Below are 143,460 nucleotides of genomic sequence, written 5' to 3' on the forward strand. Positions count from 1 at the left end.
AAAAAACATTTCACGATCAAACATTCCCCTACACGAAACACGAGTGAGGCCCTGCCAGGCTGCCAGCAGTAATTATATCATTTTTCTAGTAATAAACATAGAAAAAGATACGTAATGTCAGAGAGAGAGAGACAGACAGACAGAAAAGCGACTTTCCAATCAGAAACGCAGAACATAGGAGGAAAGCGTTCTGCATCACAGTTTCCTGATCTGCTTCACACGGTCTTCCATGGCCTACTTCACCGCGTCCCAAACGCGTAAGGCAGCAAATTTCCCACCTTATAATATAAAATATAACCAAAATTTATTACTCGTGATTACAAATATCCAACAGCTGAAAACCAAACCCAAGTAAATTGCATAAGTAGCCTTTGACCCCTAAAAACCAGGACGATTCATCTCTCTACAGTCGAGTAAACCCCAGACCGTTATTCCCCCCTCGCAAGTAATGCAACCAATTTCGGATCCTCTTTTCCTTCTACCTTCCATTTTTCTTTGTCCATTTCCTAACCCCAAAATCTCAAGCAAAAATCAGAGAGAGGACGGATTACGTATATAATCCCAGATAATGCGATTTACTTTATTCTTCTCAGCTAACCCTTCTTTTTAATTTATTCACAGAAGCATGTCAAAACTTCCTACCTAGTCGCTCTTCTTCTTCTTCGTACATATTATGTATTTGTTGTGAAGTTGCCTGCCTTTTTGGACCGAAGCCTTTTTCGATTCAATTTCCGAACGTTTGAAATCATATTAATATACAGCGAGGGAAATGCGACTTTGGTTGTAGATACAACAGCAAGAAGAATAAGGAGAAGGAAAAGTATAAACAGGAATTGGGTGAGTGGAAAGCATAGAAATTGGAAATGGTGGTGGAGAAGTATCTGAACGAGAATTTTGGGGAAGTGAAGGCGAAGCACTCGTCGGAGGAAGTGCTTCAGAAATGGAGGAACCTATGTTTCCTGGTGAAGAACCCGAAGCGAAGGTTTCGGTTCACTGCCAATCTTTCCAAGCGTCACGAAGCAGCTGCTATGCGCAATACTAATCGTACTAATCAGGTCTTGATTTCTATTTATAAATCGAACATGCCGTTAGATGTTTCTACGTCTTCATTTAATACAATCTTTATCTTCGAAGTTCCCTGACCCCATAGTCAATCATCTCTGTCTCCGATTCTAGATCACGGTCTATGTACCATATCCTTCGTTTACGAGCATCACACACACACGATATAAACATTTCAAGATATATTCTCATTCACGGTATGTTTGTCCTTCCAAATTTTTATTTCAAATTTAAAATTTTTATCTTATCATTACAATTTTCTTAAATTCTCATATAAAATATAATAAATAATTTAACTTTTTCTTAACTTTTTTAAATTCTAAAACAATAATAATATTAAAATATTTTATTTTAAAACTCAAAATTCTTATCTTACTACCAAACCATATAATTTTAGTGAATGCTAATTTTAATTATTAGGGAATGTTACTTTTAAAAAAATATTTAGGGAATGCTTGGATATTTAAATATTTTCACATATTTTCAAAATTTTCTTCATTTTCATTACAAATATCGATAAAACATAAAATATTTTTCAATTTCAAATTTTCAAATTTTCATTTAATTATTATTCAAATACAAAACATAATATAAATTTTTAAAACTCTTAAACAAAATATAAAAAATAATAATTATTTTAAAATTTTTAAAATAAAAATAATATTTAATTTTTTTCAATCATTTTTTAAAATTCAATAAAATATCTTAATTCAAATAATTTTATTACTTTTCAAGAACTATTTTATTACCATTTAGAAAATTTTAAAATATTCAAATTTGTTGAAACGAGCCCCTAATTCGAACTTTGCTTGTTTAATATCTATATAATTCTTCTTTCAAATAAATGTACAGAAAAAAGCAGTTGCTTGTCTATGGAGATTGGTATAGATGTTCATACGAATCTCCATTTCCCTCCAAGATCACCTGCAGGGGCGTCCATTTCCTTTCAAATAAGTGTCAATGTATATATTGTTATGACTTGGTTTGAAGTGCAAAGTATAAAAAATGGGGTAGATGTCTTTGCCTGTAAATGACTTTCAAGCATTGTATACGAGGAAGATTTTGTTCATTAACATCATAGAATCCGGCTAAGATGATAACATTTTATTCTCTTTTCTTTCTCCGTCTCTTTTACCGTTTTTCAGGCTCAAATCCCAAAATTTTATTGTATCTGACTCTTAGCAATTCCATCATCCGTGTTTGAACTAAACCATCAACTGCCATAATTGTCATGTTGTGACGAAATCTCAGTAATGGATGCCCTGTACATTGAAAAAAACCCTACTTGGGAGTAGAATGAGAGTGGAAATCGTCTCATTGATATATTAAACCTCATTACATTCTAATGGAGGCAAGGGATGCGAGTTGGTTCCTTTATTAAAATTACATGTCAACATCCAATATACTTCTTACGTAATTTTGAAACATCCTGAAGTAGTTGAATCTTTTTTAAATGTAACTTTGCTTCTTTTTCTTAATTCACATACTCTGTCCACTCCCACTGACTTGTGTTTGTTCGTCTTGGATCTTGTTGTTAATGATTGCATTCCCTGATCTTTTTTAAGTGTACTTCTAGTGCAAAATAGAATTCTTGATACCTGAATTTGCCTTTTCTACATGGACTAACAAAATATCAAATCATTCTAAGATTATGATAATAACTTGTTCTAAAGTTGGTATACTAAGTACTTCTCTATCTTGAATCATGTAGGAAAAGTTAAGGATTGCTGTTTTGGTTTCCAAAGCTGCAGTTCAATTTACTCTTGGTAAGTTTCTCCGACGTTCATATCAATTTAGATTATGTTATTTGAAAAGATTTTCCAATCTGACTATTGTGATGTCTGCAGGAGCTGCAGGGCAGCCAAGCGACTACAAAGTACCTGAGGAAGTTAAAGCTGCAGGTTTTCAGATTTGTGGTGATGAATTGGGATCTCTTGTGGAACATCATGACTTGAAGAAGCTAAACTTTCATGGTGGAGTAGTTGGTATTGCAGAAAAGCTCTCCACTTCAACCAACAATGGACTGACTACTGATAGTGATAGTGATTTAAATCATAGACAAGAGATCTATGGCATCAATAAATTTACTGAGAGTGAAGGACGGAGTTTCTTGGTATTTGTTTGGGAAGCCCTTCAAGACATGACTCTTATGATCCTCGGCGTGTGTGCTTTCGTGTCTTTGATTGTCGGCATAACTATGGAAGGATGGCCGAAAGGGGCCCATGATGGCCTTGGGATTGTCTCAAGCATCTTGTTGGTGGTCTTTGTCACTGCAACAAGTGATTATCGTCAATCTCTACAGTTCAAGGATTTGGACAAGGAGAAACAGAAGATTGCTATTCAGGTTACAAGAAATGGATACAGGCAGAAAATGTCGATATATGATTTACTTCCTGGGGATATTGTACATCTTGCCATTGGGGACCAAGTCCCTGCAGATGGGCTTTTTATTTCAGGATTTTCTGTGTTAATTGATGAATCAAGTTTAACTGGGGAGAGTGAGCCGGTAATGGTAAGTGCTGAAAATCCTTTTCTTCTCTCTGGTACTAAGGTTCAAGATGGATCATGCAAGATGATGGTAACTACTGTTGGGATGAGGACCCAATGGGGTAAATTGATGGCAACTCTTAGTGAAGGTGGAGATGACGAAACCCCATTGCAGGTGAAATTGAATGGGGTGGCAACCATTATAGGTAAGATAGGTCTTTTCTTTGCGGTTGTGACTTTTGCAGTTTTAGTGCAAGGATTGCTAAACCGTAAATGGCAAGAGGGAAGTCATTGGAGGTGGTCTGGAGATGAAGCATTGGAAATGTTGGAATATTTTGCCGTTGCAGTTACAATTGTTGTCGTTGCTGTTCCAGAGGGGCTGCCGTTAGCTGTTACATTGAGCCTTGCCTTTGCCATGAAGAAAATGATGAATGATAAAGCACTCGTGCGCCATTTGGCAGCTTGTGAGACTATGGGATCAGCAACAAGCATTTGTAGTGACAAAACTGGGACACTAACTACCAACCACATGACTGTCGTGAAATCATGCATTTGCTTTAACGTCAAGGAAGTGAGTAAACCCAATGATGCTTCTAGCTTGTGCTTTGACTTGCCAGATTCTGCTTTGAAACTTCTTCTACAATCAATATTTAACAACACGGGGGGAGAAGTCGTGGTTAATAAAGATGGCAAATCTGAGATACTAGGAACACCGACTGATACTGCTTTATTGGAGTTTGGCTTGTCACTTGGTGGGGATTTTCAATCTGAGAGACAAGCATCTAAACTTGTTAAAGTCGAGCCATTCAACTCTGTGAAGAAAAAGATGGGGGTAGTGTTGGCGCTTCCTGGAGGAGGGTTTCGGGCCCACTGTAAAGGTGCTTCAGAGATAATTTTGGCTACCTGTGACAAGGTGATCAATGTGAATGGTGAGATTGTTCCCCTAGATATATCATCCATTAACCTTCTTACAGACACAATCAATCAATTTGCTAGTGAGGCTCTTCGAACTCTCTGTCTTGCCTATATGGAACTGGAAAATGGATTCTCTTCAGATAAGCCAATCCCAGTTTCCGGCTATACTTGCATAGGAATAGTGGGAATTAAAGATCCTGTCCGTCCTGGTGTTAAGGAGTCTGTTGCGGTTTGCCGTTCAGCTGGAATTACTGTACGGATGGTTACTGGAGACAATATTAATACTGCAAAGGCTATAGCTCGGGAGTGCGGAATTCTCACAGATGGTATAGCCATTGAGGGTCCTGACTTCCGGGAGAAGAGTCAGGAGGAATTGCTAGAACTAATTCCTAAAATTCAGGTGCTTTCATCATTTGTTGTTATAGCACGTGCAATTAGATTGGATCTCTCAGTAGTTATCAAAATTTTCTCAAATCATTGACACAAAAGTTCCACTTTTTCTGTAGGTGATGGCTCGATCTTCACCGCTAGACAAGCATACTCTGGTGAAGCACTTGCGTACTTCATTTGGTGAGGTTGTTGCTGTAACCGGTGATGGAACAAACGATGCCCCAGCACTTCATGAAGCAGATATTGGGCTAGCAATGGGCATTGCTGGAACTGAGGTGAGTACTTAATGGGGCTTTCCAAGTGGACCATTTATCAAGTGTCATATAAAAGACCGGCATGAATGGCTGCTGGAAGTTACAAGACAAGTTAAAATGCTTATTCCATTTATTTTCTAATCATAGACAATGAAAAATATCTAGCAAATTGAGAGTACTCTAGAAAGTGTTTCATCAGTACAACGGAAATGCCAAAATGGCTTGACATAGTATACAGAGACATTGTAAAGGTTTGTTAAAACCTTTAGAAAAGGATTGAAGCAGAAGGACTCTCGGCTTGAAGTACCGAGAAGGCTTTTGTATTATTATATAATGACAGATTTTACGAGGCAATATACTACAACATAAATTACAGATCCCTATGATAATGCTAGACCATATACCAGGTGCTGGCAGTATCTTCTTACAGCTGGAGGCAATTGATGTCTTAGTTGCCTTAACAGACATTATAACCTCCTTTTATCTGGAGATGTGTCTCTCAATTGAGGAAAATGACTAAGAAGGCATGCGAGTAGCTGATGCCAAGAGTTGGATCATATATCGTTATTCTGTTGAGATTTATTTATATAACAGAGTAATCGGTGTCTATTCATTAGTTCAAATTTTTTATTAGTTTTATTTTTTGGTTTTTGATTGTAATAACGTTGCAATAATTTCAATTAATCTGTATTAAATTCAGGTGGCTAAAGAGAGTGCTGATGTGATAATTCTGGATGATAATTTCTCCACAATTGTGACAGTAGCCAAATGGGGACGATCAGTTTACGTAAATATCCAAAAATTTGTACAGTTTCAGCTTACAGTTAATGTGGTTGCATTGATTGTCAACTTCTCTTCAGCTTGTCTGACAGGTTAGAAATCCCACGTACTAAATTTATTTCCATTTTTGAGCTTTGCCTTCTCACTAAAAGAAAACGCTATTGTCTCATGTCTGCTTATGCCCTTGCCTGAAATCATGCTTCAGGGACTGCTCCTCTCACAGCTGTTCAGCTATTGTGGGTCAACATGATCATGGATACGCTGGGAGCACTTGCACTTGCAACTGAGCCCCCAAATAATGATTTAATGAAACGTTCACCAGTTGGAAGGAAAGGGAACTTCATCAGTAATGTCATGTGGAGGAATATATTAGGGCAATCGGTGTACCAATTTTTGGTGATATGGTTGCTTCAGACAAAGGGAGAAGCAATATTCCTTCTTGAAGGCCCAGATTCTGATCTGATCCTGAACACGCTTATTTTCAACACGTTTGTCTTTTGCCAGGTAACCTATTCTGGAAGACCTATAAGTATTTATTTCTTGCAAACTAAGTTTGAAGTGGTATGTGTGATGTATGATTAATGGAAGATGCTGGCAAACAGGTTTAGTTCAACCAACAGCATATAGGGATAGACTCTGCTTTGTCATAGATAGTTTCTCACCATTTTACAAATTTTGTAGCTTACAGGAAGTGACTTGATTTGATTATGCAGGTTTTTAATGAGATAAGCTCCCGGGAGATGGAGGAAATAAATGTTTTCAAAGGCATACTAAATAATTATGTTTTTGTGGTCGTCATTGGTTGCACTGCTCTCTTCCAAATCATAATTGTAGAGTTCCTGGGCACATTTGCAAACACATCGCCTCTCACTTTACCCCAATGGTTTCTGAGTATTGTGTTTGGATTTTTGGGCATGCCGGTTGCTGCTGCCTTAAAGATGATCCCTGTTTGAGACACAATGGGTGACAGATGCTAGTCTTTAAATTACGAGTTTTGCTACATACAAGTGCAATTGCGCACTAATCTGTGTACCAATACTGATTTATTCATACTTAAGATTTAAATTAACACTGTTATCAATAAAATCTACTTTTTGACCAATCACATCACATTGCTGAAAATTGCTTAGAAGTCGTAAGATACAGATCACAGATTCAGGGGTGAGGGAGACGGCTGCAAAGTCCAGACGAGGTAGGCTAGGGTTTTTTTTCACTTTATATACAAACCCGGTTATAACTGGGTTATAATACGGAACCCGGGTTTCATACCCAGGTCCGGACCGGGTATATATGGTTTTGTAAATACGGGTTTCAGCCCAGATCAAATCCGAGCCGAAAACTATAACCGGAAACCCGGTTATCCGGGTTCCGGTCCGGGCCGGATAAAATCCGGCCCGGATGAACAGTTCTAGGACGGATAGCATAATTAAATAGGTATACGATTAAAGAAATATATGTTCCATAACATTTCCATGGGTGTCTCAACCGGAAAATATATGTTCCTGTTAAATATAAGATACAACACAGTTTAAATAACAAAGCTTCTATACACACACATATATATATATAGAGAGAGAGAGAGAGAGTGGGGCTACGGTGCCGCCTCACTCATACCGCTGGGCATACTACTTAATTTTTTTTTTTAATTTTCTTTTCACATTTTTTAATCACTAAATAAAAAAAAAATTATACCAATACATTTAAAATTACTTTTTTAATTATTAAATAAAAATAAAAATAAAAAAATTTTCCTGAGCGCGACACACTAGTTTTCCCCATATATATATAGATATATTTTATTTTTCCTCCTATTCGAATTTTAAAGATATATATTTTCAAAGCAAGTCAGTCTGAGATAAGTTATCCGTAAGAAATTGGAGACCACACAAATCATTGAGAAATCTTCAACCATGCTAGAGCATCATCAAATCCAATAAGAAATTTAACTAATAGAACTTAAAATGTTCTACATTAGATTATCTAACTTCAAAATTTTTTACTTTTAGCTACCTGCTACAATAAAATTAAGGTTTCGAACCAAATTTAATTGTTACTATTTCACATCTAAATGAATAAAAAATAATATCTTTATACACACTCTCTCTCCCTTTGTTCTCCCTCCCCATTCTCATTTTTCCTCTGCATTATTTCTTCATATTATTTAATAAAAAATAATAATGTATTTCCATATAAGTTCTTAATTTTAAAAAAAAAAATAGTAGAAATTTTAAAATATTATTATATTTATAATATTTTATTATTATTTTGACTAATAGATTGATAATCCAACGTAGAAATAAATTTTGAATGGAATGGCTAAATGTAAAATAATTTATGTAAATTTTACATTTGGATTTGGATAATCCAATAAAAATGCTCTTAAGAGCTAAATCCAAATTAGTGACATTGAGGTTATCTTTGGATAGTGGAGTATTTATATTCACTATTATTCAGTATTTTATTATTATTTTTCTCTATTTTTTACTACTAGTCAATATTTTATCATTAATTTTTTTATTATATTTTTTTAAATATTTACAAATCATCTTAAATAACCTCAATACTCAATCGTACCTTGAGAAAAGAAATAGAGCAAGATCGAGACCTGCATGGGTGGGTCTATATACAAGTATAGATTGGCTAAGTAATATTTTGTAAGTCTCATTGAGATGAGTTTAACTTTTTAAATTAAAATATATGAAAAGGGTAGAGATAAATTTAACTTTTTATAAAAATTAAAAAAATAATAAATTTTATTAATAATTAATTTAAAATGAATTGAATTTAGTTCAATAACTAAACATAACTTAAGTTTGAATGAGATTAGAAAGGGCTGTTGACCAAGTTTCACGGCTACCCATACAAGCCCCACGACCATTTCAACTAGTCGCGGGTGTATAATCATTAGCTTGTTGGGACATTTAACGTTATCAAAGTCATATATTCGATGTATTTGACTTTGGATTACTATATAAAAACAGTCCACCAACCTACGCAGTGGATTTAGCAATTATCAATGGGTACAAAATTGGGAACCTTAAGAATTATTTATGATCATTGATATCTAAATATTAAACTATATACTACATAATCACCAAGTGACTTCGTGCATGCTCTTATGGCGATCTTATGAAATCACAAAATCAATGCAAGGCACTAATGATTTAGGGCTCGTTTGGTTCCTTAACTGCATTTAGCTCAACTGAGTTCGATTTAGAATTAAAGCTCTTCTAACATTCAAATACTGGGTGAGTTTGCATTTGTAAATAACTTATATGATTTTAACATTATAGCTAAACAATGAACAGAACTGATCCCATTATTTGCATAAAGCACCATCAGTTATACTTTCTTGACAGGATCCATCATATTATCTTAACATTCAACTAATCTCATCAGCTTCAAGTGAACAATATTTTTATTAGTGTGATTCATATTTTTTTCAACTTATCATAAATATATCTAAATTCATTTTAACATTCAAACATATTTAAATTCATCTTAAATAGGCTCCATAAAGCTCACTTAATCATTCCAACTCACTACTATTCCTCAATAATTCAGTTTAGTTCAACTCAACTCAACATTTAAACGTAACTTAAGAATGACCAAAATAGTTTAGAATTTCTCAAAATCTTTTATCTAAAACTTGATAAAATTCTTATTTGGATAATGTTAAATATAGTTCTACAGTGATACAAACTTTGTACAATCTCTTTGACAAAGAAAAATAAGGCAAATCTAGAATCAGTAGAACTCACTTCGAAAAAGTATATTTTTATAGAAGGTCTAAGTATAACTTTTTTGTGTTTCCCACCTTTTTTTTTTAAAGGAATTACAAAAAATTTATACACTCTGAGACTTTAAAAATAATTTTATGTATGATTCATGCTTAATGGGTGAGTGAATACATGATAAGATGGGGCTTGATCAACATGCATATGCCATTTGTTTTAAAGCTTGAGTCGGACACATCCAACGTACCTTTTAAATTGATGACACAACGATTAAAAAAAATGATGTTTTAATTTTTCTATCATTATAGGGTTTTGCTAGATGCAGTCGGCATACAGTCGGAAGTACGGAATGAATAAAAAAAATTTATAAAAAATTTTTTTTTCATGGAAGACCTACATGAATAAAAAAAAAATTTTCATGTAGGTCCTATATTAATTCACTTTTTTCTTTACGATTGTATGCCGACTGTATTTGCCGACGGCAAAAGCATTTCTCTTATAATAAATTTCACAAAAAAAAGTTTTTTATTTATTTTTTTATTCCACGTATCAAAGTATTCGACCACCAAAGGGTTGACTGCTTCAAATTCAACGATATGGAACTGAGAAGAACTCCGAGAGAGGTATTGACAACGAGACAAAGGACGAGCCAAGTCATATTTTGTATTCGCTTAAATTTTACTCTTTCTCGCAAAACGTGTATCTGAACTGAAGTTGACTCCTTCAAACCCCACCCGGAGAGGCCTTTTAATACTCTGAGAGAGAGAGATGGTACGGAAAGAGTACATGTTCGTTGGAACCTTGGACTTCTACTATTTATTTATTAGTATCTGGGGATCAAGTAGATGAAGAGAGAAGTAGAAAATCTTAATGGGTTTGGGTTTTGGAACGAGTCTCCCTTGTAAACAAAGAACCCACACGTCTCTGATCCCTCTCGCCTAACGCGGTCGACACGCGCATATATATACTTTCCTCGTGGCAGTCTGGTCGGCACCATTCTATTGCATTGCATTCATTCAGCCGCAAAGCGCTAATCCAACTGTCACCAACTGCTCTCATCTCAGAAACCAGCAAGTCCGAAATGGACGCATTTGTTGCCACTAAAACTTCTGCTGCAGCCGTGACCCCTCGGCAGATCCCAAAACGGGGCGGTGTTCTCAAGGGGATTCTCAAGAAGCTTTTTAAGTGCTTTCAAGAAGAGACTCAGGCACCTACCCATTCCACAACCACAAAACCTTCAGCCGTTTATCCTTGTTAATGACCTGATTCCATTGATGATCAAAAAATGGACGACAGAATAGATTTTTTTGATTCGAGAATACGGGCAACCTCAGATTCTCTCGTAATATTACCTGATTCGAGAATACGGGAACCTCAGATTCTCTCGTAACATTATATGTATTCCTTGTGTCTGATCAGCAATTATGTACTAGATCTCATAAAAATATATATAATCAAACACTGAGTCTTGCATTTAAGCAACCGAAAAATCTCGTTCATTAATAATCAGGCTGCATGCTCAGCTAAATCCCTTTCAGTTGTTTGATTAAAACGTCAATTCAAATATATCCTGCTGTCTAGCTAATACTACTCATTTTCGACTCGATGCTGAATATCTCAGCCAACATTCATGAACCAGCTCACCGCGAGGCATATATGCATGATAATTGGTGTAAACAACATACGAAGTAATCCCCATGGCATGAAGGCATGTAGAATTACCTCTTAGCTCTGAAACCATTTTGCCATGAATGGTGAGTGGCAGAGTGCAGCAAACACCAGCGCTAATTCAATTGCTACCGGAAATATTCACATAACAGCAATAACTGTTATAAAGTTCATTTCATATATTTATCTTTCTCCTTCCTACTTAAGTATGACCCTTGTAAACAATTGGAAATTTGGAATCTCTTCAATCTTCATATTCACCAACTACAAGTACAAAATCCAGCATTGTTATTTTTCTTTTTCATTTTTTACAACAGTGCTTATATTATCCTCAATGGTTCAAATTTGCAACAGAAAAATAAAAGTACTAAAAAACTGTCTATTCTTCCATCATAGAAACCTTCCCTGTTTCATACATGTTATGCATCCAAACAGGTTCAAGCAACTCCTTTGAACTCTGTAATTTCTGCCTTCCATCTTCATTATTTTGTTGTTCTATTTCTCTCTCTATTTGAGGGTATAAGTCTTGAAGAGAGGCCAACATAATATCACCCCACTCTCTATCATCCAGCCTAAACAACTTCGTACAAACGAAGTGTAAAAGTCCCAATACTAATCCGAAGTCCTTCCTCTCGAGCCCAACTAATGAGCCTGTAAGCAATATCACCCCAACTGAATCCAGTATGTTAGGATTTCCTTTTAACAAAGTAACAAACATTCGCAGAAGTTTCTTGGACACTGGAAACTCATCAGAATCTGGAACTTGGTCATCGTCCTTTTCTGGGCTAACTTCATTTAGTTCACTGAGCTCAATCTTTGCTAAAATCAAGAGCCAGGATGGAAAATGAAGTTTAATGCGATCAGATGCATGAAAATGTGTCCCCTCTCCTCGAGTCTTTTTCAGTATGTCCCCTGATCCTAATGCCAGGATCAAATCAGGCAGCCAAGGCTTTGCAGCTGCGACAATACGTGCTGCATTACCAGAGCCTTGGTATAGTTCAATCGAGGAGATTAAATCAAGCAAATCATTACCAAGTTCAAAAGCTTCTGGAGGAAGTGGCGAAGTTTTGCTGATATCTCTGTGGACAAGATTAACTAACTTGGCTGCATAGGTGAAGGAGCTCTTCAGACACAGAATTATATTTTTCAAATCCTCCTCTTTGAACTGAAATTGGTCATGAGACTGTCGCCGTAAAGAGGATATGATGTATTGTACATATCTTGATGTGAACTTTAAGAACTGTACATGACAGTGAGAAAGAAGACCCATCGAAGTGATGTCAACCATGAACTTGAGAATTGCAGTAAGCATCTTCACTGTAATTGATAGTCTTTTTTGTTCGGTTTTGACAGATTCTACAGAAAAATTCAAAATTGTCAGTCACTTTGGCAAATAAGAAGGCAAGAACATAAAGCTACAAATATAGGATTTAATATTAGGGAAAAATTAGTGCACTGCCGGTGAAAATTAAGATCTTAAAAAATCATACAGATTTCGAGAAGTACTGGGATGTTAAAAAAACTAATAATAATAATACTTCAAAGTTGTCCAATGTGGCAGAACCAAAAAGCGTAACCTACCTTAATTGCAGAAGAGTGGCAGTTCAATTGTTCAGCGAATTAGGAAAATATTTATATTTTTTTTAATGGATTATTAACCAAACTACAAAATAACACAAGGATCACAAAAAGAGAAATGCTTACTGTCCTGTCAGCCACAGATAGATGAGCACACAACAATGCTAGAGAAAACTAAGTTCTTAACATGCAAAAGCAGGTCATCGCTATCATAGCCATTATCATGATCTTGAAAATCATAATTAAAAATCCACCCTCATCAATCCCTATGCTCAAGTATAGATATTTTCCAAAGTTTGGCCGTCCACAAACTCCTATGGTTGAGAGAAAATCCATAATTGGCCATAATAGTCCAAGGAGAGATGGCTAGTGCAACTCAGTGTCAATGTATGGCATAAGTGCATATCAATGCTTTTCTGATATGGACCCAACATTCATATGTAGCTTGAAATGAGGCAAGAACAAACTCCTAGCTCAACAGTTGGACATGAAATATATGGTTTTGAAAATAACTGTCAGTACTTCTCATCACATCATTTGATAGACCTAACAAGCAAGTGTATCCAATCTGTGTAATTTGTGACCATGATTCCTTACCACTAGCACTTGGACTGGAGCCATATGTTTGAGGTTCTCTGCGTTGCTGTCCATGACTGGCTGCTTTATGGGTAGCCTGCTCAAATTCTAAGGGAGTTTTGCCGTGCTTTCCAGAGTCAAGTGCTCCAAGTAGCTTCTCTACACAGTTAAGCACGTGCTCCACTGCATGTTCTAACACAGTAGGCTAAAACAGAAGATAGAGTTGGAAGCCCATCAGCAACAAGTTCCTTAGAATCCCAAAACCAGGAAAAAAGAATATTATAAATAAATACTTGCCTCCTGAAATGATCTCAAGGAATCAGTGCTATTGTTCTTCTTAGTACCTCGAAGTTTTGTACTATGTATGGTAACATTTTGAAGAGTCATGTGCAGTGCAAGGGCTGTATATGCCAAAATGGGAGATACGTCCATGTATTCAAAAAGCATGCACTGCACAATACTGACTTCAGAGATGATTTTTAAAGCAAAAAATGACATTTCAAGCATTTGAGCCCCCAATATAGCCTTCCGAGAGTCCTCAGATATTAGCAAGTCCCTGATTTGCCAGGCTATTCCTACGGCAATAGAATAATCCTCCTCAAAATTCAACTGGTGTTTTCCATTGACATTTTTCCATTTAGCTGAAATTTTGCCAAACCACTTAGATTTATTCCTTTTTGCAGAGGAAACACAGTTCTTTGGTGCTTCAGTTCCAAATTTTATATGGCAACGATAGGCTGCTTTCTGCAAGCATAGTGTTAGAGCGTCAAACATATCATCAAGTCCATCACAAGAAAGGAACAATCTGTGGGCAGACCTCACTTCAGCTTGCCTTTCCACATTCTCAGATATACCACTACAATTAGTAACAAGGTCCGTACATTCCTCAAAAAGCCCAACAGCATCATTTGGAGAAATGGTGGAAACAATGTTGAGTACAGAAGATTGAGCACGTGCAGTAGATGCAGCAGCAAACAAGTACTTCACTTTTTCACCAGCAAGTAGCTCCTTAAGGGCATTTTTGTAACATGGCTCTGTTGCTAGGCTGTTGCAAAGGTAGACAGCAGCAACAAGTAAACCCTCAATCTGATCAGCATTTAGCTTGTCAGGTGACAAAACCAAACTAATGAACACTCTAATGAGTTCCATCAGAGACTTGAGGGATGCCCCTTCTGATACAAAATATTCACAAAACCTTGCTCCAGCCATAGGAGACCTCTTAATTAGTGTAACACAGCGAGTGCATGCTTCTCCAACAGGTACTTTTGAGGGGAAGTATGAAGGCATGAGCAGTTTTGTGATTTTCTGAGCAACAAGAGGTTGATCATTCACTAGCGTAGATAATAAGACATCTAAGCTTACCACCTACAGAGAAATGCGAGGAGTAAAATCAACCAACCAAATATGGATAAAGGCATCACATAAAACCAGTGCAGTGCAATGTTTGATCTGAGAACACACTATACCTTATTAAACTGGAAATTTCGCATGTCTCTTAAAAGGAGGAGGAGATCTGCTACAGAAACTCGTATCGAAATGACATTATCCAGCATCAGATGCCCCAATCTTGGTAGCAGCACTCTAAGAATTTCATGAGATTGGGGATTGTCAAGCAAGTATATGATACCATTCAATGTGGAAAGCCTAACTTCAGTGCATATATCATGTGACATGTCATCAAAAATCTTGGTAATTATCTTCGTAATGGATGCTGAAGGGATAATTTCCCAATATAAGTGAAGGATGCGGCAAGAACCTTCCACTGCAACTACTCTTACATCTGGACAATCATCCATCAGTAATCTCTCCAACAAAAAGAACTGTTTGTAAAGTAATGTATCTTTCACCTCTTTCGTGGAATCAGGATCTTCAAGAGGAAACATGTCTAGAAGCAAATGCAATGCATTTTTCCGAACATTAGAATTTGCAACCTGTCAAACAGAAACATACAGCCTTGTTAAACACTGCTGCCATCCAATTGGTCGAAATCAATCCCCAAAAAGTCAGATATATTTTAGGCACAAAGAAAAATCATTTTGTGATATTTAGAGATCCTGAAAAACCTATATCATGATCACATCAAGGTTTAAGCAGGTTAGATAATTCAGTAGTTAGTCTAATCTGCAACCGATGAACTTCAATCCAACAGATAATGCCAATTTAAACCAACCCAGAATAGATGGCAATTATAAAAGCATGCTTGATTTTTCTTATTCTTGTTTATCCTTTTACGCAAAGTCCTCTATGATGTTCAAGCAAGTAAGCTCTTTAGTGGACCTGTATTTTCTCAACCCAAACACAATTGGTGCAAGAATGACATCCAACCATGCACATGGATCCGTGAATACGTGGTTAACAAAATCATACTTTAAAAGGTCGCTATGAAAAAACCTCTGTCGAACTCACAAGAAAATGGATTAATAATACGGAAAAACGTGAAGCAAATCATAGTACCTACGGTCCAACCAACTGCGATTAATGACCAAAAAATAATATGAAGCTATCATCTATACACTATTAGCAATGCAATTTCATGAACACTATCTTCGATGATCACAAACCAGCGAAGAACAGAAAAATTACTTGTAAAGATCGAAATATCACAGGCTCAGCAAGCCGGAAAAGAAGTTTCTCAACCCCCTCCGTGGTCCGCTGGCTGATAAAGCCACCCAAAACCCTCCTAATAGAGGCCGAAAACTCTTCGGAACTCCCATGTATAGCTCCCTCAATTAAACCCTGCAAAAATCCATTCTCAATCTCATCCTTGAGATCGGGTTCTGCAGACTTCCAAGCCCGAAACAATATTTCCCCGTATGCCTCCAACATAGATTTCCGCCCAAATGGGATCTGAGACCGAATCATTGCCAGCACTTCCTTCAATAGCTGATTGCTCAGCCCGAACGTAAACGCCACGAAGCGCCGCCCATCATCAGTTTTCAAATACAACGGCGCTATCACACACCGGACCAACAGGAGCTTCAGGTCTTCGATGCTCTCGTCCTCGAAATCGAACAAGTTAAATGCATCCCGGAGTGAATACACTCTATGCACGTCCACCTTCCTCTTCAAAGTCAGTGACTTGGACAGCAAGAAAGGCAGAGATTGAGAAATCAAAGCCTCTCGTCCCGGTAAATTCTCCTTCCACCACAGCTCGCACAAACTCGCAATTTCCGATAGAAGAACCGAGCCCTCCTCGGACTCGAAAAGTATCAAGTTATCATGAAATGCGCAAGCGACCGGAAACAAATCGGAAGCCAAGAACGCCTTTTTTGGGTGCGAGATGCATAAAACCGCAATATGAGCGAGAATTTCGAGGCCTTGGAGAAGCTTTTGCATCTCATTCAAGAGATCTGATCCATGGCCATGCGAACGGGACTCGACCTGGGTCCTGGAATGGCGCGAAGATCGCCGGAGGCGCTTGGTGGGAGGGGAGCGAGGGGACTTGGGAGGGTTAGGGTTTGGGGGGTTTGGGTTTCGACGAAAGTTCTGGAAGGATTGGATAAACTGAGAAATGGAGTGAAGAAGAGAGAGGGGGAGAGAAGAAGAGAGATCTGAATTAGGATGAATGGAGTGGATTAGGGTTTTGATAGTAGGTTTTACGGATTTGAGAGACAGTTTAGTGGCGGAGGAAACGAAGTCTTGGGCTGAGGATTGTAGAGCAGTACGGAGCCGCTTCTCCATTAGAGGGCAGAGAGCAATGTCTTTTAAGTTGCTTTTCTTTCGTATTTGAATTTAGAAAAGGAAGGGGAGAGAGGGAATCGAGAAGGTACCGTTCACTTTGAATTTCGAATTCTCTTGGGCCTTAAGTCGACAGAGTTGGACCGGACAACGAGGCGGGCCGAAGTCCACACGATAATAGTTTGGAATTTACATTTCATACAATTTTAAATATGAATTTTATGCAAAATATTATATGTTCTGAATATTTATTTCTTTTTATCAATTTTTTTTTTTTAAATTTGAATCTTAAATTTAGAATTTTTAAAATTTTCACAATTTTAATAATTGGTACGTTAGCATGTACGGTTACGTGAGTAAAATTATAAATATAAATAATATTTTTTTATTAATATATTCTATCTAACGATAATGGATTTCGCCGTATTTAATATCGAATCATTGTTACGTACGATAGAATCTAAGAATTTTATTTATTTATTTTCTAAAATGTAGAATGTGTTTAAATTAAAAAAATTATAGAAAATTATCTAATCCCAAGTTACATAAATCAATAAATTAGATTTATTTTGTCATAAAAGCTTCTCTTTTTAAATAACAGTAACGATTTTTTTTCTCATTTTAAATTATTACATAATGATTTTTCACAAATATTTATATAATTTAAATTTGACTTTATATATTCGAAGGAAATATATATATTCCCAGTTAATACACATACTTGTGTTACAATCTAAGACCACACAATTCAAAGAGGTTCCACCACTATATATGTGTCACCAATAATATCTTTTAATTTGGTCCCTCCATACCATACTTCCAAGCTCTCCAAGATTTGAAGTTCATCTTTATGTTGATCAAGACAAATTGAATTCTCTCGTGACAGAAAAAGCGCCCGCAACTCCAGCCGTTTGTTGTATCCTGGAACTTGACGTGGTCCAACAACAATTCCCAAATGCAACCACGAATTTGCAACATTTTATTCATTACACTACCATTAAGTACGATCATGATGTTAAGATAGTTCCCCAAAAATTCAGTCACTTAATTTTCATGATTGAGGTTTTACTGCATCAGCATACATGATTCATTACTTCTACTAACCCAACATTCACATATCTTTGTATTTACCAAATGTAGGAGAAAAGTAGTACAAATCCATGGTCTAGCATTGCAGCAGATGGATATGATATTCTAGCTTCTTCCCTTGGAGATGTTTGGTACCAAAAAATCGATTCAAATATATATATATATATATATATCTGCATTTCACAGAGTTTTGATTGTATGCTAAATATCTCAACCAGATGAACCAATGTTTAGAAAGACAGGCATGCAAGGTAGATGCTGTAAACTAAAATACAAGGTTGTACGATGCCAGACTGGATGCCTATAATCCCCATGAAGTCATGTGGAGGAGTGCAGCCTCTGACACCATTTTGCCATGTATCTCATGCCCCATATTCCCCCTCCCACCCTACCCCAGAACAAGGGCCTCAAACTTCATGATGATAGGGCTGGGTCCTACTACATCAATGAAGGGAGCAAACAGCAGCAGTAACATTTGTTGTTGAAAACAAGGGCATGGAAAACATTAGTTGGCCATTTCAAGAGAGAAAAAAGAAAAAAGAAAGAGTGGCCACTAATGACATCATCTATGTTTATCAATACGGTTATTCAGATTATTTTTCTGAAAGTCACAACCTTTAGCATTAATCGTTTGTTTCAGCACTAAATCCTATTTGATTTCCAATACTCATACTAGGGAGTTTCCGGACCCCCACAACAGTGCAAAAACCAACAGTAAAAGGGGAGCTCCCCACTAATCAAAAGGAAACCCCAACAATCTAAGAAAATATAATCATATTCACCTTTATATACTTTTCAATGACCCAAATGCAACACAGATGTATCAAATCAAGCAAAACAATTTCTCATTCCTTATGGCTTTCAGCCTTTTGAAAGACATAGGAAGCATCCCAAGCCCCCCCCATCGAATGGTAGGGTGGCAGCCATTTATGAAAAAATAACTGTTCCCTGTCTTCAAGAAAAGAAAAAAAAGAAATACAAAAAATAAAGAAAGTGGGTAAGAAAGTGGTAACATTCAAGAAAGCAAACACTACCAAGAGTCACTATAGACAAGCTGTCTTCAATGGCCTTCTGGCACTCTCTTGGCCTTCACTTCATCCTTAATAGCTTTTGGACATCCAGTCAGCTTCTTACTTCTTACTGTAGGCTAAAGTCATCCCTTTTTATTTATGGGCTTTGCTACATTCAGTCGGCAAATACAGATTTTATTTACTTTCTCTTTTCTCTGTCTTCTTGGTTGTCACTTGCTGAAGCTTTTGTTGGGTTTTTAAAATGGAATCCCAATCATCAACTCCAGATTTTATCATGAGATGATAGAGAACACTCACAACACCTATAAACCAATCTATACTAAGAATCTCTCAGTCAAAAGACCGTATAATGCAATCGGAAAACACAAAATCAAAACTTTGGTAAGAGGATTAAATTCCGCTAACTATGTTCAGCGGCTTCTCTTTGGTGGGCAATTTTGATCACTGTTTGTGAATACAAGCCTTCTCTTACTGCCAGCAGCAAGGATGGAAGAAGAATTCTCAGTGGAATCGATAGAGCTTGAATGCATTGATGATAAATTCGGGGAATATACAGACTTGGGTGTCGTAACTTTTCCCATCTCCATGTTCTGCATTATATTATAACAGGAAAATACATGTTCCTGTGTGCGTGCAGCAGAAAATAAAAATCAGCTTAAAGAATCAAACATTTTTTTGGTTCATTCATTCAAGTTTTGAGATATACATTTTCAACACACAAGATCAACTGCATTATGAGAGAAATTAATGGTAACAAAAAAACTCACCTTTTCTTGAGACCCCCACAAAGAGATCACGTTGGTCTTGAGCTCCAATGCTTTTTTAGATAATTGACCATCAACTGCTACTAAAACTGCAGCCGCAGCTATAACAGATGGCCGATGATCAGTTAAATTGGTCTCTGCAACAAAGAAGTTAACTTGATAAGTAAACATGTTAATTATTCAGAAATCAGTTTGGAGCCAATCTTTAATGCCAGGGAGTACCTTTTGTGATGGCCAGAATATGTTCCACAGCTCCATAGAACAACCCTTTCGGTCTAGATTCATCACAAAATTTATTGATGAAATAACTCAGATAATGAAATGGAGTTATTGAACCCAATTTCCATTCCAGACAGCTCAAAATTATTAACTCCACACTCTTTACCGCTCTGTTCTCGAAATTATAACCTCCCACCTTGAAGTCCGATAGCGCCGGCACTTTACACTCCTCCATCTTTGCTGCCAAAGTTAAACATGCCACGTATAGTAGTTCAATAGCCCAAAGTTTCCCATCCTACATCGACAACAAGAGCACCCAACCATATCATAAATTTGACGAACATGAAAAACCCAGTGGTCAAAAAGATAAAGAATTTGGCTTACCTCGACGACTCGCTTTGAAAGAAACTGATCAAAGTAAGTAATAGCTATGTAAGCCGTATGAGATTTGAAACCAAAGATTGCCCGAGTCTGAATCATGAAACACAAACTTCAAGAGCCGGTTCAATAACAATTAAAGAAAGCTACAATAAAAAAGGGGGAAAAGGGAGCTTTACTGAGAGAAACAAACATTGAAAATCCACTCAATCGCTGCAAGGCGAGCACACTTCAAACAGCTTTTTGTACTTGAGCAAACACAAGAGGATGGCACCCTGCTTTTGGATCCAAAACCAAAACTCTCTTTCTGAGCCAACTTCTCAATATACTCATCTTCATCCTCCGAAACAAAACATGGTTCTTGGTCAACCCAGTTTTCTGCCTCTTCTCCCTCCTCATTCAACCAAGCTCCGCCTTCTGAGCACAAGAGACTGGAGGGAGAAAACCAAGTGTCAGAGTCCCCCATTCTTGTTCTTTCATCTATATTCAAGAAAATGAAACAGAAACAGGATGTGGGTATATATTTGAACGAACTTACGTGCTAATCCACGTTAATAAAGATTGAGAAAATCTATAGAGAGAGAGAGAGAGAGAGAGAGTAGAGGGTTACGGGGTGAGGGACAGTAGCGGTTTTAGTGCCGCCAAAATGAGCGGATGAGATATAGAGGGGAGTTAACTAGCGGTTGGAGATATATACAGCATACGCTGTGGGATACAGACAGGTATTGAGGGATAAATCCCCCAAAATCTCTATCAAATGCTAGGAATTATGCTGAGTACTGGGGAGTGGGGATATGGTTCAGTCACGTGCCCGACCATTTTGGGGGTTTCTCTAAATTTTGGGGGCTGTTGTTCTATCTATATACATTCCAATCTGAATACCCGACCCAAGTCTAACACAAACCGTCCGTATCATCTCTGCGTTGGTCTGATCGGGTCGATCGTAGCATCATAAGATGATCGGTTCGCCTTTTGGTCGGGTCGGCCGGGTTACTCTCCTAAATAATTAGGTACATGCCCTACCATTTTTGTTTTTCCCTAAAGCACACTTGATTAAAGAGGGGGTTCATTTGGCTGTAGAGGCTCCTCATTATCATCTAAATTTTCTTCCTTTTTCTTAATAGGGGTGATGGGCTTTCAGTTTAGGAATTGAATCTTGTGCAATATCGGTAATTTTCATGTTTAAATATCATAATCCATAACTGGGGTTTATGTTATTTTACACAGCATTTTAAACTAAACTTATAGTGATATTCCCATATACCAAGTCAATAATTTTATTTGAAAGTCTTTATATATATATGCATTCAAGTAGAAATGTCTATGCAGCAGTGGCTTATCAACAAATACCACAAGACTTTTAATTACAGTGTATCCGTTTGCACTGCTTCTAACAGTAATTTATTTTTAAAACATTTTTTAAGACGGTTATTTCTTTGTAGAGCTTGGGTAATGACAAAAGAATTGGTCTTAGAATCTTTTTTTTCACCATTTTTACACTGTGATTGTTGTTTTTGGATATTTTGTTAGAGAATTCCACCCTCTCTAATATGTATTATTTTTTATTTTAATGAAATTTGCTTATTTAAAAAATAATAATAATAAGACGGTGTATTCATGTGTGTGTATATATATATATATACAGATACAGAAGGGGTTAGGATGATGGTACAAATTACTCCACATAAGAATATAGTACACTGTTTAATTATCAACTTTTTACTTTCCTGACTTTTTGTTCTTTTTGGCTAAAATATAATGGTAATCACTGCGAATCTGTGATGCTTTCTTTTTGTGCTCTGCTCACCTTGAATTTTGAGAATAAATGTGTCTTTATTAGCAATTGGGACTCAACTCTCTGCTGGGTTGTTCCTTCTGACTACCTAGCCACTTGGATTACTTATAAATATTTTCTTTTATTATTATTGTTGGATTAATTACATGGGTGCAATTAAGGAAGAGCAGAAGAATAAAGCTCTTTTTTATTATAAAATAATAATAAATAAATAAGAAGGCAAGGGGTCATGCCCCTAATGTACTTCTTTAAAGGGATACCAAGGCTAAAAAAATATATATATAAATTAAACATAGAAAATTAGAGGACTCAAGATCCAAAAAGTGGACTGTGATTATAATTAGTGAACTGCCATCTTCTGTAAATCTTAATGGTCAGACAAATAATATTACTGATCATCTTCCCAAATAATTATATGGTAAATGCTGCTACACTTCCTTATTAATGTTTATAGATTGTGCTTCTTCTTCTTTTCTTATTCCTTCAATTTCATCATGATACCAACATTAATATTTATTACAATTGGAATAAATCTTTGTGTTGAATGCTTGTTCCTTGAAAAATGATCACTACATGTAGCATTGATTTAGATAAAAACAGCCAAAATTTTTGAGTTGATCAGTTTGCATGACTGGGTTTATGGGGGCACACGGGAATAATTTGGATTGTCTTTTAGGGGGGTAGGAAAAAACTGAATAGTGAAATATTGGTTGTTCATTTCACAGATGCCAATGGAAAAACCAAAACTATGTTAAGAGCATAATGTCCCACCAGTCTGGCAGATTAAAGGAAATGAAAAGGTATTGATGAAAGGGGGTATATATATATGATAACACACGTGAATATAATATATAAAGACTTGGTAGTAAGGGAGAAGAAAGAGATATTCCATCCATCGATGGAGGGAGGGAGTGAGGGAATTAGGAGGAGCGTCTTCACGTGTGAAAGGCTGGACCACTCCAGTCTGTGTTTGCAGCATGAAAATAACAAAGAAGATGAAGACGCTCCTCCTTCCTCATCATCTACCCAAAGTTGCCACCCACTCATAATAGAATATCTCTTACAATCATGCATATAGCCTGCAGAGTTTTATAATATTGCTATTATTTGTTATTGCATTCATCATGTGAGGTGGCAACCTTGGGTCTTGGTGCTGGAGACTGGGACCTTTGACTCTGAAACCTTTTGCAACTCCAAGATGGTCAGCAGCTTAGCTTTGACTGTGTGTGTACTCTGTATGATGTTTCATCTTGCTTACAGACGCAGAGTAGGTGGGGAAAATCATGGTTCCAAGACCATGCCCCCTTCTAATCCATCAGCTTCGGAGATTAATCTACTTTATTGCTTTACTATTTGTCTCACACACTATTGTTTTAGTACTCTCACTACTGTTTTGGTACTCTCGTTTGGGAGCTAGTTTGTTTAGATAGAGTAAGGAGTCATTTTACTCGCATAATATATATTGAATTTTTTATTTTTAAATTCCAAAATTCGAATTTTAAACTTCTTCAATTTACAAATAAAAATCTAAAAAAACAATTAAACTCGTACAAGAGGACTATACATGGAGTCAATGGATTGCACCCAAGTATAAGAGGTTATACAAAAGTTTTCGGCTACATTACGTTTGAATGATTGAGTGATTTCAGATAATTTATAATAATAAAATAGTAATAAAAAATTAATGAGATCACTTCACTAACCATACATATCTGAACTATTATTTAGTGCGTAGCAGTAGTAGTAGAAACTCCAAAGAGCTTCTTATAAATAAATAAATAGAAAATAATTTAACTATAATGTAATTACATAAAAATAATCTTACAAATTGATGTGATTTGATATATTACGTCAGATCGTAAAATTATTTTTATTATAAAATAAATCTAACAGATTTAATGAAATCACATCTATTTATATAGCAATTTATAGAGTTGATAGCAAGTGATTTATCATGAGTGGAGGCCAGGCAAGGTCGGAACTACCAAATTATACCACCGTACTGCTGAAGATTAAAAAGAAAAACTAGCTGAATTAGTCCCCTTCAATCTTTTCATCCTTCTCTTCTCCTTTTTGTTTTCTACGTGACATTTTTTTTCCCCATTTTCTCTTGAGTTGCTTTCAACAGTTTTCTTCTTTGATCTCTTTTACACATACAATTTCTAATACATATGGACGATAGGTGACCTTCTTTTGAGCAAGATTTCAGAAAGAAAGCGCTGGAGACTGATGGGGATGGGCATCAAAAAGCATTCCAATTTGAGGCCCTTTAGGCCCCATTAACAATCAATGAGCTGTAGAGTTTGTCATATCTGCAAAGGTCTACTTGTAGCTGACATTCTAGCCATAGGCTGGGTATTATGTACGTTTGTTGTGTATTGGGTCTCTTAAGAGTCCGACATGGGTCGATCCGATTACTGTTCTTTATTCAGGTTGTCTTTGACTTCAAAGCTTGAAACCACGATCATTACTCACTAAACCTTACACAAATATCAATCGTCACTCAAAATATAACACATTGCATTTGCAAGTTTGCAGCATGAGTTTGAGTGTTGTGCCATCCTTTGACAAGATATCGTTACATATTAAACTTAAATAAAATACATATTTGATGGTAAACAATAACTCTTTAAATTTGAAGGAATATATACTTTTATTGTAACGTAAAACTTTCTATATATCCTTTTGGCTAATTCAATACATCTGTATTTTAGATAAATTCATTATATTTTATATTTGGCGAAACTTATTATAAAACCAATACCAATATCGCATTTGCTGTTTTCATCTATGAACTAGTGAGCTTACTGATAGTTGTTGACCAAACGTTTGAAGTCCACACCACCTTAATCGTGTGCGATTTGGGTTGCAATGGGTATCGGGACGTTTCAGTATCAGCTGGCCCATGTTAACTCCCAGGCTCTGGGCTTTGACGTTAAATCCTCCCCATATAAAATAGTGTTTTAAGTAATGAGGCATTTTGTGAATAATAAATAATTTAAGTTAAGATGTTTTAGTAAATTTTAAAAAATTAAAGAAAAAATTTGAATAAAAAATAATATAAATTTAAAATATTATTATAATATAATTTTTTAATATTAATTTTATTTTAAAAAATGTGTATTATTTTTTGTATAAAAATATTGTAATGATTATGTAATAATTAGATAAAAAAATAAAAATTAAAAATTGAAAATCTTTTGTATTTGAACATATTTGAAAATCAAATTTTTAAAAAATCTTGAGATGAGATAGCTGTTTGTGTTCCTAAATAAGCCCTAAATTCATATACATGATTTGTATTCAAAGGTACTCATGAACTTAAAAAAAAAAATCCACACTCATCATTAACCTTTTATTTTATTTTATTTTATTTTATTATGGGAATATGCATCTGCATTCATTCATAAACGAAGTTACAACTGTGACTTATCAATACAGGAAAACCAGACTATAAGTCAACTAACGCAACTGCTCAGGAGCTTCCCCGTCAACCAATTTTTTTGTGATGGACATTGTCTAAACTTCTACACCTTCTCTCCTGACAGCAGTCAAAAAAGAAAGCACTCTGTCAAAACAGAGCTAACGACCTTTCTTCCAAAGAAGAGAGGTACACTCACGCTCCATCCTCCCAATGAGGAGGAATACTACCACACTCTCTCCTCCCAAGGAGGAAGAGTACAAACACCTACCTTCCTCCAAAGGAAGAGTAGGACTAACACCCACATTCTTCCTCCAAAAGAAGAGTGGGACACAAATCTATTTCTTTTTTATTAAAAAAACTAAACTAAACTAAACAAACAAAATAAATACAAAAAGCAAATAAAACTGGCTTATGGGCTGTAAAATTAGATGGCCCAGCCTGAGACAAAAGCCCAGACTAAGTACTTGTGGGGCCCGGCCCAAACCCACTAGGGTTTCCAAAACAACATCTGCCGCCGCCACCCGTATCTCCTCTTTCCTTCCTCTGCATCTTCCCCCGCCGAGTCCCCTGCACCAGCGTACGAGAAGGCCTCATCACAAGATCACTGAAAGATCGGCCCGGCCTTCCCCTCATGCCGCCGTTTGCCCAGCCTTACCCCAGTTCTTCACTACGCTGAGCAACCGGCTTCTCACCAACGCTAGCTCCGTCACCGTCACCGACACCAGCCCAAAACCTCCAAAAACCAGCCATTCTCCACTTCGGCTAGAAGAGACGGAGATCAGATACAAAAGCCAGAGACCAACAACAACCTCCATCAACTAATACAAAAACTAAACAGCAAACCAACAACAAGACCAAAAAAGAAACGGTGCGTCACCCCCAATCCGGCCACCCAAGAGAATCTCCACCGTGAGTTCAACATGGACTTTTACCCCAGAAACCTCCATCAACCCCTATGCATTCCAGCCGTTCATCCCAAAAATCACCTCTGTTTTCCATGGATAAAACAGAGTCAATGAACCCGTCGGGAGAACACCCCAGAACAACATTCATACCAAAGCTTCTGAACTCAAAGTCCATGGCTCTACACACACTGGAAACCTTCCCCTTTACCACCACGCCTAGCTACGTGGTTGTCCATGGTGGTCACTCTTTCAACCGAATCACACTCACGGCCAAAACAACGACATCGAAACCCTCCACCTCCATCGTGTAAAATGCATTTCATCCCGTCCGATTGAAATAAAAGGTAGACGGCTTCAAAGCCCTAGACCAGCGACATCAAAGCCCTCCATCTTCATCGTGTAAAAACGCTTCCATCCCGTCCGATTGAAAGAAAAAATGTAATTGGTTTCCATGTCCTTGACCATGCGGTGAAAACACTTTCCGGCCACCATGATCGCCGCCAACCGACGCTTATTAAAACTGGAAAACAAGCAAAACTAACCTAAACAAACTGGGTGGAGGGAGGGGGGAGGGATGGGGATCGGAGATTTGATTCTTGTTCCCAAATCCAAGAGTATGTACGTGACTAATAGAAAAACGCTAGTTGAACCAAAAAGTAATGATAAAAATGACTGATTGAATTTTAGTTAAAGAAGTGAATATTAGTGAAATGATATATTTTTATTTTTTAAAATATTTAAAATTATATAAAAAATTATTTAAAAAAAATACATTTAAACTTATCGTTAACTTCTTCGATTATATCATCGGTCTCCGTAACGCTATCGTGACTAATATAACAATCCAGTAGTAGCAGCAAAAATCAGCTGTATGTGTACCATCTTCTTTAATTTCCTAATTGTAGGTACGAATTAGTAAACAAATAAAATAAAATAATTAATTGCTTACAGATAAGAGCACGAGAACATGAAAATATAATAATAATAATAATAGCACGAGATCACATAGATAGAGGATTTAGATTTGAATTTGATGACCCTCTGAGTAATTGACGATCGAGCGGTGTTCTGACGTGTACATGTATCAGCACTGGCAAAAGCATGCACGTTAGATAGATTTTGTTTTTTTCATTTTTCTAGTATAGTAATATGACGGCTTTTTTTTTATTATTATTTTTTTGTTAAAAAATAAATTACATACACCTGTCATTATCTCACTCTCATCACATTAGATAAAATGTGGTATACTTTTAAATGATATTTTATTAAATAATTTTTTATTATTTAATAATAATAAATATTTTAAATCTTATTTAATAAGATAAAAATAAAATAAGAGTATAATGTATAGTATTATTTGTTAATTAATTAGAGAGTTTTGTTACGTATAAATAAAGTTACGTATTAATTTATATATTAATATTAATTTTTTTATATATAAAATTTAAATTAATATTATTTTTAATAAAATTTATTTTTTAACTAATAATATAATGATACATATTAGATATTTCTTTAATTAGACGCGCACGTTTTTCTTCCTTGCTTACCTTCGGATGCATCATACGACGTTGGCGCAAGAAACTGAAGACCGACAGATAGGCAATCTGAAAGACAGTTGTATCGGTTCAGTTTTATGTGAAGAATTCTGGTGCGAAGTTTCGCCTCCAGACAGAGATCAGAGTGATCACATCGAGAGAGAGAGAGAGAGAGAGCTCTTAAACCAAACATCCTCAGAGATGATATATTTATGAAAATAGTTGCTCCCTCTTTCTCTCTTTCGAAGTTTTCTCTCTGGGAATTATCGTATTACCCCATTTTTCTTTCTGTCTTTAACGATAAGGTACCTGGTTTTATCATTTACGTTAGTTTTGTTAAGAGAATAAAGCCTTTTGCAAGAGAGCCGTTTTGAGGGATCCGAGGAGGCCAATTGTGTTGTCGATCGATACGTTGCCATAAGAACAGGGTTGAAATTAAGAATTCGTGGAAAGGACAGGCAGAGAATTGATACTATAAGGTTTGTGATCTCTCTCTCTCTCTCTCTTTCTGTCTGTGTCTCTAGTGTCAACTCAATGAGTCTTTTTCTTTTATTTTCTGATATTTTCTTTGGAGGAATTAGGTCGATCTCTCGTTGCACATGTTATTTTGATCCTACATCAGTCTCAAACGTTTTTAATAAAAAACCAGAAAAAGAAGAAAATTGAGAAATTTTCTAACCGTTCATTTCGACTTTGTGTTGCAGTCTTATATTGGAAATATGTCACCAAGTTGCTTTATTATGTTGTTAACAGCTGTGAAAATGACTGTTTTAGGATCTTTACATTGGCGGCTTCACCTATTCTTCTGCTTGCGTCATTAAATTTTGGCTGCACACAAGTCAAAAAAAAATCTTACTTCCTGAAGTACTGGTCTATATATACCTTCAACACCTGAGTGCTGTTAATCATATTATGTGAACTGCATATCAGCATATGCATAAAGACCAGGACCCTTGTGATCTAATTACATTAATTGCAGCATAAATCAACTCCAAGTTACCACAAGGGCCTAGCTTTTGGTGTTCAAAACTCTTTTAGGTTCATAATTTTGATCTTTAGGTAGTCTTACTTTCATGCTGTTGGCCTTTGATCGTACCATTTCTGCTACACAGCTGCATATATTGCTACTCTCTTTCATGGCTTCTGTTTTCCAGATAGTGAATCTTAATTACAAACCTTTGAACAAAATCAACATTTAGATTATGTTTTCATTTAGGCCAGCAATTGAATGCTTATGATTTGATGCGTACCCTGCAAATTCCACCCCAACCAAGATATAGTTTGGTTTGATTATGTTAGACTAAATCTGCCAGAGGACAAAAGTGAAACTTTTACAATTATGTAGGAAATATATAAAAAAAGGCTCCCATGTATGCCATTTTGGAGAATGAGAAACTGATTTTGATCGCTGACTAACATCTGCAGAGGCAGATCTTGGAATTTAATGGGAAAGATGGACAGCATCCGTGAAGTATCTCCCGTAGTTTCAGAGAAAAGTGTTCCAGTAGCACCTCCATTGCCTAGTCCAGCAACAACCATTTATTATCAGAAGGTATTAGCGAGTAATGGATCGAAGTTAGGAGGATACAGCCGTGTCTCAACAGCAACAAAAGATTTGTGGGAGCGCCTGTTTGATGAAGGTTATCGAGCTGATGTTACCATCAATAATGACGATGGTGGCATCATCTATGCGCATGCTAGCATCCTTGTAAGTTAATTTATCCAGTACTATCAATTGATTCCTGAATTTCTTTCTTGAAGGATGCTAGCGCATCCTTTAGTTTGTCAATTGAGGTCGACTCTAAAAGGCTGTTTTTGTATGGTTAGTGATGATTCTACTCGAGGGATCAGATCATATAGCATAAATTTGTGATTAGATGTGTAAAAATGAATTGAGGAAACATGTTCTGTAGCATTGAACTGCCCGTTTCAGATGATAAAAACTAGTAGTTATTTGCTGACAGGGCATGGCTTCTCCTGTGATGAAAGGCATGTTAAAGAAATTGAAAGGCCAAGGTAGGCAGCGATCAATTGCAATCCGGGGCGTTCCACACGATGCAGTTCGAGTTTTCATTAGATTCTTGTACTCTTCCTGGTAACCATTTTCCCCTCACCACTTCTTACCATTTGCTGGATTTGAAAAAAGAAAAATCTTGATGCAGTTCAATTCAGAACTGGACCATGGAGTCTTTATATTTAATTTACAATAGAAAATGTTCCAGATCTATCCTATTTTTTTCTGGTGATTATTTCAATCTCTACAAACCATAATCCATGTTATAAGACTATTTTTTTTTTTTAGAGAATGTTAAAGCAACGATCCCTGATCAGTGTAAATGGTGTGAGAAAATCTATTACAAATTACATCTTTAAAATTTTTCAACTGTTAGTAGGGAAGATAAGAACTTTTAAGAAGAGGATTATTCAAACACCCCTTCAATTTTGTGGTCGTTTTCATTTGCAGTTATGAGAAAGAAGAAGTGGAGGAATTTGTCTTGCATTTGTTGGTGCTGTCACATGCATTCGTGGTTCCTCAGTTGAAGCAAGAGTGTGTGCGACAACTAGAGCAGGGTTTACTTACCATAGAGAATGTAGTTGACATCTTTCAACTTGCATTACTGTGTGATGCCCCTCGGCTCAGCTTCATATGTCACCGTATGATTCGGAGGAACTTTACAGCTGTTTCTGCTACTGAGGGATGGGAAGCGATGAAGCAAAGCCACCCAATACTAGAAAAGGAACTTTTGGGGTCTCTAATTTATGAAGAAAATGTAAGCTTTACTTTTCCTTTTCATGTCCTTTTTCCTCTTCTGTTTCTTATCCTCGTACTGCACAACTCGGGAGAATCCCATCTACATATGTATTTTTAAGTAATGCTTTAGAATTATTTGCAGAGGCAAAAGGAGAGGATCAGAAAATTAAATGAGAGAAAGATTTATTTGCAATTATATGAGGCAATGGAGGCTCTAGTTCATATATGCAGAGACGGTTGTCAGACAATTGGGCCACATGATAAGGATTTTAAAGCTAACCAGGCGCCTTGTCATTATGCAGCCTGTAAGGGACTGGAAATGCTGGTCCGCCATTTTGCTGGTTGCAAGTTGAGAGTCCCTGGTGGCTGCGTTCATTGCAAAAGAATGTGGCAGCTATTGGAGTTGCACTCGAGGCTTTGTACCAATTCTGATGTTTGTAGGGTGCCTTTGTGCAGGTGAGGCATACCATTTTCTCTCCTCTTGCTTTTTTCCTTTCAGTTTCATAACATTGATATGTAATTTAGGAGATCATAGTTTCTTGCACCCAAATGCATCCAAAACATCTGGTTAACTTGGGAAAATACCTTCTTTTCAGGAACTTTAAAGAAAGAATCAGGAGACAGAGCAAGAAGGACAAGATTATGTGGAGAATATTGGTGAAAAAAATATTGAGAACAAAGACCATTTTTGGAGCACCATTCTTTCCATGGGAAATTGTCAGCACTTCATGAAAACTAGAATAAGCTTTTTGAACTTTTTAAGTATTTGTAATTGTATGTTTGTAGAGAAAATATTAGCCCCCAGGGCCCCAAGTTGGGGGTGTGTCTTGTTATCTCAGTGTGAAATTATAAAGCATATATCACTTTCCTCCAAATATCATATCATTGTCATTCCCAATGAAATACAGATTCATGACCCTGAAGTCAAGTTTGTTCGTGAGCCTAAAGACAAAATTCTTTTGGTTAAGCTATCGTTTTCACGACTTAGATATGTTATAAAGTCTTAAATTAAAACCAAAACTTCATGATACAAACAACATACATAAAAGCTTCATCCTTCGTAAAATATTCCATTAATTAGCAAATACATAAGAGCGAACTTAATGTTAGAAGAGCTTTCTTACTCATTGTCCCCACACACTAAATATCACATATTTTTTTTTAATTTTTTTTGTTTTATTCTTCTTAAAATAATTAAATACTTTTACTCATTATCCATATATCACGTATTTGATAAGGAAAAAAAAATGTTATGTGGTGTGTGTGGACTATGAATATAATTTTCACATTAAAACCAAAACTTCTAATTAATATGAAAGGTTTCGTAAAAGCCAAAACATGAAGAGAGGTCTAAGCCTTTTTTATATAGTGAAAGTGATTTACCTCATCTCATCATTATAAAATTTTTAAATTTTTATACAAAATATTATAAATAATTTAATTTTTTTAATTTTAAAACAATAATAATATTCAAAAATAATATTTTAATCAACTTTTCTATACAACTAATAAATGATGTTTGTTTGAGCTCAAGTTAGAGAGAAATGCTTGAGATTCTAATAATGGATTCCGAGTTTTTTTTTCATTTTTTTTACTTAATAATTAAATAAGTATTTTTTATTGACATTGTTAATTTTATTTATTTTTTAATATTTACGAATATTTTAAAAATATATTTATTTATTTATTAAAAAAAAACATTTTAAACTTGTCGGTACCGAGTCGGTGGCCGTTGAGCCACTTGGAGTTAAATAACCTTTTAGCTGATTTGACATTTGCTTAATTTGAGTAATCGTCCAGGCTGATTTTTAACAAACAAGTGGCTGTCTTTTCTTTTTTTCTCAACAAGTGGCTGTCTATTTTGACAAAATCAGAAATCATTGTGCATCAAATAGAGGTTTACCTTTTCAGATACCGAGAACTCCTCAAGACATTGCACAGGATATCGCATTCCATGCATCTAATACATCCACTTGTTGCTAAAAACTGTCTACCAAACTACAATAACAATCATCCAACTATCTATATATATATATATATATATTTTTTTTAAAAAAATTTAAGCTTTTATTTTTTTATAAAATAACTAGATGTTAATGCCTCGTTATTTATCTGTAGAATTCAATGATAAGGGGGAATGGGGCTCCGTACGACTCCATAACCATGTACCTTTCTCCTTTGTTAGAAACATCAGAGTCTTTAGCATGAAAATATATGCCGTTGTGCGCAAGAGATCAAGAAGAAAGAATGTCTTACTGTGTTGTCCCCAAGAGTAGAGTGGGTAGCCGGGATGGTGTCGTTTCTTCTCACCATTGCGGGTTGCCATAAATCACGAGCTCTCCATTTGATAAAAGCACCACCCGCAACTTCTTCCTTTAAGAGATGAATGACTGCAGGCGTCATAGATGGAACTTTCATGTTCTTTTGGTACGTTTTTGTAGTTTTTTTTATTATTTTTTATTATTTCTTATAAATGTTCTATTTTATTAAAAATATTATCACCTGCATCGTACGAGTGAACGTGATACATTTTAAATAAATAAATAAAATATATTAAGTCATTTAAAATCTACCATAACAACAAATGTAATTATAATTACAATTTTAAAATAAAGAGTAACATGGTAGGACCCTTACTACCTTGTGGCTTCGAACCTATATTTGACTATAATCACAATGAAGAAAATGGTGATGACTTCTTTGCAATAGTCCTCCCATGCAGCCTCGACAGGTGATAGTCCTTGCCATAAGATCAAAACTTCTTTGAGACGGTTTCTCACCCTCGTTTCGAGTATGGCATGAAGAAAACAACATGGAGGTTGACTGTGGTGGTTTGTAAGGATAGGTTATAGTATATGTTGGTACCAATACCATAATCGAGAGTGAGGTGCTTGTAAATTGTAATCATTTGGTGGGTCATTTAAAAGAACTGCTGAAAAAACTGCAACTTATTATTAATAACTTATCAAATAAATGCAGATCAAGGCATCATAGGTAAAACAACAAAACATCTGATTTCTTGAAAATGTGTGGGAATCTGATCTAAAAAAAGGGAACCTATCTTAACTATAGAATATGAGTTGGATCGAGGAAAAAATGTCTGTTTTTCCCTTTTTCATTTAGAAATTACTCAGCTGGCCGTGCACTTCGGTGAAGGGAATACACTGTCCTTGTCTTTTGATGCCCCTTTTCCTTCCAATTGGATGAACCACTCACTCATCTCTCTCTTCTATCATAGTACAAATAATCGATGTCCAAGATTTGACTGTATGCATCTGTGATCACAACAGAACACAGTTCTTCTTTTGGAAGCCTTGTCTTGTTAATTATTGAATGTTGCCTCTATGTGTGGACTGGGATTTTTATGACTGATAAACTCCTTCTGAAGTGCTTTCACATCTCCATCATTCTACTCCTCTGATATGAGTCTATAACAAAGGAAGTATCTACTTATGGGATTGTCTCTCTAAGAGGTTCATTATGTCATTATTAACAGGATTTCAAGGAGACGAGCTTTCTTCATCCGAGCTTCTGTCGTGATTCACGTTATACCTATTGAGAACTGGTAGTGAAGCAGTTGCAGATATCCGAAAGGATCGGGCGGAACCCAACATTGTTCTATCCTGCATCATCCCGACTTCCTTGCACACTTGATCCAGTATGCCAAGAAAATCTCTTACAATCATGAAAATTCTGAATGGATGAGCTTCTTCCTTTGCAGCATTCCCATGGAAATATTCTGTGACCTCTTTTACAATATACAATGCCCTTTTTTCATCAGCCTTGATTCTAGCAATTTCCTCTTCTGCCTCTTTCAGAAATAGTTTCATTGAGTTGAAGAATCTCCCTTGCATATCTGGCTTCTCACATTGCAAAACCAATCTGACTTTGTCAAGTCCCATTTCAAGCTTAGAGACATAGCTGCTCAAGACATCTGAGTCCATTCCTGCTGCTTTCTTGACATTGCCGAGGTCTCTGCTTAACCCAGCCACAACCTGCAGCCCTTGTTTCTTGAAATTATCTTCTATTTTTAAATGCACTTTGTTTTGGACATTCTCATTTGTTGAATCACTGCCGGTACCTTCTGATCTGATAATCTCTTGGACCACAAAGTGGAGCAATGTGGTCTTCCCATCTGTTCCCTTTATATCTGCAAGTTTTAAGAGTGTGTCAAGTTTAAAAGCTTTGGCATCACCACGATTGGTTCCAACATTCATTCGGTTTCCTGTCCTGAGAACAGCTTCAAGGAGTTTGAAGAATAATCGACTGTTCTTCAATTCTTCACTTGCTGCCTGACAGATGATAAATCTAGGCGTGTGAGATTCTATGAGTCAAAATTGATGACATTGATAGATCAAATAACACAGAATTGAACCTTGTTAATAATTAACTTTCGGCCAAAATACCTCAAGGGTTTGAAAAGACTTTCTCAGGTATGTAACTTCTGTATCAAAGTTAGCTCTGTACAGCATGGCTTCAACTCTTTTGAACGCAAATGGGATATCCAAAACTGCCTTGAGAAATCGCTCCGCAGACCCTAGTTTTGAGATGTCACCACGGTAGTCTCGAAGTTTTATCTCTTCCTCCTTAGTTGGAGCCATCTTTACCAGTGTTTCCAAAAGCTCAGCACCCAAGCCTTCGGGATTACCTGTTGCAGGCAAACACATCATGCATGTGATGCAGCAGTAGGAAATGCAGGAACTATGGAAAGTTGGATGAAAAGGCAAAGACATCAGTAAAAATTTGGAGATATCTGCTTTTGTCTCTTTCTTCAATTCTTCACAGACACACTGGTAGTGGAATGGAATTGTAAAATATAAGTTTTCAAGGTTAAAGCCAAATGCTGATGTATTAGCAAGTATGTTATTATTACATCAGTTTCTACTGGTTTCTAGGTGACGTTTGTGCATTTATCATTTAAAAAAAAGGATGAAATATAATAAAAGATTAGAACATTTGGAAACAACCAGCGGTATATGTTATATCAGTTATTGGGAGTACTTAAATGTTTAGCTTGGTGAACCTGATTGAATAGAAGTAAGGCTTAGCATGGATGGTAAGGGGGCAAACAATATATAGCCAGAGCTATGCTGATTTGGCATAAGCTACATACCTGTAGTCTTAACAGAAGATCTTATTGTGTAAAACGGGGGATGCTCCTTGTGAAATTAACTTTTCTGAATATAAGATCTTACATTGGTGTGTATTTTCTGTTGATTATATATGTGCTTGTGCAATGTTGCATGTGAAAGGAACTGGATTTCTCAGCATTTATACACATCTTCTGATGATCTTGTTCTCCAATCTACCGTAAATATGTGAACAGTGTGGTTTCCATGGTATTGTCAACTGCAGGAAATGCTTTCACTATCAAAGTAGTTGCAATTTGAGAGCAACCATCATTGTTTCATGTAACTTTGTAAGTAGTAATATATGTGTAGAGTTTTTAATATGGATCCCTTTTAGCAATGGTTCTTGTGAATTTTTGAAAAGGCCATTAGCTGCATTATCTGTAAAAGAGGTTGTGTGAAAGTTATCTCCCTTTTAAGCAAAAGTCATATGGTAAATCTCCACTTTACTTTTCAGATACACTCAAAGTGTCACTTACGGCTGTGTTTTGGTAGTGGAGTGATATTCAATATTTTATCATTACTTTGTCACTACTATTCACAGATCATCTCATTGCCCAAACATAGCTCTACCTGTTGCTTGGCTACTCTTATAAAAAAATAATAATAATAAAAGAAAAATCTGTTGCTTGGCCACTATGTTTGATTGGATTTCTTCAGACTCTGGAAGTGATTGTGGTTAACTTTTGGTGTTTAAGTGTGCCAATGCAAACATGAATGAAGGCTTTAGAACCCTGGTTCTTACGTAAGCTTTTCCTAAATCGAAGGGATCAAGAAATTGACGTAGAGAAAGTGAAAGTAACAAAGCACTGTGGGTCAGGTTTTATCTACAGAGATAAAGAATAATCGATCTAGAGTATTATTGGTTGTAGCATGCCCAATACAATGATCTAGTATTTACTACCCAAAATCAAGTACCCATTCATAATTTCAGAAAAAATTTATATTCTTTTGGTCTGAATTGGTTGCTTTTGGAAAATATTCATTTTACAAAGCAGTGTGGTCATATTGATGAGGATTTCACATGATTACTTGAAATCAAACATAATGATGTAAGTGGCATGTTGCTGCCAAACTGTATCAACTATCATTTCATTTTGTAATCATGGTGACTTTTCATCTAAGTTCTTCAACTCTTATATTTGTTTTGATATCTTCCACCTTCTCCCCTTTTGTCCATGTGTCAAGATCCAATTAAGTCCCTGCTACCTCAAGAAAATTGTAATACTAAATATATACACAGCACAATATGTAACTCGGACAATTCTTTTAAGCATTTCAAAGTATATTGCAAGTTCAACCAATAAAAAAGTAAATCGGAAGTATCTATCAGCATTCACACCATGATGCAGGGAAATTTATTATTCTACCTAATTGTTAGCTATTCTACCATATCTATTGCTCTATCAACTAAGTAGGATACGAAATTTAATCACTGATCGGACATGCCAAAGTTAAAAAAGAGATTACTCACCATCTAAAAGAGCTTCGGACACCTCGTCCCGCGTCACATTCAGTGCTCTTAACAGTATAGCGATGTTCTGGGACTTCTTTGGGTCTAACACCCTGTTTTCCCGTTCAACAGGAGGGAGAACCGACTTTCTAGTAGGCTGTTTTGGAACCGAATTCGCAGATTTGCAGCCGAAAAGAGATTCCATCATGTCCTCATTCAATCTGTAAAGCAAATGAAGCATTGCCAATATCAGAAGAACGTTATCCTTCATCAAATAACTTCAGTTTAGCATTTTGGAATAAATAAACTCAAAACTCTTACTGCTGCCACTTACTGAAAGGAGCTTGATTTGAGCTGGTCCCACACCGTGGCTCGTTCTGAGGTTGCCCGAACTTTGTCCCAATGCAGGGGCTTCAACTTCGGTTTTATTCCTTCCTTTTCATCATCCCAATCAAGCTGCCTCTCACAAGAGCTCCTCTCACTCTCACTTATTCGTTGAGTTGCTGTAGTTTTAGTCATCCCATTCTCAGAAGAAGAAGTGGCTTTGGGGCTTGAAGTCCAGGATAGCGACTTCCTTGATGCTTGAGGAGGAGTTGGCGTTGATATCGGAGGCCGAGGCGGGGGAGGAGGCGGGGGCGGAGGCGGAACTGTAGTTACGGAAACTTGCTTGGATGGGATGCTTATCGACTGAAGTCGAGCCATGTTTGGTGGTGGCGGTGGTGACGAAAACTTTGGTCTTACGGGAGGATATGGAATTGCTTCTTGGGTCTCCACCACTTGAGTCTGTAGTGGCAAGGATGGAGGCTGAGGCGGGGGCGGTGGCGGAGGCGGGGGCTGAGCCTGATTAATTAATGACTGTATCTTGACCGGAGATGAAGAGGAGAACCGGGATTTAGGGGAAGTTCTTTTGGAATGGGGAATGATGGGAATAGCCTGGGCCGATCCGCCATTGTTGTCGTTATAAGGCGTATAGCTTAGAGTACGGGAACTCGGCGTATAGTAGCTAGTTTCTTCGTAACTGATCGAGGAGCAGTTGGGCGAATGAAACGCCATGTCGTGGCTTTCATCGTCGGACGAGGACCTGGCTGACGGGGAATTCACCTCTGGAGGCTTGGGTAAAGGCGGCAACGGCTGCAACTCGGGACTTGGGCGGTACCGATCCGATCTTTTAATCGAATTGAGCTTGTGATAAGGGGACCTGTTACTGTTTGCTCCCACTCCATTGGCTCCGCTGGCCTCTGTGATGGAACTCCGGCTCGGTTCCACGGTTCCAATGTAAAGGAATTCCGACGGGGGGACTCGGTTTTCTCCCGTGAACCTCTCGGAACTGCGTCCTCCTACGAGCTTCCTGGAAGAGTCGCCGGGGTGTTTGGCACGGTGCCGGTAGAGGAAGAATGCAAGCGCGGAGAGCATTCCCAGAGTGACAATCCCGACGGAGATTGCAATCGCGACGGTTTTGGTTTGCTTCGCAGGCTGCGTTGCCACCGGGATTGGCATGGTGTTGCCATTGGAAGACGAGACAGGTGGCGGTTGAATCTGATCCGGGGGAGACCCGCCTTCGTGGAAGAACGGGTACTCGGTGCTGGGGTCCGATGGTGGTGCTGGTGGTGGAGGAGGAGGAGGAGGATTAGACTCGGGTGGGGGAGCCGACCCTACCGGAAACAATGGTTGGTGAAGAATTCTCCGGTGAGTTAGAGTGTGAACAAGAGTACTGGTAGAATTTAGAGTAGCAGCAAACCCGTCAGAGATAACAGCGAAAGACAGAAGAATAAAAAAGAAGCTCAAAGAATGATGAGTTGCTTTCATGGTGAATTTTTCTCGGTCTCTCTAATTAATTTCTTTTCTTTCTCCCAATTCATCTCTGGCTTTCTCCCGCAATTCTGTTAGGTGAGCCTGCGTGTGGGAGAGAATGAGAGAGAAAGAGAGAGGAGAAGGTTCTTTTTCTGGGCTGTAAAGGGATCTGGGTCGCCCAAGGAGCTGACGACAGCAAGTAGCAGCATCATTTATTTTCTCATTTATTTATTTATCTAACAATGCCGATAATTTATATAAATAACTAATATTAAATCTTCAGCATCTGCCATTAATTTTATTTCTTATAACAATTTCCAATTAAGAAATTATTTAAAACGAAGAAATGTTAAAATTAAAAATATATAATTATCATTAAATGAATTTACAACAGTGAGTCTATAAACGGCTATAAGTGACACGTGGTAGAGAGAATCACGTTTGCTGTGCGTTAAGTATTTTATTAAAAAAAAAAAACGAGAAAAGGAACAAGTTAACCCACTTTGGTGTCCTCCCCTCCTCGCTTAGGAATATTTAATTAAAAATAAATATATAAATATAAGTAATGGAATTTTACTTTCCTTTACGGGGAGGCCGAGGCGGAGGGCAAAGCAAAGCAAAGCACATATTCCATCTCCACTAGGTTAAGTTTTTGATCTTTTACCACTTACTTTTTAATAATTATATTTGGGTCCCCTTTAGTACTTCATGATTTCATCCCTCCGCCCCGTTTCTTATATTTTTTGCAATTTTATATTAATTCTAATTAATCAAAAACATTTTATATTAATTATAATTAATCAAAGCATATATATTATTTTTAATTTTTAGCACTGCTGTGAATTTGACCAAAGTTTTTGTCGTTTAATCTGAACACATCGTGCACGACAGAGGGAAAATAAAAATAAATTAAATATTTTTTTTTTAAAGTTTTTTGGGCCGTGAAGGTCAAAGGTGAAAATTGGGGGCGAAAAGTTGGGATGGGCGAAGTTAACGTTTTTATGCTTTTGTGCTTTCCTTGTGGCTTAGACTGATCCACCGACCGACTCCAGTCTCCTTGTGGGGGAAGGAGGGGGACATGCACACGTCCAATTGCATTTACTTTTTTCTACTTTTCTCTTCTTCTTTTTTTTTAAATTTTCCACCGCCACGAACTTAAAGACAATGCTATCCTTTTATAACTTTCTCGCTCCTTGTTTTTCAACTGGGATTAATGATTGGTAATTTGGTATTTTCACTAAATTTGGCAAGACATTTACCTCCTCGACAATTTTGCAGGAACATCATTGACAAGATAGAAGAGACGTATTAAGGATTGTATCAGTCGAGTGTAACTTTAATTATCTTTAGGTTTGGAGTATTAATCTCCTATCTACCCTTTATCTCTTTTTTATTATTATTATTAATTATTAAACAAATTGAGTTAACTATAGGCTATATTGTCTGTAGATATTTAAAGGCAAGCTTTGGCAATAGATCATCAAAAGTAATTACCATCTGGGTCTTACATAGGAAGAACCTAGCTACAATTATTTATTTTTGTTCACAAGGGAAATTAATTATTTTAAAAAAATACAAACTGGATTGCTATAAAATTGCTTTCAATTCAAGAATTTCATGAAATTCAATCACCAAAATCTGTCAAAATTGATCACATTACTTGCCAATTCAACAACTTGATCACTAAAAACAAAGTAGAATTCAAACAAATATGCACTACAAGAGAATTTAAGAAATACTTATCTGTCATCAATGATTTATTTAGTACAAAAATGACTATTTTTTTTTATCAAAATAAGACGATTTTTGTCGCAAATAATTCAACTTTGCAAAAAATTTTCATCTTATCTAATATAATCTAATCATTACAATTTTTTTAAATTTTCATACAAAATACAATAAATAATTTAATTTTTTTAAAATTTTTAAATAATAATAATATTAAAAATAATATTCTAACAATATTCTAATAATATTAAATATTTCATTCAACGTAAGATCCATAACTTTTTTTAATTTTTTATAAATAATAATAAACTCATTTTAACATTTAAATACATTTAAACTTATTTTATATGAGTCTCACATAATTCACTCTAATTCTTTAACTTACAGCTATTCATAAAGAATTCAATTCAGTCTAACTCAACTCAACATTCAAATGCAGCGTAAACCTCCCCTTAACTCCATAATAGGTAACAGTTTTAGAGGATAAAGGAGGCATAGTGGTAGGTAACTTTATAATTAACCCAATAGATTAAGGTTAAGATTAAAAAATATTGATTTGGCAGTTCAAGTTCTTACTTAGCTGATCCTATTGACCGACAACTTTCCAAGACTGATTTGAGGACCTTAATCATGACTCGTACAGCTTGAGCTCATGTTGATAATTGGTCCAAATTATTTGGTGGTTGTTATTCTCATATCAAAGGAGGCTATATATGTCGAAACCTTTAACCCATAAAAGTGCGCCTCATTTTATCATAGTATTGTATCATAGTCTTTGTCCATATAGAACATTGCCAAGGAAAGCAGCACTTAATAATTTGATTATTAAAGGTGGAATGTACTAAGAAATATTATTTTGGACATTCTTGCTGCTTGGGATCTTAATATCTATCTTACAATCCTAATGAATATGACAAACTTCACTATATATTAAGTAAAAAAAATATTTTAATTAATCAAGTGACTTGTTCAGCATCTCTATGATCTCTTTGATCCAGCTTTCATAAATCGTGCTAAATAACTATAATTAATATGAGTTATATTATATATAGCTATTTTTACATATTATTTATATATATTTTATTGATGTGATTGATTAAAATAATTATTTTATATTAAAAAATGACGTAATGAATCACAATAATAGAATATGCAAATATATAAAGTGAATGTAGATAAAATTTTTGAATTAAATATTGTTATGTGCTTACTTTTTGGTCGCGTTCTTTAGTTTTAACATTGCACTACTCTTTTCTGCGTGTCTTGGGTATGGGAATATTAACAATTTTTGGAATTATAAACATCAATTTCTGTTCCATGAATGCCTCACATGTAATTCTCAAGGAAAAATAATGCATATTTTAATCACAATAAATAAGCCTTTCGAATAAATCATAAATCATAATGATTCTTGCTCATAAATCATCAATTTCTGTTCCAAGAATCATAATGCTTGATTCTTGCTCATGTAAGTATCATCTCAATCGAACTTTGGATCACAAAAGGAAGAACCAGTACTCCTCCAACTGTCCAACAACTCATGGAGCTACAGTGCTGCGCCCTTATGCCATGCTTTGCTGTACATGATGCAATCTCCAATCTCAATGCAGCAAGTCAAGCATCTAGGTAGCTTTGCTTTATAGCCTTGCCAACAAACCAGACTAGGGAAAAGGACGCATAGGGAAAAAGAAAATTCCAAAGGACAAAAAGGCCACGTACACAAAAATAAATTTATTTTTTAAAATAACATATTTGAAAAAAAGTGGAGGAAGAAGTAGGGGAACACAAGAAATCGATAAATCAGTAGTGACTGACATAGACTGACCGCTGGAGTCAGGAACTAGTCAGCAGCGGCAGAAAATGAACAAAATCGACCGTTCATCAGTTCGCTCGCGGTTTGACGCCGACTCAAATCGTTGAACCGACTGACAACGTATACATATATTTTTTTTAATTTACACATACATAAAACAACGCCATTCCACTTACACTTAAGTAAAACGGCATCGTTTGATACTATCAATTGTGATTAAAATACATGTAAACGACGCCATTTGTATTAAAGCAAACGATATCGTTTTATCTATGATAAACAGAAAAAAATAAGTAGAACAACGCTGTTGGATTTAAAACCAAACGGCGTCGTTTTGATCTCCTTCTTCTTTCTTGTTCTTCTTCTTCTTCTTCTTTTCCGATTCACCTGGGTTTCACAGCCTCTCTCTCTCTCTCTCCTCTGTAACTCTCTCTCTACTCTCTCTGAGTACCAGCGCCGATAGAGGAACCGTTAACTGTCAAAGAACTGCCAGAATAGATACGGACGATTTTCCTCCTTCCCATCAACCGATTACGGTCGGCGTCGATTTTACCTAAAAATCACGTCAATTAGGTCGGTTTTTACCGTGTGAGTTTTATTGTGCATGCTGCATGGCTGCTCCAATTATATGTATATGCATGGCCAGAGAGATTGGAACAGTTATATACTTTTCGGACAAGAGAGATTGGAACAGTGAGCCTCGCGATTTGTGTAGTGTTGCTTGTTTTATGCATGGGAAGTGCATGCAAGCAATTAACGGATATAGGTCAAGATCATCAGACAAGCCAAAACATCAAGGCAATGCTCCATCGGCATCCACTAGGTGATTGGATTACCCAGAATGTGAGATACCTTAATTATTAAATTTTTAGTAACTACTAGTCCCAGTTCTCATACCATTTTCGGCTCCAAGAATCAAAGGGAGGATTGATTTGAGGTATAGAGAGAGAGAGACGTAAGCTATGCCATGCCAATGTAAGGCCATTCTCGTTGGACTTGTTTGTGTGGAGATTGTGTTTGTATGCGTGTGGCGTGGTTTGATGAGTACTTGATTTTATACGGATTACTTGTTATAATTTTTTAGTAAATTTTTGATGAGGTTTAAACCATGGAACACAAGCTTGGTTTGATAATTTATTTTTTTTCCTAATCCGACCTGGAATGTCGACTATGGTTTATTAATCTGACCTCATCGGATCCTTTATTTTATTTTAATAAGATCATTTGCAGCTTAAATACGTTATAATTAAACCAGATAAATTGTGTGTCGTGTGTGATTAATTCCACTTTTTATTTTATTTTTTCTCTCATCTTTCTTATAAATTCTAACATGCTAAACTAACTTAAATCTAATTACATACATTGAAGGAAAAAAAGGTGATCTTTGTGTTCTATTTGAGAACTGAATTATATATTCAACATATATAAAAAAAAAATTAATATTTAGTTCTTAAAATTAACCTAGATCGTATGCAAATGGGTGTGATGTTTGGGGCCATCTATAAATATGATTGCTCGTGGATCGGTTAATGATGCCAATCATGGTTAAGATTCATAGGAATGGATAAGAAAACGGGATGCACTAATTACTAGATAATTCTTTCGGAAAATATGAAAAAGCATATATATATATATTTTTAGAAATTTAGGGGAGGGGAGTTTCAAACTCCACACCTCGATTTTGAAGGTTGAGGGTTATGCCAATCAGGAGGGTTATGCCAATCAGGACACGTGCTTTTGCCAATCAAGTTACATATTTATTATATAAAAAATAGAAGGAAAATAAAAATTATTTTTATTGAAAAACACAGGCATAATAAAACTATCGAGACTCTAGAAAAAAAAATATGGGAAGAGAATGAGATGGCAAAAACTAATATATTTATTGTCCGTCTATGCATAGGATACGAGGCAGTGATGTTTAGATATAAAATAAATAATAAAATTTATCTTTTTTTATCAATTAAAATTTTTTAGACAAGTGATAATTTTATATGATATTAAATGTTATAAATTTAAATTATGATTCTATATTTTATCCCATCTAATTAAATATTTTATATATTAAATATTGTTAAGAAAGAGTATAACCCATAACTAACTGTTAAGATATAAAGATTTGGTTAATCTTTGAATTGGACGAGGTGAAGCCCTTTGCCCTTTCTGCCTCCATGACAGTGACTCCATGGCATTCCCATTTTCCCAGTTTACAAGGCAAATAATTCGTCTTTTTACATGTCATTTTCGTCTTTTTAAGTGTGGCTTTAGCGGCGCAATCAAGTAGTTTGCAAAAAGAAAAAAACTCGCCCCCATAACATTTGGTAGGCCAGATAATTTTTGGGCCTAGGAAAGCGGCCCTCCTAGGTTGTCCTTTTTCAGGGCCAGCAGCACTCTCTCCCATTTTATTTTATTTTTTTATTTTCTAAACAAACTTATTCAGCACTCTCTCTCGTTTACTCCAAAATAATATATATTTTGCCCAAAAGCTTGGTTTCCAAATACGGATACTATTTTTTTTTTTTTTGAATATTGAGAGATTTGGAAAAAGAAAGGAGACGGACCAAGACCACTTAAGTGTTGAATTTTATGCCATCTAAGCTACACACTTTTGACAGATACTAGATTTGGATATAATACAATTTTTAATAGTAAGATAAAATGTCACGTTATAGAAAAATAAGTTGTACAAATCTTAAATAGATAAGTCACGTATAAATTCTTATAAAAAAATAATCTTATTTATAAAAAAATATATTTTTTATTAATAAAATATATTTTTTTATAAATAATTTATACGAGACTTATATATTTAAGACTTATACCTAATATTACTCATTGTTATATGTTACAGTTAATTACATTACAAGTTTTAAGGCTTCATTTAGTTATATAGTTTAAATAAAATAAAATAAAATTTTTTAATAAAAATTAAATAAAATATTTTTATACTTAATTTTATTTTAAATTTTTGAAAAAAAAAAGAAAGAGAGAGAGGATTAAAGTCAAAGACTGTATTGACTCCAACGTTCCAAATCAAACAAAAAAGTTCGGTCGCTATCGGCACTGATAATCGTACGAGAGGGTCCCGCTGTTGAATATCGATTTATTTGTTATTTTTCTATTTACTTATTTATTTATGTATGTGGTTCACGTAGCGCGTCCCGTGATCGTCTAGTCCGGTTCAAATTTTGAGCAAATCATGGCTCGTTTCCGCGGGTCCGGCTTGGGTCTGTGGCAAAAATAACAGAAAATTTCATGTCAGTCAAACCGACGCCGTATAGTATTTTCATGTTCGAATCTCTGTTTTTAAGTTCTAGCATTTTTTCACCCCCACAAGTTACAACATTGATTCCAAGCAAAGATAGTAAAAACCTTAAAATTTATGTCAACTACTAAAAATAGTAAAAACCTTAAAATTTAAAATGTAAAATTCAAATTAAAAAAAATCTTATTGAATAGGATCGAAGTGCGTATAATATTGTGAATTTGTAGCACTATTTTTTCTTATTGAGTAATTATAAATAAATAATATGTAAGTCTTGCTTACTCTTATTGAAAAAGAGTGAAGCCCACCATTAAAAATAAAATTTCTTATATGAAATTTCCTGTTATTTTTAAAGGTTTCGAGAATATTTATACAGTAAATTGAGTTTAAATAAGATAAGAGAAAAGTTAAATAAAATATTATTAAAATATTATTTTTATTTTGTGATATAAATAAATTGATTATTTATTATATTTTATTTAAAAATTTTAAAAAATTATAATAATTAAATAAAATGAACTGAGTAGAGATGCTTTCATGTTTTTGTCTACGTGGCTTGCTACTGTAATTGGTCATTTTAGACAAATATACTATTATAATTCGTCATTGCATTATAAATAGTTCGCATCAATATTCACCATGGAGTGGGGTGTATTGATTTTTGTTATAACAATGAGATTTTCAGAGAATAAAATTATAATTTGGTAAAGTTTAACTATTTAACTAAGCATTAGTATTGGTTTCTCTATATGCATATTCAAAATCACATTTTTTAAAAATTAATTTTGCATTTTAAGAAAAACTCACATTAAAATATGCATTTTTTAACCAAATAATAAATTATTATTATTTTATTAAAATTATTCTTTTTTATATATTTTACAATTAGCACAATAGGTTCAAAAATATCAATTCCATATATCTAAGTAACAATTTCATATATCAAAATAACCAGATTTATCAATAAATATTAATATATACTAAAAAATATTTTGTATCATCAACTTAATATAAATTTCATATATCAAAATTATTTTAATAGAAATTTCACAAAATTGATTTTAATGAGTATGAGAGAAAAAAAAAGCAGCAAAATAATATTTGGAGAGTGAAAAGTGTTTTCAAATTTAAAGAAATACTATTTATAATTATGTAAAATTTTAAAGATGTACAATTTAATGTAGACCAATTTAAAAAGATTTTATGTAAATATGAAATGAATATAAAGATGAATAATTCATTGCCAATGCTTTTATATATTCTTTATTTTTTTGTTCTTAAGCATGTGCTAAATGTATTCTTTAAGGTACTGTTTGGTGACATATTTATTTTAAATTAATTATTAATATGGTTTATTATTATTTTTAATCTTTATTAAAATATTAAATATATCACAATCTATTTCTTACGTTAAATACATATTTTAATTTATTTTTTACATTGGAACATGTATTAATTAATAAAATTCACAAAACGTTACTGTTTAACCATCATCTCGAATGATGTCATATCACCTCGCACCTAAACGCAGTTGATTCACTATTTAATCGGGTTTTGTACTTCCTCGTTTCATGCGAAAGGGCAATCCTTCCTTCGAAGGTACAACGGTTAGAACGAAATAGCACCGACCGTAGGAAATTGGGTGGCACGTAATCTCGTGACACGTCCCAATGGCTTGCAGTGCACTCTCTGAGCCAGCCTAGAAAGACTGCACATTGGGGAGACTGACACAGAGAGAGGGTTTTGGCCCTTTGGGTGTTTTCTACTGCCATCCCACTTCCATCTTCTAATCTTCCCGGCTATGGTCTTTGCAGAACAAATGTTGAAGATGGTGTTGCTCTTTCAACTCTTCTTTATCTGTGCACTTAGTCGAACAGGTAACCAAAACCACAGCTCCATCTCCTCAGTTCCAACAAATGCGTCGTTTTGCAGGACATTATGGGCTTATTTTGGTTTCCTTGAACGAAGACCTTATTTTCTGTGTTTCTTTCTTTGCAGGCGCAGGTCAAGAATCTGTTGTGTATTTAAACCTTTACAACACGAGCCCAGAGTTCTTCCAAGCCTCCTCTCACTCTGCTCTTCCCATTGCTGTCTCTGTGGGTGCTGAAAACCTCAGTGAGGTCTCCAGTAGTGTTTTAATGGCTGAAATGTGGCTCAGGACCCATGTTTTGGCTCACTATCCAGCCTCCAAAATCACCACCATTGTTGTGGGCGACACTGTGCTTTGCAACAAAGGCGACGAACACGAGTTGGATTTCATCCTGCTATCCCTCAAGAACATTTATCACTCTCTTAAAAGGTGGGGTTTGGAGAATGAAATCAAAGTCTCTTCTGCTTTCTCTTCCAACTGTTTGCACCCGTACTCTGCTTTTCACAGAGGTAATTTCGGGGAGAAGGTTATCAAACCTCTGCTACAGTTTCTGCAGAGTACCAACTCGACGTACTCGTTGAACCCTCATCCAAATTTCTCACCTTTGTCAGATGAAAGCGTGACCTTGGTGTCTTATCACTTACAGTCAATGCGAAAGCTTGGATTTTTTGAGCTCAAGAAGATCAATGTGTTGGTCAATAGTCTAAAAGAGAAAAAATCCATACGCAGGAAGCTCGCGGTCACTGAGTCCAAGTTTGTAGAACCATTTCCCGCGAGGCCAACCCCATTACCAGAGATTGCACAATCCCCACTCCATTCCTCTGTTGGCTTTTCTGTTCCTTCCAATGTAGCCAAAAACCCACATCCTCCACTTTCTCAAATAGCTTCACCGCCATCGTTGTCGTTCCCCTTTGCTCCAGAGATGCCTCCAGTCATCGATCCAGCGACTCCGCCTTTCGGTTTCACATTTCCTCCTTGTAATCCTGCTCCTTACATTGCCCCCGCACCAGAGATAGGGGTGGTTCAGAAGCTGTGGTGTGTGGCCAAGCCTAGTGTTCCGGCAGAAACTCTGCAACAGTCAATGGACTATGCTTGTGGAAAAGGCGGTGCTGCTTGTGAGGAGATCCAGCCCAATGGGAACTGTTATTATCCTGATACTGTTGTTGCACATGCTTCTTATGCCTTCAATAGCTACTGGCAGAAGACCAAGAGGAGCGGAGGAACTTGTAGCTTCGGAGGAACTGCTATGTTAATCAATGCTGACCCAAGTAATTGTCCTCCTCTACTTCTCTTACCTTAAAAGTTTTTGTTTCCAAGTGGCATCTCTTTCTTGTTCTTGATTCTCATATTATCTAAATATTACCCCTGAAGATTTATCATTTACAATAGTGGTTGGATTTTTGAATCTGTAGTGACAAATGGTGGTTCTTGCAGGTTTTCTTCACTGTCAGTTTGTTCTAAGCTAGATACGGTAGAGGAAGCATCAAGGGTGTTTTGTTACCATTTATGTGGGGATTCTGACTGTAAGGTGACTTTGTTCTCTTGTTCCCTTTATCCCGGTGGTGAGTCTAGTTGGATAGGGTGTAGGAGCTAGGAGGGACTCGGGAGTTCTGTTTAGTTAAGACTAGTTATGTGGCACCCTATGCACAAAAGAAAAGAAAAGAGACACTCTTAAGATTTCTGTCCTGGATAATGTGTTTACTTTTAATCAAAGATATTCTTTCTGCTGCGCCGATGATATGATGTTTTTGTAATGAGAAATACTTTTTGTAATATTTGGCCCTTGACTGATGGTCTAAAATGCTCTCGTTGTGTGTCGAATTTTGCATATTACCTTGAGGATTTAGGGCGTGGTTCTAACAGATGGAGATTTCAAAGTTCCGTATCAAACTTCTGGACAAAGGAACGGTTATTTTTCTCCATTGTTCTTGTTTGATTCTTGAAATTAAAATGTCAACAAGATTGATAGATCTAGATTGGTATGGAAACAGAGAGTACTTTTTCATTGAATAATAGACTGACCACCCCTCCTATGCAAATGAAAGTCATTGGATACTGCATTTCTTATCAAGGATTATACTCGAAGCTAAAAGATAAAGATTGATGTGGTGGCGGAACTTTTGAATTTCATGAGGAGACTCTTTGAATCTATTTAGAACAACATAGACATGCTTTTTGACTGATATTGTAAAGATTGATTGAAGTTGGTGTAGTTGATTATTCAAAACAATCTTTTTGATACTTACAAGTGCTATGATCATTTGTATGGACTCTCAATTTTAAGTAGCATTGGATCCCAGTTCGTTATCCTTTGAAAGATCATTTCAAGTTCTTGTCCGAAGAGTCTCAACGGAAAGATAAATATATAACGTGAACATACAACATTTAATATTATTTAAAAGATATACATAGGCAATAATAATTGCCGTAAGATTCATTTTGTATGTTTATCTCACTCTTATTTGATGTGATAAATTTTTACTTGGATGCATCAATAAAAAAAAATAATATTATACACAGTCGTTAAGTGTACAAATGTCGATAGTCGTTTTGAAAAGAGTGATGTTTATTATTAAAAAATTAATTTTTTTCAGATTTATTTACTATATTTAAAGTGATTGTACAGTAATCTATAAATATCATTTCTAGTAAAGAATATGTAATTAGATTTTTTAATCTTTAATATAAAATAATTAAAAAAAGAATGCCCCTAAATATAGTTAAGCGAAAAATGCTGCTAAGGTGAGACAACAAGTACGAGAATATAGATATCCGTGTCTTTATATTCTTCATATCAGATCATGCCAAATGATCTGAGTCATCATTTAGCTAATTGATGCTTTACACATCGGTTCAGGCAAAAGAAAAAATAAAGAAAAATGCTTTATGTAAGGGGTGAGAGTGTGAGACTTTAGTCTGGCTTTATTTTCTCTCTCTCTGTAAGCAGTCTACACTTTTTTGAATCGCCAGATGATCCTTTTAAGTTATGGCAGCTTTGAGTATTTCAATGGATTTTTGCACTTTCTGCTCAGACATCTACTCGAAGTATTAGTAAGAGGAGTATTCCTCTCGTTATTATTATCCTCAATCATAACCAATTATATATTGCATTTCAAGAGATTATTTTAAGAGAGATTTTAAATGAGTACTATTACCGTCACAAAGAGATTACATAAAAGTAATTTTATCAACTAACGTGATTTTATATCGTTTATTAAATCTATTTTATCATAAAAATAACTTTACAATCTGACGAACCCATCATTTTTCGTATTTGTATCAACTACTTAGGAACAGCTGCTGGCTGTTTCCGGTACCCATTAAGAACTTTATTGGGTTGGGAAAATAAAAGGCTGTGTTACCCATTTTGGTGTGGCGGGCTATGACTGTAGAACACGAAAGTGTAGACATGCATCATCACAAATGTCACGTCCGTTCCCATGCCTCAACAAATGCACTGATGTCGGAATAATTTGATATCATACTTTATAGCATCAATTCTTCAGGGAGCATGCATTTCTTACTTTCATCTTGCTGTACTGACATGATCTTATCCACTAAGCTTTGATTTTTTTTTTCTTTAAATAATAAAAATTGATCCAAGGGTTGTAAAGATTGCTCATCAACACAGTAAAACAGAAAGTTGGATTGGATGTAAGTGTAGTTTATACCCTCTTCCATCTCTAACCCATGCCTCTAGCAGAGAAGCTTTGTGCCCTGATAGCATATCATTTCCAGATTATCGAGCTTTGAATTTGTCTGACATCACTTGGCTTTGGTAAACCGATCCTTATGCTTGATTTTGTAACTATCTAGTGTCAATTGCTTCCAAAAAATAAAAATAAAAACATCTCATCAATAAGATTTTTAAAGACCAAGGGACAACTATGTTATGTGTCATTCATAATCAACATAGAAAATAGAATCCTTGGTATCTTATTACTACCATAGTTAAATTCTTCACTACTCAATGAAACTTTCTCAAGTATTTTACACCGAAAAAAAAAAGAAATCCACCATTTCAAAGAGTATGCAGAAAAGGTCTTTCTCTAAGATGAAGTACAAACACATACAATGATCCACGACAGTAATAATCCAACTACATGTCCTTACTGTTGTGAATTGTTAGTTGGAACGATAATTACTTTGCAGTCTGCATTTTCCCCATTGTCAGGAACATTACTTCTGTCTTGAGTCTGCAAAAACTTGTAAGATTAAAGAAACTAAACAAGGTGACAAATTTATAACAAAAAACGGTAGAGATCATACAAGAACAGGGGAATAGACTTGAACTTAACAGTGCTAATCAATCAAAAAAAATCCTCGAAAGATTCAAGAAATTTTCATGATATGCTAACCAAAAAGTAAAAGATAAAGAGTTTTGCCCGGTGTTGGTCCCACATAAGTTGGGGTCCTGGGAAGGGACGACTGATATACAATCCTACCCACCCTGCAGTATTTTATGCACAAGTGGCCTCTTTCAAATTTGAACCACGCACAGACACTTGGCACAATCCTTCCATAATTTTCAAAGTCAAAGAAAGGGTTCTTTTTATCCACTTCTTATTGAAAGTTTTGTTCAATAGAATGGTAAAAATATTCAACGCAACGGCTAACAGGAAATAAACAAGAGAAGTCATGTAGTGTTCTACAAATATTTCTTGCGGATAGGGACATAAGGTCCTGAGAACATAACGGATTATAACATCATACTTGAAATAAAAACAGAGAAACTAAAGGCAAAATGAAAAATGACATGACAACTATTGTCTCCTTGACCAATCTCAATTTGAAGATTCATAATCAGCCATATTTTCTACTAGTGAATTAAGCAATTGCCACAAATGAACTTTTAAAAGTTTTCACTGAGAGAGAGAAAGGGTATAATAATTTCCTTCGATGATATGTAAATCATCCCACAAGCAATCCCTATCAAGGTTGACATTAACTGAACAGAATTGACGGAAAATAACAGAATAATTACAGAAAGCAGCACCATACTAAGAAATCAAGGGTGTGATCAATAACTTCTTCTTAACTGCTGGTAGCAACAACACTTACTCAAATATGTATGGCATGAGAAACTTTAAATATTTTCTACTGTAAAGGTTTCCTGCGTGATTGTCCAATGACATATAAGGATCAAGCAAAACCATAAGCCAGAAATCGTCAAAGATGCAAAAAGAATCTAGATGAAAGGGATATGCTAGAATTTTTGCTTCATATACAAGAAATTCAATATCATAGTGAATTTATGGGGCTTTTATGAGAGAAATTTTCCCAAGAACACTTGATACATAAACCATTATAAATAATGTACAAACGATGAGATCAACTACCTGTTTAATTAGACCGTGAGCTGACATTATTTCATAAAACTTATGCATTAGCATTTCTTCTTCTACCTAACTGTGTGCCTTTTCAATTATTCTTCTTTCAATATATGCAATTTTTTTTTAACAGTCCATTCATACAGATGACAACGACCTTAACACGAGTATGAGAAAACCTAAAACAAGAATTCAAATGTTAATTTTTCTATCGTGTTGAGCATTTTAATGATGCCCTAGTTCATTAACCTAGTAGTCGTAGAAATTGTGCGAGCCTACTTTATTTCAAGTTGTCCAAACTCCAAAATACAAGTTGGCTTGAAGAAGCTGTCATCACACTTATCATAATAAGCAAGCAAAATCATATCATTACGAGTGTTACTACTCATCATCCCCACACACCACACACCACACACCATTCTTATTTTTATTTTATTTAATTCTTTTTTTTTTGTTTTATTTTTCCTAAACTAATTGAGTTCTTCTACTCACTATCCATACACCACATATTTGATAAGAAAAAAGATATAAAATTACAAAATTATATTTGATGTATGGTGTGAGGATGATGAGTAGAATTGTTCATTATGAAAAGAAACAACACTATGTACCATTGATACCCCATTGCCTATCTTGAACGTATCAATGGGATTGAGACTAAAAAATCTTCACAGCGAGATAATTAAACAGCAATTGGGTACTTGACAAACAACCTGAAGTTTCCGCACTTAATGTGACATTGATCTATCGGAATCCATAAGAAGATCACTCTGCTTCTCCAAGTGCCCAAGACAATCACACAAACAAACAAGAAAAACTTGAACAAGCAAAAACTAAATAAAAAATCGATCATAAACGACATCATTTAAAATAAAAAATAAAAAACAAAACAAAACAAAACTCACTTCAACATCTCTCCCGTGTATCTGGGATCCATTTAAGTGCTATACTCGATACACCACCAACAGAACCGTAACTGCCGACGAAAGATCCGAACGAGGGCTGCGTTTCAATATTTGTTACGAGTGAAAATTGCACAAGTAAAACTAACCTCTATTTCTAATTGCTGCAACTAAAAAACAGTAATTTATAAACGTTACAAATTCCTCATTGCGAGAGCACGCGAACTGGCATAACTTCCTTACAACACGCATTATATAAGCTCAATTTTCAAAGAAAAGCTCGGCCCTTCAAACGGGCATCTTCACATTCCATTCCAATAGATTCTTGCTTACCCATCAATCAATTTTTGAAGGATGAAATAAAGAAAAATGATAGCTTACTACTCTTCAACTATTTATTTATTTATTTATTTTAATTTTTAATTTTACATAATAGTTAAGGAAGTGACTATTAATAAAATTATATATTTTTTTAATTTTAATAATTAAAGATGTTATCAAAATAATTAAAAAAAATATAAAATGTAAGTACACCAGAATACTCTGCACCATAACACTCATCTCCACAATAGAATACTCAACAGAATGGCACACAATAGTCATGCAAAACCCGTGTGATGACACCTCATAATACTAAATGAATATATACGGAAACTTCTAGAAACTCCTTGTAAAAATTGTTTGGTAATTAATTTCCTCTCTATAAATATTGTATATCACAATGTGCTAATCATTATCGGAAATACACTCTGTAATACATACTCTGAAATGGTTTATGCCCTTTGAGGCATTTCTTCAAATGCCTTCTCTTCATAGCGTTATTCCATTTCTAAGCATGGTATCGAGAGCTGAATAGGACCCCTGTCCATTTTTTTTTTCCGATCCATCATGGCTCTTTCTTCTTCATTATCGAATCCTTCCCTCACCAATTCCGCTGCTAACCTAATCACAGTAAAACTTTTTCATGATAATTTTCCCCTTTGGAAACCTCAACTCCTTGCCTTCCTCAAAAGCCATCAACTCTATAATTATGTCAATTGCTTGTTCCCCCTTCCTCCTGCTTCTATTGATGATAAACCGAATGCTGCTCATAGCTCTTGGCTTTTACAAGATCAAATGATTATCTCTGCTCTTTATTCCTCCCTCACTGACACTATCCTCTCTTAGGTTCTTGATTGCAAAACTTCCCATGAAATTTGGACCACTCTTACCAACCTGTATTCGGCTCAATCTACCGCTCATCTCATGCAAACACAATACCAATTGGCCACTCTCAAAAAAGGCTCCGACGCCATTTCAGTTTACTTTCACAAAGCTAAAGCGTTATCCTCATCTCTCTCCTTTGTTGGCCATCCTCTTTCTTCTCATGCATTCATAGTTTATCTCTTGGCTGGCTTGGGAATAGATTATGAATTAGTTGTTTCTTCCATAACCACTAGACCTGAACCTTTATCCATATCTCAGGTTTATAGCTATCTTCTAAACCATGAATCACATCTTGCTCATTAGATTCACACCACTCTCTCTGCTACGTCCTTCTTTGCTAATTTCACTTAGTTTCATCCACCCTCAAATTCCTCCAATCGTGGTCGTGGCAGAGGTTACTGTCGGGGTCGTGGTGCAGCTCACATCCCTGCTTCGGGACCTCCCACTTTCTTTTCTTTTCAAAATCAAAATAAACACACATGCCAAATCTGTACTCGGGTTGGTCATTCTGCTTTCCAGTGCTATCATTGTTTCATTCATAACTATCAGCCTTTCCCACCTTCATCTCTCACTGCGAATTACACTTCGGTTCTAGGTTCCTCATCTACTTCTTGGTTTCCAGACTCAGTAGCTACAAACCATTTCACGGCGGATTTCTCCAACTTAAATCTGGAATCCACACCTTATACTGGGCCTGATCAAGTTCATATTGGCGATGGGTCTTCCATTCCCATACAAAACACTAGTGCTGGACTTCTTCCAACACCTACTGGCAAATTCATTCTCCGTCATTTAATTCATGTTCCATCAATTTCTAAAAATGTATTATCTATTTGTCAATTTTGTCTTGATAACTCTGTTTTCTTTCAATTTAATTCATCTGGTTTTCTTGTGAAGGATTTGCGTACCCAGGAAATACTTCTTCAGGGCCCTGTTAAGAATGGATTGTACGTGCTTCCAACAAATGATAAGCTTATTTCCAAAGTCTCTGGTTCTACTCAACATCAAGCCTTTATTGGAGAAAGGACTACCCCTCAAATTTGGCATTCCAGTTTAAGACACCCCTCTCCCCGTATCACTTCCTTTACTATTAGTCAAAATAATCTACCAACCACCTCTACCTCTCATTTGCCTCTTTGTAATGCTTGTCTTCAAGCAAAGTCTCACACCCTTCCTCATCCTCTCTCATCTTCTAGATGACATCATACATTTCAACATTTATTTTTAGATATTTGGAGATCGGCGCCTGTGCTATTCTCTAGTGGTTTTAGATTTTATTTTTCCATTATTGATGACTTTACTATATACATTTGGTGTTTTCCTTTACGTACTAAATCTGAAGTGTCTACCATTTTTTTAGCCTTCATTAAATTTGTGCAAAATACTTTTTCTAAAAACATCATTGATGTACAAACAGATTGGGGTGGAGAATTCCGCTTCTTTCATTCTCCCCTTCTTAAATTTGGTATCTCTCACCGCATTACTTGTCCCTACTTTCACGCTCAAAATGGTAGTGTCGAGAGGTGGCATTGTCATATTGTAGAAACTGGGCTTTCTCTTCTAGCCCAGTCCTCGGCTCTATCCAAATTTTGGGCTGAGGCCTTTCAAACATCAACTTTCCTCATAAATGGGATGCTCACTCCTATTTTAAAAAATAATTCTCGATTTCAAGCCTTGTTCAAGCAAAAACCAGATTATAATTTTTTTAGAATTTTTGGTTGTGCGTGGCGGCCTAATTTTCGTCCATTTAATCGCTATAAAATGGATATGCATTCTCAACTCTGTGTTTTCATTGGATATAGTTTAAATCATAAAGGCTATAATTGCTTGCATATTCCTAGTGGTCGCATTTATGTCTCTCGGGACGTACGCTTTGATGAAACACATTTTTCACTCTCAGTCACTAGTGTTCCCTCCCACACTTCTATTTCTAAAACTCACCAAAGTATACCACATTTTCAAACATCCATTCCAGTCTTGCGGCCCGCTACACCTGAACCTACTCTCTCATCTAATCCATCAAATAACACACAAGTCACTTCTTCTCCTGCACAGGCCCAGTCTCCTCACTTAACACCGGCCCAAACCTCAATTCTTTCTTCAACCCAAGAGATCCATTCCTCCCCAGCCCTACCCGATTCCAACCCACCTGCTTCTTCTTCTTGATTGCAATCTCCTACACCGAACTCAATAGAACCCAACCTTCCTCCTTCATACTCTCCTTCTATATCTACACATCCGATGCTTACCAGATCAAAGACACATCATTCTTGTCCACTAAAACGCACGGATGGCACTCTCCCTTGGCCCCTTCCCAAACCTTCAGTCTCCCTCATCGAATCTACTCCTATTCCGGAAGAACCCACGTGGTATACGATTGCGTCCAAATATCCAGCTTGGTGTGACGCCATGGCAACTGAGTTCGAAGCTCTCATGCGAAATCATACATGGATTTTGGTTCCTTCCTCTCCTAATCTTAACGTCCTTGCTTCCAAGTGGATTCTCAAAACCAAAAGACATTCTAATGGCACCTTAGAACGTCGAAAAGCTCGACTGGTAGCGAAAGGGTTCTACTAACAAGTTGGGTTTGATTATTCTGAGACCTTTAGCCCAGTAGTTAAGCTTGTCACAATTCGTTTAATTCTTTCTCTTGCAGTGACTCGGAAATGGCCTCTTCATCAGTTGGATGTACAGAACACCTTCTTATATGGGGATCTAGAGGAGGATGTTTTCATGCATCAGCCAACTGGGTTTGTGAATCCTAACCATCCTCATTTAATTTGTAAACTTCGAAAATCTATATATGGTTTGAAACAATCCCCTAGGGCTTGGTTTGCTAAGTTGAGTTCTCGTTTGTTAGATTTAGGATTTCATGCTTCTGCATCAGATTCATCTTTGTTTCTTCTTTCCAATGCCTCTGTCTCCATCTATGTATTAGTCTATGTTGATGATATTGTTGTTACTGCATCTCACTCATCTGTGATTCATGACTTTATCACTGATTTGCGTCAATCTTTTCCTGTTAAAGACCTTGGCATGTTGCATTACTTTCTTGGCATGCAGGTTTCTAGAAATTTTTCTGGTTTATTTCTCTCTCAACAACGTTATATTTCTAACCTCTTACATCGCACCGATATGCATCAGTCCAAACCCGTGTCAACTCCAATGGCTTCCTTCACTAAACTCACTTCTATTTATGGTCCTTCATTTGAAGATCCACAACTTTATCAAAGTGTTGTTAGAAGCCTTCAATATCTCTCTTTCACTAGACCAGACCTCTCATTTGCTGTTAACAAAGTATGTCAATATATGCACTCTCATCGTCTTACTCATTGGAAAGCCGTAAAACGCATTCTTCGCTATCTTCGCCATACTTCCTCTTTTGGTCTATATCTCTCTCCAACCACATCCTTTAAAATAACGGCCTTCTCGGATGCGGATTGAGCTGGTTGCCCAAATGATTGAAAATCTATAAACGGGTTTTGCATCTATCTTGGTTCTCATTTGATTTCTTGGAGTTCAAAGAAATAACCCACTGTTGCAAGGTCCTCAACTGAGAATGAATATAAGTCCGTGGCAAATACTACTTGTGAAATTCTGTAGATACAATCACTGTTAATAGAATTAGGAATTGTTATTTTTGATATTCCCACATTATTTTATGATAATCTTGGTGCTACTTACTTATCTATTAATCCAGTCATGGACTCACGTATTAAACATGTTGCTTTGGATTATCACTTTGTATGTGATCGCGTTGCTGCCAAATCATTTGCTATCAAGTTTCTTCAAAGTAAAGATCAAATTGCGGATATACTTACAAAACCACTCTTCTCAGCTCGCTTTTTTCTTCTCCAATCAAGCCTCACCATCATGGCTGTTCCGCTTGAATCACGGGAGGATGTTAGCACACCAGAATACTCTGCACCACAGCACTCATCTCCACAACTAAATACTCAACAGAATGGCACACAACAGTCATGCAAAACCTGCTTGATGCCACCTCAGAATACTAAATGAATATATACAGAAACTTCTAGAAACTCCTTGTAAAAATCGTTTGGTAATTGATTTCCTCTCTATAAATATTGTATAGCACAGTGTGCTAATCATTATAGGAAATACACTCTGTAATACATACTCTGAAATGGTTTAAGCCATTTGAGGCATTTCTTCAAATGCCTTCTCTTCATAGCGTTATTCCATTTCTTAGTATAAAAAAAATAAAAACTTTCAAAAACATTGTAAGTAGTAATAAGGTACTAACCGTATCACTACCCTGAAATAAATATGAATCAAGCATTTAGATTGAGGAACGAAAGTATTTTCTTTCTATTTTGGTCGCCGTAGGGAAGTATAATAATGGACCGATTTGTCACCTATGGGTCCACTTCATTGTAAAATTGGGCTTTTGTCGTAGTCCACTAACTTTGGGCTGCTCTTATGAATATTGTTTTTAAAATTGGGCTTCATAATTGTAAAATAGATCTAACATATCATATCAAATTATATATATATATATATTTTTGAAATACATATCAAATCATATTAGTTTTTAAAGACTTATTTTTTATAATTCTCTTTTTAAACCTAACCTGTGACACACTATTTCGAGGCGCACGAGCTATTTCCGTCTTCTACAATCTAATTCAATGGGAACCAGCTGAACAAAAACTGCTTAATAAAACCAACAAGATTTCAAGGGAAACTTTTAGAATCGGTTGAATGTGCTGTTGAGTATATATTATGTTCATTCAGTTCATGACTTGGGCCAATGGAGTATCTCCAATAAAGTGGGCTGGTTGGAAAACCCCAACTCTCAAGCTCTTAGAAAGTGTCCTTATCCCTAACAAGGTCTCAACTACAAGTGCCTACTATAAGGGCCCAATGAGAGGTAATATCAAGACGAGGTCTGGGTCCTTTTCAGCTCATTCATTGCAACGACAAATGTAGTGTCTTAATTGTTATAGGCCCCCACCTTTTACTGACCCTGTATTTTTTCCTCTCCAAAAAGTCTTCAAGCACCCTTTAGAAACTCAATTCAGTGCTGTAAAGATTCATCTGAAAAAAAAAAAAAAAAGCTTAAAAATGAAATGACCTTGACTTGATATTAGTGGGAGATTAAGAGCTATTCCAGAGTCTTCATCGAGATTCATAGCCATAAATTTAAACAATGTTCTAACAAAAGATAAATAAAAAGCCTTTATATAATTAGGACAAAAGGGAAAGAAAAGAAAAAAAAAAAAGAAGAAGAAAAAGAAGGCATCTAGTCAAGGTGGGGTACTCTTGGCTAATAATGTATCAAATTCTAAAGATAAAAAAGCATATACATTTGACGACCAAGCTCACTACCTCAGAAGATGCTCCTGCATTTTGGAGCTCAGTTCACTGAACTCTCGCATCAAAGTTTGCCTCAAAATCACTTCCCAATTATTCCTATATATATATATATTCCATACACGAGAGAGAGAGAGAGAGAGAGAGAGAGAGAGAGAGAGAGAGAGAGAGAGAGAGAGTGTGCGTGTTTGTCCTGAAGGGACCTTAATATTATTAACTTTAATAAGCCACTTTGAGCATTCAACCAAAGACTGGCCAAGAAAGTAGGCAAAAAAGATAGGGAAGCCAACGCTGAACAAGTTTGACTTCTATGTTTCGATAGTACTGTTAATTTCCATCCCCAGTCCCACAGTCACTCTCAGTCCTCCCATTCCACCTACACCACTATATATGTATTGGATCATTAGGTCAAGCCAATAGGAGATGATCAATGAAAAGCTATCCACCCATGATCTTGAGAGAAAGAAATGTATATTCTTTAATAAATATGATGTAGAAGCCTCTTAATTATATCGCTTAATATACAAATATATATATATATATATATATATATATATATATATATTTGAGTTTGGAGTGGAGATTGAGGTTATATTTAGGTATCAAAATAATTTTAGATAATTTGAATTGATTTATAAATAGTAACAACTTAAGATATTTGAGTGAATTTTAATTGTAAGACGTCTATTAAGATGTATTTAAATATATAAAATAAATTATGATATATTTTAACTTTTTATAAAAAATTAGAGCTTTGCTACATGCAGTCGGGAAATACAGTCGGCGTGCAGTCGGCTGTACGGAATGAATAAAAAAAAATTATAAAAAAATTATTTTATATTCAGGAGAACCTACATGAATTATAAAAAGTTATAAAAATAATTTTTTTTTCATGTAGGTCTCGTATTAATTTTTTTTTACAGCTGACTACACGCCGACTGTATTTTCTGACTGTATAAATCATTTCTGAAAAAATTAATAGATCCTTCTATTTTTAATTTGAGATACCTTTGAGATTAGGTACTCGAGTTTGCACATTGACCAGAAGTACTATACTTAAATAAGTCCTTAAAAAATTAAAATTATAATGATCAGTACCTGCCTTGCACTTTCACGCCTACCTCAAGCTTGAGCAAGTAACAGTACTGCACTTGTTTGTCTTTATGGGATGACTCGTGTTGACGCTTTAATATATGTGACTATTACAATTTTACACGTTGCGCTATCGTTCAATTATTACTGTTAAGATGGATAAAAAAATGGACAGACAGACAATCATATATATAAACAATGGAATCGCCATTAATGCAAAGCTCGAAATTACCTAAAAAAAAGTATGTATGTATGTATATCTTGGGGATGAGGTGACTTGACAGTCAAGTCCCTGTCAGTAATTTATGTTAATGATCTCAGCAGTTAGGATTATCATTTACTTTGAAATAATATAAGTTAGAAACAGAGACAAGAGACAGAGATCAGAGAATGCAGGGATAGAGGCTTTGAAGTTTGAACACACTAGTTTCAAATAGCTAGCAGAAGGAGACCATAGAGCAGACACATGTCAGAAGGCAGCAACGAGAATGGTTGCCACTTAGCATTCATATTAATACGTTACTCAATTCCAACCATTGTCACCTTCCCCCTCCATGATTCACATGATCTTTCCTTTTCTTTTTGTTTTTTCTTTATTTTTATTTTTTTAGTTCAAACCCCGTGAAAGGCCAAAAAAAATAAAAATAAAAAGGCTGCCTCGCCTTCTCTTTCTTGGACTGGTGGCTCATTGACTGAGCACCATTAAGTGGTGTGCATTGCATGCATAACCTGTTCCTGGGTCACTTGTACTTTCTATTTGCCGCTTCATGCATTAAATGCATACATATTTTCCAGACCTTTTAATTTTGTCGTCTTCCCAGTAGCAAGCAAGCAGAGAGATGTGCATTTCACCTCAAGGACTAGCTGGCCTCCAGAAACTATGAACTAAGGTAAAAGGAATTGCTAGGAAAGATCAATCAAAGAACCACAAACAAAAAGAACAAAACTCACCTAATCATCATATGTTTGTTGACTCTTATTAACATTGGCCTAGAGCCATCCCAAAATATTGTCACAATCGCGGAACCTTCGGCTCCTGTACATTGTATGATCCAAATATCCATAATAGGACCACCACCTAATACGAGGGGAGGGAAGAACAAAAGAAAAGAAAAGAAAAAAAAGAATATGTGCTTAATGCTTATGGAGAGAGATCAGAGAAAAGACGAAGCAGCAAATATTTCTCAAAATATATGCAAGAATCAAACCAGAAGAAAATCTCTCTCAAGTCTCCCAAAAGAAGAATCCGTCCGACACCACCCAGGTTCATGCACAGAGAAGTACCCATCAATGACTATACTACCATCCATGTCAATGTCATATGACTCCCTCTTATTATATATATATATATATATATATATATAATATATGTATGATACATGCACCCCAAATGATCCCTCTGTTGAAAGAAGAGATTGGACATATTAACCTAAAGGAAAACAATATGTTGATTGTTTGTGCGATATTCTGCCAACTTTGCACGACCCATAAGTTAGCAAAGAAGAATCCGATTGATAATCAAAGTGAATATATGTGTGTAAGGATAAGATAAGGTCCCCTCCTCTCCATTGGGAGGACGTCGATCGGCATATAAATCAAGGCACGAGAGAGAGAGAGAGAGAGAGAGGCCAAAAAGGGGGTCCTTTTGGAAAGGTGATTTTCTCCATACATGCATAGGATATCCCCCCAAGAAACACTCGATTTCTCACATCATTTACAGAACCGATCTTTTGATCAATTTTGGATTAGAATAAGTGAAAGCCAGAAAAAGAGGAAAGCAAAAGGCAACCCCCCACATCTAAGAGATAAACCAAACCCCACATGAAAGGCTGCGTTTTGCTCGAGGAGGATCTAAAAAGCCACATCCATTTACTCAAAAAGCTTCCAAAAATAAAGAAGGAAACTAGGGAAAGCACAACAAAAGCTTATGGGGATATTCTCTTTTCTTTCTTTACAACAAACCCATATCTTGATCTCTTCATTTTCCCTCTTCTCAAAACAGCCAATTTTGTTATCTTTTTACTAGATTAGAACTCTCTCGGGTCGACAAAAATGGACAAGCCAGGTGGTGATTTGGTCCAGTCACCGACTGAGCCATCACTATAGTCCTCCCCGAGCCGCTTGATGCACCACAAGTCCTCGGCACACGATAGCTTTTTCCAGTGGGGAATTCCAAATCTGAGCGGTTCGCGACTTGACACCTCCGCGGCCACAACCCCACACCCACGCGCTTTCGCCAGGTTGTGAGCGTAACCGCATAACGCCTTCACGAACTTCACCGCGCGTGTGCCTTCCCCTCCGATACCGTACAAGAAATGTAGCCCGAATGGCTTGAACAGCTCGGGCACCGAAGGAACTTGGAGCCATGGAAATGCCCGGTCCACGATCCTGGTCGTTTTGGCGAGAGTTCGTTTCGCGAGCGACGCGCCGCGGACCTCCAACGTGAACACGTCCTTACAGTTCCAAATGCTCATAACAGCCCACGACTCGCACGGATCGGCCAAGAACCGATCCGACCCGGGGAACGACTCGGTCGTATACGTCCCACGTGGCACAGCGAGAAACGTCCCTAGACTGAGCTTGTTGTTGAGGACCGAATCAATGTCGCGAGGGAAGAACTCGGTGGTGGAGAAGCGTCGGCGGTAGAGGATTTCGGCGTCGGAAGGGCAGAGTTGAATGACGGTGACTTGGTCGGAGACTCGGACTCGGTGAGCGAACACGGGGTTGACAAGGATGGAAGGAGTACGGAACTTGGAGTAACCGCATTTGTCGGTGAACAGCTTAACGGAAGCCAGATTGTCGTTTTCGGTAGCTAAGTAAGAATACTCAGCGCCATTCTCTCTGAACCACTCCTCCATTCGAAGCACCAGCTTTAAACCTATTCCCAACCTCCTGCTTAAATACATCCATACAGAATAAATAAATAAATAAGAAACAGCACAAAAATAAATAAATATTTATATATATAAATAATAGGGAAAAATTAAGAGAGAGTAATAGCTTAAGACCCAATAATTGAAAAGCATGTCTTTTGAGGGTGGTTATGATAGTGGGGCATTCTCCATTGGCCATTTTTAGACTTCTGACTATAAAAAATTGGGATGATAAAACAGAGTAAAAAAGAGTTTATATCGTAGGTTTACCGATGAGAGGGGGAGACTCGGAGGCCTAGGATGTAGGCGACCTTGGTGTAGACAGGGACGGGTTTGATGAGTTCCTTGTTGTTTTTGGCATTCCTGGAGAGTTTTTTGCCGCAAGTAGCAGTTTTGATGCAACCTCTTATCATGCCAACTATCTCTTTCTGTTCGCTCATCTCAGCCACCTGAGCCGTATACAAATAGAGAGAGACATGATATCAGTCTTCCATTTCACAAAACAACAAGAAACCTAACGTTAGATGTTTGTTTAGTTTCTTTTGTCTCTGTTGAAAAAGTTGGAATGGAGGTGGTGTGAAAGGGAAGAGGATGGAGTTACGGAAAAAGGAAAAGAAATAGCATTTTTGGTATTTACCAGCATGATGAAAGCAGGAGAGTTGCGGACCCGGCAAATAGGGTCACCAAGGAGGTCGGTGAAGAGGGAGAGCTTGCCGCTGGGTCCAACCTCGCACCTCCTCTCCACATCTTCCACTCCCAAAAGGTCTTTCTTACGATCGAACTCTCTCACCACTATCTCGTGATTCTCCTCTCCCATAGTGTTCGTACCCCCTACCCTTTTCTTTTTGTTTTCTTCCTATGCGTTTGAGTGATGGAACAGTATCTGATCGAGTACCAACCAAAACTCCCCACAAGAAACTAGCGAAGTGAAGGTGCTATATATAAAGAGGGGAAAGGAGAGTTATATTCCGAGGGATAAAAATCGCAGCTTTTTCAAGGCCGCTTAATACAGAATATATAGCTATATAGACTGAATTAACGTGTATTGTAAGTAAGAGAGCTAAAGCTTATTTGGCTATACGAACAACATCGGAATTTGAGAAACAAAAAAGACGAGGATGACACAGCTGATAATACTGGTCACAATCTCGTTCCCAGAAAATAGAAAGGACGGAAAAGGAGAAAAGAAAGAAGATTTGGGAGCCGTTGAGCTTCTGCTTCGTCCGCTGCTGCTCCTTTTATTAGGCAGTGAGTAGTTCATCATTGCGGAACCACAAGTGCTATTGTGCTACCTTTAAATACTTAATTTTGGGCTTTTCTCTGTCTTGCGAATCATCCCCACCTTCTTTGTTTGGGGTATTTTTTACTAAAAAAGAATTTAATTTAATTTAATTGAGTGCTTTTTATTTTGGGTGTTTCTGTCTGTATATCTTCTCTCTGTCTGTCTATACAACTTTCCGTCTCTCTCTAGGTCTGTGTAGACTATAGAAGTGGTAATAATAATAACAGAATACAGAAATAAAAATGAGGAATTAATAATAATCATGGTTGAGGTCCTGAGGAAGAGGAAATGGCGGCTATATATGGCTGCGCAGTTCTGTGGGGTGCCTTCGTTCTCTTTGATTTTAATCATTTATTTCTACGGACGGATGCGTAGCCATCATGACCCATTCATAATCATTACTTTCATGATCTCTCTCACCAGCATCATCTCCATCCGCATCATCATCATCATGGATGCATGGTCGTTCATATTATCTCATGGGAGCTCATCATCATCATCCATGAGCGTCTTTTCTTCTCATTTGATACCACTTTGAGCAACCATGTGTTTTTCTTTTTTAACTTTTTTTAGACGCTTTTTTTATGCGTACATCATCATCATCATCATCATATAATTCATAACAGTTTGAGTACTTGTCCAGCGTTGCATGTATGTCATGTGCGTTTCGAGTCCATCATGAGTTGATCAGTTAAATTTACGGGCAACGTGGCAAAACGGCTACCGTCTGTTCAGAGTAGCAACTCCTCAGATTTTCGGCCGTTGATCTTTCACAGTCTTGCAACAGCGGCTCTTTCCATTATAGCTAAAGCTACCAGTAATCGCTTTTATTGTTGAGAATGATTCTGATTATCATCTTAATAATGCTAAAATCTAGATGAACGGTCATGATCAGGGGCCTTATCGACGGCTAATCGGCTATAGCCAGATTTGGTGGCTGGGCCTACATGTGCTATGTTCTAATACATGAAAGGGATATTTGAGACTTGAGAGAACAACGAAGCCCTACTACTGCAGTCTAGTGCAGTAGATACACTGTCGTTGATGTGGGCAGCCTAAGATAGTGGGAATTAATCCATATCTATATATATATATATATAAACCACTGTAAAACATGTCACAAATTCATAATTCCTTTTACCAAGTTGTTGGTGATGATCAGCAATTAAGAACCCTGTTGGTGATTAAACATGACATAAACCAATCATAAAAGAAATTAACAGTTCATGATTTGGCTGGCATATACACTATTGCCATGTGATCTACGTCCTCATCAATAGACAAGAGATTGATCGAGTAATAATATTGGAGATAATAAATATTTTAGTCACAAATAAATTATATAAAAATAAATTTATAAAATGATATAATTAGATATAATAAATCAAATTATAAAATTATTTTTATTATGAAATTGATGTAACGGATCAAATGAAATTGCGAGTCTATAGATTTTTTTTGTATAATCTCTTTATGTCGGCTGTACTTTTCATGAAAGTATTTGAAATGTCTAGAGACAACTGGCCAGCATTATGATTTTTTCTTTTAATATGTTCACACACCCTTTATACAATTTGTATAATTGTAGAAATAATTAATATGTAAATTTTAACATTAGACCTTATCAATGCTTATGATCATATGCAATGGAAGAGTACTGTGGCATGTGAAAACTGCCACATCAAACAGGTCGAAGATGAGCCCATGCAGGAGTGGTGATCATAATTATATGAGTGAAAGCAAAATGGGGATTCCAATCGATCGATAATGATAGCTGGGAAGTGTACGTCATGAGTACTATTAATTGGTTTATATATAATAAACAGAATTATTATTATTCATGATCAGTCGAGGAAAAATAACAACCGTTTCTTCAATCTTAATCGTATAATAATGCTTTAGGAAAACGACCCACAAATTATTTCGGTATATTTAAAACGAACACCCGGTTAAGAATTAGGTCTAGTTTGTTTTTGTAAATAAAATGAAATAAATTGATATGAAAATTAAAAATAGAATAAAATATTATTAGAATAAATTTGTTAATATTATTTTTATTTTAAAATTTGAAAATTTTGAATTACTTATTTTATTTTAAGTGAAAATTTAAAAAAATTATAATAATTAAATGAGATGAAGTGAATTAAGATAAGAATGGTTATGAAAACAAACGAGACTTTAATTGTGCCAACCAAAAAAAAAAAATGAATAAATTAAGGGATCTAAGGACTTATACATGATTAAGGTTATCTTTGGAATATAAACTCAATTCAATCTCGTTTAAACTAATTATTAACGTTGTGTTTCGTACGTCCTTGGATCGAGTCGCTCAGCCGATCTGGATTTTCACTCTAGTTGGATCTTGGGGTAAGAGAGGGGTGGCCCTACGGTAGCTGGGGTAACTTCCGATGCCAAAATTAGTATAGAAATAGAGATCAAAGTGCTTTTAAGAAGAAGACAATAGTGGAATATAATTCACAACAGACTTGAGTTCGTCCTCTCTTACCTTGCAGTTCTGGACGACCTTTATACTTGATCTTTTATGTCAGGTGGGCCATGCCCTATGTTCTGGGGTAAAGGGACGCCTCTCCCCATAGTTTCCTTCACTATGCTACATTTAATGTAGCTTAATTTTCTTGGTGTCAGTCATTTAATATGACATGTGTCTTTGGAAGAGTTGTCTGGTGCCGTCTCTTCCTCTTTTTTCCGATCATGGTTTCCTACATCCCTCTGCAATGTCTCATCTCAATGTTGATGATTACCTCCGACTCGCGTGAGTCTAGAGGCCGCCCAACTCGCATAGGTGTAGAGCTTGCCCAACTCGCATGGGTCTGGAACCTGCCTCGAGTGGGGGCATTTCCAGGTTTGGACTGGCATTCTCACGACTCATGGGACCTGTCGAAGTAATGGGTCTGGAGCGATATTATGGGCTTTAGGCCCTTACGAAAATACCCATAACATTAATTATTGATAAAATTTACTATTTTTTCATAAAAATAAAAAAGTTAAATTTCTTTTAAGATACTTTATACATTTAAATACATATCTCAACTTATTTATATTTAAATACATCTTAATAAAATTTACAAAATATTACTATTGATACATCAATTCATATAATTTAAAATCATTTTAGCATCTAAATCTAACCTAATATTTTTATTTTTTAAAATGAAGTAATAAATATTGAGATAGGTAGATAATTAATTGATCACAATAGAGAATTTGGACCGTACTACATGATGACGAGACGTGCTAAAATAAAAGTGTGGTTTGTGTTTATGCTGGAATGATTTGGTCACGTAGACACACCCGCAATTTAATATTTTCTATTTTCTCATACGAATTAAATTAATAAAAATATTCTCCTTATTTGATAATTTGTTATAAATTAGCCTATAATTATATCTTCGAGCCTCTGCAAATTAGCTCATCTCACTACTCTTTACACGTACGGTACTTAAATATACTAATTATTTGAAATAGATATTACTCATCGGTTTATTGTAATACACAATAAATTTATGAAAAATGATAGTTGTAATCGTGATTGTGTAAATACTGTATTATTATTTAAAAAATAAAAAATAAATATAGAATCCACATGAAAAAAAATAATTTTAATAGTGAACTCTACTCTTTTTAAAAGTAACTGTACGGCGTTTGAATACTTTATAACTGTATTTAGTATTATTCTAAAATAATATAATAATAGAGAATATCATCAGCACTCATGAAAAATTAATCAATTAATAATGAATGCATTTATGCATGTGTATATACACTTAATTATATGTGTACATGATGATATGTTGCTAATGGTTTAGCTGCTTAATTCGGTAGAATCTGTACGTAAATGTTTAGATTACTAGTTAACATTGGTAAAGGTAAGAATGGTTCCGTACGCGATCATTGTAAATTTGTTTAAATAAAATAGAATAAGCATCTAATTCTATGCATCAAAAAGCTTTGGTATATATCATCATGAATGGTCAGAAGATCGATCTTTCGCTTCAAAAGTTTACTTTGGAATGATATGTTGCCAAAAAATATAAAGAGGCCATGCAGGAGGATATTACATATTCATATATTTCATTCTTCTTGATAGAATTATTGCATGAGATTAGAATAAATATCCTAGATAGCTAGCTAGGTCGTCATGATCATCTTCGATTACATTCTTGCTCATTTTTTGACTCATGATCCATCCCTTTTGGCTTGCTTAGGTTGATTCTACAAATCCAACTATAATTTATTACTGAATTTATATAATATTCTTTGTCTTGCGACGTTATTGGGTGGAGAATAATTCTGCCAATCAGATATATTTCATGCAAATCTCGTTTATCAAATACCTATTCAATCCTTTAATCATGCTAAGTACCTAATTATATATTGACATTTTGATGAAAATCTAAGTTGATATGGGTATCTAGGTTCAGATTCTACATTGATTACGTTGAAGTACTACATTAAAAAAATGAATCTGTACAAATATGGAAGAATCCAAATTGATATGAGATATTTAAGTTCAGATTCTACATTGATTACAATGAAGTATTAACTTAAAAAAAAATGAAACTGTATAAATATGGAAGGAAAAACTTAATATTACTTGAACTTGGACAATATTAGTTATTTTCCATCAAATCATATATTTAAGCTCATTGTTTTCCTTTTTAGTAAATATTTAGTTTTAAGTTTTGGAAATGGTTCGGATTTTGATTTTGGCCATTTTTTTTTTATTTTTTTGTAGGATTGTTGTTTATTTATGTATTTTTTTTTCAATAAATAATTTATATTTTTCTACTTTTGAAAAAATCTTCACAATTTCAAATTTTACAGCTATTTAAGTCCAACTTATTGGATTTCACAAAATAATTTCGACTTTTACTATTAATAGATATTATTATGAGGTTTTGATAATTTTCAATTGAAAACATATATAGTTGTTTTATCTGTATTTTGGATGATTTTCTTGTTTATTCTATCTCAATTATCTGTTAAAACTAGCAGTCAGAATTAATCTAAATTCTATTTGGCTTCACATTTCATGTATGTTATTTGGAGAGATGATATTTTTATTCTATGTTTTATCATCTTTAATCACACCTATTAAAATTGTATATATATTTATTATTTAAGTAGACAGCTACTTAAAATGTATCACTTCTATATGTATGATTAAAGATGAAAAAAATTAAGATAAAGAACAATGTTTTTAATCTATTATTAGGTATAAATTATTCGTATCAGGTAATTATTGGGCCCAAATGAAAATAAACTAAATAATGTCAGGTCTAAATTAACATCCTTGACAAGCACGCACATGACATGACGAGTCATGCGAAGTTTGTGGCTTTTGTTCCAATATTTTCATGCACCAGTCTGTTTCTTAATCAAGTTCTAGAACTGTGACGATTAATTAGGTCGATGATGGATCAAATTAAAGACCAACCTGTTCAATATGAACGACATGTCCTATAAAATATACAAGTGTTTGAATATGATAAATAAGTATAGGGCAGGACCACAACCTCGTTTGCATAGAAACAAACGTTCAAATGATAAAAAAATAACCCTATGGTATCAGCATTTTGATAAAATATGCTCAGTCAAAAGGTAGAACATGAGTCCTCGACACGTATATATTGTGTTGATCATATGTTCACCTGGATGAAAAAACTAACAGACGAGAAAGAGAACAATTAGGGACAAATACGAAGACAATTGCCTCGGAATGTTCGTGCTGAGGATCTTCTTGCCTTTTGGTGTAATCTAGTATAGGCTTTTGTCTCTGCATTTTTACCTCATGATCTTAGCATTATGTCGATTTTTAATGTCTTACGAGGCGCAACCAACACTGTAGGGTCGGTGCGAAACAACTAGTCCTTACATTAGGCGGCTCTGTCGTCTCATGATCTCCGCTTTCACATGGGGAAAATTAGTGAGGGGGGAGGGACCAACTGCATGCGTGTCAAAACAAAGAAGCTAAGCACCTCCATCGCCATTAATTGTGGCGAACCAGTGGAAGAATTTTAAAGAAAACAGCAACTAGGCAACATGTTTCGTAATGATTTTGCGAATTGTCTTACTGAATGGGAACGAGGAGATAACAAGGTTGTTAACGGAGGGTGTTTTAAAATCTAAAAGACAGTTGGATATGTACTACTTGAATTCTAGCAATTAGCTAGCTAGTTGACCACCTAAGAATCATTGATAGAGAAAATCATATATGTATGTAGTGTGGCTCGAGGAATGATATGAGAGATTAGTTAAAAGGGACTCTTTGTCAGATCTCTTATAAATTTGCTGGGTCTATTCATGCTCTGTACGTACAGTGTTTGTCTGAAGATCAAACAAAGTTGGCAATTGTATGGCTGAGCTGGTCATGTTCGTGATCTGCAGGGCTCCACTCCGGCCTCCACCTAGGTATCTTTTGGCATCGAGACCCAAAATTGACCACCTGGCATGACTAACTATATCATATATACTGTCCAAATCTTAAAGAAAAACGCAAACATTTTTTTAAGTCAGTTGTAACCCCACCTTAAAACAGACCCTTGTTCCCTTCTCGTAACGTGTTTTCAGGGTCGGTGACATAAGATCAGGGTCTTGACTCTTTGACCTTTTACCCCCATGACGACCAACAATACAAATACCTAGAACCCTAAATTAATTAAAAACACATAATTACTTAAACCCGATCACATGGAAGAAATTAAATACTCTCAATATTAATGATGTTAATAGCACAAAATAGCATATAATTCGGCCTAAAAGATTTTGGTGCTCAGAATAGCAGTGCCATGCCCATTTGTTTAGATGGAGTACAGCTTAGAGTGTTGGGACATGGCAGAAGAGGGGGGACAAAAGGCAGAGATAGGGTAGATTTGGTGGTGTACTTGAGGGGGTTGGAGGGTTGGGGGGGTGGGGGGGACGTATTTGAAACGGCTGAGGAGCTGTCACTTCTGGGGTTTTGTTGTTTTTTGCAAAGGCTCGGCTCGGCAGGGCAGTTTGCATGCCAAGTGTCCGACACTAGGGTGCGGCCCTGGCTCGGTCGATTCCCTAAGATTATGTACCATGTCCCTTCCACAATCCTCATTGAGACGTGCCCTTGCCCTTTACCCATATCTCATTTCTTGATCTCTTTATTTTTTTGTCTTTCTTTGATTCCTTTGAAATGACCTCTCGAAAAACCAAAAACAAACATGCACCTCTATATATATATATATATATATATTGATCATGTTATTGAGACACGTGGAGAAAACCCATTTCACTAGTGTGAAGTGAGCGAGATCTTCCCATGCATCACAACCCTGCTATCCATCGATCACATTCTGCTACATGTACTAGTCTATGATTGTTCAAAGCAATAAAACAGTTTCACATCATGCAGCTTTAGTTGATCTTATAGTACTTTTTCCTTTGACCATGTAATGACGATGAGGGAAAAAAGGAAGAAAGACAATTCAACCAGCTAATAAATTTCACATCTCTGCATTAATGGTGAAGATGCTGGAATTCAAACCTTGCTTCCGTTACAGTACTGTGCAGATTACGTACCTTAAGTCACATTAAATCATTATCATCTTTATTTATTATTCACAGCACTATCGACCGTTTGATCTTTTTGCCTTTCTATTGTTTTCTGGTTCTTCCTTTTGAGCTCTCAAGCGTGCAATATCATTGCAATATTACATTACAAAACTCCAAAAAAATAAGGCCGGCGATGCATGCATGCTGTTCTTTTCCGTAAAACAACCGCAGACAAAACAAGTCTTTTTTGTTGTCTTGTTCCCACGTCCTTTGCCAGCTTTGTGCGTACGTGCTACAATATTATCATCTACTTTATATAAATTGGTTCTGCATGTAACTTACTTTTGCTCGTCGGTCCAATCAGTACGTATACTAATTCAAAAGACCGCAAATAATTGAAAATACACTGTTTATCTCAAAACAAAGGGTTTGATTAGAATTATATATAAACATGCATATAGCAGAAATTAAGAACTCGATCGTTGAATCGCATAGGTAGAGATCTATCTACCTGGATGATGATCATGATCTACGCACGCACGCACGCACGCTGCCTCCTCTATCAGTCTTCAAAAATCGTACGTTCATCGGCGAAGGCATAAGATGACAAAATTAGGTACCATATACTGAAACGGAAAGCATGGGACAGCGAGCGGGGTCTCATCTATTGCGGATAAGAACAAATTCAGAAGCTTAATTGGCCATGTCATCCTCATGAGGATCCACATCTTTCCCATTGTGCATGCATACATACATCCATACATACATATAGTTCATGCCATGCATGCATGCATGATGACGTGGTTCGGATGGATATTATTGACGTTTCTATGATTTTTAATTTTAGCTCCGAATTCAATTAAATATTCTCTACAAATTAAATAGGAACCAAACACTATAGATGTGATCGTATGGAATTTTAGATTTGAAGGCAGTAGGCTTTTGGGAGGACCAACATATAAAACCAAACTTGAATTTTCTTCTATCTCTTTTGAAAATATAGATTACGGTCATGCCTAAAAAGGTAATGTTAAAATAAATTTATTTGGTTGATAAAAGGCACGCTATAAAAATAAAATAAAAAAATAGAGATTTAGATTTAGCCATCCTTAATATCTGCCTATTCTTCTAAAAAAATTGAAAATAGAAACTTATATATATATTTAGATACATTTTTTTTAATAGCGAAACTAAAATATAAAAGGAGAGAGATGCCAATGTGTATGGGGGGGTGGATGGTCCCTTGGTGGGCCTCACAATGGCCGTCCAATGGATCGGATTAGATGCCAAATGTCTCGTAAGCAAGGAAAGGTTGAGATTCCAATGTCCTAACTTTGTCTCCAATTGCTAATCCTGCAATTCATCTATACTCGCATAAATGGCGCGTACATGAGAAGCATAACAAAAAGATGGGTGGGGCTCATGGCTCAAACCAAAGCAATGCGCTTTGGGGAAAGTGGGATTAGGATTTTGTAAAGGGAAGACACATCCCTTAAAAATTGTGGATTTGTGGGGTTGTGAATTGGGTTTGGAGGAACCCAAATCCCTAAAAAAAAAAAAAAAAAAAAAGAAAAAAAAAGGTTGTTGGGTGATGCAATGGGTTTGTTATTAGTGGGGAACTCTATGGAAGGCGAAAAGGGAGGCTTTTATTTAACACTAAATTTGGGTTGGAGACTATTTAATTCTAGTGGAAGTGGGGGATCTTTGTCTGCCTAAGGTCAACCCCTACTCTCTCTCTTTCTGACCAAATTGACATATAACTTTGTGAGGGATTTATACTTATCCTAAAGTGGTTGTTTGAATGTAATCTTAAGTTTACCCAAAAAGATATGTGATCTTTCAAATCTGACCACAAATATCACCTTCCTCTTTAAATAGTTAGAACAAGCTGGTTTTAGAGTAGACATCCTAATTGATAAAATACAATTGCTTCTCTCTCTCTCTCTCTCTCTCTCTCTCTCTCTCTCTCCTAGGTTTGGAATGACAGAAGTAAAAGCCTTCTCATTATACATTATTGAAGTTCTGATCTATGAAGTCTAGTGTTTTCTTCCACTGGCCCTCCCCTCTCCCCTCTCCAAATTTTGGTAAAAATTATTACTTTTTTGGGGGATTGGCTAAATGGGTTTTGTTTGGAATGGAAATATGCACCTTCCATAAAACGTCATTTAAACGACAACGAGGATCATTGTGTTGAATGATTAGAAATAATCTCAACGACAAGATTAAAATGTCAAAGTTGTCGTTACAATGGGATGGGATAGGATAGGATAGGATACTTTCTTCCCATTCCAATCATTTTGTCGGAACAACTTTTTCAACGAAATCAACTTCACATAGGAAAATATGTCATTGGGTTGTTTAACTAAATGCTAAGAAGGATCGTCACGTTGATCAATAGTTTGGAGTTTACTGCATAATTTGCATGTCAAAGTTTGTCGTCACATTGGGATAAAAATACTCTTCCCATTTCAATCATTCTGTCGGTATAATCGTTTCAACAATATGATAATATCGTTCAAAAGTAAACAACAATCTTAAATGAGAAACTCCTCCCGCATGCATGCATTCGCCCATACTAACTTCACCCAAAAGAGCTACTGAGGATGGTGCTACTAGGCCCGCAATTTTTATTTTTTTAGTTTTCAGGTTTTAAAAAAACAATTATTCAAAATATTTGAAAGAAAAATACATTTTTATTCATGATAATGAAAAATTTAAAAGAAGAATAATAGTAATAATAAAAATGATCAAATAGTTTCAATTGGGGGGCCAACCATCATTTCCAAATTACTAATTGGTTTAGTGGTAATGATCAAAAGAATACTTTTAACGGACTCCGTAACATAAGCACAAGAACATGTTAAAAAGGTGTTGGGAGTTAATGTAGGACGTTAAGGATCAGTCCAATTGTACATATGTTGTCCTTCAAATTAGTTGGGTAGCTGCATTAATAATACGAGGGTACCAAATGAATAGGAGCACATGCAGAAGACTAGCCCATTGGACATATGGGGCCGTTGCCCAAACCACTTTGTCCAGTGAGAAAGACCCCAAGCGGATTGTTTTTATTTCTTTAGCCAACCACATAGAGATATCCACATAGCATCATGGACGAATGAAGCCATATACCATAGCACAACGTTATTAACACCAGAACCACCATAATGATATCATCCCAATCTTTAACAAAAATATTATCTGATTGGAAAAACCTTCCCTTTCAATGAATATAAAGTTGTGAAAAAAAAAATATATATATATATATATATAGCAGAGATTGCACATGCGAATGTTTTAGAAAGGTGAAAACAAAATAATCCAGAGCCGACAATCCAGCCAGGGTTCGGGTCAAAGTTACGTTCACAACTTCGGAGCACACACGAACAGATATAGAAAGTCTGCAGAAACCTAATTTGTCATATAAAATTATAGAATTCAATAAATTGACGGTTCCATTACAACTTGAAAGAAAAGAAAAAAGACATGGCGCACACACCATCCTAATTACGACCCCGGTTGAAAGGTCCCGAGCAAGAAAAAGAAGACACCATACCTTGATAAGCATCTGGTATTCAATCTACTGGGTACGAGTTCTGCTGCTTTCTGCATTTCTTATTGGGTAAAAATAAGGATGTCCCTGCAAGACATCACCATCACTTACCATATATTCTACAAGCGTCATAAAAATTGAATAAAACAAGGGGACAGTATTATCGGGAGAATAGCATTAAGAATGAAGACCACACTAAGAACAGACCAGAAAACTTGGTCCTCATAGGCACGTGACTGAAAACCCCATAATCATAATTCACACATACACGTGGTCCACTTCATTGGGACAGTCTCACTCATATTCATGTGGTAGATTGAAAGCCAAAAAGTCTCACTATTCATCTCGGTAACCAAGGGTCATCCGAGTATTCTTACTTTCCAGTGACAAAGCTTGACAAATAATGAAAAGAATATAGAATGATAGCAAAAGACAGCAACACGAGTTCTGTACAGTAGCGGTGTATTTTTTGCTTAGTAGTTAAGGATTAGGCTTTACCATTGCTTCTTTTGCAGTAGGCCTCTCTTGGTGATCATATCGTAGCAGCTTGTCCACAAAGTCCACGGCCTAAAAAAAATATCATGCACTCGCATAAAATAGAACACTTTAAACTTGGACAATTTAATATGTATATGTATCACTAATAATGAAGAATTCTACCTCAGGAACAGCCAAATGTTGATTTTCAACATTAATGAACTTTGTCCATGGTTTTCGGCTATGCCTATTTCAGTTCAATAACCAAGATTTGACTCTGTTAAAACTCATGTTTCCTGGTAGCAACAAACTTAAAAATAAAAAATAAAAAAGGATAGAAATGTGAGAATAATCCAAACCTCCCAACAAGGACCGCAAGATGAGGATCTAACTCTATTCGGTATTTGTTCAGATAAGCATTTAATTCATCTGTCCCAAGCACCTGTGGTAGAAGAAAAAACACAAACTTTGAACTCGATATTTCTCTTCGTTGTGACACCCATCAGCTAAGATTTGTTTCAACATAAAAGAATGTGATGTTTGAAAACATATGCACAAACCTCCAAAGAAAACTAGGCCTACCTTGGCTATTTTGACCAGCTGATCAGAATTATCATGCCCGTAGAAAAATGGCTCCTTACGGAATATCTGTATAGTACAAGCCTCAATAGTAAGCATCACATACCTTGACAAGGTATCAAACTTTAAAATACGCAGCTATCTCCCACCCATTGATGAATAGGCACACAGATGAACCACTAATATATACATGAACACAAATTTACCAAAACATATCTACCATACTAATACTTGGACACAAAATACCATTTGCAGACCATTCAAGGTCAAAAGTGCACTAAATAGGGGCTAAGGATTGCATAAGAAAACAATTAGAATGAAATTTCACAGAGAGGAGGCCCACCACTTGATCCAAGCCAATTGAACACACCAAAATGACTGTGTACAAGGAGAATGTCAAATATAAAGCCCATCTCCACAATGCATAGAAATATGGCCAACCAAATAAAAATTAAAATGGGTAGGAAAATGCTCACCATTCCGGCAAACATACAGCCCAGGCTCCACAAGTCCAAGGAGTAATCATAGTCTTGCAAATCAACAAGGAGCTCAGGACCTTTAAAATATCTGCAAAACAATGTGGGGTGATGATAGAAGGACATCTATTAATTATATAAGACACCCAAATTTTCAATTTCAATATCATCGAAAACTCAACCAGTAGACTTTGGTCTATCAAGGACTGCTGCTGTTAACATACATAGGTACGTAATATATCTTTTTCCATAAATGAGTGGAATCTGCACTAACCATTTAAATCAATGATTTCCAAATGATAAAAATATAATCTTGGATCTGCACAATTTAATTCTTTGCTATAGCTTATGAGTGTGTTGGGTAGTTTTGGTTCTGGTTTTTTATGATGGGTTCAGGTCAGAAGATTCGTATCGACCAAAAGCTTTTCAATTTCAAGCGTCAAAATGAACAGGTGGTGGAGGATTACTGAGAACATTTGTAGGGTGACTAAGTTTATTTCTATTGACACATTTGCTATGGATTGGTTGGCATCTGCAGTAGGAGCTTGTGGAGTGTCTGAAGGCTCCTCAGAGTTCTATGAAACTCGAAGGGGAATCATGTGTTGGTGGTGCAGAGATGTCTCAATAGGTTCGGCCAGTACATGACATTGTCGGAATATGGGCATGAACTGAGGCATGGTTTCATTGTTGTTCTAGAAGGGTCGAAGGGAGAGGGTTGGAAGAGGTTGGCAGAATCAATGAGGGAGGCTGTCAATTTCTCCTCTGTTTTGGGCGTGAAAAATAGAGCACCTGTGAAGGTCTCTTCATCTACTGTAGGAAGCAAGGGGTCTTTTGTGGAGGTTTTGAAAATGGTGCCTCCGTGTATGGTGGTGGAGGACTAGCAGGAGGTCTGTAGGGTGGCAGGTGGGGAGGTGGTGCAACCGGGATTGCATTTGAACCATGCACTCAAGGGTGACAGTTGGATTTCCAAGGGTGGCTCGTCAGGGGTTGGTGAGGGGTTCTCTTTGATGGCCATGCAGAGCACCCTATTGGGCAAGAAGGAACAAATAGAGCTTATGTTGTATTGGGTTGCAAAGGGCCTAGGTTCTGCGGGCCTTGAGGGATTTATGGTGGCCTCTGGGAATAAGCAGAATAAGCTGAAGTCGGCAGCAGCTAGTGGGCTGGGTTTCGGGGTGGATCCAAAGAAGGTTGTGGTCTCGAATGGAAAAAGAAAAAGATGGATGGGTCGGTCAGGCCTGCCTAAAAGCCCGAAATGGGCATGGAGGGTAAAACATCATGTCGATTCTATCTCAAGCATACCAGTATCAGTTTCTACCTCTAACACATCGGCGTTGATTCTTGCTCCAACATCGACAGAACTAGCTCAGACAACTTCGCAAGTCGCCAGTGACTCTCTTGGTGGTGTGTTGGAATCGAAAAAGCTTCCAGAAGTGGAAGAGGGGGAATTTGTGCCTTGGAATGACAACAGAGAGGTGGAAAATGGAGGGGCTTTAAGCCCGATGTTGTCTAAGGTCCCAATCGCCAAGGGCCTAAATCCATTGGAGTCTATTCCTCTATTTGTTAAGTCTATTTTTCCTGTTGAGGTCTTTCGAAAACCAGAGATGGAATGTAGGGTTTCCACTGCTTCTAACTGGGTCTTAAAGGTGGAGGAACTATAGGATTGTGTGGGGGATATGGTGTGATGGGTTTGAAGAGCAATTTAAGGCTCTTCTTGTTGCTATAGATTCTGGACACACCTCAGCTTTGAAGTCAGCTTCCAAGAAGGCTAGGGAATTAAGAAGACTTAAATGCTCCATTAATTATGATATTAAAGAGGGAAGTGCTGGGAGAGAGAGATTGATAGGGAGGGCTCGTTATTTTTCACATGAAGCCTAAAATTCTCTCTTGGAATGTGAGGAGGATCAATGACTCCAGCAAATGTCTTTGTATTAGATCACTACTTTGAAGTTGGAAAGTGGATATTGTTTGTCTTTGAGAAACCAAGTTGTGTTTTGTTAATGGAAGTATCATTCCGTAGTTTGTGGGGATGTTCTTACGTGGGTTGGGCTTATTTGGCATCTTCGGAGGCTTTTGGAGGTGTTCTTGTGATGTGGGACAATAGAGTGGTAGAGTTGGTGGAGGAGTGCAATTGGAATTTCTCAGTGGCGTGTTCTTTTAAATTTTTTGGATGGGTGGGAGTGGGCTTATGTGGGAGTGCATGGGCCAAATCTAGATAGGGAAAGGAGTCTACCATGGGAGGAATTTGCGGGTTTGTATTGTCTTTGGGACATGCCGCGGTGTATGAGTGGAGACTTCAACATTACCCGGTTCACTAGTGAGTGTTCGGGTGATCCTAGCATGTCCTCGGCAATGAAGGATTTTTCAGAGTTCATTTTCGACTTGGAGCTCTTGGATCTACCCCTTGTAGGAGGTGCATCCACTTGGTCCAATGGTTGGGGTTAGTCAAGATTGGTTAGAATTCTTGTATCTCCATCATGGGAGGTTCATTATCTAGAGTTGTGTCAGAAGAGATCGTCTCAAGTTTGCTCAGACATTTCCCCATTTTGCTGGATTGTGTGGTATTCATGAGGACGAAGGTATTTTAAGTTTGAAAACATGTGATTAGGAGCTAATGGGTTTGTTGATAGGGTTAGGCATTGGTGGTCTTCTTATTAGTTTTCGGGCACTCCCAGTTTTATCCTTGCTGGTAAACTTAAAGCTTTAAAGTCTTATTTGAAGAAGTGGAACTATGAAGTATTAGGGAATATTGACAACCAGAAAAATTCTCTTTTGGAGGAGCTGCATATTTTGGAAGTTGGGGAGGAAAATGAGGTTATCTCTGAGGAGGCATTGTTGAGGGAAAAAAAAGTGGTGTTGGACCTTGAGAGGGTTTTGTTTATGGAAGAGATTTCTTTCAGGCAAAAGTCAATGGCTCTTTGGTTGAAGGAGGGTGATAAATGCGCTAACTCTCATCGGCATTGTAACACCATAGAGTTACTACATATTGTGCTGTTTTATGAATCGCTTTTATCGGAACCAGCAGCTTGGAGGCCTAATCTAGATGTTATGGATTTTGGTTCTTTGAATCCTCTTAGTTAGTGCGAGCTGGTTGGAGAGACTGTTTGATGAAAATGAGGTTTTTAGGAGGTTAGTGGGATGGCCAAAGATAAAGCCCCAGGTCCATATGGCTTTTATATTGCTTTTTTTCAAGTGTTGGGATGTCGTGAAGGTAGATGTGTTGCGGGTATTCCAAGAATTATTTTCCTCCCATAAGTTTGAAAAATCTCTTAACACCACATTCATTGCTCTCAGTCCAAAGAAATCTGGGGCTTTGAGTTGAAGGATTTTCATCCTATTAGCTTGCTAAGCAGGGTTAACAAGATAATCTTGAAGGTGCTTGCTAATAGTTTGAGTACGATTATGGAAAAAATTATCTATAGGCCCCAAAATGCTTTTGTATGGGAAAGGCAAATACTTGATTCTGTTCTCATTGCTAATGAATGTTTAGACGGTCGATTGAGAGAGGGTGCCTTTGGTGTTCTTCGTAAGCTGGATATGGAAAAGGAGTTTGATCACGTGAATTGGGATTTCCTTCTCTATATGCTTGGGAGATGTGGCTTTGGGGAGAGCTGGTGAGCATGGATTAGACATTGCGTTTCTACTGTTCATTTTTAAGTGTTAGTTAATGGTACTCCATGTGGTTTCTTCCACAGCCCTCGTGGTTTGAGACAAGGGGACCCTTTATCTCCCTTCCTATTTATTATCATCATGGAGATGTTGGGTAGAATGATGGAGGCCACTGTCCCAGGGGGGTGGGGGGGAGTTTATTTCTGGCTTTTCGGTGGGAAATGTCAATAATGGGACTATCACACTTTCTCACCTTTTTGGAGATGATACTCTGATCTTTTGTGATGCAACTCGCAATCAAATTCAAGCCTTAAGGGCTGTGTTGTTATATTTGAAGCTGTTTCGGGCTTTAAGATGAATCTGAGCAAGTCGAGGTTGGTTCTGGTGGGGGAGGTGCAGAATATAAATTATTTAGCAAACTTTTTGGGCTGTAAGGTTGCAATGAAATACTTAGGCCTTCCATTGGGGGTGTCTTTTAATGCTAAGGTCATTTGGGATCAGGTGGTTGAGAAGATTGAGAAGAAGTTGACTAGTTGGAAGCGGTTGTATTTATCAAAAGGAGGTAGAATTACCTTAATCAAAAATACACTCTCCAATCTTCCAACTTACTTTCTGTCCTTATTTCCATTGCCTAAAGGGTGGCTAATCGGATTGATACATTATTTTGTGCATTTCTACAGCATGGGCAAGCAAACTAAATTCCATCTTGTTAGTTGGAATAAAGTTTGTGCTCCTATCTCGAATGGAGGGCTGGGGTTTATTAATTTACAATTGTTCAATAAGGCTTTGTTGGGGAAATGGTTGTGAAGATATCCAGCGGAAGGGGAGTCATTATGGAGGGAGGTGATTGATAAAAAATATGGGTGTGACTGGGTTGGTGCTCTAAAGAGGTTAGGGGGGCTTATGGTGTGAGCCTTTGGAAGTTCATTAGAAAGGGGTGGGAGAGTTTTGTTAAATATGTTAGCTATGATGTTGGAGAGGATTCTAGGATCCTTTTTTTTTTTTCTGACAAATCAGAAAAAAAGAACCATTAGAATGAACTAACAAATCAGAAAAAGATTTTTTTTTTTCTAATGGTTCTTTGCAGTGGGATGTTTGTTTTATTAGAGATGCTCAGGATTGAGAACCTGATAGTGTTTCAGATTTTTTCAGCTTCTTATATTCCCTGGGAATAAGGGGTTATGAGAGAGATAAGATGTTGTGGAAAAGCCCATGGGAAGTAAAAAGTTCACAGTTCGTTCATATTATAAGGTGTCAACTGTTCAGCATAGCCCCTCTTTACCTTGGAAGCACATTTGGAAGACATCAAAGTCACTTTTTTTTTTTTTATATGGACAGCCTCACTTGGAAGCCTTTTGATGATGGATAATCTGAGGAAGCATGGCCTTATTGTTGTGGAGTGGTGTTTCATGTGCAAGAAGCATGGGGAATCAGTGGATCACTTACTGTTGCATTGTGAGGTCGCTAAAGCCTTGTGGGATGGAGTTTTTAGCAGAGTTGGGTTGGCTTGGGTGATGCCTTCGAGAGGGGTGGATCTTTTTGCATGTTGGAACGGGTTATATGGTAGCTCTCAAGGGCTGCAGTGTGGACCCGGTTCCTTTGTGTCTTATGTGGTGCATTTGGTTGGAAAGGAACGAGAGGTGTTTAATGATAAGAAGAGCATCTTTGTAGATATCTGGAATTTTTTGTGTACTCTTTACTGCAATAGTTTTCTGCTTTAGCGCTTAATGGAGCTTCCACTCACGACTTTTTGTTGTCATTTTCTGTTTTCTAGAATTTATTTAAAGCTAACTATAAAGGATGTCAAATTAATTAAGTAAAATGTGCAACACACGCTACATCTATCACATTACCTCTTCTTACAAAATGTCTGACTCTGTCCACCTCAACATAAATTAACAAGGTATGGTAAACCTATGAAACTAGGCTCATAAGTTCTGCAACATCTAATCCAATATCTACAACTCCTTGAATCTGATTTTATTAAAATTGCCCCTATCTTATGAGTTGGCCACTCTTCTTTTCTATTTTTTTTCACCTTCCACTCCTCAAAAAATGAGTTGCCCATGAAAAGAGAAAGCAACTCCTGTGCCACCCAAAGTAACATTTTTTTCTTTTATAAGAATGTGCCACCCAAAGTAATGTGAGGCACAATAGTCCCATACTAAGATGCAATCAAGGATTAGACAGACAAGTGAACACCAATGACTAGACTCATGAATCCGTAATGATGAATTTTGCAGCAGGGAATCCATTATCTTAAATTTCTCAAACCAGATATGTTCAAGTTGTCGCTAATTCATTAGTTTTCATCAAAAAGTAAAAAGAAATTTCCTTTTCCATCCCAAATAACAGCCCCAATAAATCCAAAATAAGATGCACCTATCAGGCAATTTCTAGATGCTAGAAACCAAAAGGAAAACAGAATAGGGTAGTTTCGAAAGAGAGAAAACATGCAAGCAAACATAAATCAAGATCTTTCCAAAAAAGAAAGCAAACCTTGAAGCAACACGGACATTATATTCTTTCCCTGGATGATAGAACTCTGCAAGGCCCCAATCTATAAGACGAAGCTTACGCTGTTCATGATCGATCATTACATTATGGGGCTTCACATCTCGATGCATAATGCCTTGTGAGTGACAGTAATCCAATGCCTACAGATTCAATCAATAGAAATGCAAGACTCCCCCCAAGTTAGAAATAAGGGTTAGATTATCAGTGGACTAGTTTGTGCATGTGAACACTAAGAAAATCAAGGCGCAATTTTTAAGCAGACCATTTTGACTAGTTTGAGAGTGTTGTGTATAAAAAAATTAACATAAAAAAGGAGGCATAGAAATCTGACTACACCCAATGCATCAGATCTTAAACAAGAAAGCAATCAGAGTTTAACCTGACCAACACTTCCTTGGTTTTTGATATTCTTCCCTGTTGTTTCCCTTATGGCTCCCATCACCACTAAACCATCAAAAATATTTCAATGCTCTCTCTCTCTCTCTGAGTGAGATCTAGAAAAAAATAAAACCCAGAGTTGTTCAAAGAGGTGAGGCAATCAAGATACTTTTAGTTCATCAATTTTGAGATTTTTGGTTCTCGAGTGATCTGGGTAATGTTGTTGCTTTGACAAGGTTAGATGAGGATATTGAGATTGGACCTTGAACGTATGCATGGTTCTTATTCTGGAGCAGAAAGGTGTTATGTAGGCATTATGTTTCATGTAAGGGCTTGGATGATTGTTTCGTCTCAAGAATTTGTTATTTTATTCAAGAAATTTAATTCCTTTTTTTGAAGCTGCAAACATTTTTGTTTGTGGGATGTTGGTATGGTATTCTAGGTTTGCTGTGATCTTCTAGGAGTATTTTTTTTTTTTCTTGGCCCGGTTTGAATCTTTTTGTTGTTCGTTCTGTCGTAGTGTTCTTGTGGGAGTTCTGAACTGTATCTTGTTTTTTCTTGAGCACCATCCCCCTTATATTTTTTCATGTTACTTCTTGTTCAGTTTTGAGGTGTTTGATGTAGTCTTTTTGCCAATCGTTATTGTCTCTTTTTTACAAGTCTTTATTTTTTTATGCCAAAAATATTATGTAACGCCCATGAAAATCAACTGCAGTTATATGAGTCCAGCTGACAAAGTTGAAGAATGGAAATCAATATTGGGAGCATTGTTGTATCTTATGAGCATTCTTTGTATTTTCGATTTCTTTTATTAAATCCAAAACAATTGATATTGTCAAAGATGAGAATGAAAAATGCAATATCATTAATATGTTTTCTGCTCCTGCTTTGTTGCTGAAGTAAGATTGTAATGTAAAAGCTAACTAGGTCTAGCATTATCACTAAACAATCTAGCCCCAAATCCAAGCCTCAAAAGGAAAATAAATAAAAGGAAAATTCTGAACAATAAAGAACAAAATGAAAATCAGTCTGAAAAAATAAATTCACATAAAATGTCTATAAGCTTCCATGGTTCCACCACACATCAAAACGGTGATATGGAACATGACTTACAAATGAGGGTAAGAGTGATAATTGCATTAATCTTAATGAAGGGGAAGAAAAGAGGACAGTAAGCTTGCCTTTAGAAGCTCGTAGATGTAATATCGAATGTCATAGTCAGATAGTGTTGGATAAAGCACTTTAAAATCTGTATTATTCACATGTTCAAATATAAGACTTGGGGTCTTCGATTGCTGGTCTCTAACAATATCGAGCAGCTTCACAATATTCGGCCCACCACAAAGATTCTGTAGTATCTTTATTTCCCTCTTAATCTGCATTTAATTGTATGGGGGGTGCGAAGGGAAAAATAAAGGTAAGTTTACCAACAGTGAGTCTTTAAACCAAATCCAGCACCGTCACAATAGCAATATCTTTGAAACAGACCACAAATATATATAGCAAGCATTAAAATGATAAAATTCCAAAAAGACGAAGCATTAGTCGTCTATCATTATATCATGGAACTCGAAGACCAAGGTAAAACTCCGAACCAAAGCCAATGGAAATCATACAACTCACCTTCTTCTTCTTTACCGGTTTAAGAATCTTAATAACACATTTCTCGTTATCCGTGCAGTGAACGCCCTCAAATACTTCACTGTATTTTCCCCTCCCAACCTTTCTCACCACCTCGTAATCATCCTGCTCCCTATATAACCAATCAAAACCACATATAAACCATTAAACACACACATTCCAACTCCACAGTAAGAACCAAATTTCGAATTTCGAAACCCTAAGTTTTCCACTTTTATACTTTATGCAAAGTTGCAAACCAAATACCCTACTACGGAAGAATATTACAACAATTTTGTTTCGGATAGCAACGCAAACACTCCAAATTGTTGTAAAATTAGGAACATATATGTTCTTATACACTTATCAAAAAATATATATTTATATATATATATATATATATATATATGTTCTTATACATAAAAATACGCACGTAAAAAGAAGGAAGAGAGATTAAGTACCCCCATTGGACGGTGAGGGACTCGTAGTCCCAGTAGTCTTTGGGGCGAATGACGTTGATATCAGCATAAACCCTAGCCTTGGAGGGGGCGCCAGAGCGGCGGATGGATTTACCGATCTTCTGCGCCAGGGTTTCCGATAGCGTTGGCAGCTGACTAAGGCGGGGGAGTGAAGGCGGGTTATAGTGTTGGCGGGGGGATTGGTGCTGCGGTTGGTGCCGCTTTGAGCGAGAGAGGGATGTAGCGGAGGAGACGAAGAGGCGGAGGAAGAAGGGGAAGGGGGGAGATGGATGAGGAGAGAGGGAAATAGAGGAGGAAGAGAGAGATGGCTTGGGGAAAAGAGAGAGGAGATGGCTGTGGTGGTCTTGGTGCCGATGATGGTGGGAAAGCCTGAAGTACTGGAAAGGCCTTATGGCCATCAAATCTTTGCAAAATAAGGGAAATAAAACAGCTGCACCAGCAAGGATGCCTAAATTCTTTACCCTCTGTTTTTTTTCTTTTTTTTTTTTTTTTCTCTTTTTGATTTTATATATTTATAGGCCATTAATTTAATAATTTTTTCTTAGTTACTTGTAAAATTCGTATACGGCAGGCTGCGATTAAAAATACATCCTATTAGTAGCCCCAATACCAATATTAAATTCATAGTTTTTCTATTTACTAAGTTAGTGGGAAAAGATAAGCATTCACTGAAATATTTTATCTGCATAAAATTTAATTTTTTAAATTTTTCTAACAAATTAAACCATACAAAATCAATTATATAATTAATTATATAGAGATTTAAATTATATTTGGATAATAAGGTAATCTAAGATATTCTATAAATAATCATAAAAAAATATATAAAAAATAATAATAAAATACTAAATAAAATATTTCCCTACCTTAATAAAGTCTTAAAAAGTGTGTTTCGTGTTGACTTATAAATATAATTTTTCTTAAACTTAATCATTCCAATTTCCTTTGCTTAGTTGCTAAGATACAATGTGTTACCTATTTATTTATGGATTTTATTACTAATTAGTAATTATAAATGTGTAAAACAAAATTATTTTCTTGTAATTTTTTCACATTAATAATAAATTTAATCGTAGAAAAGTAGAATTTGAATTATAACTCATAAATAGGCATAGCATGTTTACCTTCCCCTACGGTCCTACTCAAGACGGGCCTAAAAGATAATGACAATAGATCAACTGGGAATTGTTTTCTTTGTACAGTATGGTTGACAAGAAACCAGAACTATGGAATTTAGAAAAAAAATAAAAAAATGCTATCTTTATTCTTTAATTATATTTATTACAATTATTGATTCTAAGTAATTTGTATATTTCAGTCATAAATAGTCATCTAAAATAGAATATATTCACATAAAATATTTCACAACAATATTTTAAAATAAGGATATTTTTTAAATGATATTATTTTTATAAAAATATTATTTATTTTAAAATATAATTATATAAAATATTGTGTATTAATATTTTTTATAGGACAACCGACAAATAGAGGAAAAAAAGAGATTATTCACGCACGGCCGTCGTTGAAATCGCAGTTTTGCGGGCCTATAAGGTTTCGCAATCGACCGAAAAAGTAAACCAGATGGCCCATCCTGTCCACATTCAGCCCACCTGTCATTGGACCGACATTGGTCATCTCCTTTTATTTATTTTTATTTTTATTTTTTTGAAAGTATTTATTTTTATTTTTTAAAGGTTCGGTAGATAGGATAGGCGGCTATAGCTTTCATACTCAATATTAATGTAAACAATATCTAAGATTCAAAAAAATAATAATGCCAACAATATCTCAACTGCTTGATATTCTATAATAAAGTTAAAATATCATTTTGAGAATATTTAATATGATTAAATAATGAATAATTACGTTTTTTCTCAATATTCTACACTCACTTCAACACATAAAAATCACAATTAATTTAGAAAAATAAATTATAAAGTAGGAAAAGGAAAAAAGATCCCTACCCTTAAAAGAAGCATATAAATAGTCATTACGTGTTTAAATGAGATTTTCAATTGTAAAATATGTAAGTTTTTTTAAAAAGAGTGGATAAATATAAAAATTATATAAAAAAATTATTTTTTAAAAATAAATATCCAAAAATTGTACATTTTAAACCTGTATTTTGCATTACTTTTATGTATTTCATCATCAACTTTTTGTATGTATACAAATTGATTAGTGGAAAAGGCCATTGATCCTATAAATGGCGAGATGGTATTTATGAGACCGAGCAAAAATGAAAATAAACAAATGATGCTTCTACAAGCACCGCTGGAAGCTCCCGTTAAGTTTAGAAATTTTGTTATTTTTTTTACATCATTTTTTAATACTTTTAAATATTTTAAAAAAATTCATAATAATATTAATTATTTATTTCTTAATCATTAAAAAAAAAACACTGGAAGGTCTAGCTCCAAATAGAGGATCTAGATTCTAGCATTTCTCTTAGTTAAAAGAACGAAGTCATTTAAAAACGTCAAAAATATTTTGGTATGGATTAATAATTTAATAGGTTTTATGATATTTACATAATACATTACGCCTCATTTATTTTTAAAGATAAGATGAGATAAGATAAGTTGTATAAAATATTATTATAATATATTATTTTTGTATTGATATTTAAAAAAATTAAATTATTTTTTTATAAAAATTTAAAAAAATTATAATAATTAAAATAAGATAATACTATAAATTTGTAAACATGGACAAGGCATAACTTGGCATCAATCTAATACGACATTAATATATTAAAATTTAAAAAGTAGACACGTATTAAATTAAAATTGACTCCGAATCAGTGAGATTTGACGGTGGCAGATTGGTCAAAACGAAAAAAAAGGTTAAAAAAATACAAAAAGCCGCCAGACCAGAGGAAGAAAACTAACAAAAGCGGGAAACTTCGAATTAAGAGGACCACACCTCCTCGTCCGCCGGACCCAACCTCATCATAAGTACTCTGTCCTCTATGATTTTTAGGGTTCTAAAAACACTATACCGAATTACCAATACCCAGTGTGGTCCCGCCCCCCTCAGACGCCATGGACGACGTTAGAGCAAGCTCGGCCTGGGTCGCCAGCCACGCCTCTCACGTGCACGTCGACTTCACAGGTTCGTATTCATCTCTCCAATTTCATACAAAAGCGTGGGCGTTTGGTTACATGGCAATGCTGCGTTTTCAGGGGAGGTTTAGGTGGTTCTGTTCTTCGTGCAGGGATTGAGAAAATCGTGGAGAATATTGGCCCTATTCCTAAAGTGGATTGGGATTTCGAAGGGATTCACTATTTCGACAATGGCCCGCTCACGGTTCAGTACCTGTTGGTGCTCGATGCTATGAATTTCTGTTTTTGGCCTGGTATTCTATTTTTCTTTCATGGGACGTTATTTTTTTTTATGGTATTTAATATTATTATTGTTATTTAGCTACAAGAAATTTTGCGACGAGCTGTTTTCAAAAGATTTTCCTTTTTTCAACAAAGACGCTCGATTCTTTTGAAGTATGCTTAATTGTAGTTTATCAAATGGCCAAGAAGTTGTCTATGCTGGACTAAGTGCTTGTAGTTGTAAATGGGTTTCGTTGGTTGTAATTTTCTGGAAATGAGAGTCATTATTTCTTTCATCATGTTTATGCCGAAATGCTATATAATTGATCATGGTGCATATAGTTTAAGTAGCCTGATTATTCATACCATGAAGTGGATAAACTGAGGCACGGTTTGCACTTTGCATAAGAATGGGATTTTCGCCAATGAGCTATATCTCAAACAACGCCTCCTCCTCCTCTAAGAGTTGGGTGGAGAGTAGGTTCATGGTTTCAAGACCCTATGGCCTGTGTTTCCTACAGATAAAAAAAAAGTAGAAAAAGTGAGGAGAGAATATCGAGCTGGTCTTCGTTGAGCATGGTGTCATGATTAATTAAATGGTGTCTGATATTCGATACCTGCTCTTTTTGGATATATTTTCTGGTGCCAAAAGCTCTAAAGCAGCCTTGTACTGTTATAATTTAATTGAATGCACTTGCAGAGCGGCTTGTATTGGAAACAGAACTTCCGATCCCCTAATTTATTTATGAGATCTAGAGACTGAATCATTGCATTGCAGCCAGCAAGGGCAACTTCTCTGTACTTGCTTTTGTTGCTTGTCATGTGGCTTTAACATTCCATGGCATGAACTTTAGTTTACCTGCATTAACTCAATATTGTGTAGGAACTTACAAATGCATCTGTGGATGAGCTGTAGACTCAGACATCCTGGGTTTAATTCTGTACTAGAAGTTTCCCTGGATTAGAGGGTGCGCTTGTGTAGCTGGGGTTTACTCCCCAAGGGTAGTTTGAAGAGCTCTGCCTTGGCGAGTTTCTGCTTCTTAAAAAAACGTTTTTTGCTCTGACATCCTTATTTTATCCCAATTGTTTATTGTTTACAGATAAAGATTTAAGTTATGATCATTTGGCCTCGGGGCTAAAGGCTGCTCTACAAAATGAAAAATCTGCATTCGATGCTGATCGTCTGCAAAAGTACACTGGTATTGTGTTTTTTAAATCTTGTACAATTGCTATGGTTTCCTTTCAAGGATATTTGTATTAAATTAGATTTCATATAAGGAAATGTTGCCTGCTAAAAATGTTTTCAAAGGGCTAATATTTGAATTTTGGGAGGAGGATTTTGATGTTTAGATTTTCAAGAGTACAAAACTGTAATGAGTTTATTTTAAGAAAAAAACTGAAGTCCCGTTTGGCAACATAACTGTTCTCAGATATTTTATTCCTAAACATTATTCAAATACAAAACACTTTTCAATTTCAAATATTCAACATTTTCATTTAATTTTTACCTATTCATTATTACTTTCCCTAACTCCTAAAAAAAACACAAAAAATAATACTACTTTTTCAAATTTCAACAAAAAATAATATTAAAAAATTATATTCAAACAATTTTTTAACTTTATAATATTTTTATTCAACTTTTTCTCTCTCATTTCCCAAAACCCAATAAAACACCTTAACTCATGCTATTTCATTATTATTTACAGATATACTAAAATATTTTTAAGTATCCAAACGGACCCTAATTGTTTAAATGCGTTTGTGTATGGAATGTATATCTTAGACTATGGAAATATTTTCTCTATAAGAGATGAAATGGTATTTGATTCCATAGTTAAGTAATGGGATCATTGTATGATGTCAGGTCTTCAGTTACGTGAGTTGTTGAAATGGCCCAGACCGCTTCCTTTGGAGGAGGAACGTGTTCGTTTACTGCATGAGGTCAATTACCTTATACTTGGCAAAAGTTTTAATTGCTGCATTGTCACACCATCTCTTGTGTGTTTCTCACCTTTCTTGAGAGCAGTACTTGCAAGTTTCTAAATGTTCTAGTTCTCAGATATCTAGTTTGCTAACAGCAGAATTAGTTGTTTGATATTGTTAACTCCAACGCTCTAGGTTGGCTTTGAACTGGAAAGAAGCTTCGATGGCAAAGCATCCAATCTGGTGAAGTCCTGTGGAAAATCAGCTTTGAACCTTGTGTGTCTTGTTACACGTCACTTTCCTGGTATCACTTGCTCATAGTTTCTTTTCTTTCTTTTGGTTGTGTGTACATATTGTCTGCCATAACTTCTCCATCTGTTTAATATGACTATGTTTTGATATGGTTATATATCTGATTTCAAACAAACTAAATTGTTCTAGGCTTCCGAGACCACTCGCTATACAAAGGCCACCAGATATTCTTGTATAAAAGAGCTCAGATATTTGTAGCAGATTTATGGGGTGCCTTTAAAGGCCAATCATATGGAGAATTTGATGACATTGGTTCCATCACCATAATGGCGGACTATATTGTTCCAGCTGTGCTTCGACAGCTTGGTGCCCTAAAATATAGTTCAACCCTTGCCAGCATAATTGAAGCCAATAGTGAAATATGTCCAGGTAGTGAGGAGGAAGTTGAACTGCGAGCTTGCTCTGTACATGCTGTGGAGAAAATGAGGGAATTGATCAGTTCAAAATTAGGAAAACAGGTATGGTTAATCTTTTTTGTTTGGTGCCATTTCTATTTTCAGTTCATTTGCAAGCACATGGGGTTTTCTTCCTTTTATTTTCCAAAATTTGAGACGCATATTAACAACAGTTAATTTCCATTTTATGTTATATTTCCATATATTAGTTGCTATGCTTTCGGACAGTTTGATTTATTTACACAGAGCAAAGTATACATGTTTGTGATTTATGATGGCCTACAGTGTGATGGCGACGCATTCTTTTTTCCTTGGAAAATTCCATTTTATGTTCTTGTATTTCCATCTACTAACTGCTATGCTTTCGGACAATTTGATTTATTTACACAGCAAAGTATACTTGTTTGTGATATATGATGGCCTACAGTTGACGGCGACGCATTCTTTTTTTCTTGGAAAATTTTTTGTCTTGTTCTTATGCAATTATGACTGAAAATGACAAATTTTATGATTCTCTTTCAGTACGTCATTGGTTATCTGCTTTCATCGTATCCTAACTGTAGGATTTTTTGTCTACAGGTGTTAAGCGTGGAGTTGGACCTTTGGCTTTGGGCTTCTGGAATTCAATGTTCATCATTGCAACACCATCGAACGCTCTCAATATATTATTAAGTGCAACTTACACTATGGTAGCTTCCTCTTAAGTATTTAGTTAAAATTATGAATTGAAGTTGGAGGTAACGGATTCATAACAGCCTTACAAAACTCCTTTTAGATAGTCACATCTTATGGAGGATGCTTTTATAACTAATGTACTTTTCATTTGCTATGAATGAACCAGTGGATCTTATGAAACGTGATTAGCTTTCAAATGATATACTTGATGCTGTTTTTCCTTTGGGTCCTATTTTTATTTGACTATAATTTACAAAATTAATGTCCCTGGAACTGTGACAGCTGTTATATAAAAGACAATTCTGGTAGTCTTCAAGAGTGCCATGGCATGTAATTTTGATGAAGCTTAATGTTTTGTTCAAAATAGGTAATCCCTTTTAGTCTTTTGAAAGGGCTACCTGGTCAGATAGCTGTCGGGATAAGTGCCAGCTTTAGGAGAATCAAGTAATCAACTATTCCAGAAATTTTTCTTCACATGGGCATCATGAACCTTATAGTCACTATCATATCTGCTAGATCAGAAATGCAATTTAAATCTAATTTACCATATGCATGTTTTGGGTGCTTCTCTATGCATGCATGACATTGTGTGAGCATTGTTGTTACGACATAGAGAGAGATCTTAAACCTGTTCTTTGGAGTGCCCAAATTTGGAGGGGTCTGCATCGAATGCTGCTCACTGGTAAGCTACACTTGCATCAAGGTAGTGTTGCCCCCCACGACCTTGATGGGTTCACATGGAGAGGAGTATGAGCCACTGGCATAAGGTACTCTTTCATTCCACCTCTGATTTGTTCACACCTGAAATAACAAGATAACAGGCATCATGCCCTGGATAGGCAATAAGCTGTAATCAATACATTGAGTGATGGAAAATGGAAATAGTTGTTTCATTCTTTTATTCAACATGTTGCATATGTAAATAAACGGAGAATGAGGGTTGTTTATAATAGGTGAAAGCATGCAAGTGTAAAAAATGTTGTGAGATTTATGTTCTGTGTATGGTACCTAGTTGATGATTTTGTAGGTTAGCAAGATAGGCAAACATTGTGGATGACATCAAAAGTGATATTATTTTGGTTTAAAGTGGCATTTTTTAGGACATTTAGATAGTTCAGCTCTTAAGATGGTTAAGAATCATAATTTAGTTTTCTAATAACACACTCAATTAGAATATCTTCAAACTCATGAAACTATCCTTGGTATCACAAGAAGTCTACCTTTTTTTGTCAATATTACCAATGTTGAGAGATAAGAAATGTGCTTGAGTCCACAGAATGAGAGTTCAACGTCACATTTTTGTCATTAGTGCTGAGATTTGCTGTCTACAAATACTGGGAGGTATATCTTGAACCTCTTTGATGTCACAATTACCACCATTCTCTCTTCCTGGAATTGTTCTTGCAGCCTCCCCAACAATCTTTTCCCATTCTGGAATGCCTTCTTAAATCTACATATGACCATGACAATGAATAACTATTTCCTGCTGAATGGAAGGTGGTTCGGTTCCAACTCTGGTGGCTAACATATGCTACTAGAATTATTGAAAGTAATATCATTGTTTTGGTAATCCTGTATTTGACGTATTATACATTTCCAAGGTGGTGGCTTCCAGTTGTTGGTAGGTTTGCTAATTAATGGCCGCGAGTGCCAAGCCTCACATTGTTTGAGAGTTTGGAGCCCGTTTTCTTCAGGCGATCTTTCCCTTTTGTTCTATGTGTGAGCAGCTTCAATTACTCAGGGTGAGTTGCGCCTGCAAATCTTAATTATATGCATAGTTTAAAATATGAAATGCATTCTATTCCTTTTCCCTGCATAGGTGTGAGTGCGTCTAGTGTAGTACCTTTTGAAGCTTTTACAAGCAGGTAAGGGAAGATAGAAAGTAGGAACTTTACCTGGTATGTGACGTGAGCAGGCATATATATTCGATCGAAATACCAAATAGCTCTGCTTGCGCAGGGAAAATGGTCAAGTCAGGAAATTACGACCTCCATTTTCTGTGTCAAAATGCTGCTATATAACCCTATTAATCTCCAGGTAGAAGACCCAAGATCTATATTTCGACTACCAGAAGATTGCCTGGCTTGGCCGGTAACCCATACTCATCCACAACTCAGATCGGTCCGCTGAGGTAATGGACCTGGACCACTTTCCTGACCAGTGATCATTGCCCTACTCAAAATTATCTTGCTCATAGGATATACGATAATCTCAATTAGTAGTTTCTTCTTAAAGTTCATCCTTACAGTTACTGCTGGGAGGTTATGAATTTTAAATCAAGTGCAGAATCATCGTCTTTAATGACACCTCCGGTCCCCAGATTTTACCTCTGAAACTTGGGGAATGAGAATGCCAATGGTTTTGGAGAGGAAAGTTTTGCTTCCATGGCTTATTTGTCAAGTCTATGGGCAAAATTCCAAAAACACTAGTCTTTTGGAGTTGGAGGAGCCATGTTGAGTAAGTGGAAGAGAAGATCATGGCATGGGATTATTGCTGTGTACTTTTTTGGGGTAATTCAGTAGCCTTATTTGGACAAAAGGAGGTTGACTTCCATGCAGGTGACCCATCACCACTAGTCGATGTAGTTGGGAGGAGCCATGGTGTGACGATTTTTCCAAATGGTCCCTGACGTCTTTCCCGGCTTTCATCAAAAGCACAAATACCACTAACGCTTGGAATGTCTGAGAAACACGAGCTCCACATTTAAAAAAAATGCAGAGATATTCTTTGGGTTCCCGTGTTGACATTTGTTTTAAATCTTGTCAAAACTACCCAAAGCTTTTTTCGTCCAATTGCCCCTCCAGTTTTTGAGACATGGAAGAATGATGTTTGGACATGGCGACCAACATATTCATGGAATCAAAATAAATAATTAGAGAACTAAGAGAACTTTAGGATTGTAATCTCAAATCATTGTTGCATTCAATAAACAATGATTTAAAAAGAAAAGAAAAAAGAACCCTAATCTTAACGGTAAAGCACTTGGGAAATGAGTTCTAAGAAATCCAGCGAAGGACATTAGGAAGGCCCTCAACGATTTGATAGATATTCCTTCCCTTCATACCCAATAATCAGTTCTTAAAAAAAAAAAAGGGCTTCTCCACCAACAAACATTCATGTCTAATGACGATTGTTTCGTAGTTTATTCATGGCAGGAAAATCTCTAGATATCAGTAGAGGAAATTATAGACTTAAGAAATGAACAGCTATCCCCTCAAATTCACCTTACAATCTTCATAGTTTCTCGTCCCTCGTATTATTGAATTTACTCCATAATCGCCTAATCTATACGATAATGGACAATCCATGTCCTAGCTCGGTTGATCTAGCTGGGTTGATCATGTCAGTTTCAACATCAAGCAAACATAAATGTCTTGAGGAAATTTCCTACTGCGAAAGGCTGTACCAATCGACCGGCATGATTGGGAAACCTTTTGTTTTCATCTTGAAAGAAAGATTAAGCTTTACAAGGGTGCTTATAAAGCTTGATGAACTAGAACTAGAAAATTTCTCAAATACCGTACGGAGCTAAATTATAATAAGGAACTCACAATATAGATGGGTGGGCATGCTTGATATCCTCTGCAGAGTAGTCCTGGGTTATAGCATCTCCACTAAAGTTTACCATCTCACTCTGAAAACCTCTCCTAGTTTTAAACTCAGCAACGGGAGGTACCTCCGGCTCCTGGTGCCACCGGTTGTACGTGCAGATCAGGAAGTTTCTGCTGCCATTGCTTTTTCTTCACATCTTCAGTCACAACCACTGGACCAGTCTCGGAGGTTGGACCACCCATATCTACCCATGGCTGATGACTCTGTCCAAATTCTCAGTCGTTGTAGATCTTGTTCAAGACAAGGAAAGTTGGGTACGTATCTTGTGAACCAATACATCCTTCGATGGAAGAAGAGTCACCTCAGATTTCATTTTCGTTTGAAAATTTTGGCGTCTATGATAGCTAGGTACCATTCAGTAGGACTATTTTTTTTGAATTTTTTCTTTTTCTCTGGCTTCTCCTCCATTGTGGATGGATGGACCACATACATAAACATCATTGAGTTTTTAGTACTGTTTTCTGCTTTTCTTTTCTTTAGTCGTATATAATATATATGGTGAGAGAAGAAGAGAATGCCATACTGTGCAATGGGCTTCTCTTCAGGTTAAATATTACATAAAGATGAGTAACGTTCAGATGGCATAATGCCCCGACTTACATCTGGAACTTAATCGAATTGATCAAGCTAAGGCTGATTTTTGTGGCGTATGATCTGATCTAAAACATTATAATTTGGACTAGATTGGGGACAGATCAATGTATAGAATCGATGGAGTTGGGTACAATCATCATTTTGGAATAGAAACTCATGGCTTCAAGCTAATCCAACTTACCTCACAAAAGGACCCCACATATCGGAATCTTGATGATATAGCCAGAAAATTCTTGATGGATTTTGATTTGAACACTTGTTTGTTCTTATAGACACAGGAAAAAATAAATAAAAATCTCTCTATTTTGCTTTACATGAGAGCTGATCCCCAGAAACTATTCATAGGTCTTGTATTACTTTCTTCAGTGCATGAGTTCTTATCTGATTATAAATAAATTGGCAGCATTATTGCAAGTAATCCTATGGAAATGAAAGCAGGACTTTTTTGTGGGGAGAGCGGCTGGGGCAGGCATTACGTACCTGGTGTTTCATGTCAACTGGCTGGTATAGGTGCTTTAATTTGGCTACTGATGTAGGGTATTTTTAAACTATTTCGCACACTAAAGTTCTTCCTTAAAAAATATAAAGTTCAAACGTGGTTTTGTATGATAACAAAGGATTACAATAATTCAGATTATTTAAATAATATCTATTGATGCGTAAAAAATCGCACAAGAGATTAGAAGGGAAGAATGAGTCATTCACAGTCGGCCATGATGATCTGAGTTTCGATCGGTGTAGTCTGGAGCCCCCGGTGTGGTTCATGTAGCTGTGTATTTATCCATAGCAATGAATAGAAAATTAATACTGAGAATGTAAAAAAGAGATGATAGACACACAAATTTACATAGTTCTATATATTGACTATGTTTATAGGAATTTTTGGGAATGAGAGAGTCTACTATAATATGTTTATTCATAATTTTTCTTTTCTTATCATATAATACTAGAGATCTTGAATGTATTTGCTGGAGAGTCTCTTGTCACTGGAGCTCCTATCATGAGATTGAAGAAGCTGAAGAAGGGGTCAAAGTTCATATCTCATCGTTTGGCCACTTGCTTCATGCCGTCTGCAGTCACGAAGCATGGTCACCTTCCTGTGTCTGATCTATTTCTTTCATTTATTACTTTTTTCCTATCTTGTTATCCTTTCCTCTTGATCATCCACTATTCTCCTTTACTTTCATGCTTTTCTCTTTGTCTCCTAGTGGTAGTCTAGTGGGCTACGCCTGATCTTCGGCCAGATATTTTCTCTCTCACAATACCTTCAGAACTTGTTCCATTTGGTTAGGCAGAGGTACGAATTGGAGTTGTCCTCAACCTCAAGTAACCAAACAAACTTGTCGATTTTTTTTCAATGTAATGAAAATGTCCCAGATTTTATGGAAACAAGCAAAATAGAAGCATTCAGAGAGAGAGAGAGAAGAGAAGAAGAAGAAGAAGAAGAAGAGAAGAGGAGAAATCCTGCTGCCTTACTCGATCGGAGCAATCCATTCTTGATATGTGCTCTACCTTACTGGTTCGGAGTTGTTTAATGAGAACTTAACCAGAAGTCTCTGATCATGGCATGCATCTACATATTGACGTTTGTAACTTTGTATATCAAGCAAATTCAGATGGATTATTTTGATTATTTAATTTCTTACATTTGGGATAGATGAGGCTGACATCAAGCTAAAGTCATCAACAATTCAACTCATCCGGTAGTAAGATACAAAATATCATATTAAATCGCATTAATTTATAATTTTTTTTAGATAAAATCTTTCTATAAATATAATGTTTTTTTTTTAAATAATAATTATAATCATGAGTATATAAACATCATATAATCATTTTATAAAAATTAATAAATATATGATCCTCGTAAAAAAAGAATTAATAATAAATTTTATTATTTTTTAAAACAACTACAAAACACGCATCACACGAGTACGCTACTCTTAATTTTTCCTCCAAATGGTAAATAAGCTCGATCCCATCTACTACCGGCCTAAGGTAGGGAGTAGGTCATATCACTTAATTTACACTTTTTGTTCTATATCCTTGTTATATAATTCTTCTCAACAGAAACAGGTACCAACTCTCTCTCTCTCTCTCTCTCTCTGGTTCTAGAACGAAGACAGGAGAACCCAATGCAAAGCCGAAGATTCCTCCTTCTTTGAACCATCTTTTTATCTTACATCAACAATTGATGCCTTAGTTGATTATTCTATATATAAACTACAAGGTACCATCCTTTTTATTTTATTTCCTTATAGAACGTCTAAAATATTTCCATTTGGTGAGATTTACAACTTAATTTCTTGGTAATTAAATAATCCCATTTGAGTATTGTTACAGAATTTAAACATTTTATTCATCATCTTTACATCATATGTTACATATAATATTTTTATTTTTTTCTCTTATTAAATATATGGTGTATGGATGATAAGTAAAAAAACATAATAGAACCATGACAATTTTAAAAAAATTTAAATAAAATTTTAAAAATAAAATTAAGTATTGTGTAGAGTTTATGAGAATATTGAGTAGTAAACTGTAAAGCCCTAGCCACGAGCTTGAATAAAGATAGGTGTGATAAGACATTGGAGACGCGCAATTCCCATGATTAAAGTTGGAAAATATTGAAGTTAAGAGAAAAAAAAAATATCCATAAAAATTGATATCAAATTATTGTGATTGCCAGAGAAAGAGAAAGAGAAAGAGAAAGAGAAAGAGAAAGAGCATAAGACCATAAAGATGAAGAATAATGTTATATACAATTTTTAAATTGAGACTATAATGTATGTCTAAATAATTTTATTTTTAAAATTTTTTAAAATTATAAAAATATTTCTCATAAAATGATATTTGTTCTTATTTAATAAAAGGTAATATAATCCCTATTTGAGGACTGCTAATAGAATTTATCAAAGAATTAATAAAACTATCAACAGATCAACATCAGCACGAACTCGAATCTATTTCATCACTGAAATATTTACATATCAATCCTCTTAATGGTTTTAAAAAAATAATTGCTAAATAAATCTTACCTTAGATGTTACTTTGCACATGAAACACTAGATTTCAGGAACGTTAAGAGCTCCACTCAATGGTCACATCATATTTGAATCCCAATCTCAGCCAGACATTACGCATCTAAGGAGGACGTTATCTTGTTAGATAAAAATAAAAATTAAATAAAATATATATTATTAGAATATTTTTTTTAATATTATTTTTATTTTAAAATTTAAAAAAAATAAATTTTTTATTTTATTTTATATAAAAATTTAATAAAATGAGACGAGAATAATTATAAAAACAAACCAGTTTTCATGTTTTTTCACTTTAGAAAGTTATCAATTATGACTTTTGGAAGAGTAGCCTCGTCTGTTTATACAAATAATTTTATTTCAGCTAATGCTTATAATTTTTTTAAATTTTTAAATAAAATATAATATTTTAATAATATTTTATTTAATTTTTAACTTTTATCTCATTTTATTATTTTATTTAATTTTTAACTTTTATTTCATTTTACTTATATAATCAAACGAAATCTTAAACTATTTTTAATGTAATTATTTTATTATTATTTATAAACTATTTTATTATCATTTACAAATTATACTTAACGGCTAAATCTCATTTTCTGGTTATCGCATCTGCTAGTTAAAAATTATTAAGAGAGATTTTAACAGTACACATTTTCTGGTTATCGCATCTGCTAGTTAAAAATTATTAAGAGAGATTTTAACAGTACAGTAGAGTGAGATGAGATATAAATTAAAAATTGTATAAAATATTATTTTTATTTTATTATTTTAAAAATTATAATGATTAAACGAATCCGTCCCTAAATAAGCCGCGTTGAAGATTTTTTATTTTGTTAAAGAGTGGTTATATACGTAGCCTTCTAACTGACTGTCTGTGTGTAGGTTTTGACAGGTGCGTGGTAATTAGCACAGCAAGTTGGGGCGTAGAGGATAAGAATGCCACATCGTGAGTGAGTAGGACATCGTAAGGAATTTGTCCTCTTTCGGCACTTCACGCGCCGCATAATTAAGTCATTCATTGTCCCCTCTTTGCAATCTGCCGCACATGCCATATCTAAACCCAAATCTAGACTCATGTACCATAACATGCGTGCACTACGCTGGTCTACACCTCCGCCATCCATCCCTTCTTATTTTAGACTCCTGCTCTCGGCTTTTGGTTTCATTTGAAAATGATTTGCCATAAATTTCACTTAAACTCTTTGAAAAAGATACAAGTTTTTTGTGAAAATTGACATTTTTTCCTATTTTTGGGAAAAATAAGCAGTGATCGAAGTTAGAAATCTTACAATTCCGATCAAATTAAATATAATTGTGAGATAAAGACTTTTAAATAGCATTATTATTTTCATTTTACCTTTATTAAGGGTTGGACTTGGGTTGATGGGCTAGTTTGGGCTCAATTTGAGATGGACTTCAGTTGGGTTCGGTAGACGTGGGTTTGCCATGACTTCGTAAACTCAGGTACGTCAGAAAGTATGGAGAATATTAATGTCGATTATAGTTAAACTCAAATTAATTAACAGTTTAATTTGATTTCCCAACTGTGCCACCTAACTTGTGAGCAATATACATAAATTATCCCTAGTAAACCTAATTTAGTTTGCAACTGCTAACCATGGTTGTGTTTCCTCATCTCACACAAAAACCCTCAATGATTAGTCCCATAAAATACCATTATCTTTCACCCCCACTTGCAATACAATAACCCCACATTCATACACAAACACGCGAATATTTTCATACATGTGATGTGCATCGACCAAGAGAATTAATAATTAAAAATAATAATACAAATAAAAAAAGACTCGTTCTCGTAGCTTTCTCAGACGCCAGGAACCTTGCAACTTTTGAATATGGTGAAAAAAGAAAATGGTGGTGGAAGTGCGGAAGAGAAAAAAAAACGATGAAAAGGATGGAGGTAGCCCCTCACAATCAATTATCCCAATCCACAAACAAAAGCTATACAAAGAATCCAACGGTGGAGGAACATCCATCCGCGGAGACACGGAGCCGCTCGCGCCCAATACTTTGGAATCTCTCTCTCTCCCTCACACACACACACACACACACACACACACAAGCACACGGCGACCTTTCTCTCTTCTGTTCTCTCCCAACAAAACAAACAGTACTCTGTATGTGCCCCCACCCTCCCCAACCCACTACCCAACCAACCCAACCATAGTTAAATTAAAACTCCACCCCTCCATTTGTTCCTCCCATTTATATATATCATCCTCCCATGTCTTCTTCCAGACCTTAATTTCGTTCTCTCTCTCTCGCCATCTCCGTTCCAAGCTTCTTCCTTTTACCAGAAAGCCTTTTTCCTTGCGCTGTATGGTATAATCACATTCCTCAATATATAATTTTTGGGGTAGTTGAATTTCATGTGAGAGAACGAGTCTAGATCATTGACTATTAACCAACCGAAACATTAAACACAGTACTGAATTAAGGTTAGAAGAAGACATGAGTTGCAACGGGTGCAGAGTTCTCCGAAAGGGTTGCAGCGAGTCGTGTGTACTACGCCCTTGCTTGCAGTGGATCGAGACCCCCGAAGCCCAAGGACACGCCACCGTCTTCGTCGCCAAGTTCTTCGGTCGTGCCGGCCTCATGTCCTTCATCTCCAACGTCCCCGAGTCCCAGAGACCTGGTATATATAAATATTACTTCCTGTATCTAACATATATACCTCCTAGTTTTGCTAGTACGTACGTATTGCGAGCGTCTAATACTAGATAGATGGATCTGTGTTCTGTCAAAGATTAGAAATTTAGAAGAACCTGATATGGATTAAAATATATATTGATTCAGATATGACAAACGTGTCTTCGATCGTTTCTATTTCTGTTTCGTCTTCTTTACCATGCTAGTAAGTCTTCGTTCTGATTCTTCTTTTTTTCCTTTTCCTTGCTCCGTTTGGTGTACTTTAGCTTTGTTTCAGTCTTTGTTGTTTGAAGCTTGTGGACGTACCGTGAACCCTGTGAACGGCGCTGTGGGGCTTTTATGGACTGGAAATTGGCACGTGTGCCAGGCGGCTGTCGAGACCGTCCTACGAGGCGGCGCGTTGCGTCCGATTCCTGAACTTCTTCACTCTGGGGGTGCTCCGACTTCGACTCCAGCGTCCGATGAAACATCCGAGGCCGACGAAGTCACCTGTACGGACATGTGGAGACTAGGGAATCCGAGTCTGAATTCCCGGCCCAAGGTCTCCCCGAAGCGTAAGCGATCGTCCGAAGACCCGACCGCACTCGATCTCCGTCTAACTCCCTGTTTCCCGGCCAAGTTATTGGCCCAGAAGCCGGAGATCCGTCGGCCGGGCACTCCCTCCATGAATTCCGAGGAGTCCGTGACGACCACGTGCTTCGAAAGCAGCTTGGCAGATCAAAATGGACATGGAGGGGAGCGAAAGCTCCTCCTCAACCTGTTCGTTTGAAATGGGTGAACATCCCGTTCTTAAAGCGTGCGAGATCGCCGTAATGCCCCTATGAACTAGCTTTTTCCTTTCAGTTTTCGTTTTCTTCTTTCTTTAGGAGGAAAAGTTTTCCCGGAATTCAACTCCGGCGAGATTTTGTGAATTACCGGCACAGGATTTCTCTCCTCCTTGTCGTTTAGAGAGAGAGAGAGGAAGATGATAGTTTTGTCGGTGATGTTTTTTTTTTTTTTTATGGGTATCTGGTACTATGTAGCTACGACTGCCAAGACATGAATAATGATTATAATTATTTCTGTTTCTTTGACTGTTGTGCGTTCGATCAAAAATTCATGAGTGGATGCATTGGATTTAAGAGCTAGCTAGGAATCATAAATGGTCAGAATTTAGGGTGGGTCAGAGCATATGGCACTCTACTTGTCCGTATGACCGTAACCTGAGAACTGCTTTCCAAATCCATTTGCTCAATAAACGTGTAGGGACCAACTTGAAATCCATACAAAAATCATCTCCTTGTTTATCCACGTTTTTACGGTGTCTGCGAGCACTGAGGATGGCAATTGGCCATGGTGATTTTGAGAGCAAAGTCGCAAATTTATGGTGCATAAGAAAGTTAGATAAATGCAGAGATATCATAAATTGATCTGTGGTATGTCAGATCTATTATACAGTAATTTTTTTATTTTTTATTACAGTTTATATATACACTGTGTGGAGATCATATACTCATTTTATTTGTTAGTACTAGTGTTGGTATATAATATGTATATACACATACCCACAGAGTTTATATGATAAGTTGGATTGGAGAAAAAATAGAAGGGAAAGATAGAGACACAGTAGAAAGATTTTAGGAAATCTTATGAGGGGCCATGGTCGATCTCTCTCTCTGTGTCTGCGTGGATTCGCAAGTTGTGTGGGTATTGATGTATGTTTGACCTACCCTAGGCAATGATCGATCTTCTTTCTCTCAAAAATTACGTGGCGAATAAGCTATGCGTCCAATGATTCCATTCCATTGGCTGATGATATAACCCGGTTTCTTTCTTTCTATTTTTCTTTTATTTCTATAATCAAAGACGTTCGCTTTTTCCACCAAGTTGATAAACATGAGTTGGCTTGCATATATACATCGACATATCACGGTTCATGTACCTGTACGTACGACATTCCTTTCTGCTTTTCGTCTTGGAAAACTCAAGAACTAACGTTTGCTCATCTTCGATCGGTTGTATCTTTTATTAATATTATATATAATACAACTGGAATGAATTAATTCAAGTAAAAACTCCCTATTTCTCTTTGCAGGTGACGTCTCATGATTGACTTATCCAAAATATAAGTAGTATTTTTTTTTAATCGGCAATAATTTAAGACTGGATCAGGTAGGCGTTGAGACCATTACATTTGTCATTTGCTTCAATATATTCAAAACATAGGTTCTGCATGTCACGTTAAGAAAATGTAAAAGAAAAATATGATGAGATCAAAAGTCATTAGTCTAGCTAGTAGTTATATTCGGAGGCCTCTACATTACATATTATCTACATATATAACTTAATTTGATTTATAAAATAATTTTTAAAATTTAAATATGACTACAAGAAAATTAGACAGTTAGTACCACTTATTTCCTGCGAAGATGACTATATCTTACTAAAATGAGCTATTTTTAGTATAATATAGTTATTTTGACAGGAAATAAGTAACAATAACTATTTAATTTTTTTATAGTGCATTATAAATTAAATTATGTCACGTAAATTATACATGATAGAGAGACCTTAGAATAATATTTTTCCTTTTGCGATAGTGTATAGTGTAAGAAAGACTCATCATGAAATTAAAGTGGTTTCAACTGGCAGTCTTGTGAGAAAATCCATCTAAAGTCTCTATTACAATCATGAGATGCTATTGTAGATCATAGGACTACTACCAATTTATAATGAGTTGCTGCTGTTAAAAAAGATCTCTTATATTGCGTTTGGATGTTGAGATTATTTGACTTTATAAAACATATTAATATTTTATAAATTCTATTGAAATGTATTTAAATATAAATATGTTGAGATATATGTTTTAAATATATGAAATATGTTTAGAGTTAAATTATATATATATATATATATATATATAAAGGTTGAACCGGTGAATTAATATGATATAAACTTAGCACAATCTAGACTCAAAAAGATTTAAAATATGAGATCATGAAGGCGATCTTATATATTAAATAAACTTAATTCTTACGTATAGATCACATACATGAGATAGTTATGAAATTAAAAAAGAAGGCGGGATTAAGGTATAGGGATCTGCGGCTGTTGGTGAAGGGAAAGAGGCGTATCGATACGGAGAAGGTATCAAGAACTGGGTGGGGTTGGGATTAGGAGAGGAAATAGTGGGACCTACAACGTTTGCGGTTTCTGCGTCCCTTTCAGCCAATGGGGAAGCCGCAGAGTTGGGTCCTCTTGTCAGCGTCGATTTTGGCTCTCCTTACGTCTTCTCTCTTTCTTTTATTTTCTTTAAATAAAATAATACTTTATAAAATACATAAATATTTATCTTTCCCCACTTGAGGGCATCGTCTCCTTCTCCTCTCGTCTCCTCTTATCTTGGGGAACCAGTGGGTGGAATACACGTCATCGTCAACCCACCATTTGTTTCTTTTTAACGACAAAAAGAAAGACTCAGCAGAAGACCGATAGTGGGGGAGAGAGAGAGAGTTGCTTTGATTGGTTGGCTGGGTGGAAATGGGTTTGCTTCGGCTAAGGGTTCGGCTTTTTCTGAAATGCTGCGTGTCGCCGCATTTGTATTGGGCCCCACGGAACCTTCTCTCCTACAACTTGGGCTCCCACCACCCACCTCAGCTTCCATCCACTTGTTCATTGTCTCTTCTGATTCTCACGCTCCCCCACATGTTCATATATAAATGTACAACCACTTTGTACATCTCCTTCGTCATATCTCTGATATTTATTGTTTTTTTTTTTTCTAATTTTATTAAACGAGAACTATTTTATATATAAAAAAAATTATATAAAATAAATTTATAAACTGATGCCACCTAATTTTTAGTTTGAAAAATTAGGTGGCATCCTTTTAAGGTTAAAGCATTTTCTTTATTAGATACCTCAGTCAAATATATATATATATATAATTTCAAATTTACGGCTTTTTTTTAATCCGATGCCACCTAATTTTTAGTTTGAAATAAATAAATAAATAACACTCTAGTATAGTATAAAGAAATGGAAAAATAATGAGAGAAAACTAGCTAAACACGTGGAGAGGAGAGAATAAGATGTGTTGAGTGGCCAGCAAAATTATTCTAATCAAGACCTAATGGGAGAGAAGTTCATGTGACGCGGATTTCACCACCGCGCGTTCCTAGTTAAAGCCTATATATTCATTGAATTTAGGCCATTGCTATGAGGAATTCCAAGTTTCTTGGTGCAAAAATATATGATTATATTCGATATACAGTAAATCACTAACTTTTAATATGGGTCCCGTCCTGTCTAAACTTTTTTTAGTTTGATAATGATATTCACGTACATTATTATAATCATGAAATTATAAATTAGAAGATCAGCAATACCTAAAGTTGAGTTTGGGCCGGTTTGAATTCAGAGATTGATGAGAATAGAGGTTTTAAATGAAATAGTTGAATTATTTATTATATTTTGTGTGAAAATTTAAAAAAATTGTAATAATAAAATGAGGTGAAATGAAACGATTATTAAATTTAAATGGGATCTTAATGTTTATTTGTTCCTATTTTAGGTTTTATCGTGGGAAGAACAGTAGTTTTGCAATTTGGCCACGTCATCGGTGGCCGGCGACAATAATGATTTTAATTTAATTATAAATTAATCGATTCTGTCAAGTTGCTTCTATACTTGGATACACTTAACTTAATTATACTAATATTATATTAGAACCAAAACAAAATAAACGTCTATCCAGAACTTGATCTCATCATGACCAGCTCTGGCGTCGACGAGGCTCCCATTTTTATTTTTTATTTTTAATTTTTGAAAAAAGAGGGTGTACATTGATATAAATTATTTGACAAGAATAGGAAACAGTACATCATGTACATGCAATAAATTATATATAGACGTGTGATCGTAAACAATCTGTTTTAGTTTTATTTTATGAATGCAAGTTTCGTTTCTTCTATGGTTGCGTAAAGTAGATCTTAACCCCGTAAGATCTGCTGTGAATAAAAGTCATATACATTAATTACCAGGAAAGAGAGATAAAGCTTCGCTAAAAAGTAGTAGTACTCAAGAGTAATCTTATCTTTACAGATCGAACTACGTACTGCGCTAGCTGTACATTCAAGCTGTGGTAAATCTGTCGATCGACAACTCTCAAGGCTGGAGCTGGAACTAAGCCAGAATTTGGGGGACAAAGCTGGGAAAAGAAATGAGAATGACTAGTTTCAAGAGTTTCCTAGCTTCTTTTTCTTTTATATATACATATATTATATATATATATATATTTTTTTTTTCTGTTCTTTGTGTACGAAGAATTAAAGCTGAAACAGATCGAAACAAAAAGTCTTGATTCAAAAGCAAAACCCTAATAGCCACGAAAAGTCTTGGCGAAATAACCTAGAAGTACTACATGCAGACATTATTGCTTGATTCAATAGCAAAACCCTAATAGATATATATAAATATATATATACACAACTTACAAAAATATCATTTTCAATGATCAGTTGAAGTGTGGGCACGGCCAGGAAGTACTACTGGGCCGATGGTGGTAGCTTAAATATTTAATAAATGAAAGATTGATTTTTTTAATGCAAGTTGGGGATCAAGCAATTTGGCACTTTGGGTCTACCTGAAAAGTAAATGGGGATGATGTCTACCCTACTTTGCTATCCACGTTCGCTTTTGAGATTCCGAATGCATTTGCTTTTCTGGCCCCGTATATATGCTTCTTTCATTGGCTTTACAAAACCCATTTCTTTCTTTCTTTATACGTCGACGTTCTTTAATTGCTTTACCTCGTCAGCTTCATCAATGGGTTCCTACATAACTGATCTCTAATTGTGTACCTTCTGCATGTCTTTGGTTTACGTATAATCCTATCATAGGGATTAATCGTGGTGTAGCATTATTCCACAGTGCAACGTGAACTGATGTTTTTACACCGATTTGCATATCTTTAATCTTTGGATGCTTCTGATGATACATACGTAGTTGTAGAGTTATATACATATACATATATATTTATATGATGAAAGCTTACGAAATGGTCATTATTGCATTTTGTTTTTACCTTATATATTGGAAATGTATCCGACTATAAGTTGCTGTCTTGGATCTATATATGATCTACTAGATACGTACATTAATGGAGTGTATATATATATATATATATATATAATTCTTCCTTTTTGTGTCGTTCTAACTTAATATTGCAATCCTTACTATGCAAGCATCATCCAGCAATTAAACTCCTCAATTAGCAAGTTTATCTTTATCATATATATATATATATATATTAAACTACACTAAATATTTGAAATAAACTTTCTGTACGTAAGTATATGCAGATAGTTATGAGTTCCAAATTCGAGCTGTAGATCTTAATTTGTTGATGCTCTGAACTGCTATATATGATAATATACCAGACTGGTTCTTTACGATTCACGTGATCTGCTTGGATGGCAGCTTACTATATTTTGTTCACTATATTATAAATGTTTATAATTATTGTAATTTGTGTCACAATGGCAATGCCCCAACAGCTCTTACTTCCATTTCTGGATTATTGCACTTCGATAGGGCTAATAATTAATTGATTCATTTGTTTTCCTTTTTCGTTGCTACATATATTTTCACGAGAAACTCATAATTGAGTTTTTGGACCCCATTCTAATTGCTGTACGTTTCTCCGAATGGAAAACTGTGGAGAAAGGGGTTATGCAAGTATTCATAAATAATTAGGTGTAACCTTTCAACCATTGGGCACTCATTACAATTCATAGTACAATTATTTTTATATATTTTTTATGTATTATATTAATATGATTAATTGTATATTTTTTTAATAAAAAATAATTATTTTAATTAATTATATTAATAAAATATATAAAATAACTGTATGCAACAAAACTAGTTAATAATTAAGCAACAATTTTTTAAAATGTACGGTTAATTCAATTTAAAGAAGTTAGCCCAGCCAGGCCCATTGGTCATTATCACAAACCTAGTCATTTAGGATAAGAAATGAGAGACATGCACACATGTGGTACCCTTTTCCTTTTTCTTTTTTTCTTTTCTTAATCATTATTGTATGTACTTCGAGGTAGTTCATGTATCAAATACTGCACAAAAAATGTACATATTATATCCTTGTTTCCTGACAATGTATACGTAAATTTATCAGCTTATTTCGTCGTGCGTAGTTAAAGAGAGGGCTTCATTTACAAGTTGACGTGAAAACTTATCATGATTTGGGGTGGAAGTCATTAAAATTTTTTAAAAAATAATATATTAATATTTTTTAATGTTAACATTTGACGTATGTAAAAGGATTTTACGATTATAGTGCTTTGGGTATATCAATAATAAACTTAAAAAAAAAATATATATATATATATATATATATATTGTTTTCATAAAATTATGCAGATGTGACAAACTAGCCACTACTATCAAGTAAAACAAAACTAAAGGAAGAAAAAAGAAAAAAAAAACACAGAGAATCAGACGGAAAAAGTTGAAATTGGTGGTAGATTGGAAAGAAAATGTCCCTTGTAAAAAGACGTTCAATGGGAAAGTGACGCGATGGTAAGATAGAGGACGAGTGTAGATGCCGCCGACAAGGAAGCGTGGAAGACATGGGAGTTCACGTGAGTAGGCCCGAAAGATAGGGCCGAAAGTGTAATTGGAGTAGTAGTCCAGGCGCCGAGATAGTTGAACCGACCTCCTCGGATGCCCCTAAACCCTGGGGGGGACATGCATCCACCCATCCATATCTGCTTGACGTTATTAAAATTTAAACAGAATGTTTTCTCCCCACACGTTACTTTTGCCACGGCAAGACTGACCCATATAGCATGCATGCATGGACCATCCCTTCCCTCAATTTCATTATCATTGAGTTTCAAGGTTGTTTTTTTCTTTCACATTATCAATCATGATCATCAGCTTTAGCAGTTCTGTTAATAATTTATACCTTAAGAGATAGAGACGCAGAATAATATGTAGTTTCATTGAAGCAAATAAAATTAAAGAAGAATCTAATCATCAAAGGGAACAAGCTAGCCAGTATAGCCTGATGATAATGCTATATATATATATATATATATATATATATTCTTCTCCTTGGTGGGGATTCTTTGAAGTTCGTACGTGTGGAGCAGATTCCATGCACGTACGTACCTGATCACAATTATTCGATCTCCGCCGTCCACTGTCATGATATTGAGACCTCAAAAGATCATATATATGGTACGCTAGCTAGTTTAGCTTCTGTAAAATTTAAAATAAATTGTACGTGGCTAATCCATATATGCGCGCAGATCTATTGAAACGACCCAAACAAAAACGAAGAAAACTATGGAAAAAAACATCCATTCTCAATGTTGCAGATAGACAAGATCATGTCATTGCTAGCTTCGATCGATCTCTTTAGAGACCATGCACGTATGTACGTACCTTTTCCATGAGATCAATTGTTTTAAAAAGAGAATTATGTATAATAGGAAACCTGAAACTGGGTTTGACATAACTAGGCAAATTAATTATGACAAGGAATTTCATTGGGACAGTTGATCATTTACTAAAGAATCAAGGTGCTCTCAATGCTTTCATTCAAGCTGTATCAAATACGTACGATCTCAAGACAAGAGTCTCAAATATTTGTTAGAAATTAGAATGTTAGAAACTCCTCTGTGCTGTGTCTTTCCTTCTGGTTTTAAAGACGTTCTAACTATAGTCCATCTTTTTTTTTTTTAACTGTTGAGTGAATTTCTGATTTTTTTTACTGTCGAGTGTAGAGAGTTTGGTCTGTGTCTCTTTTTGAAAGCCTTTTATCCTCATTTCAGACTAGTACTTGTTATGGGCAACCATTTAATTAGGTCATTAATTCTATTCGTATGGGGCCTTCTTTAGATGGGTGAAGGACTTTAGCATCAGTGCATCATGACCCTGAGAAGTAGGCCTACGAAGCCCATCCAAGCCTCCTGCTACTTAGGTTATGGGACCACCTGATGGCATTTGGTTCAAAAGGAAAGAGGAGCAGCACGGCCTAAAGAAAGGTTGTGGTGGGTCGTCAAACACGTACGGTTTAGTTGGGCCATAACCAATGTAAAAACTAAAAAAACACTAATGACTTGAGCCATGTTTGGCCCAAGGTCGGGCATGATTCTGGCAACCCAAGGAGTAAAAAAACAACACATAAAAAAAAAAAAAAAAAGGGGTAAAATGATAATGTTACAAACCACACTCGTTTCCTACTAATTCTCTCTTGGATTATCTTTTTTTATTCTATAAAAATAAAAGTTGATGGACAATGTCACCTTATCGTAAATTGTTATGGATAAAAAGTGATAGTAGAGAGAAAAAAAGAGTGTTTGCAAAAAAATTTACAACAGCAGCAATGAATTAGGAAGGAATTAATACAAAATAGTCATATAAAATATGTGCCTCAGAAATAATATTGTCCAATCTCTGTCATTCTATAAAGAATCACTAAATAACATCATTTAAAAAAAAAAATTCTGAGAACAAGTGGAAATTGCCTAATTAGATCATTGATATATAGGTGAAGAAAAATGATAGCTGCAGTCGTGTGTGCAAGTGTCACACAATTATTTTGAAAAGAGTGAATAAATACGGAATCTACATAAAAAAAAAATAATATTTTAATAATATACTCTACTATTTTTTAAAGTGACTGCAATGCGCTTACACACTACACGACTATATGTAGCATTACTCATAGATGAATAACAGAGTTGAATGTTCAGGATAGAGTTTTCTTCCCACAAAAAGACAAGAATTTCTTCATTGGATTAACATTCAAATGATCACTCTAATCTATCTTGGGTTGTATAATTTTTTTTTATTATGATCAGTTTAGTCATTAGAAAACTCGTTTGAGTAGAATTTTGTTCATTAATTGTTATGATATAATGTTAAATCACAACTTATCTTAAAAGTTAAAGTGATATAAAAAAATAAATTTAATTACTTCAATTGTATCCTCCAACTTGCATATATGGAACGTACCACGTAAAATCTTCACAACGACTCAGCCAATTAGAAATTTGCACATGAGACGGATTGTCCTTCCTGCCGCTCAATGTTCAAAGCTGGTACTGTCTTACACCCTGGCTTCTATATATTCCGGCTAATTAAGTTTTAATTCCTCAAATAAACCAACATATATAAACGTAGCTAAGTATTTCATGAGTATGCTTATTGTTGGGAAAAACGACAAGGAGAAAATATTTATATATAAATATAATAAAACAAAGATAGAGAAAAATCACATATGACACAAAATTTACGTGATTTAATAATGTCTCTAACAAAGAATTTTTATCAAAGAAAAATTGAAGCACACAATGAGAATACATGATTTCTCTCTCCTCACAATCACTTCCCCTCTCTCTAGCGCCTCTCTCAAGTTTCTAAGAATTTTCGTCTGCCTGCCTCACAAAAATCACATTTTACTGTTTATACAAATGATATATATATATATATATATGTGGTGTAGTGAAAACCTTGAGGTTAGCTGCATGTAAACTTCCAAGTTATTCTCTCAAGAAATTAGGTGTCGAGCATAATTAGAGCAAACTTTTTGTCTAGTGTCTGCTCAAGTGAGACTCGAGCAAATTCTTTATTTGATCTTCACTCAAGCTATCTATTGAGTAAGCTTTGAAGAATTTTCTGCCTAAATTTTGCTCAAACGATATGTCGAGCAAGTTCTTGAATTGCTTCCATAAGAATAAAGAACCAAACTCCACACCCAACAATGCTTATAGCTTTAATTTGTTATCAAATTTGGGTATAATCTACAGCTCGGGCTAAAGCACATGCATGGTACTTAAAATATTATTTATTTTCATGCTTAGAACTTTTGATTTTGTGTTGTCTTAATGATGGAAAGCCGAAGACCATGCATGGATACCACAAAATTCCCTTCTCGATAGGACATTCCAAAAAACCTGGTTGAATAATGTTTGCCGTTGCACATATGTCCTCTAGTCCTTGTAGTTGTACCGCGAGTTTAGGAATCCTTCTCAAAATTCTCATGCAGAATTATTAAAATCACTCCTACCTTTAACTTACATGGTTTTCCTTATACTGTTCACCTGGATTCTTTTCTATGTTTTTTCCAGCCTTTAGCTGTATGCATGCTAGCTTTTTGAAAGCCTCGTAACGATTAAGTACTATTATTTGTTGCACTGAACAGTGAAAAGAATGGAAAAGTTTGTCGTTTACTTTCGTTGATAACAGGCAAATTAAACTGTGTAATTTAGAACAGCGAAAGTTTGGAATATAGCGTGAAAATTACTATGGTAAGAAAACAAGAATCATGGAGAACTAGTCACTGTAAGAAAATTACTTATTTATGATCAGTTAATTCCAGTAAAATGATTATTTCTAACTAAAATTAGTTATAAATTAATAGTCTTTTAGTTGTAATAAATTAGTTATAAAAACCTGATTTTCTTATAGTGAGTTAAATATTGAGACATTTACAGAATATTACTAAATCAGACATGGATTTAGTTTAAAAGAGAATGGATTGAGAAGGAAAAAACAAGAAATTAACTAGTTAATGACACTTATATTCTATACAGCTAACTCTCGGAAAATGAGACTATGAATTATATCAGTGATGATTTGTACAAATTATAAATAGATAAGTTATCTAATCTCTTTGTATAAAAGTGGAGTAGTACACCAACTTAAAAAGTGTAAAAAACTTAATTTTTTCAGTGGCTGGAGGGGCTTGTACTAGCATTATTACTGCATGGACTATGAATCTATGATGATACTTGTAAGTGTTAAATAGTAAGTAACAATAAGAAGTCGGGAAAAGAGAATAAGTCGTTGTCTTTTAGTTCAAGCTAATTTGGGTAGGAAAAGGAGGTACTATTTTCTTTCGAAAGTCAGCTAAATTTCCTTTTATTGCTATATATTTATTATCAATGCTCAGAAAAAATATATTACTATTTTTTTATATGATCTTCGGCAGCATTAACATCTTATATATATAGTATGGTTAATTGTGTGTGTGAGGTGGCCGTGGCATGGCTGAGTACTGAGTGGTAGTACTTGAGTAGTCTATTTAAAGTGGGGCTGCGGTTGTGAGGGGAACAAGTTTTTGAGTAAGGGAACAAAATGGTACATAAAATGCATGTGAACTACATGATCAGCCCTAAGAGGTCATCTAGGAATAATACAACATATTTACAAGCTGGGAGTAGGGACCATGATATTATATTACCCAAACTCTCTCTCTCTCTCTCTCTCTCTCTCTCTCTCTCTCTCTCTCTCTCTCTCTCTCTCTCTCTATCTCTATATATATATATATATTCCTCATGATCTTAATATATATACCATATTCAAATTTCTAGTGAATATCCTAAATTATCAAAACTGGTCCTCCATTCTATTGTGGAATCTGATCATCGTGGATAAGATCTCAGAAATATGGAGAGAGAGAGAGAGAGAGAGAGATGTAGAGCTAATATTCCAACATCCTAATTGGCCGGCTTTGACAATGACCACACACACACGTACACGACTCTCTCTCTCAAGAATATAGGGAGGCCAACCAAAACCACTCCTGATAATATATGTCCAGTTTGTAGTTCAATATATAACACCTAGACGGGGAAATCAGAAATCAGGCATGCGTATGCAATACGAGAAAAGTTTAAAAAAGCGAAAAAAAAAGTTTAGAAACTTTAAAGGGAAACAGTATTCATATATGCCCGCATAAGCTAGCTGCTAGCAAAGTAGACCATTAAAATGATTTGGTCATGATAAGATGCCCCGTGAGTGAGTGAGTGAGTAAGCCAAAGATGAACTGCCTCCGATCCCCACCACACCATTACAGGACAAAATCTCAACTTCCACAATCAGACAACCCCCTGGCCGGCTACTTCACATGCTTCCAAAATCCAACACAACACAAGTACCTCCACATCTCCCACCTCCTCTCCTTTACACCACACCTCTGATCTCTCTTTCTCTCTCTTGATCGAGAAGAGAGATAAGACCCTTTTGTAGCCATGAAAGAGGTTGTTCAATCACTGCTTCTATAGCCTCATTGCACCCCTGATGGCAACTGAAAAGCCTGGGGATATAGCTGGCATGGAAAGCGTTTGATCTTTTGCACGATTTGACTCCCGCCGAGTTTTTTTGGGATTAGAGTTTCCCCCTTCTGAGCAGTCCCTTTTTCTTCCCCAAGGAAGAACACTAAAATCTCACAGAAAAAGCTGTACTGTCAATTTGTATTTGATTGACTGGCAGAATTCTCCCAAACCGTGCTAGTAAAATTAGCACTGTTGTATCGTTTCCCATTGGCAAAGGTACCCACTACTAGTCTCGTCACTTTCTTTCTTTCTGCTCATTTCTGATTTCTAAATTCCATTTTCTTTTCTTTTCTTCATTCATGCTGCTTTCCATAATATTTTTGTACTCTCTCTCTCTCTCTCTCTCCCCACGATGCAATTCACTGAGGCTCCACCACAATCCTTACACCAAATGACTCCATTTTCCAATCCCACCATGAACAAAAGCCAAATTCATAGAACTCTGCCATGGCCTGGATTTCCAACATCAAAGTCCTTGGGGAGTTTCGGTGATGCCAATTGCATGGAGCAACTACTAGTACACTGCGCCAATGCAATTGAAAGCAACGATGCCACTCTAGCCCAACAAATCCTATGGGTCTTAAACAACGTCATAGCAACCCCAGATGGGGACTCGAATCAGCGCCTTACTTGCGGCTTCCTCCGAGCTCTTATTTCACGCGCAGCCAAAACTGGAAGTTGCAAAATGTTGGCAGCCATGGCCAACGTTCATGGCAATATTGCTATAGACACGCACAAGTTCTCAATCATTGAGCTCGCTAGCTTTGTGGACTTGACCCCTTGGCATCGGTTTGGATTCACAGCAGCCAACGCAGCAATTTTAGAAGCCGTTGAAGGGTACTCAATCATTCACATCGTTGATTTAAGCTTGACTCATTGCATGCAGATTCCTACACTGATTGATGCTATAGCTAATCGTCACGAGGTCCCTCCTCTAGTCAAGCTCACCGTAGCTACAGCCATGGAAGATGTCCCACCAAAGCTCGACCTTTCGTATGAGGAATTGGGCTCAAAGTTGGTTAATTTTGCAAGGTCCAAGAATGTTATGATGGAGTTTAGAGCGAGTCCTTCAGGTTACAAAGACGGTTTTGCGACTTTGATCGAACAACTTCGGGTTCAACATTTAGTATACCCCGAAAGCGGCGAGGCACTAGTTATTAACTGCCAAATGATGCTTCATTACATCCCAGAAGAAACCGTTAACGTTGCAATTCCTAGTGCAAACTCTAACCCTTATGATTTTGAATGTTCCTCCACCACTTCCTCTTTTCGGACAATGTTTCTCAAATCGCTTCGGAGTTTAGACCCCACCATTGTAGTTCTAGTAGACGAAGATGCGGATTTGACATCAAATGATGTGGTGTCTAGGCTAAGGTCAGCGTTTAATTATCTATGGATACCATATGATACTATGGATACATTTCTTCCAACGGGAAGTAAGCAGAGGCAGTGGTACGAAGCAAACATTTGCTGGAAGATTGAGAATGTGATAGCAAATGAGGGTTTTCACAGGGTTGAGCGGCCTGAAACTAGAAGCCAGTGGGTGCAACGAATGATAAATGCCGATTTTCGTGGCATCTCTTTTGGGGAGGATGCAGTGTCGGAGGTAAAAGCCATGCTAGACGAGCATGCAGCCGGGTGGGGATTGAAGAAGGAAGAAGACAATCTTGTTCTTACATGGAAAGGACATAATGTTGTGTTTGCCACTGCTTGGTTGCCTGCAGCTTGAAAAGTTGCTTTCATCATGTTTTTAATCTTAATCTTCTTATTTCTTCTTAAATTAGCTTCTAAATCTTAATCTAGTACACCTAATTTTAGGAGTTGATGAGAGCTAGCTCATTGTGATCATGAAGGTTTTTGTCATCTATTTGATGCGGTTTCTTGTAGCTATATTATAACCCAGCAACCTAGCTATAATTAATTAAAGTCCATCTCCGCCCATAGATCTCTAATCTTTATGGTTCCTGGACGTGATTTTGCTCATTCTTTTTTATTTTTATTTTTATTTTATTTTAATTAAAAGAGACGAAAATCAGTTATCCATGACTGACCATTTTCTAATTTTATTAATCACTTCACTTATAATAAAAGAAAACTGTTACATCCTGACGCATGGGGGATACAAACATTTTGCTCATAATCTCATAAGAGATCGAATTAAGGAGCATACATGGCCGCGTACTGTAATTGTCCAGACCTTTTTGTTTCAAGACATTTTTGTGTAAATGATCAGCTAGCTGCATGTGGTAAGAACAATGTTCTAGCTAGCTAGCTAGCCAATTTTACTCTCTTTAAGTCAGGCGCTAATTATTTATGAGCAGACTGCGGTGTATCATCATGTGCCAATCATGATATATGCGTCATATGATCAGACTCATCATTATCTATTAATCTTCATGTTTGATCAAACTGCATGCATTCATGATAAACTAGACTGGCTCCCTTAATTCATTAGTCTGCATGTAATTAAATTAAACATATATATATATATACATACAGCCAAAAGTTATATACATTTATGAAAACAACAGCTTCTTAATTGTTTGTTACATGCATGCATGATCATGAGCAGTTCCTAGTTATTTCGGTTTCCTAATTTTTTTGTTGTTTTGCATTTTCTAATATCGAGCATATCATATAATTAATGAAAAATATTCTAATTATAAAATAATTATATAAAAATAATTTTATAAATTAATATGATTTGATATATCATATTATAAAATATTTGACGCGTTACATCAAATTGTGTAAATTTGTAGAATTATTTTGAATGAATTGGCAGGCCCGCCCGGTGACAGCTCCAGCTTTTAGATCTCTAGTGGCTAGCTAGCTCGATCCTTTTCTTTCTGTTTGTTTTGTTTTTGGCTAGCAAATGCATGCCAGTTGGCTAACAAGTTTCTGTCAGAATCTCTGCTCAGGACCAAATTAATCCATTTTCATTTTTTTTTTTTAATTTCTTTTTGGTGAATTACTGATGGTCATGGGTCGAGGTTGCCGGACGTAAGAATATCTACAAGACTTTAAAACCCCAAGTTTCTTCATCGCACGTGGTCGGCTTATAATAAGACAGATCGTACAAAGAAACTTGGACACTAACTTTTCTAATGGTTCCAAAAATGATTAGGTGTTAGCGTATATATGTAAATTATATATGTAAATCATGGGCATGCACGAGCTGGGTCTCGGCCTGCATGCTCACATTTTAAGACATTTATAATTAAGTTATAAATCGGGACATGGCCCGGATCCAATGGGATGGAGCATGTAATGTATCTGCATGGTCATAATAGTAACTTCCTCGCGCGCACCATCTTTTCATGAAATAGAATTCGGGAGCGTTGTCGCCTGTCGGCCTCTTCGTTTTCCTTGCACTCGCTCGTCTGATCCGACAAGACAATTAATCAACACTTTGAAGTACTGCTAGGCATCTGTCTTAATTAATTTGTCTGATCTCGGCCTGATATGGAGGGTAATCGGAATTCATTGTGTCAAGTATTAATGCACAGTACTCTCTCCTTGATAAAACGAGGTCTTGATGAACTAAGTTGTAACATAAATAAGCTAAAACGAGGTCTTGATGAACCAAGTTGTAACATAAATAAGCTAAAACGAGGTCATGATGAACCGAGTTGTAACATATATAGCATTAAGGATTAATCAGTTTCAATTATGAGGTCATGATGAACCAAGTTGGTAACATAGCATTAAACTATTTTTACTTTAAGAATATAGGATTTTTGCCACCAATTCATTTTGTTCCCCCTTTGAATTTGATGCTAAAACTTATCATTTACATCCAACTTATACTCGTCGCAAGTTTCTATCACTAAAGGTCATTTTTAAAAAATGAACAGTTCTACAACTTTTATGTCCATAATTTGATTCTATTGCATTATTTTTCCTTGACACAAAAAATAAGCCTCATCATTGTATTGTAAGTGGTGATTCGAATATGTCGTAACATTATACTGTATAATTGCGACGATATATATTCTTTTAGCGATGATTATTTCCGATGCAATATGATTATAAGGTCGTTGCGACTATATTATTTCTGTCCCTACACAAATTAACTCTAATTATTGATTTTTTACGGCAGATTTAAACTCGTCACAACTTATCATCGCTAAATGTGAGATTGGAACAATGAACAATATTTTTTTTTCCTTTTGCATCCACGAGTTAGTCCTTTTACGTCATTTTTGTCTTGACACAAAATACTATTTGCTTCATCATTGTATCCTAAGTGTTGCCTTGAATTCATCATAAAATTATAACTATTCAATTGCTACAACACTTAATGCATTTGCAACAATTATTTTTGACGCAATAGGAGAACCTTGTACAAATCACGATGGCAACTTGCGAGTCTCCTAAAAATTTCTTCAAAATTCAAACATAGCTCTAATTTCTCTGAGGGGGTTTTGATTGAATGCGATGCTCCTTCCCAATCACCTCATATGATTTCAATTGGTGAATTCACTCCTTCCACGATTAATGGTGCTTTTAGAAAAAACTCCACAAAGATAGCACGCCCTCAATAGTTTGGAAGATTGATGACCCGAACTTAAAAAATCAGCATAGGTACGTCCTCAACAATTCGATATGTTTGATTTTCATGGTTGTTGCAACTTTCGTTTGGTTTTGTAAAGGTAATACATTTTCTTGATTTTTTTTTCACTCCTATATTAATCCACGCAATGCTCTTTCCATTCCTTATTCATCTAAGTCTTTTAGCTTCTGTGGATCTTACATGTATTATGTAGTTTTTGGACTTCATATTTTGTTTGTTTTGATTACTTTGCAAAATTACTTTTCAATGATTGTGTTTGTTTAGAAAGAAAATGAACACAAACGACAATGATTATACAGTGTTTTTAAGTCAGTTCAACTCTTCTGATTATTAATTCTTAAGTTTATTTTTTTATTTTTATTTTATTTTTATTTTTTTTATGCAAGCTTTTCAATTTTTATGACATTTTAACACTTTAACATTTATTTGTTATGTCCATTGTGGATTTATTTTGTGTTTGGGTACTGAAAGTACCTTAACACTTCTCAACATATTATTTATTTTATACATTTTGGAGTTTGGAATATAATTTTTTTTATTTTTTAGCCAAACAAAATTAGGGGGCACTATAAGTATATTTATTCTCAATTTATTTTAAGAATAGGCATTCTCATTTTCGTGAATTGTTATACATTGGACAGTTTTGATTTCTCATCATAAACTAAGCATTCTCATCATTTTAGTGAATTTTTATCTTTTACAAAATTTGCATATTGCTAAGTTAGGTTGAGTATGTCAATCAGCATTTCAAAACCCATTCACCACAAGTACAATAATAAGAGATTGAATAGCCAGCTATAACTATATGAAATAAAAACCTAATCAGTAATCACTAAGCATGTAATGACCTAGTACTTTGCTTTTTTTTCCCCTCTCAAATTAACCATAAAACAATCTTAGCCTCACAAAAACACTCACCTATTAGGATTTAATCTTGAAGTACTCATCACCATGACTCAAATAACTTTGTTTGACAGGGTTTTCGTGCAATATATAAAAGTCTTTGATCAGGGAAAAAAAATATATGGTTGCTATTGAACTTATTGGTCTTGAAAGAGTCCAAAATTTTTATCTTTTTCATTCACAAGTTTGATAGACTTCAGTGGGTTGGTTCAACTTTTTATTGTGTTGTCACTTTCACTAACTTATTATTGATATTAAAAAAAAAGTCAATAAAAGTAGATTTTTTTTCTTATTACTTATATTGGAAATATAAAAGTACGTTTTTTTTTTTTTTTTAAATTCCTGTGATTAAACTTTGTGTTTCTTTTTATTATTGTTAGCTTATTTAGTTTATATGACTTATAAAAAAAATTGTTTGCATTTAACTTGGATGAGTTGTGGTTATTGTTATCAGAAAAGCTTGCCTAAATCCTTGTAATTGAATGTGGTTATTGGAATAGGCATGACATAATTTTCCAATCCTTTGGCATGTCCAGATTTATGCCCCAACACCTCATTGAAAATATCTTCTGCAGTACGAGATGATCCAATGGCATTTCTTTCGTTCCATAGATCTTTCATCTTATGCTGCAAAAGCAAGAGCAAGTGTTTCTTAGAAATAAAATATCACAAAATAAAAAAACAAATATTAGTAACATCTCAAAGTTGAAACTGACTTTTTATTTTTGTTTATTGTTGTAAAGTATAGTTTACAACCATGGGTAAACTAAGTGAGCAAGAGGTCTCATCTTAGATTTCTAATATCTTATTTTTAAATAATCATAATAATTAATAATGCAAGAACATTCTAATTACATGGTGCTATAAAACACCAAATCTTAAAATTAATAAACAACAATGTAAATATCAAACTCTTGCACATAAAAAATAACTTTGCATATAAAGTTTAAGTTACCTGTATCAGATCATCAATTAACTATGGTAAGCAAATAGTGCAAGATAACATATTCTAACTCTAACTTAAAATGGAACTATATATAATAACTTAGACAAAGACAGTGAGAAAAATAAATATTAGATTCCTCATACCAATAAAAAGAAAAAACTAGAAATATAACGTCTACATGCTAGGGTTGCGATAAAAAACCAAGACTCAAGTTGAAGTAAGGTATTTCGCTAAAAAAATTGCATTACTGACATAATTTTCTTCTGCTGCAGGAGTCATGAAAGAAACATCTTTCGAGTGTGTGAGTTTATAAAAATCAATCAGTGTAGTATCATTCCCACGCTTCAACAGATTAAAAAAGATTAAAAAAGCTCTCTATTATTAAAAATCACAATGTATAAATGACAATTAAAAAACACCTTTTCTTTAAGAAGTCGAGCAAATGATTTTGATCTAGCCACATGATTAACTTTCAAGTTGCTTCTATTCAAAGCATTTTGATCACACAATTTCTGTAAAAAATAAGCCAAAAAATACAAGTTAATTCTAGGAGTAAAAACATAAATAGAAAAAAAAGAACGGTAAAGTTTATGAGTAGGTAGCAATTAGCCCCTTTGTCCATCCTAGCTCAATATTTATTTTATTTAGAAATGGAACTAGTACCAACCAACTAGTTCTACCCTTAACATATATACACATTCTCAAACTCCAATAAAATAACTTATGAACATGTACGTGACAAACTTTAACATTACTTAAAAGTTTAAAAATTTAAGATACCTTGTATTTTGGGTCTGCCCATCGATCACATAATATCTCCCAATTGGCTTGATTCAAATCATCTGGGACATGAGCAATTGCTTCTTCTTTTGTTGAGTATTTCTTGAATATCTTGTGCAATGCATGGTGATAGTCATTGTAGCTTCTTTGTAACTTTGCTTTAACGCTCTCTTTGACTTCATCTTCACTCCAATCAAGAAGGAACTCTCCCTAAAATATAATTGAATTAAACAAATGTATTACATATTTTTTAAACCAAAAGAAAGAAAATAATAAATAAGCACAACAATTACTTAAGCGGACTCGACTGTACAATTCCTCCTTATCTACTTCAGGGATGTGCTTCCAGCTTTTGCAAGTAATAGGGGCAAAATGCCTAGCAATATAGCCGACTCTGCTAATAAAAGTAGTACTATTTGTTCCAGCAGCTCCCTTATTGCCTGATTCTATCTTCACTGGAATGAGATCAGTTTTTCTTAGTTTTTCAAATGATACACATTGTGCTTTACCACGACCTCGTTTCACCTTAGAAGTGGCTAAAAAATATAGGAATATATCATTTTTAGAATTACTATTTTGTAGCTCTTCTAAAAGATGCATGCATATATAATAATGTTGACATACAACAACTAATTTGCATTAGATACTAATTAATCCAATGGTGAAGTCGAAGCTGAGGTTTGCTTCTGGCTCATCTTGTTTTCATAAGAGAATTTTGATCCATTAAAACTATTTAAACTCATGTTTTGGCTTGGAACTTGTGGCAGATGGTCTTAGAGAAATAGAGGAAAGACTCTGCTCCCCTAATAATTTCTTCAGAGAATGGCACAGAAAAAACAATGTACTTCTCGATCGAAGTATGCTACTTTTCTCTATGCTTGGATCTTTAAAGGTCAAATTTTCTAGGAGCTTCAAGGAAATATACTTATTAAAAAAAGCAGTTATGACTACTTAAAAAATGATTTCAGATTACGTCTCAATCATATTGTGGCAAAGTGGCTATGAGTTCAGCTAATGTAGTTTTAATTAAATAATCCAAGACTCATGAGTGGGTTAATCGGAGCGGAGTGGGTATAATAATAATAATAATAAAGGTCCAACCACATATATGGTTAACATAAGCACGTATATGTACGTGTATCTCATTGATCTATATTTTTGTTAAACCTGATCTATATACTGAAAGGGTTAGGCAATTTTTCATAATGGCACTACAAGAAATAAAGCTTTTATTGAGAAAAAAGTTCGTCATTAAATATTGAATTTTCGTCAAAAATTGTTTTTTGCAGAGGAAAAAAATCGTCGCACATTCGTCGAAAATATCTCGTTGTTGAAAGTTATTAATGACAACAAAAGCAAACCATTGCGAAAAATATCACATTTAACGACAATAATTTCGTCATAAGAAGGGTCTCATACTTGGTCCCAAAAAATCTCATTTAACCAAAATCGTCACAAAAACTAACACAATTGTGACGAAAGGTTTGGTCATCATTAATATTAGACGATCAATGTCGTCGCATATATAAACATTATAGTGACCAAAATAACTGTCACTAATAGAAAACTATTTGTGAGAAAGTATTGTTGTCGTCAAACTAATTTTTATCATCAAAATTTATTTGTCACAAATAATACAATAAGATCGAAGCCGGAGTATAGCAAAGATGATGAGTTAAATTCGTCGGTATTTTTTACTATTTGTGACGATTAAGTTTTGTCACTACACACCAGGATTTAGAATTAGCGACAAATATTTATCATCATAAATAGTGACATGCATTTAGAATTAGTGACAAATATATTTTATCACGTATGATTGCACAATTCTTCATTATTTATAAACAAAACACCGAATAATCATCAATGATTCAATATTAAGGAAAACTAATAACAAATTCTAGTGATATAGCAAAATGCATAAAATTAAAGTCATCATTTAAATCTAGGACCATTGTTCATAAATATGCTCAAATAAAGTTTGTTCTTTGCAAATTAAAATAGAAATGCGAAATTGAATGTCTCTTTAAGACTCTTTACGAGTCTCTAATTATGCCATAATTTTTGAGAGCCGACGATCATATTCACTTTGTTTCTCTACCATATTGTTGATATTTGATTGCATAGATTCTGCCCTTTGCACCGATTGCTCCCATTTCTCCTTATAAACCTCAATCTCATTCTTGTATTTATCTACTTGTTGAGTGAGTTGGATGACTTTGGATGAACGTGAAGATGATGGAATAGGCATGACATAATTTTCCAATCCTTTGGCATGTCCAGATTTATGCCCCAACACCTCATTGAAAATATCTTCTGCAGTACGAGATGATCCAATGGCATTTCTTTCGTTCCATAGATCTTTCATCTTATGCTGCAAAAGCAAGAGCAAGTGTTTCTTAGAAATAAAATATCACAAAATAAAAAAACAAATATTAGTAACATCTCAAAGTTGAAACTGACTTTTTATTTTTGTTTATTGTTGTAAAGTATAGTTTACAACCATGGGTAAACTAAGTGAGCAAGAGGTCTCATCTTAGATTTCTAATATCTTATTTTTAAATAATCATAATAATTAATAATGCAAGAACATTCTAATTACATGGTGCTATAAAACACCAAATCTTAAAATTAATAAACAACAATGTAAATATCAAACTCTTGCACATAAAAAATAACTTTGCATATAAAGTTTAAGTTACCTGTATCAGATCATCAATTAACTATGGTAAGCAAATAGTGCAAGATAACATATTCTAACTCTAACTTAAAATGGAACTATATATAATAACTTAGACAAAGACAGTGAGAAAAATAAATATTAGATTCCTCATACCAATAAAAAGAAAAAACTAGAAATATAACGTCTACATGCTAGGGTTGCGATAAAAAACCAAGACTCAAGTTGAAGTAAGGTATTTCGCTAAAAAAATTGCATTACTGACATAATTTTCTTCTGCTGCAGGAGTCATGAAAGAAACATCTTTCGAGTGTGTGAGTTTATAAAAATCAATCAGTGTAGTATCATTCCCACGCTTCAACAGATTAAAAAAGATTAAAAAAGCTCTCTATTATTAAAAATCACAATGTATAAATGACAATTAAAAAACACCTTTTCTTTAAGAAGTCGAGCAAATGATTTTGATCTAGCCACATGATTAACTTTCAAGTTGCTTCTATTCAAAGCATTTTGATCACACAATTTCTGTAAAAAATAAGCCAAAAAATACAAGTTAATTCTAGGAGTAAAAACATAAATAGAAAAAAAAGAACGGTAAAGTTTATGAGTAGGTAGCAATTAGCCCCTTTGTCCATCCTAGCTCAATATTTATTTTATTTAGAAATGGAACTAGTACCAACCAACTAGTTCTACCCTTAACATATATACACATTCTCAAACTCCAATAAAATAACTTATGAACATGTACGTGACAAACTTTAACATTACTTAAAAGTTTAAAAATTTAAGATACCTTGTATTTTGGGTCTGCCCATCGATCACATAATATCTCCCAATTGGCTTGATTCAAATCATCTGGGACATGAGCAATTGCTTCTTCTTTTGTTGAGTATTTCTTGAATATCTTGTGCAATGCATGGTGATAGTCATTGTAGCTTCTTTGTAACTTTGCTTTAACGCTCTCTTTGACTTCATCTTCACTCCAATCAAGAAGGAACTCTCCCTAAAATATAATTGAATTAAACAAATGTATTACATATTTTTTAAACCAAAAGAAAGAAAATAATAAATAAGCACAACAATTACTTAAGCGGACTCGACTGTACAATTCCTCCTTATCTACTTCAGGGATGTGCTTCCAGCTTTTGCAAGTAATAGGGGCAAAATGCCTAGCAATATAGCCGACTCTGCTAATAAAAGTAGTACTATTTGTTCCAGCAGCTCCCTTATTGCCTGATTCTATCTTCACTGGAATGAGATCAGTTTTTCTTAGTTTTTCAAATGATACACATTGTGCTTTACCACGACCTCGTTTCACCTTAGAAGTGGCTAAAAAATATAGGAATATATCATTTTTAGAATTACTATTTTGTAGCTCTTCTAAAAGATGCATGCATATATAATAATGTTGACATACAACAACTAATTTGCATTAGATACTAATTAATCCAATGGTGAAGTCGAAGCTGAGGTTTGCTTCTGGCTCATCTTGTTTTCATAAGAGAATTTTGATCCATTAAAACTATTTAAACTCATGTTTTGGCTTGGAACTTGTGGCAGATGGTCTTAGAGAAATAGAGGAAAGACTCTGCTCCCCTAATAATTTCTTCAGAGAATGGCACAGAAAAAACAATGTACTTCTCGATCGAAGTATGCTACTTTTCTCTATGCTTGGATCTTTAAAGGTCAAATTTTCTAGGAGCTTCAAGGAAATATACTTATTAAAAAAAGCAGTTATGACTACTTAAAAAATGATTTCAGATTACGTCTCAATCATATTGTGGCAAAGTGGCTATGAGTTCAGCTAATGTAGTTTTAATTAAATAATCCAAGACTCATGAGTGGGTTAATCGGAGCGGAGTGGGTATAATAATAATAATAATAAAGGTCCAACCACATATATGGTTAACATAAGCACGTATATGTACGTGTATCTCATTGATCTATATTTTTGTTAAACCTGATCTATATACTGAAAGGGTTAGGCAATTTTTCATAATGGCACTACAAGAAATAAAGCTTTTATTGAGAAAAAAGTTCGTCATTAAATATTGAATTTTCGTCAAAAATTGTTTTTTGCAGAGGAAAAAAATCGTCGCACATTCGTCGAAAATATCTCGTTGTTGAAAGTTATTAATGACAACAAAAGCAAACCATTGCGAAAAATATCACATTTAACGACAATAATTTCGTCATAAGAAGGGTCTCATACTTGGTCCCAAAAAATCTCATTTAACCAAAATCGTCACAAAAACTAACACAATTGTGACGAAAGGTTTGGTCATCATTAATATTAGACGATCAATGTCGTCGCATATATAAACATTATAGTGACCAAAATAACTGTCACTAATAGAAAACTATTTGTGAGAAAGTATTGTTGTCGTCAAACTAATTTTTATCATCAAAATTTATTTGTCACAAATAATACAATAAGATCGAAGCCGGAGTATAGCAAAGATGATGAGTTAAATTCGTCGGTATTTTTTACTATTTGTGACGATTAAGTTTTGTCACTACACACCAGGATTTAGAATTAGCGACAAATATTTATCATCATAAATAGTGACATGCATTTAGAATTAGTGACAAATATATTTTATCACGTATGATTGCACAATTCTTCATTATTTATAAACAAAACACCGAATAATCATCAATGATTCAATATTAAGGAAAACTAATAACAAATTCTAGTGATATAGCAAAATGCATAAAATTAAAGTCATCATTTAAATCTAGGACCATTGTTCATAAATATGCTCAAATAAAGTTTGTTCTTTGCAAATTAAAATAGAAATGCGAAATTGAATGTCTCTTTAAGACTCTTTACGAGTCTCTAATTATGCCATAATTTTTGAGAGCCGACGATCATATTCACTTTGTTTCTCTACCATATTGTTGATATTTGATTGCATAGATTCTGCCCTTTGCACCGATTGCTCCCATTTCTCCTTATAAACCTCAATCTCATTCTTGTATTTATCTACTTGTTGAGTGAGTTGGATGACTTTGGATGAACGTGAAGATGATGGAATAGGCATGACATAATTTTCCAATCCTTTGGCATGTCCAGATTTATGCCCCAACACCTCATTGAAAATATCTTCTGCAGTACGAGATGATCCAATGGCATTTCTTTCGTTCCATAGATCTTTCATCTTATGCTGCAAAAGCAAGAGCAAGTGTTTCTTAGAAATAAAATATCACAAAATAAAAAAACAAATATTAGTAACATCTCAAAGTTGAAACTGACTTTTTATTTTTGTTTATTGTTGTAAAGTATAGTTTACAACCATGGGTAAACTAAGTGAGCAAGAGGTCTCATCTTAGATTTCTAATATCTTATTTTTAAATAATCATAATAATTAATAATGCAAGAACATTCTAATTACATGGTGCTATAAAACACCAAATCTTAAAATTAATAAACAACAATGTAAATATCAAACTCTTGCACATAAAAAATAACTTTGCATATAAAGTTTAAGTTACCTGTATCAGATCATCAATTAACTATGGTAAGCAAATAGTGCAAGATAACATATTCTAACTCTAACTTAAAATGGAACTATATATAATAACTTAGACAAAGACAGTGAGAAAAATAAATATTAGATTCCTCATACCAATAAAAAGAAAAAACTAGAAATATAACGTCTACATGCTAGGGTTGCGATAAAAAACCAAGACTCAAGTTGAAGTAAGGTATTTCGCTAAAAAAATTGCATTACTGACATAATTTTCTTCTGCTGCAGGAGTCATGAAAGAAACATCTTTCGAGTGTGTGAGTTTATAAAAATCAATCAGTGTAGTATCATTCCCACGCTTCAACAGATTAAAAAAGATTAAAAAAGCTCTCTATTATTAAAAATCACAATGTATAAATGACAATTAAAAAACACCTTTTCTTTAAGAAGTCGAGCAAATGATTTTGATCTAGCCACATGATTAACTTTCAAGTTGCTTCTATTCAAAGCATTTTGATCACACAATTTCTGTAAAAAATAAGCCAAAAAATACAAGTTAATTCTAGGAGTAAAAACATAAATAGAAAAAAAAGAACGGTAAAGTTTATGAGTAGGTAGCAATTAGCCCCTTTGTCCATCCTAGCTCAATATTTATTTTATTTAGAAATGGAACTAGTACCAACCAACTAGTTCTACCCTTAACATATATACACATTCTCAAACTCCAATAAAATAACTTATGAACATGTACGTGACAAACTTTAACATTACTTAAAAGTTTAAAAATTTAAGATACCTTGTATTTTGGGTCTGCCCATCGATCACATAATATCTCCCAATTGGCTTGATTCAAATCATCTGGGACATGAGCAATTGCTTCTTCTTTTGTTGAGTATTTCTTGAATATCTTGTGCAATGCATGGTGATAGTCATTGTAGCTTCTTTGTAACTTTGCTTTAACGCTCTCTTTGACTTCATCTTCACTCCAATCAAGAAGGAACTCTCCCTAAAATATAATTGAATTAAACAAATGTATTACATATTTTTTAAACCAAAAGAAAGAAAATAATAAATAAGCACAACAATTACTTAAGCGGACTCGACTGTACAATTCCTCCTTATCTACTTCAGGGATGTGCTTCCAGCTTTTGCAAGTAATAGGGGCAAAATGCCTAGCAATATAGCCGACTCTGCTAATAAAAGTAGTACTATTTGTTCCAGCAGCTCCCTTATTGCCTGATTCTATCTTCACTGGAATGAGATCAGTTTTTCTTAGTTTTTCAAATGATACACATTGTGCTTTACCACGACCTCGTTTCACCTTAGAAGTGGCTAAAAAATATAGGAATATATCATTTTTAGAATTACTATTTTGTAGCTCTTCTAAAAGATGCATGCATATATAATAATGTTGACATACAACAACTAATTTGCATTAGATACTAATTAATCCAATGGTGAAGTCGAAGCTGAGGTTTGCTTCTGGCTCATCTTGTTTTCATAAGAGAATTTTGATCCATTAAAACTATTTAAACTCATGTTTTGGCTTGGAACTTGTGGCAGATGGTCTTAGAGAAATAGAGGAAAGACTCTGCTCCCCTAATAATTTCTTCAGAGAATGGCACAGAAAAAACAATGTACTTCTCGATCGAAGTATGCTACTTTTCTCTATGCTTGGATCTTTAAAGGTCAAATTTTCTAGGAGCTTCAAGGAAATATACTTTTTAAAAAAAGCAGTTATGACTACTTAAAAAATGATTTCAGATTACGTCTCAATCATATTGTGGCAAAGTGGCTATGAGTTCAGCTAATGTAGTTTTAATTAAATAATCCAAGACTCATGAGTGGGTTAATCGGAGCGGAGTGGGTATAATAATAATAATAATAAAGGTCCAACCACATATATGGTTAACATAAGCACGTATATGTACGTGTATCTCATTGATCTATATTTTTGTTAAACCTGATCTATATACTGAAAGGGTTAGGCAATTTTTCATAATGGCACTACAAGAAATAAAGCTTTTATTGAGAAAAAAGTTCGTCATTAAATATTGAATTTTCGTCAAAAATTGTTTTTTGCAGAGGAAAAAAATCGTCGCACATTCGTCGAAAATATCTCGTTGTTGAAAGTTATTAATGACAACAAAAGCAAACCATTGCGAAAAATATCACATTTAACGACAATAATTTCGTCATAAGAAGGGTCTCATACTTGGTCCCAAAAAATCTCATTTAACCAAAATCGTCACAAAAACTAACACAATTGTGACGAAAGGTTTGGTCATCATTAATATTAGACGATCAATGTCGTCGCATATATAAACATTATAGTGACCAAAATAACTGTCACTAATAGAAAACTATTTGTGAGAAAGTATTGTTGTCGTCAAACTAATTTTTATCATCAAAATTTATTTGTCACAAATAATACAATAAGATCGAAGCCGGAGTATAGCAAAGATGATGAGTTAAATTCGTCGGTATTTTTTACTATTTGTGACGATTAAGTTTTGTCACTACACACCAGGATTTAGAATTAGCGACAAATATTTATCATCATAAATAGTGACATGCATTTAGAATTAGTGACAAATATATTTTATCACGTATGATTGCACAATTCTTCATTATTTATAAACAAAACACCGAATAATCATCAATGATTCAATATTAAGGAAAACTAATAACAAATTCTAGTGATATAGCAAAATGCATAAAATTAAAGTCATCATTTAAATCTAGGACCATTGTTCATAAATATGCTCAAATAAAGTTTGTTCTTTGCAAATTAAAATAGAAATGCGAAATTGAATGTCTCTTTAAGACTCTTTACGAGTCTCTAATTATGCCATAATTTTTGAGAGCCGACGATCATATTCACTTTGTTTCTCTACCATATTGTTGATATTTGATTGCATAGATTCTGCCCTTTGCACCGATTGCTCCCATTTCTCCTTATAAACCTCAATCTCATTCTTGTATTTATCTACTTGTTGAGTGAGTTGGATGACTTTGGATGAACGTGAAGATGATGGAATAGGCATGACATAATTTTCCAATCCTTTGGCATGTCCAGATTTATGCCCCAACACCTCATTGAAAATATCTTCTGCAGTACGAGATGATCCAATGGCATTTCTTTCGTTCCATAGATCTTTCATCTTATGCTGCAAAAGCAAGAGCAAGTGTTTCTTAGAAATAAAATATCACAAAATAAAAAAACAAATATTAGTAACATCTCAAAGTTGAAACTGACTTTTTATTTTTGTTTATTGTTGTAAAGTATAGTTTACAACCATGGGTAAACTAAGTGAGCAAGAGGTCTCATCTTAGATTTCTAATATCTTATTTTTAAATAATCATAATAATTAATAATGCAAGAACATTCTAATTACATGGTGCTATAAAACACCAAATCTTAAAATTAATAAACAACAATGTAAATATCAAACTCTTGCACATAAAAAATAACTTTGCATATAAAGTTTAAGTTACCTGTATCAGATCATCAATTAACTATGGTAAGCAAATAGTGCAAGATAACATATTCTAACTCTAACTTAAAATGGAACTATATATAATAACTTAGACAAAGACAGTGAGAAAAATAAATATTAGATTCCTCATACCAATAAAAAGAAAAAACTAGAAATATAACGTCTACATGCTAGGGTTGCGATAAAAAACCAAGACTCAAGTTGAAGTAAGGTATTTCGCTAAAAAAATTGCATTACTGACATAATTTTCTTCTGCTGCAGGAGTCATGAAAGAAACATCTTTCGAGTGTGTGAGTTTATAAAAATCAATCAGTGTAGTATCATTCCCACGCTTCAACAGATTAAAAAAGATTAAAAAAGCTCTCTATTATTAAAAATCACAATGTATAAATGACAATTAAAAAACACCTTTTCTTTAAGAAGTCGAGCAAATGATTTTGATCTAGCCACATGATTAACTTTCAAGTTGCTTCTATTCAAAGCATTTTGATCACACAATTTCTGTAAAAAATAAGCCAAAAAATACAAGTTAATTCTAGGAGTAAAAACATAAATAGAAAAAAAAGAACGGTAAAGTTTATGAGTAGGTAGCAATTAGCCCCTTTGTCCATCCTAGCTCAATATTTATTTTATTTAGAAATGGAACTAGTACCAACCAACTAGTTCTACCCTTAACATATATACACATTCTCAAACTCCAATAAAATAACTTATGAACATGTACGTGACAAACTTTAACATTACTTAAAAGTTTAAAAATTTAAGATACCTTGTATTTTGGGTCTGCCCATCGATCACATAATATCTCCCAATTGGCTTGATTCAAATCATCTGGGACATGAGCAATTGCTTCTTCTTTTGTTGAGTATTTCTTGAATATCTTGTGCAATGCATGGTGATAGTCATTGTAGCTTCTTTGTAACTTTGCTTTAACGCTCTCTTTGACTTCATCTTCACTCCAATCAAGAAGGAACTCTCCCTAAAATATAATTGAATTAAACAAATGTATTACATATTTTTTAAACCAAAAGAAAGAAAATAATAAATAAGCACAACAATTACTTAAGCGGACTCGACTGTACAATTCCTCCTTATCTACTTCAGGGATGTGCTTCCAGCTTTTGCAAGTAATAGGGGCAAAATGCCTAGCAATATAGCCGACTCTGCTAATAAAAGTAGTACTATTTGTTCCAGCAGCTCCCTTATTGCCTGATTCTATCTTCACTGGAATGAGATCAGTTTTTCTTAGTTTTTCAAATGATACACATTGTGCTTTACCACGACCTCGTTTCACCTTAGAAGTGGCTAAAAAATATAGGAATATATCATTTTTAGAATTACTATTTTGTAGCTCTTCTAAAAGATGCATGCATATATAATAATGTTGACATACAACAACTAATTTGCATTAGATACTAATTAATCCAATGGTGAAGTCGAAGCTGAGGTTTGCTTCTGGCTCATCTTGTTTTCATAAGAGAATTTTGATCCATTAAAACTATTTAAACTCATGTTTTGGCTTGGAACTTGTGGCAGATGGTCTTAGAGAAATAGAGGAAAGACTCTGCTCCCCTAATAATTTCTTCAGAGAATGGCACAGAAAAAACAATGTACTTCTCGATCGAAGTATGCTACTTTTCTCTATGCTTGGATCTTTAAAGGTCAAATTTTCTAGGAGCTTCAAGGAAATATACTTATTAAAAAAAGCAGTTATGACTACTTAAAAAATGATTTCAGATTACGTCTCAATCATATTGTGGCAAAGTGGCTATGAGTTCAGCTAATGTAGTTTTAATTAAATAATCCAAGACTCATGAGTGGGTTAATCGGAGCGGAGTGGGTATAATAATAATAATAATAAAGGTCCAACCACATATATGGTTAACATAAGCACGTATATGTACGTGTATCTCATTGATCTATATTTTTGTTAAACCTGATCTATATACTGAAAGGGTTAGGCAATTTTTCATAATGGCACTACAAGAAATAAAGCTTTTATTGAGAAAAAAGTTCGTCATTAAATATTGAATTTTCGTCAAAAATTGTTTTTTGCAGAGGAAAAAAATCGTCGCACATTCGTCGAAAATATCTCGTTGTTGAAAGTTATTAATGACAACAAAAGCAAACCATTGCGAAAAATATCACATTTAACGACAATAATTTCGTCATAAGAAGGGTCTCATACTTGGTCCCAAAAAATCTCATTTAACCAAAATCGTCACAAAAACTAACACAATTGTGACGAAAGGTTTGGTCATCATTAATATTAGACGATCAATGTCGTCGCATATATAAACATTATAGTGACCAAAATAACTGTCACTAATAGAAAACTATTTGTGAGAAAGTATTGTTGTCGTCAAACTAATTTTTATCATCAAAATTTATTTGTCACAAATAATACAATAAGATCGAAGCCGGAGTATAGCAAAGATGATGAGTTAAATTCGTCGGTATTTTTTACTATTTGTGACGATTAAGTTTTGTCACTACACACCAGGATTTAGAATTAGCGACAAATATTTATCATCATAAATAGTGACATGCATTTAGAATTAGTGACAAATATATTTTATCACGTATGATTGCACAATTCTTCATTATTTATAAACAAAACACCGAATAATCATCAATGATTCAATATTAAGGAAAACTAATAACAAATTCTAGTGATATAGCAAAATGCATAAAATTAAAGTCATCATTTAAATCTAGGACCATTGTTCATAAATATGCTCAAATAAAGTTTGTTCTTTGCAAATTAAAATAGAAATGCGAAATTGAATGTCTCTTTAAGACTCTTTACGAGTCTCTAATTATGCCATAATTTTTGAGAGCCGACGATCATATTCACTTTGTTTCTCTACCATATTGTTGATATTTGATTGCATAGATTCTGCCCTTTGCACCGATTGCTCCCATTTCTCCTTATAAACCTCAATCTCATTCTTGTATTTATCTACTTGTTGAGTGAGTTGGATGACTTTGGATGAACGTGAAGATGATGGAATAGGCATGACATAATTTTCCAATCCTTTGGCATGTCCAGATTTATGCCCCAACACCTCATTGAAAATATCTTCTGCAGTACGAGATGATCCAATGGCATTTCTTTCGTTCCATAGATCTTTCATCTTATGCTGCAAAAGCAAGAGCAAGTGTTTCTTAGAAATAAAATATCACAAAATAAAAAAACAAATATTAGTAACATCTCAAAGTTGAAACTGACTTTTTATTTTTGTTTATTGTTGTAAAGTATAGTTTACAACCATGGGTAAACTAAGTGAGCAAGAGGTCTCATCTTAGATTTCTAATATCTTATTTTTAAATAATCATAATAATTAATAATGCAAGAACATTCTAATTACATGGTGCTATAAAACACCAAATCTTAAAATTAATAAACAACAATGTAAATATCAAACTCTTGCACATAAAAAATAACTTTGCATATAAAGTTTAAGTTACCTGTATCAGATCATCAATTAACTATGGTAAGCAAATAGTGCAAGATAACATATTCTAACTCTAACTTAAAATGGAACTATATATAATAACTTAGACAAAGACAGTGAGAAAAATAAATATTAGATTCCTCATACCAATAAAAAGAAAAAACTAGAAATATAACGTCTACATGCTAGGGTTGCGATAAAAAACCAAGACTCAAGTTGAAGTAAGGTATTTCGCTAAAAAAATTGCATTACTGACATAATTTTCTTCTGCTGCAGGAGTCATGAAAGAAACATCTTTCGAGTGTGTGAGTTTATAAAAATCAATCAGTGTAGTATCATTCCCACGCTTCAACAGATTAAAAAAGATTAAAAAAGCTCTCTATTATTAAAAATCACAATGTATAAATGACAATTAAAAAACACCTTTTCTTTAAGAAGTCGAGCAAATGATTTTGATCTAGCCACATGATTAACTTTCAAGTTGCTTCTATTCAAAGCATTTTGATCACACAATTTCTGTAAAAAATAAGCCAAAAAATACAAGTTAATTCTAGGAGTAAAAACATAAATAGAAAAAAAAGAACGGTAAAGTTTATGAGTAGGTAGCAATTAGCCCCTTTGTCCATCCTAGCTCAATATTTATTTTATTTAGAAATGGAACTAGTACCAACCAACTAGTTCTACCCTTAACATATATACACATTCTCAAACTCCAATAAAATAACTTATGAACATGTACGTGACAAACTTTAACATTACTTAAAAGTTTAAAAATTTAAGATACCTTGTATTTTGGGTCTGCCCATCGATCACATAATATCTCCCAATTGGCTTGATTCAAATCATCTGGGACATGAGCAATTGCTTCTTCTTTTGTTGAGTATTTCTTGAATATCTTGTGCAATGCATGGTGATAGTCATTGTAGCTTCTTTGTAACTTTGCTTTAACGCTCTCTTTGACTTCATCTTCACTCCAATCAAGAAGGAACTCTCCCTAAAATATAATTGAATTAAACAAATGTATTACATATTTTTTAAACCAAAAGAAAGAAAATAATAAATAAGCACAACAATTACTTAAGCGGACTCGACTGTACAATTCCTCCTTATCTACTTCAGGGATGTGCTTCCAGCTTTTGCAAGTAATAGGGGCAAAATGCCTAGCAATATAGCCGACTCTGCTAATAAAAGTAGTACTATTTGTTCCAGCAGCTCCCTTATTGCCTGATTCTATCTTCACTGGAATGAGATCAGTTTTTCTTAGTTTTTCAAATGATACACATTGTGCTTTACCACGACCTCGTTTCACCTTAGAAGTGGCTAAAAAATATAGGAATATATCATTTTTAGAATTACTATTTTGTAGCTCTTCTAAAAGATGCATGCATATATAATAATGTTGACATACAACAACTAATTTGCATTAGATACTAATTAATCCAATGGTGAAGTCGAAGCTGAGGTTTGCTTCTGGCTCATCTTGTTTTCATAAGAGAATTTTGATCCATTAAAACTATTTAAACTCATGTTTTGGCTTGGAACTTGTGGCAGATGGTCTTAGAGAAATAGAGGAAAGACTCTGCTCCCCTAATAATTTCTTCAGAGAATGGCACAGAAAAAACAATGTACTTCTCGATCGAAGTATGCTACTTTTCTCTATGCTTGGATCTTTAAAGGTCAAATTTTCTAGGAGCTTCAAGGAAATATACTTTTTAAAAAAAGCAGTTATGACTACTTAAAAAATGATTTCAGATTACGTCTCAATCATATTGTGGCAAAGTGGCTATGAGTTCAGCTAATGTAGTTTTAATTAAATAATCCAAGACTCATGAGTGGGTTAATCGGAGCGGAGTGGGTATAATAATAATAATAATAAAGGTCCAACCACATATATGGTTAACATAAGCACGTATATGTACGTGTATCTCATTGATCTATATTTTTGTTAAACCTGATCTATATACTGAAAGGGTTAGGCAATTTTTCATAATGGCACTACAAGAAATAAAGCTTTTATTGAGAAAAAAGTTCGTCATTAAATATTGAATTTTCGTCAAAAATTGTTTTTTGCAGAGGAAAAAAATCGTCGCACATTCGTCGAAAATATCTCGTTGTTGAAAGTTATTAATGACAACAAAAGCAAACCATTGCGAAAAATATCACATTTAACGACAATAATTTCGTCATAAGAAGGGTCTCATACTTGGTCCCAAAAAATCTCATTTAACCAAAATCGTCACAAAAACTAACACAATTGTGACGAAAGGTTTGGTCATCATTAATATTAGACGATCAATGTCGTCGCATATATAAACATTATAGTGACCAAAATAACTGTCACTAATAGAAAACTATTTGTGAGAAAGTATTGTTGTCGTCAAACTAATTTTTATCATCAAAATTTATTTGTCACAAATAATACAATAAGATCGAAGCCGGAGTATAGCAAAGATGATGAGTTAAATTCGTCGGTATTTTTTACTATTTGTGACGATTAAGTTTTGTCACTACACACCAGGATTTAGAATTAGCGACAAATATTTATCATCATAAATAGTGACATGCATTTAGAATTAGTGACAAATATATTTTATCACGTATGATTGCACAATTCTTCATTATTTATAAACAAAACACCGAATAATCATCAATGATTCAATATTAAGGAAAACTAATAACAAATTCTAGTGATATAGCAAAATGCATAAAATTAAAGTCATCATTTAAATCTAGGACCATTGTTCATAAATATGCTCAAATAAAGTTTGTTCTTTGCAAATTAAAATAGAAATGCGAAATTGAATGTCTCTTTAAGACTCTTTACGAGTCTCTAATTATGCCATAATTTTTGAGAGCCGACGATCATATTCACTTTGTTTCTCTACCATATTGTTGATATTTGATTGCATAGATTCTGCCCTTTGCACCGATTGCTCCCATTTCTCCTTATAAACCTCAATCTCATTCTTGTATTTATCTACTTGTTGAGTGAGTTGGATGACTTTGGATGAACGTGAAGATGATGGAATAGGCATGACATAATTTTCCAATCCTTTGGCATGTCCAGATTTATGCCCCAACACCTCATTGAAAATATCTTCTGCAGTACGAGATGATCCAATGGCATTTCTTTCGTTCCATAGATCTTTCATCTTATGCTGCAAAAGCAAGAGCAAGTGTTTCTTAGAAATAAAATATCACAAAATAAAAAAACAAATATTAGTAACATCTCAAAGTTGAAACTGACTTTTTATTTTTGTTTATTGTTGTAAAGTATAGTTTACAACCATGGGTAAACTAAGTGAGCAAGAGGTCTCATCTTAGATTTCTAATATCTTATTTTTAAATAATCATAATAATTAATAATGCAAGAACATTCTAATTACATGGTGCTATAAAACACCAAATCTTAAAATTAATAAACAACAATGTAAATATCAAACTCTTGCACATAAAAAATAACTTTGCATATAAAGTTTAAGTTACCTGTATCAGATCATCAATTAACTATGGTAAGCAAATAGTGCAAGATAACATATTCTAACTCTAACTTAAAATGGAACTATATATAATAACTTAGACAAAGACAGTGAGAAAAATAAATATTAGATTCCTCATACCAATAAAAAGAAAAAACTAGAAATATAACGTCTACATGCTAGGGTTGCGATAAAAAACCAAGACTCAAGTTGAAGTAAGGTATTTCGCTAAAAAAATTGCATTACTGACATAATTTTCTTCTGCTGCAGGAGTCATGAAAGAAACATCTTTCGAGTGTGTGAGTTTATAAAAATCAATCAGTGTAGTATCATTCCCACGCTTCAACAGATTAAAAAAGATTAAAAAAGCTCTCTATTATTAAAAATCACAATGTATAAATGACAATTAAAAAACACCTTTTCTTTAAGAAGTCGAGCAAATGATTTTGATCTAGCCACATGATTAACTTTCAAGTTGCTTCTATTCAAAGCATTTTGATCACACAATTTCTGTAAAAAATAAGCCAAAAAATACAAGTTAATTCTAGGAGTAAAAACATAAATAGAAAAAAAAGAACGGTAAAGTTTATGAGTAGGTAGCAATTAGCCCCTTTGTCCATCCTAGCTCAATATTTATTTTATTTAGAAATGGAACTAGTACCAACCAACTAGTTCTACCCTTAACATATATACACATTCTCAAACTCCAATAAAATAACTTATGAACATGTACGTGACAAACTTTAACATTACTTAAAAGTTTAAAAATTTAAGATACCTTGTATTTTGGGTCTGCCCATCGATCACATAATATCTCCCAATTGGCTTGATTCAAATCATCTGGGACATGAGCAATTGCTTCTTCTTTTGTTGAGTATTTCTTGAATATCTTGTGCAATGCATGGTGATAGTCATTGTAGCTTCTTTGTAACTTTGCTTTAACGCTCTCTTTGACTTCATCTTCACTCCAATCAAGAAGGAACTCTCCCTAAAATATAATTGAATTAAACAAATGTATTACATATTTTTTAAACCAAAAGAAAGAAAATAATAAATAAGCACAACAATTACTTAAGCGGACTCGACTGTACAATTCCTCCTTATCTACTTCAGGGATGTGCTTCCAGCTTTTGCAAGTAATAGGGGCAAAATGCCTAGCAATATAGCCGACTCTGCTAATAAAAGTAGTACTATTTGTTCCAGCAGCTCCCTTATTGCCTGATTCTATCTTCACTGGAATGAGATCAGTTTTTCTTAGTTTTTCAAATGATACACATTGTGCTTTACCATGACCTCGTTTCACCTTAGAAGTGGCTAAAAAATATAGGAATATATCATTTTTAGAATTACTATTTTGTAGCTCTTCTAAAAGATGCATGCATATATAATAATGTTGACATACAACAACTAATTTGCATTAGATACTAATTAATCCAATGGTGAAGTCGAAGCTGAGGTTTGCTTCTGGCTCATCTTGTTTTCATAAGAGAATTTTGATCCATTAAAACTATTTAAACTCATGTTTTGGCTTGGAACTTGTGGCAGATGGTCTTAGAGAAATAGAGGAAAGACTCTGCTCCCCTAATAATTTCTTCAGAGAATGGCACAGAAAAAACAATGTACTTCTCGATCGAAGTATGCTACTTTTCTCTATGCTTGGATCTTTAAAGGTCAAATTTTCTAGGAGCTTCAAGGAAATATACTTTTTAAAAAAAGCAGTTATGACTACTTAAAAAATGATTTCAGATTACGTCTCAATCATATTGTGGCAAAGTGGCTATGAGTTCAGCTAATGTAGTTTTAATTAAATAATCCAAGACTCATGAGTGGGTTAATCGGAGCGGAGTGGGTATAATAATAATAATAATAAAGGTCCAACCACATATATGGTTAACATAAGCACGTATATGTACGTGTATCTCATTGATCTATATTTTTGTTAAACCTGATCTATATACTGAAAGGGTTAGGCAATTTTTCATAATGGCACTACAAGAAATAAAGCTTTTATTGAGAAAAAAGTTCGTCATTAAATATTGAATTTTCGTCAAAAATTGTTTTTTGCAGAGGAAAAAAATCGTCGCACATTCGTCGAAAATATCTCGTTGTTGAAAGTTATTAATGACAACAAAAGCAAACCATTGCGAAAAATATCACATTTAACGACAATAATTTCGTCATAAGAAGGGTCTCATACTTGGTCCCAAAAAATCTCATTTAACCAAAATCGTCACAAAAACTAACACAATTGTGACGAAAGGTTTGGTCATCATTAATATTAGACGATCAATGTCGTCGCATATATAAACATTATAGTGACCAAAATAACTGTCACTAATAGAAAACTATTTGTGAGAAAGTATTGTTGTCGTCAAACTAATTTTTATCATCAAAATTTATTTGTCACAAATAATACAATAAGATCGAAGCCGGAGTATAGCAAAGATGATGAGTTAAATTCGTCGGTATTTTTTACTATTTGTGACGATTAAGTTTTGTCACTACACACCAGGATTTAGAATTAGCGACAAATATTTATCATCATAAATAGTGACATGCATTTAGAATTAGTGACAAATATATTTTATCACGTATGATTGCACAATTCTTCATTATTTATAAACAAAACACCGAATAATCATCAATGATTCAATATTAAGGAA

The 143,460-nt window shown here is 35.0% G+C and overlaps 11 protein-coding genes and 1 long non-coding RNA gene across 22 annotated transcripts; 6 read left to right on the forward strand and 6 right to left on the reverse strand.

Annotated features, from left to right (window-relative positions):
- Window positions 1–230: 230 nt before the first annotated feature.
- On the forward strand, window positions 231–6,993 carry LOC122304497 (calcium-transporting ATPase 2, plasma membrane-type-like). Of its 2 annotated transcripts, XM_043116778.1 has the most exons (7): window positions 234–1,055; window positions 2,774–2,828; window positions 2,910–4,864; window positions 4,971–5,129; window positions 5,809–5,980; window positions 6,094–6,392; window positions 6,602–6,993. In XM_043116778.1, the coding sequence occupies exons 1-7, from the start codon at window positions 864–866 to the stop codon at window positions 6,839–6,841; spliced, it is 3,072 nt and encodes a 1,023-aa protein (XP_042972712.1). In that variant the 5' UTR covers window positions 234–863; the 3' UTR covers window positions 6,842–6,993. The 2 variants fall into 2 exon arrangements, with proteins under 2 accessions (XP_042972708.1, XP_042972712.1); XM_043116774.1 differs by having other exon boundaries at window positions 231–1,055; window positions 2,774–4,864.
- Window positions 6,994–11,518: 4,525 nt separating this feature from the next.
- Window positions 11,519–17,182, reverse strand: LOC122304508. Its single transcript, XM_043116784.1, has 5 exons — window positions 16,031–17,182; window positions 14,914–15,378; window positions 13,745–14,812; window positions 13,469–13,652; window positions 11,519–12,649 (listed from the first exon to the last, which is right to left on the reverse strand). The coding sequence occupies exons 1-5, from the start codon at window positions 17,126–17,128 to the stop codon at window positions 11,673–11,675; spliced, it is 3,792 nt and encodes a 1,263-aa protein (XP_042972718.1). The 5' UTR covers window positions 17,129–17,182; the 3' UTR covers window positions 11,519–11,672.
- Window positions 17,183–19,035: 1,853 nt separating this feature from the next.
- LOC122304518 (cyclin-D5-1-like) lies at window positions 19,036–21,388 on the reverse strand. Of its 3 annotated transcripts, XM_043116798.1 has the most exons (6): window positions 21,217–21,373; window positions 20,800–21,086; window positions 20,613–20,699; window positions 20,232–20,523; window positions 20,013–20,146; window positions 19,036–19,868 (listed from the first exon to the last, which is right to left on the reverse strand). In XM_043116798.1, exons 2-6 carry the CDS (start codon window positions 21,070–21,072, stop codon window positions 19,656–19,658), a joined length of 999 nt encoding a protein of 332 aa, XP_042972732.1. In that variant the 5' UTR covers window positions 21,073–21,086; window positions 21,217–21,373; the 3' UTR covers window positions 19,036–19,655. The 3 variants fall into 3 exon arrangements, with proteins under 3 accessions (XP_042972732.1, XP_042972734.1, XP_042972727.1); XM_043116800.1 differs by having other exon boundaries at window positions 20,013–20,110; window positions 20,800–21,388; XM_043116793.1 differs by having other exon boundaries at window positions 20,800–21,378.
- Window positions 21,389–28,342: 6,954 nt separating this feature from the next.
- Window positions 28,343–31,895, forward strand: LOC122304530 (BTB/POZ and TAZ domain-containing protein 4-like). Of its 3 annotated transcripts, none has more exons than XM_043116803.1 (6): window positions 28,343–28,747; window positions 29,694–29,976; window positions 30,233–30,363; window positions 30,733–31,039; window positions 31,151–31,476; window positions 31,617–31,895. In XM_043116803.1, the coding sequence occupies exons 2-6, from the start codon at window positions 29,713–29,715 to the stop codon at window positions 31,750–31,752; spliced, it is 1,164 nt and encodes a 387-aa protein (XP_042972737.1). In that variant the 5' UTR covers window positions 28,343–28,747; window positions 29,694–29,712; the 3' UTR covers window positions 31,753–31,895. The 3 variants fall into 3 exon arrangements, with proteins under 3 accessions (XP_042972737.1, XP_042972745.1, XP_042972742.1); XM_043116811.1 differs by having other exon boundaries at window positions 28,351–28,747; window positions 31,163–31,476; XM_043116808.1 differs by lacking the exon at window positions 28,343–28,747 and adding an exon at window positions 29,167–29,327.
- Window positions 31,896–33,950: 2,055 nt separating this feature from the next.
- On the reverse strand, window positions 33,951–39,572 carry LOC122304546 (formin-like protein 6). Its single transcript, XM_043116814.1, has 4 exons — window positions 37,937–39,572; window positions 37,624–37,823; window positions 35,427–35,668; window positions 33,951–35,312 (listed from the first exon to the last, which is right to left on the reverse strand). The coding sequence occupies exons 1-4, from the start codon at window positions 39,406–39,408 to the stop codon at window positions 34,521–34,523; spliced, it is 2,706 nt and encodes a 901-aa protein (XP_042972748.1). The 5' UTR covers window positions 39,409–39,572; the 3' UTR covers window positions 33,951–34,520.
- An 8,209-nt stretch (window positions 39,573–47,781) lies between these two features.
- LOC122304549 (glucan endo-1,3-beta-glucosidase 13-like) lies at window positions 47,782–49,842 on the forward strand. The gene is made up of 3 exons (XM_043116817.1): window positions 47,782–48,076; window positions 48,198–49,337; window positions 49,504–49,842. The coding sequence occupies exons 1-3, from the start codon at window positions 48,001–48,003 to the stop codon at window positions 49,533–49,535; spliced, it is 1,248 nt and encodes a 415-aa protein (XP_042972751.1). The 5' UTR covers window positions 47,782–48,000; the 3' UTR covers window positions 49,536–49,842.
- A 13,807-nt stretch (window positions 49,843–63,649) lies between these two features.
- On the reverse strand, window positions 63,650–66,265 carry LOC122304555 (probable N-acetyltransferase HLS1). Of its 2 annotated transcripts, none has more exons than XM_043116818.1 (3): window positions 65,447–66,265; window positions 65,080–65,258; window positions 63,650–64,831 (listed from the first exon to the last, which is right to left on the reverse strand). In XM_043116818.1, the coding sequence occupies exons 1-3, from the start codon at window positions 65,624–65,626 to the stop codon at window positions 63,964–63,966; spliced, it is 1,227 nt and encodes a 408-aa protein (XP_042972752.1). In that variant the 5' UTR covers window positions 65,627–66,265; the 3' UTR covers window positions 63,650–63,963. The 2 variants fall into 2 exon arrangements, with proteins under 2 accessions (XP_042972752.1, XP_042972757.1); XM_043116823.1 differs by having other exon boundaries at window positions 63,650–64,828; window positions 65,447–66,254.
- A 10,476-nt stretch (window positions 66,266–76,741) lies between these two features.
- LOC122304565 (casein kinase II subunit alpha-like) lies at window positions 76,742–87,747 on the reverse strand. Of its 2 annotated transcripts, XM_043116836.1 has the most exons (11): window positions 87,298–87,747; window positions 86,840–86,969; window positions 86,398–86,592; window positions 84,821–84,978; window positions 78,716–78,806; window positions 78,243–78,308; window positions 78,020–78,102; window positions 77,844–77,907; window positions 77,682–77,750; window positions 77,187–77,270; window positions 76,742–77,041 (listed from the first exon to the last, which is right to left on the reverse strand). In XM_043116836.1, exons 1-10 carry the CDS (start codon window positions 87,711–87,713, stop codon window positions 77,211–77,213), a joined length of 1,332 nt encoding a protein of 443 aa, XP_042972770.1. In that variant the 5' UTR covers window positions 87,714–87,747; the 3' UTR covers window positions 76,742–77,041; window positions 77,187–77,210. The 2 variants fall into 2 exon arrangements, with proteins under 2 accessions (XP_042972770.1, XP_042972764.1); XM_043116830.1 differs by having other exon boundaries at window positions 76,742–77,270.
- Window positions 87,748–90,223: 2,476 nt separating this feature from the next.
- On the forward strand, window positions 90,224–94,154 carry LOC122304577 (queuosine salvage protein-like). Its single transcript, XM_043116842.1, has 7 exons — window positions 90,224–90,432; window positions 90,536–90,676; window positions 91,745–91,843; window positions 92,512–92,588; window positions 92,766–92,874; window positions 93,012–93,340; window positions 93,857–94,154. The coding sequence occupies exons 1-7, from the start codon at window positions 90,363–90,365 to the stop codon at window positions 93,947–93,949; spliced, it is 918 nt and encodes a 305-aa protein (XP_042972776.1). The 5' UTR covers window positions 90,224–90,362; the 3' UTR covers window positions 93,950–94,154.
- Window positions 93,030–98,513, reverse strand: LOC122304586. Of its 3 annotated transcripts, XR_006240993.1 has the most exons (4): window positions 95,545–98,513; window positions 95,173–95,402; window positions 94,581–94,753; window positions 93,030–93,293 (listed from the first exon to the last, which is right to left on the reverse strand). It is a non-coding gene; the product is annotated as an uncharacterized LOC122304586 (long non-coding RNA). The 3 variants fall into 3 exon arrangements; XR_006240992.1 differs by having other exon boundaries at window positions 94,581–94,783; window positions 95,173–98,510; XR_006240991.1 differs by having other exon boundaries at window positions 95,173–98,499.
- A 4,834-nt stretch (window positions 98,514–103,347) lies between these two features.
- On the forward strand, window positions 103,348–104,948 carry LOC122304598 (LOB domain-containing protein 38-like). 2 transcript variants are annotated; one of them, XM_043116866.1, is made up of 2 exons: window positions 103,348–103,861; window positions 104,169–104,948. In XM_043116866.1, the coding sequence occupies exons 1-2, from the start codon at window positions 103,678–103,680 to the stop codon at window positions 104,642–104,644; spliced, it is 660 nt and encodes a 219-aa protein (XP_042972800.1). In that variant the 5' UTR covers window positions 103,348–103,677; the 3' UTR covers window positions 104,645–104,948. The 2 variants fall into 2 exon arrangements, with proteins under 2 accessions (XP_042972800.1, XP_042972794.1); XM_043116860.1 differs by having other exon boundaries at window positions 103,359–103,861; window positions 104,142–104,948.
- Window positions 104,949–116,671: 11,723 nt separating this feature from the next.
- On the forward strand, window positions 116,672–118,957 carry LOC122304611 (scarecrow-like protein 32). The gene has a single exon (XM_043116872.1). It carries the CDS (start codon window positions 117,358–117,360, stop codon window positions 118,732–118,734), a length of 1,377 nt encoding a protein of 458 aa, XP_042972806.1. The 5' UTR covers window positions 116,672–117,357; the 3' UTR covers window positions 118,735–118,957.
- The last annotated feature ends 24,503 nt before the right edge of the window (window positions 118,958–143,460 follow it).

Source organism: Carya illinoinensis, chromosome 1, assembly GCF_018687715.1.
Source record: "Carya illinoinensis cultivar Pawnee chromosome 1, C.illinoinensisPawnee_v1, whole genome shotgun sequence".
Taxonomy (NCBI): domain Eukaryota; kingdom Viridiplantae; phylum Streptophyta; class Magnoliopsida; order Fagales; family Juglandaceae; genus Carya; species Carya illinoinensis.

What these genes read in the sequence shown, in the direction of transcription:
- LOC122304497 (XM_043116774.1), top strand. Translation starts at nt 864, where the DNA reads ATGGTGGTGGAGAAGTATCTGAACGAGAATTTTGGGGAAGTGAAGGCG. An exon ending in AACTAATTCCTAAAATTCAG is followed by an intron (nt 4,865 to 4,970) that starts GTGCTTTCATCA and finishes CTTTTTCTGTAG; the next exon opens with GTGATGGCTCGATCTTCACC. An exon ending in CTCTTCAGCTTGTCTGACAG is followed by an intron (nt 5,981 to 6,093) that starts GTTAGAAATCCC and finishes ATCATGCTTCAG; the next exon opens with GGACTGCTCCTCTCACAGCT.
- LOC122304508 (XM_043116784.1), bottom strand. Translation starts at nt 17,128, where the DNA reads ATGGAGAAGCGGCTCCGTACTGCTCTACAATCCTCAGCCCAAGACTTC. An exon ending in TGATATTTCGATCTTTACAA is followed by an intron (nt 15,379 to 16,030) that starts GTAATTTTTCTG and finishes TCTGTTTGACAG; the next exon opens with GTTGCAAATTCTAATGTTCG. An exon ending in CTCCAGTCCAAGTGCTAGTG is followed by an intron (nt 12,650 to 13,468) that starts GTAAGGAATCAT and finishes ATTTTTCTGTAG; the next exon opens with AATCTGTCAAAACCGAACAA.
- LOC122304518 (XM_043116793.1), bottom strand. Translation starts at nt 21,072, where the DNA reads ATGGGGGACTCTGACACTTGGTTTTCTCCCTCCAGTCTCTTGTGCTCA. An exon ending in TTTCAAAGCGAGTCGTCGAG is followed by an intron (nt 20,524 to 20,612) that starts GTAAGCCAAATT and finishes TTGTCGATGTAG; the next exon opens with GATGGGAAACTTTGGGCTAT. An exon ending in TGTGGGGGTCTCAAGAAAAG is followed by an intron (nt 19,869 to 20,012) that starts GTGAGTTTTTTT and finishes GCACGCACACAG; the next exon opens with GAACATGTATTTTCCTGTTA.
- LOC122304530 (XM_043116803.1), top strand. Translation starts at nt 29,713, where the DNA reads ATGGGAAAGATGGACAGCATCCGTGAAGTATCTCCCGTAGTTTCAGAG. An exon ending in CTCTAATTTATGAAGAAAAT is followed by an intron (nt 31,040 to 31,150) that starts GTAAGCTTTACT and finishes GTAATGCTTTAG; the next exon opens with AATTATTTGCAGAGGCAAAA. An exon ending in TGTAGGGTGCCTTTGTGCAG is followed by an intron (nt 31,477 to 31,616) that starts GTGAGGCATACC and finishes CCTTCTTTTCAG; the next exon opens with GAACTTTAAAGAAAGAATCA.
- LOC122304546 (XM_043116814.1), bottom strand. Translation starts at nt 39,408, where the DNA reads ATGAAAGCAACTCATCATTCTTTGAGCTTCTTTTTTATTCTTCTGTCT. An exon ending in CTCAAATCAAGCTCCTTTCA is followed by an intron (nt 37,824 to 37,936) that starts GTAAGTGGCAGC and finishes TTTGCTTTACAG; the next exon opens with ATTGAATGAGGACATGATGG. An exon ending in GTCCGAAGCTCTTTTAGATG is followed by an intron (nt 35,669 to 37,623) that starts GTGAGTAATCTC and finishes TGCCTGCAACAG; the next exon opens with GTAATCCCGAAGGCTTGGGT.
- LOC122304549 (XM_043116817.1), top strand. Translation starts at nt 48,001, where the DNA reads ATGGTCTTTGCAGAACAAATGTTGAAGATGGTGTTGCTCTTTCAACTC. An exon ending in CTGTGCACTTAGTCGAACAG is followed by an intron (nt 48,077 to 48,197) that starts GTAACCAAAACC and finishes CTTTCTTTGCAG; the next exon opens with GCGCAGGTCAAGAATCTGTT. An exon ending in GTTAATCAATGCTGACCCAA is followed by an intron (nt 49,338 to 49,503) that starts GTAATTGTCCTC and finishes TGGTTCTTGCAG; the next exon opens with GTTTTCTTCACTGTCAGTTT.
- LOC122304555 (XM_043116818.1), bottom strand. Translation starts at nt 65,626, where the DNA reads ATGGGAGAGGAGAATCACGAGATAGTGGTGAGAGAGTTCGATCGTAAG. An exon ending in CTCCTGCTTTCATCATGCTG is followed by an intron (nt 65,259 to 65,446) that starts GTAAATACCAAA and finishes TATACGGCTCAG; the next exon opens with GTGGCTGAGATGAGCGAACA. An exon ending in CGAGTCTCCCCCTCTCATCG is followed by an intron (nt 64,832 to 65,079) that starts GTAAACCTACGA and finishes GATGTATTTAAG; the next exon opens with CAGGAGGTTGGGAATAGGTT.
- LOC122304565 (XM_043116836.1), bottom strand. Translation starts at nt 87,713, where the DNA reads ATGGCCATAAGGCCTTTCCAGTACTTCAGGCTTTCCCACCATCATCGG. An exon ending in AACCGGTAAAGAAGAAGAAG is followed by an intron (nt 86,593 to 86,839) that starts GTGAGTTGTATG and finishes AATTAAATGCAG; the next exon opens with ATTAAGAGGGAAATAAAGAT. An exon ending in ACATCTACGAGCTTCTAAAG is followed by an intron (nt 84,979 to 86,397) that starts GCAAGCTTACTG and finishes TTGAATCTGTAG; the next exon opens with GCATTGGATTACTGTCACTC.
- LOC122304577 (XM_043116842.1), top strand. Translation starts at nt 90,363, where the DNA reads ATGGACGACGTTAGAGCAAGCTCGGCCTGGGTCGCCAGCCACGCCTCT. An exon ending in GAATTTCTGTTTTTGGCCTG is followed by an intron (nt 90,677 to 91,744) that starts GTATTCTATTTT and finishes TATTGTTTACAG; the next exon opens with ATAAAGATTTAAGTTATGAT. An exon ending in GTGTTCGTTTACTGCATGAG is followed by an intron (nt 92,589 to 92,765) that starts GTCAATTACCTT and finishes CCAACGCTCTAG; the next exon opens with GTTGGCTTTGAACTGGAAAG.
- LOC122304598 (XM_043116860.1), top strand. Translation starts at nt 103,678, where the DNA reads ATGAGTTGCAACGGGTGCAGAGTTCTCCGAAAGGGTTGCAGCGAGTCG. An exon ending in CCCCGAGTCCCAGAGACCTG is followed by an intron (nt 103,862 to 104,141) that starts GTATATATAAAT and finishes GGTGTACTTTAG; the next exon opens with CTTTGTTTCAGTCTTTGTTG.
- LOC122304611 (XM_043116872.1), top strand. Translation starts at nt 117,358, where the DNA reads ATGCAATTCACTGAGGCTCCACCACAATCCTTACACCAAATGACTCCA.